Consider the following 142270-nt stretch of genomic DNA (forward strand, 5'->3'; position numbering starts at 1 on the left):
GGGGTCTGGGGGGAGCTGCCGCCCCCCTGTGGGGGACCCGTGCTGGAGCAGTTTGCTCCTGGGGGATGGATGGACCCCGTGGGACGGAGCCGTGTGGGAGCAGTGCTTGAAGAGCTGCTGCCTGTGTGCAGCCCCCACAGGCTCAGCTGGGGAAGGACGGCATCCCGTGGGAGGGACCCCACGGGGAGCAGGGGCAGGGAGGGACCCTGAGGGAGCGGCGGAGACCAAGCCTCAGGGACTGACCACAGCCACCATTCCCTGAGCTGCTCAGGCAGAGGCCATAAAAGAGAGTAGCTGGGGGGAAGGTGTCTTTATTTTGCTTTGAGTTTCTTACTGGTCTCGTCTGTTAGTAACAGGCAATAAATTACATTAATTTCTCTACACCGAGACTGCTTTACCCAGGATGGTAATTGTTGAGTGATCTCCCTGTCCTTATCTCAAACCGCAAGCTTTTTTTCCCATCATATTTTCTCTGTTTCCTTTGAGGAGGGTGAGTGAGAGTGCTGTGTGGTGGATCTTAGCTGTCCATCACTAGGCAACAACCACAGCACTGTAGCTCGAAGTTCCTTTCACTGTTTGCACCGTCTCGTTTTGGCACCTTGAGCATGGCTGTTTATGAAAGAGCTCTCGGGCTGACCATGGCCTCCGTGACTCTCCGCACAGTGCACCTTGTCCTCCTCCATCTCGTATAAAGTAAGGGTTACTCTGGGTCTCACAAGGTCAGCTGTATCCTGAAGTTAACCACATAAATATCAGGTCCCTGACATGACCATCTTCCTACATTGCTTCTCCTCCTCCTACACTGCTTTGTCACACTAATGTAATGATGCTTTCCACTGCAGTGGAAGCTCCACGTCCTGACCTCCCCCTTGCAACATCCACGTGGTCCACAGCCTATCAGCTCTCTTACACCTGAGCTTTCCTAATCCCACTATCCATTATCTGCAGACATTTAAGATTGCCTTTTTGCTTAAATACCTGCACAAGGCTTAGGTTATGGTTTCCCTTCCTCTGGTAAAAAAAAAGATTGTTTTACTCTGGTAAAACAATCTGAGTGACTTGGAAAATGTTAATTGTCTGTCAGCTGGTTGCTAAAGATGAAGATTATAAACTTTCATGGTTCCATTTTTCTTGCCATGTGTCAAAACTAACAGACTCTGGAGGGATAATAATGATCCTCCTGAAATAATATAGATACGTTCTTTGTGTATTTTCTTGCTTTCTGACCTCTAATCTTTTCCAAGAACCCAAAGTCCTACAGTGTTTCTCTGTAAATGATGGTGATTTTACTTTACCTTGTTATGGCAGTTATGCTTAGTCAAAAATGTATTTCTGTTCTGCTCCTTCAGAGAGGACACTTTGCACAGATTTGGAGTAATTAGGAAAATCACCACATGCCATCGGGATTCCCTGCCTACAAAAATGCTAGAAACTTTTTTTTTTTTTTTTTTTTTTTTTTTTTTTTTTTTAAATCAAACTATTTGTGAGAAACAGGAAAACTTACGAAAAGCATATTTGTACTGACATTAGTGGAAGTAGCCCAATACTCCGTACCTGCTCTGAAGGTATAAGGGATGAAAGACATCCTTCCACCCCACTCTTTCGCCTGCCTTCACACATGTGCATGTGCACAACGCTATCAATGGCTGCCCTAAAATTGTGTAGAACGGGCATTCTTATGTAAAAGGGGGGGTGGAAGCAGGTAAGGAAAACAGGTGGGGAAGAGTGGGCCATGATTTCAGGGACTCCTTCCCATTGAGGAACATCAAAGAAAAGCATACGTGGCCTTTACAAAGCAGACGAAAGTGTGGGCTGGAAGGGTTTGAAAAATTTGCTCTAGAGAAACCTCATACTGAGGACTTAAACCTTCCCAAAACTTCACAACCATGTAACAGAGCAAAACAAAACAAAACAATAAAACCCAAAATAATATGGTATAAATAAATAAACAGTTGAATTGTACTAATCTTAATAGAAATACAAGAATCTTTAATACTGGAAATGAATATGCCCCAGTTCAAAGACATTACAGAGCAGCAATTGGGTGGCTTTGGAGACAAATCTGCTAAAGTTTCAGAATGGGAGCTGCAAAGTGAAACCTTTAATACAGTTTTGTTAACATCTGTAGCAGTTTTTATCTTATAAGGGGTTAGTTTGAGTTGTGAGAGGTGTAAAGTTCACTCCTTTTACTGTTTTTCTCTCATAAAACTATTCTCAATTCTTATTCCCTTGACATCTCTTTCTGGCACAACATAACCCTTACTTTACTAAGCATCTTTCATAAAGGATGATGTGTATTCTTGTAAAGCATCCTAAGATTTTCTAAAAAGGTCCAAGAAAGTTTCTTAGCATTACTTCTACTTTCACTGTAAACACATACTACTCGCTCATCATCATTATGTCTCTCAATAAAGCAATGCCATCCCACAAGCCCCTTTTTCTAAATCAGGGCTCAGTATTTGTTTCATCCTAACTCACACCTGTTGCCAAGCTACAGAAGATGATGTCTATATTTGCTCCACTGTCTTTATGCTGCAGGAGACTGGATCTTTGTAATCTGTCATTTTTAAAGGGGGAGGGGTACCTCAGCTGACTTCATCAACACTGCATCTCCTGATTTATGGGTTCTCTTCTGACAAATCTTTCTCTGAGATTGGCCGCATACTTTCCATGGCTTCCCTGGCAATATATAAAGCCTGAGGCTTCCTTCTAAGACTCATTTTGGAGCTTGGGCCTGGCAGCTTGATCTCACTGATGCACCTGCCAAAAGCAAGCAGCTACAAGCCATGTAAAGCTATGGCTGCTGTGCAAGAGCTCTGCTTTCTTAGGAGACCAAAGTACAACACAGAGGTCTGCATGGGGCCTGTGCAGAGCTACCTGAACTTACCAGAGACATACAAGAGTACAAAATTTTTGGACTTGTATTTTTGAGTTGCTTTCTGCATTGTTTCAAACAGCTGATCTTTAATCTGCAATGGACTGACCTAGGATGGAGGTTTGGTTGGCTGAGGACAGCCACTGGCAGATGATGTGGAGGGAGAAGGAACGAGAGAAGGATTAAAAAATAATAATAATAAACAAACAATCAAACAAACAAAACCCTCTGGTATCAGTGGAGGCCAAATCAGGTATGGATTGAAAGCTTAAATGCCCAGTAAAGGATGGCAGAAGTGACAGTCTTAACCTTAAACAGCACCACAGGGAATCTGGGGAAGGCCAGAGTGTGCATGAAGAGAACAAAGCACAGGATTTCCTCACACCTGCTGTAACTGCAGCAAGGTGCTGGGCCTTATTACACTTGATACAATGGCTGCTTACATCCTTCCATCACTTTCCCCAGCAACCTTCTATTTAACCATCAAATAAAGAATGTTAGGTTCAGGTAAGGATGAGAGTTTTCATCTTCACTTTCTATAATGTGATGCTTCCCTGTTGCAGCTCCTTCTAGGCTGGTGCGCTGCAGAAAGACTTATGAAGAAAGAGGATATTCCCTGTGCATTATGAAGAAAAAGGAGCTCATAGGCACTGACTGTCAGATGAATCCCCTGCAAACTGCTGGTGTTTTAAAGAAATATTTTTCAAATGACACAGCTAGGCAAAAATGTCCTTTTTCAAATAAATACAAGAATGTTCTCTCTACAGGGAGATGTAAAGAGCAATTATGTTCCTAACTTTGCAAACACAGATTTCAGCACTGAAAATGTGCTTTGCTTCAGAAGGACTCGCTTTGGCTTTGTTCAAGAAACGCTTAGCGCTCCCAAATCTGCAAAAATACAATAAAATAATTTTAAAAGGTAAACTTGTTTTAAAGGCCAGCACTTGTTCAGTAATTCCATTTAAGCCTAAGATGTTTGATGGTTTGGTGCTTCTGTCACATTTTAATGGTATTTACTGTAACCAGACAGATTTATGCCCAGCTCTGTTCCGACATTCTCATTTTTAATCCAAAATTTGCATCTACATCCAATAAAGTTTATGCTGTTTCACCATATGTCAGAAAGCAGCTCGGTGCTTTTCCAAATGCAGTCTGAGCAGGAGACTGTAGGTTAGGATGGAGATAGCACAGTCTCTTTTCTCACCCCTCAGGACATCGTCCCCTCGAGGAGCAAGGGCTGATGTTTGTGGAGGAAGGAGCCACATTGCCTGACGTGGACTCCTTGTACCTCTGCTTTCTTTCTGGTTCCCTGGTGCGAGGGCTTGAAACCTTCTGTGGGTTTTAACAGTGTTGGAAAGGGAGGCTCTGTAGGCATTTATGGAGTCCAAATCCATGACATACCCTTCTGAGAGAACTCAGGGATTGATGTTTCTTTCAAAATCAGCTTGACCTTCCCCTAAGCTCTTCTGCTGCTGTACCTCTGCCTCTGGGGTGTGAAACAGAAGATATATTTGATAGTCCCAGGAAGCAGGAGACACTTGCTTCCAAAAAATGGTCATTTAGTCTGTGCTGCTCTCTGCCATACAGTGGAAGACAATATTTTAATGGTCAACACTTCTCAGGATGCCCAAGATTATGCTCAGACGCCTTAAGTATCTCAAGTTAGGCACTGCAAAACAGAGTGGGCTAAAATGGCAGACTATCAGCAAAAATGTGAGCCGTCACCTGTGTTAAAACCTGCTTCTACCAAGACAGCTTCCTCTTGGGTGGATATGTAAATTCTGGTTGATATTATGTTTTGTTTGCACTTTATTAAAAACACCTGAAGGGGAGGGGAGATACAACCATAGCTACTGGAATAAATGGTTACTGTCCCCCAGCCTGTGACAGCAGCATTTATCTTTCCTAAAGCCCATGTGTGAGGGGCAGGCAGATTAAGTCTCTCCTGCTCTTGCTTAGCTATTTTCTGTCAAAAATCTTCCAGTAATTTTTGTACAGTGAATATTTATAACTGTTGTTAGTGTCAATATAATTTTTTGCAGTTACTGCACTTATTTACATTTTAATGGCCAAGTCAACAAAGATTTATGCATCTGTCATACAAATTTTCCACAAAAGTGGTGAATGCTTCAAAAAACAGTAGCTCCTGCGGCATGCTCCCCCTCCAAGCATCCTTTAAATGCCTTCATTGTTTCTGCAAACAGTAGGCTATCCATTAAAATAACCAACTCTTAAAAGCCGTAAGTCAAACCCAGCAAAATCTTGCCGCATTCTTCATAGTGAAACTTCTGCGCATTGCAAGAGCGCTTGCTCAGGGACCGTTCTGTTCTCTCTGCTGCTAAACATCATCCCTTGAATGGTAAAGCCTGGTTTATCACCTTGGGATGTCTCAGCTGTGTGAACTGCATCTTTCTGTAGCTCGAGGAGGTTGACCTTGTTTCGATTTTAATCGGAATTAGAGAGGCATAGCTTGGAGCGCTGCCCTGGGGGTGCCCAGGCACACCATTTAGGAGGGGCATGCTCCGGTGTTCACCTCAATGCACACCAGCCTGTGAAGCATAAACTATGGAAAGGAAAACCCCAAAAGCCTAAAAGCCTTCCCTTCACACCTGCCCGTGATCTTGGTGCAGCAGTTCGGGTCACTGAGGCGCACGTGGGCACAGGGTGCATGTACACACTCGCTCTGAGCGAGCTTTCCTTGGTGGCAGCCACACCGCCAGCCCCATTTAGCCCCACCTAAGGAAGGCAGGCAAGATCCAAGCAGTTTTAGGACAGAGTCCAGATTGGAGGCGAAGCCGAGGTGAGGGATCAGGCCCCTGCAGCATCCCAGCTTCACGAGCTGCTTTTCTGAGGCAACATTTACTCAACTACACCTCAGCCCAAGAGCTGCCATGTCGAGAGGCGGCAGGGGGCAGAGCCGGGGGTGTCAGGGGAAGAGCTGCGGGAGCCCTGCTCCCTCAGGCTCCGCTCGGAGCTCGTCCCCTCGCTGCGGGCAGTGTCTCCGGGAGACATTTTCTGCCTCAGGGCCATCCCTGGGGCCGTGTGTGGCCGCTCTCCCCCTGGCGGTGTGGCGGGGGCCGGCAGGGCGTTGCGGCGAGCAGCCGCACGGCGGGGCGAGCCGAGCGCTGAGCTCACCTCCCGCTGCCTCCGCCTCCCTCCCTCTCTCCTCCTCCTCCTCCCTTTCTCCTCCTCCCGCGCCCAGCCTGCAGCCGGGAGCTCAGTATTATGGCATCGAGGAGAATGGAGACCAAACCCGTCATAACGTGTCTGAAAACCCTCCTCATCATCTACTCCTTCGTCTTCTGGGTGAGTGCGGCGCGGCCGCGGTGCCGCCGCCCTCCCCTTCCCCATCCCTTTCCCCTTCTCCCCTCCCTATCCCCGGCAGCCCCCACCTGCCCCCCGGCCGCGTTTCCCCTCTCCTCGCCGCAAGGGGAGAGTCGCCAGTCCCCTTTCCTTCCCCTAGCCCCCCGTGGGTGCTTGCTGCACCCCTTTCCCAGCGTTTCATAACCCGCTCAGCCCGCCCCGGTGACCCAGATGCATTCACGGGGCGGCGGGGGGGATGCTGGCGGCGCCCCGGTCCGTGTGCCCGTAGGGATCGGGAGCTGCGATAACAAGGCAAACCTGAGCGGGTTTGCCGGCTGGCAGCAGGGCAGGGCTGGTTGTCTCCCAGCGTTTTGTCACGGCTTTGGTGCTGGGGGAGGCGGCAGTGGAGCAGGGTGACTCGGAGCTTCATCACGCTGCTCAGGAATTGATTCCCAACAAAGCCTCGCGGGCGCCTCGCCATGATACTTGACATCTTCTGTGACTCGTCCTGTTTGGCTCCATATCCTTCATCAAACAACAACAACAAAAAAAAAAACAACCACCAAACCAACCCAAAGTCATTCTGCGGAGCCATGCCCACGCTGCAGACCCCCTCTCCCCATGCACATTCAATACACCCCCCCCTTCCTCTGATCACACTTGTAGCCACGCAGTGCGCTGCTGGCTTTTGCTGTGGAGGACATCCTTGCTGCCAGTCGCAGGTAGGCAGGCTGCTAAGTTTAGGCACGTCCCCCAAGGTGAGGATTCATCCTTCTGCATGCTCCGAGCCCGGCGGCTCTGCGTGAAGCCCCTCTCCTTCCAGCGAGGACGGAGCAGCTGCAGGAACTCCGGTGAATTCGTGGTCTCTTTACCAATGACGTCTGTTTAAAAGTGACCGCTGTTATCCATTACACCCCCTGAACAGAGGGCTGAAACCGTCGTGCCCGTTGAGCCAGCACATTTCATGAAGGCTAATCTCATTAAAAAAGAGAGAACGGTACGTGGAGCCAAGCAGCTGGCTGAGGGCATTTGCGCTGCAGGCTCTGCTGATGCCAGGCCAGGTTGACAGCTGGGACTGCGCAGGGTAAATAACACAGCTGAGCTCTGGTTTGGGCCACAGCAGTGTGCCTGTGCTGGTGGGATGCTCCTCTGCAAATCCCTTTCCTCTAAACAGGCTGTCAGGCTCCAGTGCACCCCGGTCTTCCCCAAGGGCATGGCCCACTGGTGGCTCTTGAGGCACTTAGAGCCTGACAGCTGTCAGTTTGTCTCCTTCCTCGAGCCTGGAGAAGGAGGAGGACAATGAACAGTTGGAGACAGAAACCTGCAAAAAAGAAGTGGCTTTTTTTTTCCATCGTGCTCTGTGGTGCATCTGTTTTCCCAGGGCACCGACCTAGGGGAACCTACACAGATCTCAGTGGGAGAAGACAACAAAAGGCTTGGTAAAGATCAAGAGTAGTTGACAGCAGACCCCAAGTCTTCATCATGGGTCCTCCCTTTCAGCATGGGAGAACAAAAACTAATTCACATTTTTGGCCCCTTTTGGGGGTTTGAATTGACCCACTTAATATAAATTGGAGCAGGCTCCACCTATTGCCAGGAGTCCAGCAGAAACATGGTGTTCTCTGGCTGTATCCTATTTTTCTTTTCACAGGCAAGTTTGGGAGCTGGAGGATGTGCAGCACTGTCTCCGTTCCCCTCAGTTATTTTCTGGAGGGCCCTTTTTATTCTCACACGCTACTGGCTCCAGAGCCAGAGTAACTCAAACTTGGTCTCAGTGAATTCTCAAAGCTGAAACTATGGGAAAGGTTCAACAAAAGGAGCTATGTTAAAATTTGATTTCTTGGATTTATCCAGACACTGGAAGCAAAACAAACCAGAGCTGCAAAATGGCTGGTCTGTAGAATTTTTCACCTGACAGCTTCCCCATGTTTTTGGGGGAGGTCGTAAGCCAATTTCTGCAGGAGAAAGTCCCACGTTTTGTACAGGTTTCGAGGAGCTCCCTGTTGTCTCTTGCTGGGGGATGGAGTTGCAGTGTAACACACGGAGGAGAGCGGTCCCGTGGCAGGGAGGTACGTGCAGGGGGAGCCCTTCGGGTGCCTGGCCGGGTGGCTGTGGACTGTGGCACGAGGGGACCAGGAGGGAAGGCTCCTCTTTGAATCCAGGCAAGCTGCTTCGAAACGCCGAAAAGGAACTCTCCGTGTTGTCACAGAGTATGAAAGAGGGAAATCTGTGCGCGCAGATTGTGCCTATCATGAGCGATAGTTTGTCAGGGTTAAATCCGAGCTGCCTTTTTCTATCAGTGGGTGAGATGTATGTCGCTGAAGGCTTTTAGTGGAGGCATTAAATGAGGCTTCGCTGACTACATGGGAGCTGCAGGGTGGTAATGAGGAGACGCAGCTTATTCATGTTTCGTACTGCGTAGCTTGTTCATTTCCAAATGGGTTTTATTTAACAGTATTTGTTATTTTGATAGCCTTCTCTCTTCTCCCTCGCCGTATTTCCCAACTTCTTCCCATAAATGTATCAACATGGTAGAAAAATTCCATAAACAGAGATAACAAGCTTTTTATGTCCTCGTATGTATTGTTATTCATAGTACACATTAAATGCCTAGGGTTACTGCTTTTGCTCCTTAAGGGACGTAGTAATAAAAATTCAACAGCCATTTTTTTCCTAATCAGAATGCTGTACTGAACACATCTGGTTTGGAACCAGTAGATTAAAAAAGGCAGTAAAAACACTGCTTGGTTGTTAGCTATTTATTTTTTTTCCTTTTGGGTATCATAAATTGCTTGCATAGAAATCTGAGATATCACCTGCCTTATTTTTAGGGGAAGGTGAATTTTGGGTTAGAATTCAAAGTGTATTTCCTATATGGGAATGAAATGCTTAAACCTTTTATTTATCTAGTTCTTAAATGGACTGATGTCTTAAAATGTATGTATTCTTAGTATTTCATTGCAAAGGCTTTGGAATATATTTTGTTATTAAATTAACAGCCTGCCTCACAGTGTTTTGGGAAGGAGCTTTAGGCATGCATCCCCTGGTCCTTAAAGTCATACCTCTGCAGAAAATGGTTTTCTTCTTGTACACAAATCTTATTGTTGTCCCAAACAGACCCCGTAGCAAGGTGATTAGCTTCTGATTTTAGGTCCTGTGAGACACTTGGCGCTCGAGTGAGTGCTTTGTTCGTACTGCTCTGCTGGTATGGGGGATTCTTGAGGTTAATTAACGCAATAAGAGCATGCAAGGAGAGTTCCCATTCAGATATTTTGCAGGGCGGTTCACTGATTGGAAGAGCATCTTCAGGCCAAGATCAATGTTTGAGATACTAAATCGGGTTCTTAGAACTCGTTCTGCCCTTTGAAATGTGATAGAATTGAGACTAAAGAATCTATTTGCAAAACAGCAATTTAGTTTTCCTAGTTCTTACTGCTTGGAAAATGGACCCGTGAGTCCTTGTACCTCCCTGTGGAGGTGACAGGAGAGTCATGGAAGGATGCTCCCTGCTGTCACAGGGGCTTGGGGGATTTTATCTGAAAGAGCAGCCCCTGCATCTCCCTCTTCTCGCAGGCTTCCCAGAAAAGGAGGTCAGCAGCGGGGGGGTGGGAGCATCTTCGTCATTCCCTCCACATCCACCAGGGCTGGCAGCAGCCCTGGGGCCATCCTCACCACTCCTTGTCAGCCTCTGGGGCTTCTCTGGCACCGCTGCAATGACCGGGTCCTCACGCTGCAGTGGTTTGGAGGAGGAGGAGGTGGCATTCGCGTGTGGTTTCGGGAGCTCAAAGGCGTTTCGTGGGAAATGCCCGACGAAGATCGAGCGTGATGGCCTGCTCTGTAATGCGAATTTATGGCTGAATTGCTGACCCATCTTCAAATACAGCGGTTCAGACTGTTCATTATAATATGGCATTAACTTTGTGTGTCCCTTTGAGTTGCTGGTGGCATTAGTCATCTTTACTGTGAGTGTCCAGCTGGGTTACTAGGATTACCAGTTTTCTCCCCAGAACTTTTTTTTCGGTGCTTCTGTGTTGGTTTGTGCATGTATCCGGTCTTTTTAATCTCTCTCATCATGCTTATATTTTTTCTTTTATTTATTTTTTAATTGCTTCAACAGTTATAAAGGAGGTATCCTGGGGAATGTTTTAGCTTTCCAGTGTAGTTTAGATTGCTGTGTCTTTTGGTGGTTCAGTTTCCTGCAAAGCTGCTCTACTTTTTGAGACAAATTTCATTTTTTTGTATGTATTTATCTGAAATCCAGGAAAATCACTCTTTCAGAAATGCACATTATCCGCAGGTTGATGGATTTGAAGTGCTCTGTTGTTTGGGCACAAACCTCATGCAGTTGCCTCCCTAATTCGGTTGTTTCCCATTCCATTCACATAATGACATACATGAAAGATTAAAGATAATGGTGTTTTCTTGTCAGCACAGCCTAAGGTGATTTCTGTTGGTTAAATAAATAACTAGATTAAAAAAAAAAAAAAAGGCTAGATGGTGTTTAGAAACATAGCTCCAGAATCAGCTTTCTAGGTTCCCTTTTGGGGTACTCATCCAGCTTGTTTTAGCTTTAGGGTTTGGGGTGGGTTTTTCTTCTTTTTATTGAAGCTGTAGCATAAAAAACCATTAATTGTGGTCCAACCTGAGAGCTGTGCTAGTATGACAACTCTGGTAAGTGAGAGTAAATAGAAAAGACAAAGTTGTGACTTAGGCTTGGACTCTGCAAGAAGTGCCATGGCTGCATCAGGTGATGCCTGGGTGAGAGGGCTTTGGGAGGAGGTTGCTGGGCCTCCAGACCTAATGTCCTTCTTCTTGGCAGAGAATTGCTTTTCCATGTTTAGTTGATTTTATTTGGGAACAGATCCTTTGGCAAATCCATGTAGTTTTTCCATTGCTGCTGCCTGTTCATGTTCTGAAAATGTGTGTGTGGTGCAAATTAGTATTATACAAAAATCTAATTTAGCTTTGCTTGGCTAAATGGTCCTTCTTACCTTGCTGTCTTTGTAGCTCTGATGCTGTCTTGATGAGCTACCTGCTACACCTTGATCCTGGAGTTCGTATCTGGACAGTTCTCTAGTTTGGGCATGGTAACTGTTATGCATGATAGATCAGTTTGGACTGGTGAATAGGGATAGTGCTTGACTTGAAGTGTTTACAGTATATTTCGGAAGACACAGGATGAATTCATAAACAAGCAATGGCAGAAGTCCTTGCTCTTTTGTAGGTGATGGGGTAGGGGTGTTACAGAGTACTGCTATCTGTATAGCAAACACTTCTGCTGCTTACTGCTCAAAGCAAAAATGGCTGTATGGTCTAAATAGCTTCTATATTAATTCTAGGGAAGAGTGCTCAGGAGGTTTTGTTGGTACTTTTTGGTCAAGAAAGCAATAGAGTCCTTTCTTTTTGGATGCTGGTTCGTTCCTGACTTGCTTGTCAAGGAAATGGAGGCAATTATCGTAGATAAACCTAGGGAATTTAAAATGGATCCAAGAATCTGATTTGATCTCTCATTATGTGACTGTTTATCAATTCCCTGTGCTGTCAGGGAAGTAAATTAGATTACCTGGTACTGTTAGTTGTCTCCATTCCTGGATTTTTATCATCGTTTCTTCTGTTGTTGCAACTGTCCTACAAATTTATGTGCAAATGAGTTAATAGATGAATATCTAGAGAGGCTGTTTGTGCATGTGAACGTGTAGAAACATCTCCTTCAGTCTTCCACGTGCTTTTAAGTCCAATGCGATGTGTTACAGAGATGCTGGCTTTACTGTAGTACTTACTGAATCTGTTCGTCATCCACCAAATCTGTGGGTGAAAATCTTGTTGACCTCAGCGCATTGCAAACCTCAAATGTTTAGAAGGATACTCCAGAGGAGACTGTAGGGAGCAGATGACAGGTACCGTAAAGCCATTTTTATTTGCATAGTGCCATTTCTTTAGGCTTATCAGTATTAATTAGTATTTAATCATCTCTCAGAGAACAAATCCTTCGTATCTGTGGAGCAGGCCTCTTTCCTGTTTTAGCTCTCGTTCACCACAGTGGGCAGATGGCTTGCATGTTCTGCAGAGAGTGCCTTTATAGCAGTTCTGGGTTATGAGAGCGAAGCATTTACATTTCTTGTGTACTAAAGGGCCTCTGAAGCACAGTACGAAGCATGGCATGCTTGTGTCTTGCTGGATTATCGTTATTTCGTAGCGGAGCTGCTTCTTTGAGCTCTGGGAGTAGGCCACAGGACTTTTAGGAGCTGCAATAAAAGAACCCAAGAGATGCTGTTAATATGCTGTTAATATTAATCTTGCTGTAATTTCCCTGTCACATTTTGCAAGATGTTTTCCAGATGTTCTTCTTCCATATATATAGTTCTGGGGAAAGTACTAAAATCCTTAAAATGAGCGAGTGCCCCCCCTTCCCTCCCTTCCTGTGGCATGATGAGGTGCCGGACTTACTCTGCAAAAGGCTGTGGATCCTGGGAGCAGACCTGAGGTGAAATTTGGTGTGTGTGTGTGTGTGTGATGTAGCAGAGGATGAGAGGGAAGGAGAGGGTGAAACCCTGTGAACATCACAAGAAGAGGAGCACTTACATTTCCCTAAAACTGGAAAGTGCAGAACCTCCCCCGATAATCCCCTGGGCTCGAATGCCTTTGGATAGGAACAGGCAGCTCAGGTCTGCTGATGCCAGGGGATTGCAGTTAGCAGTGAAACCAATAAGTTCCTCAGGATCGTGTTCCTGACCAGATTATAAGTACCGCATCAGAGGAAATAGTACACGGAAGCAGAAAATTGTGCTAAATTCCTCCAGCAAAGTACGTTTACAGCTGATCCCCAGTACGCTAGAAATTACTCTTATTGCAAGGACCTAAATGCATTGCCTGCAACTGAAGTTTCAGCTTGACTGTGCTGATTTAATCCTTCGGTAACTTTTGAAGATGTTTATTATTTGGACAGAGTTTCCAATGGGTTGCTCTCTGGCAGGGACTTTGAGGTGTTTAGAAGAATCCTTTCAGCGTTTTTGGCAACAGAATATGAAAAAAAGCAGTCATCTTTGTCAGTTTTTATAAAAATAAATGGGAGCTGTATTAAAACTTGAAATCTTTGATGGAAGTAGTTCTCTCAGAGATGGAACCTGTCTGTGACAAAAGACCTAACCCCCAAAAAATCTTCAAAGAAGCAAGAAGTTCCAGAACATTCCAGACAATGATGACATTCTTCTTTGGACCTCGACTTCAAACTTAGGCTATTTTTATAGGATCACCAATTGTCACAGGATGTGTCTAATCAGTCCAACGAGGCAGAACTGAGGCTTGCCCTTTTGATGATGTGAGGAGCTCCTTTGCTTCAAAGACATGGCTAGGGCTTGGGGCCCAAACCAGAGAGGCGGGTCCCATAGCAGCCATGGGGACTGCAGGCCTCAGGCAGTCCGCAGCTATGTATGCCAGCGATTTTGTGCATGTTTGAAGGACAATGTGAAAGGTCAGATGCTCTACTCTGACCCCACTAAAGCAAAGGTGAAGGGCATTATGCGTACTTCATGGAAACAGGTGTGGAGGAACTCCAAAAGCTACGTGTGATTGAGGATTAGTGCAGATTTCCAGTATGGTGGAAGTGTGTGCGTGGGGAAATATCCCATGCTTTCTGTTTTGTTCCCTCATAGTGCCTTGGCAAAAGGGTTTTCATTACAATTTGCTGTGGCCACCACCGCATCAGAAGACAAAACACCAGAAATCTGTCAGGAAAATTGCAGCTTCTGTTAGGGTGAGATACAAGAGGTGAAGATACAAGAATAGGTTAAGATACAAGAGAGGACGCTTTCCAGGCAAGTAGTAACAGAAGGAAAGATGGGCACTCAATCCTTCTGTATGCTGTTCACTTCAATAGTACTTAACATCTAAATGGCTCTAATTAGGCTTGCAATTGTAACATAATTAAGTGCGTGTCACTTCTGTCTCCCTTTGAAAACAAACAAGAAAACAAAATACCAGTGAGTTAGCCTCAAGATGTTGAAGTTCAGCCTGATTTCTGCTTCTCAACAACGTGGTCATTTTTGCTGTTGCAGCTGCCCCGTGCTGCATGTGGTAGTTCCTGCTCTGTGGTGTGCATTGATTGCAGTGTGTGGTTACATTTACCTGTAAAATTTATGTCTGATAGGAACCCAACAACTGATATTATTGTATGTTTGGAGGTGTGTTTTTTTTACCTCCTCTCTGTTTACGATTCACAGATATTGTTTTTTTAAGTCAATTGATGCAGATGCAGTTTGCAGTTGCTAGCTGATGTTGAGATCAGCTTCCATGTTGTCTGGGACTGAGCTTCTCTTTCTTGTATGCTTGGGGAAAAGTTGCTGAGTTAAAGTATGCAGGCAAAATGACGTAAAGGCTTAAATTGATCTCCTTAATCCCAGAGCAGCTTACAAGCCATCTATGCCTCACCTACAGACTTCTAGTCACATGCAAGTGCAGTTTAAAGACTCGTGGGGAAGGAATCAGGATCCCAAGACGCCAGGGAGCTGGCTGTCAGGAGTGGTTCGGTATTGTTTCATGGAGCATACAGGCCAAGCCCAAATTTATTCCTTGCTCCCTGTTCTCATAAAGCAAGGAGCGATGCAGAGGGGTTGGATCAGGATGTACTGACAGAAGGTCACACCTTTCAAGAGGGAAAAAAATGTGGTTTGCAGGGACGGCATTACTGGTTTATTTTTGTCAAGGTTGGTAAGATCAAGGCAGCGCACAGCCTCTCTAGGAGGCAGCTAGGTCTTACTGTGTTTGCTGGGCATGCGTGGCACCTCTGCAGTGCTCTAGAGTGTTTGAGCAGCCTTTTGCTGGTAGGATGGTATACGATGGTGCTTCTTTGCCTGCAGGCTTGTAGGTAAATGCTTTCTTATGGGAAAATGTTCTTTTTCAAGTCTTTTCCCTTTGTTTCTGCTACTTCAGAGTGATGCTTTTGCTGTGCAGTGTGCATCCTTGGCTGTGCTGACCAGGGCAGGTGCGTGAGATGGGATGAGCTGGTCCCTGCATCAGCCCAGGGGTGAGCAAGCAGCCCCTGGACCTCAGCAGTCCCATGGTACTTGCCATCCTGCGAAGTGGCAAGCTGCAAGAGATGTGCCGGGCAAGCAGAGCCTGGTCGTAAATGGAGTGTCGCATCCCACAATTATGTTTTTTTATTTTATTTTACTGTTTCAGCTGAAACCAGCAACAAAAATAAAACCTCCCACTTTCCTGCGTTTTGTGTTTTGTAGGCAACAGCTCCTTGCTTGCTTTTGTGAAACGTAGTTGTGCTTAAAATAGATATGTCTGTGGGAGAGAGAGTTTTCAGCTGGTGAAATTGTCCAAAATGATACGGAAAAGTTGCCTCAGTTTCTGAGAGCTGGCATGATATACTTGCAGTACTTTTGCAGAGAGACATATACTCTTGAGCTTAAAACACGCTCGGTCCCTGTTGTACCGAAACCTGAGCATGTTGCTCCATAGCTATTTTTTAACAGAAGTATCAGATTTAAAGTATTCCCTCCCCCCTCAGTCATTGACCTCAGATTGCCAAGGGACCAGAAAGGATTCATCCCTGCACCCTGAAGGATATCCAGTATTAAAGTAAGGAGCCAGGCCGTTTCCTAGAACAGTGCAGTCCCAAAGTGATCAAGAATGCAGCTGAGCTGCAACCACGAAGTTGATTTATTCTTCTAATTTCATGAAATGTTGGGCTTTGCTGTTTCATGCCCGGTGTTAGACCAAAATGACTTCCTATTTTTTCCCAGCACTGCTGAATATATAAAATGCATAACACGGCAGGCCTACACGTCTGAAGGATATCAGGAAGAATTTCAAAATTCTGTGCTGTGTCTTTGCTTTTAGGCAAACGTTCAAGCTGGTAATGATAGAAGAACCACCTCATTAACGAGAAACAGACAGTTAACCATTTTTGCTTCTAGCACCATTCCCCATCGGGCCAGTTGTACACCCAAGCCAGAGTTTGGTTAGCAGTAACATTTGCCTTCTGAAAGCGTATTTGCTCTGTATCTGGTACTAGTGCTGTACTGGTAAGCAGAAGCATATGATGTGAAATGACATTTTAGGAATTAAATCAGCTGAGGCTGATGACTGTTGTGTGGGTAGACGGAGGCTTGTCCATATGAAAAGTGTAAAATATCTCGCAAGGTCATCTTGCTCTGCTTAAAATCAGTGGGAACCATATATGAGCAGACTGTCCTACGTGGTTAGCTGATTGTTTTTAAAACTCTCTCATGGTTAATATTCAGGTATGGAGAAACAGAATGTTCTTCTCACTTGGATACCACAGAGTTCCCATAACTCACTCCTGCTCCTTTTCTTTTGTTCTTCTTTTTTTTTTTTTTTCCCTCAAAATAAAGTGGGTAACAGTGATCTTAGTGATCTTAAACCTGCAGTGCCATTGGTACCTGCTCTGTTCCTAACTCAGACTATTTTACCATATCTGTGTGGTTTCTGAGGACCATAAAACTTCTCTGTCCTGCTGTCCATTGCTCGTGAGGATGACGTGGAAGTCACAAAGCCATGTAGAGGGAAGATAACATCACACATTTAAATCAAAGGAGGCTCATTAGTTTAGGAGTTGTGGCAGTAGCACACCAAAGTTTGAAGATATTTGTCCATAAAATAGTCAGTGGTTTCTCAGTTAAGGCCCATCTGCCAAAGCCAACCTTGATTAGTAAATTGCAGCAGCCAGCCTGTGGCTTGTCATGGCTTCACTCAAGGATCAATGGCAGAGTCAGAGTTGGGGTTGGGAGGTTTTCATTACTCATTCTTGTGCTGGATATCAAAGAAGGATAAACCTTTATTTTTCTCTTTAACTGTCAAGATGGAAGACTTGTTAAGTTCTACCGTACGTCTCTTGACTTGTTTCGTTTGCCCTTCAGTTTTTCAGCACAGCACCATTCTGCAAGAAGATGTGGGCTTCTCCAGGGTGGTGTTTCTACTAGAGCTTAGATGGACCCCAAAGGAGGTAGAATTGTGTGTAAAATATGGCAACTTCAATAAAACCAAAGCCTAAACTAAAAAACGCGAGAGCAAAATACTCAATCTGTAGATGTGTTGATGAGACAGTGTGCTGCGGGATCACGCACGAGTCAGCTGGTAGATGAATAAATGCTGAGTATTATGACCAGAATCAGAGGGCATGGCAGAGTGCACGTTGTTTGGATTAAAATCAGAAGAAAAAAAAAACAATGGAGCCTGGCTGCTCCTGTTAGGTTAATTATTTTTATTTTTATTTTGTCTACTGTTGTTCTTAAGAGGCATTGGGTAATTATTTAGGGGAAAACTAAATCTTCAGATTTATTTTCCACGGGTAGTACGTGAAAAATAACAGTCGTTCTGCCCATTTTATTGAAGGAGACACTGATGCAAGTCAAGCAAGATGTCTAAGGAACAGTTTGGCAGTCAAACTGGGCACCATTTTAAATCAGTTATTTTAAGCCCCTGACTGTAATCATTATTAATAGTAGGGCTCACTTTGACGTCTTACTTCAATTGCTGGAATAGCGAGTTGAAATAAAAATTGAATTTTCCCTGCTGTTAAGGTAGCTTGTAGAGTACAGGGAGTATTTCTGAGAAGCCTAATGAATAGTGCTTGCAGAAAGAAATTATTGGATGGAGCAGTTGGCTGTATCAGAGCTATGAAATGGCAGGCTGCGATGCTTCTTTATTCTGAAGCCACGTACGGGATGCACTGCAACCAGCACATCGGGTTGCTCAGGGTGTTGGGAGAGGGAGCAGAGCCACCAGTTGCATGGGAAGGATGCAGGCACCTCTCCTGCCCTCACGCCTTGGGCAGGGTGGCTTCCTTCAGGGAAATAAGTGCGCATTTCTGTCAATGGATATCCGCCTCTAATTTGGAAGGTGATTTGGCTGGTGAGTAAAAAGGATTTGTTGACACGCTCACCCCAAAGGAAGGAAACGGTGTGCTAACTTAGGAACGTCCTCATCCTCACCGCGCTCAGTGTCTGTGATCTGTGATCTCCATGGTATGTACCAAGTGTGGCAAGCAGGATCGAGTTTAAGCGTCGACCTCAGAACAAGCTAGTTTGCTTATTTTTACCTCCCTGTGGGCATCAATGGAGAAGGATTTTGCTAACGTGGAGCTCTGCGTAAAGACCAGCACGCAGAATTTTGTGATTTGTGGATTTTGCCACAGATTTTCTCAGGGAGATTGCCAAGTGCTCCTAGGAATTGGACTGACTTCTTAACTAATTTGTCTCTAATTTACTTGTGAAATGGATGCTATGACAACTGTGAAGACTTCTTGGCAGTTTTCTTAGCTGAATTTTAATCGGACGGCTACAACGTGCAGTCTGCTTGGGGATGGCAGCTCTCTGGAGTCTGCTCTGGTGCAGGAAAAGTGCATTAGCACCTCCTTGGGCTCAGGCTGAGTTGTGCTGGTACAGACAGAGTCAGGTTCCCAAGCTGCCACTGAAAACCAGAATAGATTGTGAGGGGAAGGGTGTCGGATAAGTTACTACTCAGAGGAAGCACTTGGCTTGGGGATTTCTTCAAGGAGAAGTGAGTTTGTGCTGAGAGCCTGCTCTGTAGCCTATACTATAGCTCTTTGCTTTCTCCCACACCCACAGTGAGGCCTGTCTGGAAGAAATGAACGCTCAATACCTTTGGTTTTATGTCAGAGTTAATTAAGGTTTTTAACTATCCGCAGGTTGAGGTGTATTCTGCTGTTTGGTGCTAGTGGTGTCAGGGCAGCAGCTGATGGAAAGCACTGATTGTTCATCCTATTACTCATTTTGAAGCTGAGTAGGCTTGGGTGAACAGCAGGCTCTTTTTCTTCTGATGGCCCCTTCCTCCAGCGCCGCAGCTTTATCCTAATGTCTCTTGTAATGGCTATTGCTAGGTTGGATGGGCAGAGAGCAGAGCAGGATAGTTTAGATCACGCACCCTTTTGTTCTTATCTTCTGTGGGCTGGTGAACATGGGTTCAGCAGGGACTCTATTTTGCAAAAGGTCATTAATTCCTCTGGTATTCCTGCATCTTACCATCTAAAAAAGGGAATTGTTAGGTAAGCTCCAGCATGATTTCTGTTTCCTACTTCTCCTCCATGAGTGGTATCAGGTAGAGAATGAGACTGGCCTGTGCCTTAGTTCCTAGTCTCTTATCTTTTATCACCTCGCTTGGCATGGTTTAAATTGCCCTTTCCAAATGGGTAAATTACGAGCTGCTCTTACTGTAATTTAGGCAAGGCTTTGTAATAGCATTTCTGCTGGCAGTTTAAGTCGTCCTTTTCACATAAGTGGTGCCGATCTTGTATTTAGCAGGGCTGCCTGCTAAGTGGTAGCAGATGGCCCATGCTAGCTAGGACAGGGAGGATCGTGAGGGTGGGAGCCACTGTTGTCTACATGTGCGTTTTGGATCTCTGCATGAGCGTCTCACAGGAGGGAACACAACTCCGCTGGAATCGGGGGCATCTGATCTGTGGTGTTCTTTATTCCAGCTCTTGGCATGTTCGAGAATTAATGGATGCGGTTCGCGTTGGGCTGTATCAGTAATATCGAAATTATATCCCTGCTTGGAAGAAATTGCTGCGCTTGCTGTTTTCCCCCCTTTTCGGCTTATCCTGTAATCAAAAGTCCTGTGTGACAACGTAAGTACACAGAGCAGAGCAGTCAGTGCCATTATGTAATCTCACTTCCATTTGCGCCATACCACATGATAGCCTGAAATGTAGTAACTGATGAAAAGCTGCAGGAGAAAAAAAAAAAAAAAAAAAAAACAGAATTAGTCATAGATGTTTTGGACCAATTTTCCCGCTTCTAGCCTGGCTTGTGCACTGAAATGCTTAGATACCATAGCGGGCAAAGGGTGAAAGAGGAAAGGGGGATGTGCCAAAGAGTGATTTTTTCTTAACGTGGGGCAGGCAGCACCGTCCACACTCTGAGGTGGCTTTCTGGTGTAGCTGTAGGTGCATCTGTAATGGGGCAGGGGAAAAGAGCAGATGAAGAAAGCTGCGATCTTAAACACAGTCTGCTGAGGTAATCTTTGGGTCTGCTGAGGTCTCCGAGGCTTCCTTTGCCAAAACCACTAAATTTACAGCTTGCTTTGTGTACGGTGCTATGTTGCTTGCTTGCGAAGGAGGGGTGTTACCAGGCAAAGGCTGAGAGGAAGGCCTAGATGTGGCCTTCTGATTGAGGTTTGGTAGATCAGGCCTTTCTGAGGGCTCTGACAGTGTATTTCTTAACTAACATCTATCCCCTCTTGAAACTAAGAAACCAAATCTCTGTGAGGGAGGTGGCTGTCCTTTTTCATTTTATTCTGTCCTCCTCCTGAATCAAAACCCTTTTCCTTCCCTCTGGGTGGACAGAGGCTGAGCAGTCCTTGCTTCATGCATGGTGACCAGAGCTTACGTCAACTATGGGATAATGTAATGCCCTGGCTTCTTTTCCCTACAGGAGGGTGATAACCCTTAGTAGATAAAATACATGAAAAGTGTCCAGGCAGTGATGCTGAAGGTGGTCCTGTCAGGATTAGACCTGTTCCTTGGGCGGCTGGGCGAGGGGAAGACACTTCACCTCGGCTTGGACTGGAAGCATTTCTCTCTCTCGTTTTGGGTTATGAAAGTTGTACTTTCGTTGCTTGAGTCTAGGGTAAAGCCAAATTCTGTGTGGGTTCACTCAGAAGTTTTTCTGGTTATTCAAGAAACAGAGAGACAAGTGGTATACTTGGGCCCTCTTACCAAATTAACGTGAGGCCTTTTATTTTGGAAACACACTTCCCTCCACTTAAAGCACCTTTTGCCTTATGTGGTGTTAAAGTCATCACAAAGGTAATTAAAGCCTTCTTTGGGCCATTCTGTGTTTGTGAACTGGCTTTCTTCTGCAGAAGGCTGTTTGCCTTGAGGCAGTCACTTCAGCTTATAGAAATGAATAGCTCCCAGGACTCAAGTGACCATATTGTCTTCTGAGTTTTCAAGGAAGGGCTGAGATACTTCAGAAGTTTCTCTTTGGGGTGATTTCAGGATTCCACCACAAAGATTTATTCTGTTTTCTTCCCAATCCTGATTGCTTGTGCTAACAAGTCTTTTCTCCACATGTTCAGCATTAGAAAGTCAGAAGGGATCTGCTCACGGTGGACTAAGAGCCCTTCCGTAGCATGACAGGAGTCACCTTGGCAATGCTGTCACAAAAATTACCATGTTTAAAGGTATTTCCATATGCTTTCACTTTAACATTGCTAGTCTGAAGCTGAAGGTCATTTCAAGGCTCATTCTGTTGGAAGAAAAGTACCCTTCATTAGAAGTGTTACCATCTTGGACATCAGCAATACAACTGCATGGTGTTCATGCAATACATCTACAAAGCCCTGTTTCTGGGACAGCCTTTGGAGAGTAATTCTGTGCTAGTCTGTTAGCTTGGCAGAAATTAACTGTATTGTAAGGAAGATCCAAATCCGAAAGGAATCAGGACTGCAAAGCCCAGATCTCTGCAAAGACAGCTGAGCAACCTCTGAGCTCGACCTGTCCTCCAAGCACAGTGTAGGAGTGTTCAAAGGCACCCAGATCATGGAAGAAACACGGTCAGGATTAAAGACATGCTCTTCCTTGCTTCTCGGGAGGACTCGTTGGCTGTATACCAGGGATGCACAGGTTTGTCTGTCTTGTTTCCAGACGTACAGCAGCTCCACGTTGCTGCACTGTGTGCACTGTGGGTGTGCTCTAAGTATCCTCGCTAATCTAAGCTCTCCAAAATGTTTGAACCTCTGGTTTTCTCTGAAGGCATCTCATAGACGGTGTGGTCTATGGTGTGGTGAAGTGATATTCAGCCATTTGGAGAGATGTGTTATTCATACATATATTGATACACATACTTACTTCTCCTGATGAGCAAATCGTTCTATAATTTATATAATCAGCCAGAGGACATTTATTTATTTATTGCAATTTATTCCGAATCTCTCAATTAGTGTTTGACACCAAGCAGGTGAATTGCTGTTCACACTGTGAATTTATTTTTGCTCACAAATCGACCAAGCTGAGAACTGCAGTAAGTTTGCCTCTTCCTGGGATAGCCAGAACTGCTGCAAGGATATTTGCTGAGCAGTGAACTTAAATGTTTGCCCAGTCACATGCCCTGCATTTGCACCCGTGGTCTCATTAGTGGAGATGGAACTAGAATTGCATGGTCGGTCTTTCAGGGGAAGAAGAGGTGAGTTTATCCTCGCTTGCTCCAGGAGCTCCTGAATACATGACTGTGCAAAATGGTCAAATGCACTTGCCCTTGGTGGAGGTTACAGCTGAGTCTTTTCTGTCTCTTTTATTCTCTGTTAGCTGTGTGATAGATCCATGGCATGCCTTCTGGAGAACAGCAAGGAAGGGAGCACCAGCTTTTATACCTAAGCTGCTGAAGGGATAAAAGTATTTAATGGCAACTCTCCCTTGCACTTCTTCCTTAAGCTCTGCTCTTGAGAAGTACCTCATTAATTTGCTAGTGGCCTTCCAACCTTTCTTCCCAGCTGAGAAAGGAGAGGGTAGAGGGTCCCTAACAAACGAATTTCGGTTCGGTCAGGTGTCTCCTGAGCAGTCAGAAGTGTATTCTTTCCCTCCTTGTTGCAGCTGGGTGATCAGGAGCTGGATGGGGAGGAAGGTGCTTTCCTCTTGTGCCATACGCTAGCTTGGGTGCTGGGGATAAAATCTGTTCTTGATGGACATGAAAAGCTACCTAGGAAACGATGGTAAAGGCTGTGTACATTACATAGATTTGTGATTTAACCACCACCTTCCTCCCAATGCTTAACTCCAGAGTTTAACTGCAGTGCCTTCCCTTTTCAAAGAGCTGTATGTATATTAGAAGGTGACTGGCAAAAAGATCTTTGTCGTAATGCTTCGACCTCGCGTGTCAGCCTTTCTGGTAGATGGAAATTGGCAGGTTCCTTTCGTGTGGTCTGCCTAACGAGCACTGCGAGAGGAGAAGGCAGTTCATTACCTGTTTGGGAAGGAGAATATCGGTGTCATAACACCACCCATCGCTGATCTTTCCTCTAGCTCACTGGTGAGTGTACTGCAATGAACTGTCTACCTGCCTTTGAGACTGGCAAGAAAAGCACAGGATAGCTGTAAAGTGTAAAGATTTGCGCTTGCTTTCTGTCGTGGACGTTCACATTCCTAATGCATTCAAATTCAAGTTTGAACTAGGCAAAACTTTGGGCAGAGGATGCCTGTGAAGACAGAAGGTTTTATTTCAAATATTGTTTTTATTTGCTTTGTATTTCAGCAAACAGTACGTGAAAGGTGATTCATCTAGAAAAATGGGAAGAATTGAGGTAACTTGACCTGTGATGACATAGAAAGATACTTGGTGGAGGAAGAGCCCTGGCATCACTTATTTTGAAGCTCTCTTTATGAAGTGCCATAGTTACTCAGAATATTGTGCTCCTGAAGTTTTTGTCTTTGTTCCTGACATGTCTGTTGGTGTTTCTAAAGCACACCGGGGCTGCACCTTTGGGTTTCAGGAATGGAAAGACAAATGGTAAGCAGTTTGCCCTGAAAGATCAAATAATAAAATGGTATTCTTGTGTATGTCTAACTTAAATAATAATAAAATCAACAATAATAACACTGAAAATCCTGAAGTTGCTCTGAATCTGTTACTGTGGGTGCCTCTAGCTTGCGTTCTGGTCGAACAAAGCAGCAAAGCGTTGATTGTGTTCTTCAATCTTCTCTCCAGCCAGGAGGCAGGTTTACAGCCCCACCAGTATGATCTGGTCTCTCTTTCCCAGGTAACAGGTAGCTTGTGTGTAAGGATTCCCATTCCTGCCTTCGTGTAGCTGGGTTTCTGGTGCTGCTCGCCTGTTGATATTCTCATTTAAAATCAATCACTTCTGGCCCCCATCTAAGTCTGTCTGACAGCCCAGGAGCCAGAGCTCTCACCGGAGCCTCTTTTCCCCGTGGCTCTGCCCCAGTTTGAGGTTTATGGAAAGCTACTGGTCGGAGTGGGGGGGCTCACCAGCCTCTTGGCCGCTGCTGATGGCTGGCTGTGCGTGTGCCGGCTGTGCTCAGCTGCGCCGGGCAGGGCGGCTGTGTGCAGCGGAGGCTTAGCCGCCAGAGAAAGGAGATTTATGTGGATGCTGAATAGGACAACCACGCTAAATCCATCCTGTGCCAGCTGCATCTTGGATTTGTAATGCTCTGCTAATGAGGCCGCAGTTATTTACTGTGCAGGCTGAGCGCGGCAGCCGCTCCTCCTGCGCACCTGCGGTGGGCGCAGGCGCCGAGGTGCTCTGCTCCTGGGTGCCCTGCTCAGCGCTGCTCTCCTGCATTTTGCCCTTGGGATGCATTTGTCTTATTTTTAACAGGAAAAAAAAAAATCGGTGTGCTCGTGCTGGGGAAATGGAGCCTTTAATGCCGTCCCAAAACCTGAGGACCCCCGGTTTCCAATTAGCTCCACAGGTGTGGAGGCTCCGGGATGTGCTGAGGCACCCACGGCTTCACCATCGCTCAGGCTGATTGCTCACGGTCAGCAGGGTTGTGCTGACAGCCCCGCACTGCTTCAGAGCCCTGGTGCTCATAAACTTTCTTTGTGCTCGGCTTGTTTATCGGCTTTGTCCCCTGAAATGATGGTTCATTTGCGGATAATTTCCTCCTCGGGTGAGCTACCCCCATCAAGTTTAAAGTTGTCTATTTTTAAAATGCCAGCTGCCTCCCGCATAAAGAAGCCACGGCTGATGTACCGGTGCCTGCAATGCATTATTCAAAGTCCTCTTTTCGCCTCCCTCCTCTAAAGAGCTTCATTAATATTGCAGCAGTGGCTGCGATTCTCTGCGAGGGGGCTCCCTGCCTTTCACCACTTGACACCCCTATGTTTTGGCGTGTAGCAGCCACGCTTGCATTTTGAGCTACCTTTGAGGGAGCCAGCTCATCGTTTTCGGGATGAAGTGGCTCCGAAAAGAGGCGTTGACCTTGGGATCGGTGCTCAGCAGATATTTGGTCCTCCCCGATTCTTCCTGCAGCCTCAGCGCGGGGTGGGGATGGAGGGGCTGCTTTTGTGAGCCGAGCTCGTGCTCCATCACACGGGCTGCTCCTTCTCTCCTAGCCCAGAGGGGAAGTAGGAAAGGGGATTTGAAAAGGAGAGTCCAAACGGGTTGGATTTCTTTACTTAAAGATTGACTTATTAAGGGTTTCGTACTTAAATATTAACTCCTTTAGCACCGATTTCAAAATCACGCTACGCACTTCCTCTGTATGAAGTACAAAATCTGCTGAGCTTTTGAGAACAAACACAGTGGTTTCCTCACCTGAGGTCCCGGTGGAAAATAAGTACCAGGCAGGTCGGGGAAAAACGTTTTCGGCTTTAAAGGAGAAAGATTGAGACAAAAATCACCAGCCATTCCGAAGAGCAGCTTTCCCAATCCCTAGGGATCTTTCTTATTTCCTTCAAAAGCGGAGCAGGGCCTCGCTGTCAGCACAGCGTCTGAGGGTGCAGGGGGTGAGCTTGGTTGGAAACTGGGGAGCCAAGCTTGGGCAAACGTCAGGTGTAGCCCATGCGGGAGAAGCCGAACGCTGTGTTTTTGGGTGTTTGTAAGACTGTAATGCTGATTTAAGAGAGCGGAAAGCTAATCTGTTAATTGCGTGTTCTGTCAGCTTGTTCCTCAGCGCCAGCGCCCCTGAGTCACCGCCGATCAGCCCAGCCTTCCTTCCTGCACGTGGCACAGGTTTCCATTGTGAATTTTTGCCACAGCTCGATCTACACGGGCTGGAAACTGAACCGTGGTCGTTTAAACCTGTGCAGATGTAAGCGTGGGCTGTGGCCTAGCCCGCGTGGGTAAAATTGCCTCTTTTGTGGGAAGCGCGTTCGGAGAGCAGAGCTGGCTCAGGTTTCCTTCTGGGAGCATCCATCGTGCTTCTGCGAGCCCTAGAGAGTCGCACTGCTGCTGTGCGAAGCGTTGGGGTGGCACACTGCAAGTGACTGAGGTGCAGCACCTACATTTTTAATTTTTTTTTCACATACTTGCCCTGGTGTGGCCAGGCATCGGTGCAGTCCTGCCCCTCTTCACACCAAGATGTTGTTAGGGGAAGCGAACGGGAGGCTCAAAACTGTAACTCAAAAATAAATAAAATAAAGATTAAAGAATAAAACATGGCCTTTTCTGCAGCAGGGGAGGTGTTAGGGCTGCCTTCCACCCCTGACAAGAGCATCAGCAAAACAGCGCGCGTGATTTTGCTAAGCCTGTGCTTAGCTACCTGAATGAAGAGATCAGCTGCTGACAGTTTCTCCAAAATAAGAAAAAATAAATAAATAAAACAGAGACTTTCCTGCAGGCTTTTCAGTACCTCCTGAAAGGGCACATTTCAGCAGTACAAAAAGAAATGGCTCTTTCTGCTGAGTACACCGGCAGCGCTATGAGTACATACTAAATTAGTTCTTGGGCATGAAATTAAGCTGCCGGGGCTCCTTATCTCTGCTAATAGCAGAAATTCAAAGGCTGTCTTCCCCCTTTCGTCATCTGTTCTTTTAACCCTCGCTTTCCCCTTCTTGCTTTCAGATCCGAACTGATTTAAAATTGGCACACACGGACCTCGTGGGCAGGCAGTCGAGATTATCCCAGACTGTCTGGCCCTTGTGTGCTCAGGCTGTGCACCTCTTCGCACAGGTTGTTTGCAGTGACCCAGCTGTGGTGGTGTGCAGGGGCAGGCTGGTTTTGAGGATGGGTTTTCTGATCTTCCTTTCTCTCCCCTCACCCTCTTCCTGATGCACAACCATCGCTGACTCCCTGTGTGCACAGCTCCTTTCTCTTCTCTGCGTGTGGGAAGCTCTGTGCACCTTTGTTGCCTTCAGGTTATGGAGACAGCTGGTGAAACGTAGTTTGTGAGCTTTGCTTAAAAACTGCTGCGTGAAGTATTAAAACACTAGATTATTTAAAAAAATTATTCCTTAGTTACTAAGAAAAAGACAACTACTGACGCTTCTAGAAAACCAATCCATTAAACAAGCGGGGAACCCAACTGTACAGCTAGGGAGAAAGAAAAATTTGCTGTTTTTGCTAACCATGCCTCTTTCCTGGTCCGTTTGGTTGCCGGGCATCCTTCCCGTGCCTCTCTTTTCCCAGGGGATGTGGGGGAAGAGGTTTTGGCAGGTGACCCCAGCAGCACTCTGGAGGACAGGGCAGGCTCTAAGGCCACATCCAGTGCTGGCTGCTGCCCGGGGGTGCTCTGCTTGTCCCCATTCAGGTAGCAAATGGGGTGCTTTGAAGGGGACTCGGAGATACTCTGCCACCTTCTTGCATAAGAAATCGCTTCCCTTTGCAAAAGCTTCCTGGATTCCTCGCAGTTCTCCCCGACCAAGGGAACCTTGGCCACTGGCCGTGTGACTGCCGATGTCTCTGTGTTTTGCTGTTTCTCCTGAGAAGCATGGGATGCAGGCCTTTGGCTCAGGGCACTGAGCTTGCCTGTCAGGAGGAGGGCAGCACTGCTGCATGGGCTCTGTGCCGCGTGCTTTTTGGCAAATTTGCTGCCTTGGTTGTGGTGGGGAGGGAAGAGAGAGGGTGGGCAGCCTTAGAAAGCTGCGCTAACGCCTAGCTGGAAAGTACCATTTATCCTCTGCACTCTTCTGCAACACCAAACCTGCTGGCATGATTTGTCCTCATGTGACTAGTCCCATTAACTTTAATGGCTTGCTTAATCAAGTCCTCACATTATTCTACCCTTCACTGTGTTTCACTTCTCATTCTTGTCCATGCCTCTGAGGAGCGGCGTATGCTGCTTTGCCTGGGGACCAACCCATTCCAGGTGATGCCGATCCACTTCTCATGGCCATTTGAGAATGTATTTTGCCTTAAACAACCTCTGGAAACATGCATTGCACTGTAATTAATTTCAGGGTTCATATTTCTGTTTTCAGGCACTGTCAGCACCAGTAAAACAATAAGGATCGAGACCAGGAGAAGATTTGAGTAATGGGCGCCCAGCACTGGCGAATAATGGGAATGCTGGCCCTAGTCCAGGAGAAATGTGACCCAGTAAACTTCTTAAGACTGTTCAATTGCTCTCTTTATTATGCAGGAGCAAGCAGGCTGTATACAGAATGAATGGCATTTTCTTAACTGCTGCCAAAGGAAACATTTTCGACACCGTATGTAATAATTTTCTCCACTTCGGCGTCTCAGCTCGCAGCAGAAGAGATCTGCTCCACGCCTTTTCACAGGGGTGATTTGTAATGGTGCAGCTTGAACTAAACGGAGGTGTACGGGGACCTGTCCCGAGTGTTTTGCCTCCTGCAAGCATAATAACAACTCAATCTGTGCAGTGTCCTGCAATGGGATTTCAGTAGTTGTACAGATCAGGAGTGAAATGACACGGGATGAAAATATTTTTAAAAGAAAGCAGCGTTGTTTCTTTACAAAAACAACTCCTGCATATAATTATTTGGTTATTTCAGTATATTTATCTTTTACAACTTCATATGTGACTCTTGCAGATTTTCCTGGCACTCTGACAGCCTGAGCTTCCCCTGCGCCCAGACTATATTTTTCCCCCAAGCTTCTAAAATTGCATTAGTGGGGTTTTCTTCTTCTTTTTTTTTAATCAAAATTTGTTGGTTTTTTTTTATGCTTCATAGGTCACAATGCTCACACTTGTGTGTACAACCCATCTGCACACAGAACAAGAATATGCAGGGTTCATTAGTCAGAGAGGGTGAATGGCTTGAAATGTTTAATTAAAGAAAAAAACACAAAAGGCCCAGTGAATCAGATGCTCGCACAGTAATAGAGGTGCGGAGAAAAAAAAAAAAAAAAACAACAACAAAAAAAGCACAAAACCAAAACCAAAAACCTCTGCAAATGATATGCTGTTTGAAATGTAGGGTCTCTTACTTGCTCTCAGTTAGTTCCCACCAATGTCTTTCTGCAAGGAAGACCAGTCAGCAAAATATATGTCAACCTCAACTTTGTATTTCGTATGGAAATTCAGTTATTTCGTGTTAACGGTAGACTTTTTGTCCTTGATCTATTTTAAAGTGAGGCACTTCTGGCGTTTACAATGCACCTTTGTTTAGGAATTAAATGCACAAATCTTTTCAAACAGTGGCAGGGCACTCTTGTCTTAGAGCTGCAGTGTAAGAAAAGTCCATCACCACTATGTTTTTACAGAGTCAAACTTGGGAAATCCTTGCTAATTAGCACTTGCAATATTAAAAAAAAAAAAAAAAAAAAAAAAAAGCACTCAGGGAAACTAAAGGGTTCATTTATCTAGCTGCTGCTGTAAAACTCTGGTGTATTTTTAAACCTCCCCTGATGATCCATGTTTCTCGTGAGCTTCGCACTGGTAGAGGAGTCGAGCAGAGCAGAGGTTATTTCAGATAATTACAGGGCGACGTGCTAGCTTGAAATGGAGGCTGAGGAGCGACCGAGCACTGCTGCCTGCTCTGCCCGTAGCCCGTTTTGTGCGTGCGTGTCCGTAGCCGTATCTGTCGGTAGGTTTTGAGGTTGTGTGCAGCCTCATAGGGTGGCGTTTGTCTGCGGGCCTCCCTCTTGCTCTGTTTGGGAGCAGTGTGCTCCGGACAATGCAGGCACTGTCTCTGTGCTGTGAGCCGAACGGGTGGCTGGGGAAGGGGGCTGAGATGTTACACTGGCCTGTCAGCGAGGCTCAGCATTTGTATTCTGGTCAGGGGGCTATGCCACTGAGGCAGGGACCGGCCAGCATGCCCTCCTTACAAGATCCTTTCCCTGCTCTGATCTTTCCTCGGACTGGTTTGCCTCAGCGAACCCCTCAAGGCGTAGCTGTTCCTGCAGCACCTAGGTTGGGTTTAGACAAAGAAGAAATTCAATCTTTTGTCCAAAATAGAGTTTACGGTACCTATAAACCTGCAGGCTGCTTTGGGGCTTTTCTTTTGTGCGTTAAGTGTGGGAGCACGGCCTGGTGCGGGGCTGCTGCTGCTTCAGCCTCTGAGGGGACGGTGCCTGCTCCTGGATCTCCTCAGTGCAAAGTGCCTGAGCCGCTTTTGTTTTAAATGAAAGGAGCTGTTCGTGCTCTCAGCCTAAAGGGCCGTATATCTGTGACTCGAGGGGCTAATACGCTGTGTTTTTCCTGAAGTGATGCAGCGCTGCGGCCTCAGCGGCGTGGGAGGCGAGGCGCAGGCGAAGCGCAGTGTCCTCGCCTGCTCTGCTGCCTGAGGCAGCGGCAGCCCGCAGGGAGGGGGAAGGATGCTGTAGCAGGATGAGGTAATCCTGCACGCCAGCTCTCGCCTGTCTTCCTGTTAAAAGTCTTCTGGCGATGCTTTGCAGTTTTCAGGATGGTGAAGGGTGCTGTCACCCTTTCTTGCTTGGACTGCGGCAGTTCCCCGTGATGGGGACTGCTAATGCAGCCCACCTCCATCACAGGGGAGACCCCTGGATGATAGGTACCCTGGTTCTCTGTGCTGACAGGGTCTCATCTCCTGTCAATCCATGGTCAAGGTAAAGCTCGACAGCTCCAGCTCGCACCCCCATCACACAAGCCGTCCCCACCAGCGAGAGAAGGGCCTGGCTGTTATGGTGCTGGCTCTCGCCTGGGCTGCTCTCCACAAGCTGGTGTGATTTCTCTCCCCTCTGTCCTCTCTGCAGCTCCCTTTTGCCCTCTGCCCTCGAGGATTCCTGTCTGAAGGCCAGATCAAACAGTCACCCTGGGAAGAAAACACAGAACAGAGAAAAGGCAATTTTGGAGGGGTTGCAGGGCATATATCAGGTCAGATCAGTCTGTGATGGAGACAGAGCAGAAAACACGACGTTGCAAGAGCAAATGCCATTCACTGAGGCAAAGCCCCTGGCTGTTTCTGATGGCTTCAGGGCCACCTGCACAGCTACCTGCAAACCCTCTCTGTGGATAAACTCCTGTGTGCTGTGAGCTGTTTTGGACGAGGATGATCAGAATGAGGTGTCTGGGCACTGGCTTGACCATTTGCCTGAGCTTGATTAGGAGCAGGACAAAGCAGCCCCTGTCTTGGCATCCCAGGGAGCGCCAGGCCATGAGGGAAGATGCCTGTTCCTTGTACTGGACTGATAATTTCCTCTGAGGCTCCCCTTGTCTGTCTGCCCGGCCCGTGAGACAAAGATCTAATTCTGGCTTTAGAGAAACACAGGTCGAGTCAAAACTCCTGGATATATTCCTAAAGGAAGCTGTCTCATTTGCCCTACTTCCCCAGTCCTTTTGCTATTCACTGAACTAAAAGACAGCCTCCCTAAAACATTCTCCTGACTGCAAGTTTTCAAGTCCCTTTAGGGTGATCCTGCCACCTCTTCCTAATGCCTAGACTACTGTCTAGCTTCAGCCTCTGATGCAGATGTCAGCATGTTCCCAATTATTGTGTCAACGTCCCCGAGAGAAGCCATCTCCAGTCAAACAAATCTGTGTGGATGAACATAGCAAAGTGGTGTTTCAATGCCACTAAGGGCTTCTTCCAGCTGACATTGCATTTGTTCCTAAAGTCAGTTCCAGTGGAATTTCTCTTTTTTTTTTTTTTTCTCCCCTCTTTTTTCTCCTTTCTCTGTTCCTTTCTCCTAGAGCCATTTCAGGGAAGAGAAGCCACATATCTTATATCAGCATCCGAGACACAGCTAAATGGGAATTCACAAGTTTTCCGGTGGCTATTGTTCAGCTAACGTTGCATGCCGTTTTTGGCAGAAATCTTGTCCATGGGTTCATCTATCGGAGGAGAGGGGCTCTCTGAATGTGTTTTGCTTGGGATGTTCACATTTAAAAGTTTGCCTTTCTTCCACTTTAGAGCTAGCTGCTGCGCTGCCTGGCAGGCTGCATAAATCCTGTTGTAATATATTTGTTGGCTTTATTACACTGAAAAACAGGAAAGCGTCTCTGTGCTTCTGAAAATGTTCTTCTGTTATGAAGAAATTTTGCCAGATTCAGCCCATCTTTTATTGCCGTACGAAGTTTCCAGAATAATAATGGACACTGACTTCCACATATTTAGATTTCTCCAATTAGAAAATATCTCTGCGCTCTGCAGTAGGGGAATTTTATGGGCCTTCCTCGCCCTACCAGCCCCAAAGAGGTTGGAATGAATGCTGTAAAGTAAGAAAGTGAGAAATAAAAGTGTGGGTGGGTGTGTAAGGAATCCTGACTGCAGTGAGTGTGGACAGACAGGCACCTGGGGGCTGCCTGGGTCCTGCCTGAGGGCTGTCAGTGGTCTGAAGGACCGACAAGATCGACTCGGTTCCCCTGTTAGTCCACAGAAATAAACTTTGGGGTAAACCCATCTGTCCATCCTGTGCTGATATCTAGCATGGAAAAGGGATCGTAGCACAAGAGCTCTCCAGTGGTGAGTGACCAGCGATGAGCTGTGCTGTCCCTGCTGGGAAGAAGGAAGAAAACCCAGCGAACCAAGCAGCTGAATTTCAGCGTGTGGTCACTTCTCTGATGTTTAAATCCTGTGAACACAAAGGTGGAAGCAGACCCCCAGACCTGAAACATGATCTGAAAGGTTATGCTTTTCCTTCCTGCAAGAAGTTAGGACCGATGGTACAGCAAAGATAGGACATAAACTGTTCCTCTCCAGTAGCGTCCTAAATGGTGTTGTAGAAAAAAAAAGAAAAGTGTGTGTGTGTGTGCTCAAGAGCCAGGGCTGATGATACAGTTCTCAGACAAGGTTTACTCTAAATATATGTTGACATCCCATGTAGGCTAACCTCAGTAAGAGCCCTGAAGCAGATTGAGGTGTTTTGTTCCCTTATGTAGTAAAGGATGCAGCTGAAATCCTTTAAGAAGAGGAATCTGAAGTCCATCTGAGACCTCCTGTGCAGGTGTTGTAGAGCATCTCTTTGTGGCCAGCTGCACTGATTGGGAAATAGGTAGAATTGAAAGCATCTGAGCAAGGCTCTGCCCAGCCACTGAAGAGCATTTCCCTGGCACAGTCTCCTGTGTCCTAAAGCACACACCAAGCATGGCCATTTTTAGGGTAATTTCTCTCCATTGGCTCTGCTGGGAGATGAGGGTGGTGCTGGCCTGAAATTTCTCTTCTTCTGCTGAATTTATGTCAGTTGAAACTGGTCCCTCGTAAAAGGCACTTCCCTGTCATCACGTTGGCCTAGGTTGCACAGACCATTTGTGACTTAATTTTCAGTGTTAATAAGGGACGTGGGGCGTGGAAGCGCTGCTGTGCTTTGTTGCAGTTCTTACAGTTATAATATTGTGCTCTTAGTGCTTGCAGTTTTAAAGCTGAGATTCACAGAGAGCTAGGAAAAAATGGATTGGAGGAGGATGCAAGGAGGTTTTCAAGTTCTTCTCTGTGCTCCCAGGTATGATCAGCAATACTTGAGCCCTTCATAACCACTGGTAATCTGCTCTGTGTTTAAAGAACGCAGCGTGAAATCTATTCCTGTGCTTCCGTAGCATCAGATGTACTTTTTATAATGTTTGATCTGAGCCTTTTTTTTGCTCAGATTTCAGCCCATTATTTCTTATCTACCTGGTTATTATTCCTTATCTGGTTATGGAGAACAGGTTGTTCTATTTACTTTTGAAAAATGCTTTTATGTGCTTAGAAGTCCTCTACCAGCCCACCCATAGCATTCTCCTCTCTGGATGAAAACAACACGGTTTTCTTTAACCTCTCCTCACAAGTCATATTTTCCAGATCTCTTTGTTGCTTTTTGACCTCTATTTTTTTGGTCCTCAAATATATATATATATTTGAAGTGCTCAGGGCAGGAGATAATCCTTCATCCGCGTCCTTATGAAGCTGAGCAGAATGGAAGGATGACCTCTGTTGTAGGTGATGTGTGTGCCTGCTTATACTTCTTGGTTCATTCAGTTTTCTTAACAGTATGACTTCACTGAATCACACTCACCTTAGGATTTGCTCCACCTCAAAGCCTTCTCTGATGAACTGCTGTCTGAAGAGTTTTCCCCAACCCGTGTTTATATGGTTGGTTGTTTCTGGGTGAGTGTGATGCTGCGCTCTTAGCTGTGTTGAATTTCAAAGCATGGCTTCAAATGCTGAAATAATCTGATATAATCTTGTCCTCCGGTGTACTTGCATTCCCTCCAGACGTGCGTGCTCGTGTGCTGCAGATTTTAATAAACATCTCCTGGAGTTCCTCCTCTCCTTCACTAACAGCAGAATGAAATAGAAACAAGCACAAGAAAAAAAAGGGGGAAACCTACTTGATTTCCCTTTTCACTCCTACAGTGACCCTTTATGGACATTTGTGTGGGTCCTCTGTTCGTTGCTGGTTTCGTCAAGACTCTGCTTCCCTGGTTGCTTGTGGAAATATCTGTGGGTGCAGAATTCAATGAGGTACGGATAGAAAAAAGTCCAAAAGTATTTCATACACAGAGATCTGGAGCTTTCCTGCAGAAGTGAAAACTCACCGGATGCTTGTGTACTGGTGTTCCTGCCAATTTGACTACAGTCAAGTTGCAACAGTGAATGAATGTCCAAAACAAGGTTAGCGTTTGTGCAGGCTCCTCGCTTGAAAATTGTCTTAACCTCAGATAAAAATCATGCAGGGGAATGTAAATCAGTCAAGGGAATGTAAATCAGCCACGAATACAGGGATCTTGGAAGCTGGTAAGTAGTAAATATTGGTTTTCTTGGTTTTTAAGTTCAATAGCACAACTAGATCCTGGTGTTGGGGAGCGCTGGCATCGCAAGCCCCCATATTCAGTGGCTCCATTGACATGAGAGCTAATGCAGTTCATAGTCTGAAGGCAAATGTAGGTTCAAGTGCTATATATATCCTCGGTCCCTTGCCAACGCGTGGGTTTTCCAGTAGGTATTTTTCATCATACTTTTTGCACTTCTTTATGTGCGTCTTAGGTGCGACAGCTGGGGAGAGTGGAAATAGTGTGCGTGGCAGTGACAAATGCTCAAACTGAAATAGTCCTGAAAAAAAGAGAGCCTTTGTGCAACTTCGTCTTTAGGTTTCTGATGATAATAGCAGATGTCTGCAGTGAGGGAAGATGCAGACTCCTGCTGTGAAAGGCTGTAATAATGAGACGCATTTGATGAGCTCACTCTATTTCACTCTTACTGATGAGTTGGTACTTTAAGGGTACAAGTAATTACAGCACATTTGATCAGATTTTGTTTAGGTGCAACTGGAATTGATTCCAGAAGATGAAGCTTGCGTGGACTGAAAAGTAACTAAGATGCAATATGCCTGGGCGCACCATCTTGTTGGAAGTATTTTCATCCCTCCTCCATCTCTTCTTTTTTTTTTTTTTTTTCTCATCTACTTGAAACTGATTGTATTTTAGGTGTATCCTTAGACTTAACTGGCTGTGCAGTCTTCAGAGTTGTGTGGCATCGTTTTGTTTGCATGCTGATCAGCAGTACAGCCCTCTTGTCATTAAGTATTAGTCTTACAGGGCTTTGTTGCCTGCCGCTGAGAGTACTGCAAGGAACCTGGGGGAGTTGCACGGGATGAGAGATTTCAGTGGCTGAGGCGAACGCTGCACTTCATAGCAGTCATTCCAGGCTGGTGGACTGGAACATTTCCAGTGAAAGGGGACTGATACCGAAGTATCTTCACACATCGCTGCTAATCATGGGCAGGAAAATGCCTGAGGGAAGGACAAAACTCCGTAAACAGCTCTGAGATGGAAATAACGTGCTGCAGTCCTTGCAGTTGTTTTGACCGAGGGCAGGCCAGCGTGAGGTCTGTTGCTTTCTCCAGGTTAAGGAAAACATTGTAGGAGTGATCTCCCTCCGCTTTGTTTTGCTTTCTTGTCAAACATTTGGAATTGAAGCAGAAATGGGCAGCAGTTACTGCTCCTAACCAGCGCCCCAGGGGAGTGGGCGCGAACCTGCGGGATCAGCATGCTGAAGGACCCCGGTCTTCAGGGAAGAGAAACAAATCTCCCTTTCCTCCTCCATAAGGTTTACCATTGAGTTTCCATACACCAAGAAGAGGGCTGTTTGCCTTCCTCGTGCTGCATGGCTTCTCCTGGTGCACGTGCTCATCTTCACGATGCATTCAGACACATCTTCGGGCTCGCTGCAAGCTCGAAGAGGTGCGTGCCGGGGAGGGGGGACAGGCTGGTGCCATGGCTCTGCCCCACGCCACGCTCTCATTTTATTAGTGGCTCTGCACTCCCAGGGAAGTGCAGTTACCAAGACGTGAGGCTAGAGCAGCAGAAATCAGCTGCCACCCCTGGGTGCGTGGCGGCGTGCGCGGGGAGAGAGGCAGGTGGTTGCTCCGATGTATCTCCGGCCTGGCAGCCAGCAATTAAATGGTGGCTGTGAAATTCGGGCAGGCGAGGGCTGGTCATTTTTGGAGCACTGCTGGTGAATGTGTCACGAAGCTGTCTGCCTTCACACCGCTCTGCCAGCCGGGCTTGATAGCGAAACCAGCTCTATAATTAGCTGGGAGGCGGTCATTAACTGCTTGCTTCTGTCCTAGGGGCTCAGAGTATCTGAAGCAGTAAATGTGCAGAGGTTTGGGGTTTTTTGCTTAAATGATTATAAGTTTATTGCCAATGCCAAAACCAGCTGGCTTGCTTAACCTGGATTTCAGATTGATTTGTTTTTATTTTTGTAATTCAGCAGTAGATCAGGCTTCGCGTTCCCCGGGTAAATTGTAGGAGATGTGTTGAAACGTTAAGAGACCTTATTGACGTTTCTGTGCAACCCCTTCAATTTATAGTAAGCTTTCGTCTGATTAAAAAACCTCACTGATTAGAGTACGCACAGATCTCTTTGCAGAGACAGTCTCAGTGCTTCCCTTTAACATATCTCCTCACCATGTCAGTCAGCTTTGTCGGAAGCCCCTGGGAATACAGAAACTCTCGAGACTGGAAGGTCGCTGAAGACACCGTCTTTATGCACTAAGATCCCGGGCCATTTTTAGCTAAGATTGCCTTCCACGCTGGTAGGTGGATAAAATTACATCCCCCCCCCTGTGCTCCCTGACTTGCACCATTTACCTGCGCCTATCTCCTGGAAAAGAGATTGTGACAGTGTTTGCTGCCAAGCGTTGCTTTGCTGGAGCTGAAGCTAGGGGAGGACATCACATCCTGCTCACTCTATTTTTCTTTTTATTAATAACAAGACATGCCAGTAGTACATCAGGATTTATACTGACTTTGAATAGTTTTTTTTGAGGGTGTGCAGTTATCTTAAATGCTTTGGTACCTGCCTCATCTGGCAAGTTATCCACTCTTATTTTTTTTTCTGTGGTTTTAGGAAGTGTGCCTCAAGATGGGACTCAATCTGGTGCAAGTCAGTGGCTTCACTGAAAGCTCCTTGGTATTAAATCTGTCTTCCCCTTTGTATTTGCATCTAAAACTTTCAATCTTTAAAAGCCGTGAGAAAGGCCATCAATTGGGAGCAGCTATGTTTGCTTTTAAAATAACAGTGCACTCATGGAGATTTCTTTGCCCAGATCAATTAACGTATCCTCTGTGACAACTGGTTGCAGTCTTTCCATATTTTTTAAAGTGTTCCTTTAATTTACGATGTAGCTACTGAGAATACGTTCATTCATCTGCCAAAGATGCAAATGCTGATTTCTATACATATTCAATCATCTATTGCTCATTCTAAGAGTAGGAGAGCGGCTCTTCTGGGGAACTGGAAGGCAAAGGTTTGGATTCAGTGTTGAACAAGACGTCTTAAATCCTTCCTGCCAGCCTTGCCATCTTGTTTCATGACCCCAACTGTTATGTTTATCTTCTTGGTGAAAGCTAGCAGTTTCGATTTGCTTTTAATCTGTAACGCAGAGGCCACAAAGTGGCCCAGCATCCCCTGCCCTCTCTGAAAACGTTCACCGTATTGCAGGTGGTGGTGTTGGTTGTTTTTTTTGTAGCTGGCATGTCATCCTACAGCATTAGCGCTTCTCTGGCAGTTTTTAACAACGTGACTCTGTGAAAGGAGAAGGAGGTCTCCCATCTTCTCAGTGAGCAGGGTAAGATCCAGAAGCCTGCATCATATCAGACCGAGCAGGGCTGGTTTTGACCTCATTCTGTCAAACTCAAATGCTGACAAGACACCAACTCCTTTTGGTGTCTGTCGTTGCAGAGCGTGACTGACCTGCTCTGCATTTGGCTAAAGAGCTGGACAAACAGCTCTGTGAAGTACACTGGCTACTATTGACCTCTGGGTGTTGTGTTTTTTTTTGTTGTTGACATGTTTTTTTTAGGGTAGTTTACTTCAATCTATCAAACACAGCTTTCAAGGCTGTAGAATCTGGATTGTACCCCAATTTGTGGCTGCGCCCAGCCCTTTGTGAGAGTCAGAGCCCAGCTCTTCAGGCTTTGCCTTTCACTCAACTTACTGGTCTGCAAGGAGACTCATCTCACGTCGGTGTGCTTCGTACAGCCTCCTGCCCTCGCTCGCAGGGGTAAGGCCATTTCTATGAGAAAGCACACAGCGAGCTCAGCAGGTCGGTGCCTGGATCTCCGTGGTGCAGCGTTGAACCATTAATCTCTCCTGTGGCTGCTGATGTGCCTTTGGAAGCATGAAATGACACCATGAGGCTTTAAAGCCAGTGCTGTCGGATAACTTTGCAGTGTTACCTTCCAAAGTCAAATGTTTTTGTTTTTTTTCTCTGAATCTGTACATAAGTTATAATGCTGAGCACCTCGTTTGTCCCCATCTCTTTCCTTTGCCTGCCCTCTGTCATGAATTATTCACTGTTTCATAAATAAATAAGGACGCCAGCACATTTTTTGGAGATTTTGTAAATTCTGTTTATAGAATAAATTCAAAGAGTACAAAAGAGAGCTCTAAGCAGCCTTGGGCACCAGATAACAAAACTATAATCCAGAGCATCTGCTTCGCACCCAGGTTGCCATAACCCAAAGCACCAGTGCATAGATGGGGATTTTTAAGGAGGAAATGCTGCTTGCAGTATATCGTACGGGAAGTTTCTGCTGCCTGACGTGCTGTGGAGCTGACGTACAGCCTCAGTGCCTGTGTTTATAGCATGCAACACCCAGCTACAGCACCGCAAGCGGAGCTGCTCTTCACAGGAATTCCCTCGCGTTATGCCTTAACAGAAGGACGGGGCCGTCTTGTCACGGAGACATTCGGTCATCAACCCCTCTGAAGCAGTTTTCATTAGACAAAGTGCTGTCCGTGCTGTGCTGACACCATCCTTCAAGTTCCAGCCCACAGGTGGATGTGCAGGGCATTGCACAATGGCCCCCTGCCTCTGCTCCTCTTGGGTGACCCTTGGGTGCTGGGATGAGCTCCTTCGATTTTTTTATTAATTTTTTTGTGATTGCGTATGGATGCGTATGCATATTCATGCAATGTATAAAACCATACACACACTGAATTTCAGGAAAAATCATTAGTTCACCATATGCTGTTGGCTGCTTCGCCGGGCTTCTTTCTCCTTCGTACCCGATGCGCACTCTCAGCCTTGTTTCAGTCCTTAAATGTCTTCGTTAGACATGGGTTTTTGTTATTCAACCTGCTATAGAAACATTTTTCTCCTCTGGACTTCCACATTTTTCTGCCTGAAACCATTCAAAGGTGCAGTTTAAACAGCTGTAACTTTAGTCACTTTCTTGGAGTGCTCCTGAAGAAGATTTACACCGTAAGAGAGGTGGGAATTTTTCCTATCCAGTGGGACTTGTAGCACCTGCATCTTACCTTGGAAAGGACCCAAGAAACCAATTTTTTAAAATTCTTACTCACTTTACAAGGCAGCGTAAGTATTTTACATCCTCTTAAGAGGCTTCAGCATCCTCCAAGCTTTGTATCCATCATTTTGAAGGGATACACATAAAATAGTTGTAATAGGATTTGAAAGGCTGGAGGATACGTTTCTAGAAAGGCGACATATGGAGGATGCAGGGTAGTGGAGTATAAGGATACTTTTTTTTTTTTTTTAACATTTCAATCTTCTAATCCAAACCCAACTGTGGCTTTACCACCTGTGTGTCATGCACCATCTCAGACTCATGCTGAAATCACCTTGCATGCCCTCCTTCCCCATCGTGCATTCCAGTTCATGCTCTCGTTCTCTGGTACAGGGTGATTTAAAGGGGCTCTTTAAATTTGGCAAGAAGACCGTGGCTGCTGACGAGTGTCTAATGCATCCTTCTGTATTTTATTCATCGCTGACAGGGGATTTGGAGAGGGTGGGGATCTGAATAAAGTGTGTAAAATCTGCTGCCAACAGCATGATAATTAAAGGAGAGGAGATAACAGTGGATGTAATAATATTGTTACACATGCACAAAGCAGAGCTGATCGTCGCGTTGCAAACAGAGGGTTTCAGAGCAAGGTGCCTTTAAGACCTACATAACGCTGCTGCATTACCTTAGGGTTTTTTTCTTTTGAATTTCCAGCTTCAGAAATCCAGGCGCTTTTATTTTTTTTTTTTTTTTTTTCTCCTTTTTTTAATTCCCCTGACAGCACCCTCCAAACCTGGGGGTGTTTATGTGAAAGAAGGCTGACTACGTATCAGATAGCGTGGTATGATAAGACACGTTGCAATAAATAGGGGTAGAGTCATGTGGACTTCACTGCCATAACAGAGAGAGATGGCTGGCTGGGCTCCCCTCCTTACCTCCCCTCCACGATGCCAGCTTTTCGCTCAGGGCAGCTGCAAGTCATTTTTCTCTATTGCTCTCTGACATCTGGTGGCAGCACCAGGAAATGCAATTCGTGTGCTTAAAGTCAGATACTGTATTTTGAAACTGCAGTAGCTTTGCTGGAAAAAAAAAAATAATATATATATATATATATATATACACATATATATACACACACACCTACCATTTCCTCTCGATATTGTATTTTGGAGTGGTCCTTCCACCCTCAGGTGGGAACACTCCTAGAAAGGTGGGATTTGACCAGACCCTCCAATAAATTGTGTTAATACACGAGACACCAGAAACTAAATGGTGAGCTGGAGGTACCCGCTACGCCTTGGTTAAAAGTGTTGCCAGGGAAATTTCACTCAGAACTGCGTTGATGTATGGGACATAAGCCTGATGATAGCAGTGCTTCGGAAGAGGTGAAGGATTTTGGTTGTCTCTTCTACAATCTCTTGCTCTAGCAATTAATTCCCCAAATGAGCTGAAGTTTGCTGGTTCGCTCTGAGAAAATGGCCGAGTCTGGAAACAAAATTAGGCTGTCATTCTCAGCTAGAAAGAGAATTACATTTGCTTCTGCTAAAAACCATTGAGCTTTCCTTTTTTCCTTTTTTTTATTTTTAAATTTTTTTAATTTTTTTTTCCTTTTTCCTTTTTTCCTTTTTTTTTTTTCCTTTTTTCATTTTTCCTTTTCCTTTTTTCCTTGTTTCATTTTTTCCTTTTTTCTTTTTTTTTTTTTCTTCCTTTTTGTTCCTTTTTCCTTTTGCCTGTCCTTCTTATGTGCTGAGAAGAGGCAGAACCGCGGATGAAAGGGGCAACATGCCCATATGCGTGCAGCAGGTGCAGCCAGGGGGTTGAGCGCTGTGTGGCTGCTGAGGAGGTGCGAACGAAGCCCTCTGGACGTACTCAGGTGCTGCATCACTGACAGATGCCTTGGTTTCTCCATGAAGACCCGTAGCAGGAACAGATAGACAGAAAGTGCTGTTAACAGGAAGGGCAGCTTGCTTCATAATGTGTTTTTTTTTTTTTTTTTTCTGTTCCCCTGGTTGCCCTTGTAATCCTTGCCTCTGTCTTGTCACTGGGTAAGGGTAGTGAGACGTCAGTGGGAGTGGAAAGGGATGATGGTTAATTTTGCGTGGCGTGCTGCAGATTGCTGCTCTCGTTCCAGTTTTAGGCAGCGTGCTTGAATGGCTGTGTTTCTTTTCCTCCCCAGTCTCCGGCAACAAAAGAAGAAACAGGCCAGCTAATACTCGGAAGCATAATCCCCCAGCTTCTTAGCTGTGCAGCGAGGAGCGCTGCGTTCAAGGAGGGGCTTTTCTGCCGTGGCTCCTGTTTTTGCAAGCTCTGCTGTCTTGCCAGTTCTTGTGTGTGGATGCCACGGCGTTATCAAAAGCTTGTCCCGTGTTTCTCTAGCAATCAAATGAGCCAGTGGCTATGAGTATCTCCTTTTTCTTATCATTATTGTTTTCTTTTTGCTTGCTTGCTCCCAAACCCCTTTCTGGCTGGATTTTGTCTAAGAGATTGCACCGTTCTCACTCCTCAGGCACAGCTGCCATTTCTTCATCGCCCTGACTTCTCTGGCACAGTCGCTGGCCTCATACTCCAGCTCTCGGTGTCTGTTGCTAGACGACCTGGAAGCAGGGCAGAGCAGCACCAGCGATGGCTCTTTGAGCAGCCCTGCTGGCTGCCCCCGAAGAAAACCCGAGGCAAGTGTCACGATTTATGTCCATCGGCGTTGCAGGGCTGAACTCTGCGCAGAAGAGGCTTGAGAAAACACTGGCCGTGCTCAGCAGATGGGAGGGTTTTGTGGCAGCCTGGATTTAAGGCAGTGAGTGGGGTGCCTCCTGCCCCAGTGCTCCACAAAGAAAGGATGTTCCTTGCAAAGCTTTGCAGGTTGCCTGGGGATGATACACCTGTACTTGCTGCCAAAGGAGCCCGAAGCACATGGATATTTCAGCCACCTGGTTTATTTCAGGGCCCTCAGGGGAGTCATCATCATTAGAAAGGAGAAAAAACAATGCCCTATTTCTGATTTTCTCCCCTGCTGACACTGACAGGCTTGGAAATGCGTTTCAAGTATGTGTATTATCGGAGGAAGCTGTGTCCTGTCTTGCTAACTGCACTGTTTCCTCTTAGCAGGTAATCTCTGGGTACTGCAGGGTCCCCCAAAACTGTATGAGACAGAGGCCTTGTTTCATGGTTACACCAACCACTTCTGTAAGAAAGTACCGATTCAGTGAATTTTAATGTATTTTCTGCAATTTAGTGACTGTGGTAGTGCCAGGACAGCTCTCTGCTTGCTGTTGCTGCTCACAGCACAAGACTGAGAGCCAGTAGCACAGCCGAGTTGTAAGAAACGTCCCAGCACTGCTTGCTTCTCAAATTGCTTGGGGGAACGAGCTTGGGAGCTTGCCACCACAGAGCCAGGAGGTGTTTGCTATTGCAGGTTGTTCTTTTCCTACATTAAATGTCTCTGCACTGGAATAGAAGGTTTTGATTTAAAAGCTTCAGTTCACATTTGGGAGAGATGTTTCCTGTCCAGTTGTAATTGTTAAAACAGGTCAAGGTTGAGATCCAGATCATCATAAATCACTCTCTCTTTGAAGGCAAATGTTTTCCTATGTGGCCCGAGGGACTCGAATCAAGTCTGACAGGCCTATGGGTCTGCATTTTATTCTTGGCTTTCCTCTACTGCCTCTCCCGTATCCTTCTCCATCTGGGAAGTGGTGCTTACCTTGCGCTGCCGTTGTGGGGATTAATTAATCCCTCTGTTTGCACAGTGCTTTGAACATGCCCAGACGAAATGCTGTTCCTTTAATTGCCTCGTGGCTCTGTGCAGCCTCCCATGACAGCACGGCCGGAGTGCCAAATGGATCAGCAGAGCCAGGGCCACCCGCTATGCTTCCTTCAGGGGTCCACCACAGCCACCTCCTGCTGCGTGCCCCCTTCAAGCCAGCCCAAATTTAGGGGGACAGTGGCTTAACGGGGCTCCAGTGCCTCGTCACCCGAGCAGCCTCCAGCACCCTCCTCCTCTGGAGGCCAAGCTGTCTGCACTGCAGGGGTGGCTGCCAAGGGAAAGGTTTCTGGAGCAAGGCCAGTATGCAGGTAGCTGTCTGCCGTGGCATGGCCAGCTAGGGTGGTCTAGCACTGACTGCTCGAAATCTGGACCTGAATGTAACAGCTGCACAGTTGGGATAAGTTATCTATTGCTTTTTTTGGGGGAAAAAAAAAAAAAAAAGATCTGAGGACAAAATGGTGACCTAGCCGTCTTAAAGGTGGATTATCACCTTCATCTGTCATCTTTGAGGTCCTTACCATAAACCAGATCCCTGGTGCTGTCTTTAGAGGGCAGCAGGGTTTGTATTTTTATTTACTTTTTTTTTTTTTTTTTTTTTGACGGAGGGCTGTCTTACATACTTGTGGTCTTAACCTCCTTGAATTTTCCTTGTTAAGTAGCTGACCATATTGCACTTGGGGAAGAGGATTGGCTCACAGTCAAAGAGGGACAGTTCAGAGGCACAGCAAGGATACGAACCAGCTGTAGTTACAGCAATAACCATTTGTACATCAATGACTGCTTTTCTTTACATCTCTTCTTACTACAGAGATGCACTAGCAAACATAGGACTTCACAGATGGGCTGTAAAATACCAGTAGAAACATTGCGGTGACATTTGTTGTTTCATTTCCCTCAGTCTCGTCATTTGCTGCCTTACTTTATCACTCCTCATTGTTTGTCCAGTCAGTCTGTATTCTCCCTGTTCCCTGTTGGCAAAATTATTTACAAGTGCCTGTGAATGTGGTGGTGCTTGTGTAGTAGTGTCCCTACTTATTGCCCATTGCCAAAGGAGCAAGGTCTTGGTGAGACTGGCTGTGCAGGAGATGCAGGAAATACAGCCTAAAGGATATTGGATAAAAAGGATAAAGCCTAATGGATAAAGAATGGTGGGTGACATGGCAGGATTTGTTTTGTCATCATGACAGCGGCTCCTTTTCCAGTGATGTATTCAGGACACTTGGATGCCAGTGGGAGGAAGTGCAGCGAAAGAGAACGCAGGGAGGAAAAGGCCTCCAGAAAAACATCTGAGTTGCTATTCGTGTGTCAGGAAACAAATTTAGGGTGACAGTGCTGCACGTGCAGTGGTGGCTGTGGTCAGCCTGTGGTGTCCTGTTGGAACAGTGGGGCGGGCTTTTCCTTGCGAGGAGGAATGGGAGTATGAAAAGGACTTCTTAAGTTACCTCAGCCTGAAGTTTTAGGCACACTGCTTTTGCTTTTAAAAGGAAGTAGGTGAGCAAATGGATGTAATTAGGAGCTGAATTCTGTATAGGTGTAGCCCTTGAAAAGTTCAGCTCTGTGGGGAACTTTGAATTGCTCCACTTCTCTGAGGAAGAAAAACAAAACATGATCGTAGCTACAAAAATCCAGCCAAGGATCACCGTCCTGCATATGTATGCTGGTGTGAATGCTAGTCTGGCCGTGGGCATGCTTACTACATTGCCCTAGAAGGTGTATTTTGGCCCAAACTCAGCCAGAATCTCACGCTGGAGTGATACCAGAATGCAAGGAGGTGTGGAGTAGTGTCATTTCCATCTTTCTCCATGTGCTTTGCCACAGTGTAAAGAAGATGGTGGTTGGTGACTGATCACAGCTGACGGCCTTTGTGTGTCACTTCAGCACACATTGACCTGCTTGGTTCAGCTGAAGCCGTATGCCCTCTGCTGTCCTCCTGCCATGGGTTACATTTCACAGAAGAACCCAAAGCCTTCTCGAGGTCGCTCCCTTAGCAATCAAGCTGCTCTTGGCCATCCCTGGAGCTATTTTATAACTTCTTGACAGTGTCCCCCATGCTAGCTACTCTAACAGAAGCTCCTTAAAAAATAGAAACAATTGAAATAAAATAACACTCTAGCCTTGGGTAATGTTCATTCTGCTAACGTGCTTTGCTGCGGTAAGAGGAATGACTGTCACTTGAGATAGCTGGGAAAGGAAACAAGGTATTTTATTCAGCAAAGTACAACTCACAGTGCTTGCTTTTCCATGGAGCCAGCAGGTACTAGTGCATAGCTTGAGGTGGAAGATGACAGTATCATAGATACCACACAGATGCTGTGCCTTCATCATTGCTCCCATTCTCCCTCCTTCCCCAAAAAGTGGGAGGGTGGAGGCTCTTGAAGATGGAGGCTCGTGCCTTTTGCTCCCTGGCTGGTGGAGGAACAGCCTTAACCCTCTTGTTCTACATCATGTCCTCGCCATTAAAACCCACATGGGGGCTGTCCTTCTGTCCCTCCAGCCAGGACCTTGGTCTCTGGAGGGGCAAGAGGTTGATCCCTAGCTTCAGGTGCTGCCCTTGCCGCTGAGGGAGAATTAAGCATGGATGCTTGCGGCCTCTGCCTGTGAGGGGGAGGCAGCCTTTAGGCCTTGGCCTTTGGTAGAAATCCCCAGGTGCTCCCACACAGCTTCGTCTGCTGGCTCAGGTCTTGCTGCCCTGAAAACCACTTCAGGGTTTTGTCTGTCTGGGGGGCAGTCAGCCTCTGTGACCAGGGGGCTCCCCTTCTCTGGCGAGAGCCATTTTGAGCAAAGCGAGGAGGCCTCGCTAGGAGCTTGGGTGGGGTGACAGGAGCGGCTTCACCTTCAGTTTTCATCAAAGTGGTTAGAAATTAATGTATTCCCAGTGTTTGTTGTCCTGCTTCGTGATGCTATCAGTCATTAGAAGTGTTGTGTTTTTGTTGTCTTACCTCTAAGTCAAAATAAAGGTAATAAATTTAGTCAGAACTTCTGCTCAACTGTGTTTTCCCGCAGCGTCTGACATGCTTAAGGTTGATTCAGAACCGGGTATTAATAATTGCACTGCATTCATTTATTTTTAACTTGACTCGAAGCCCGAAAGCAATCAACCAGAAAAAAGTATTTAATAACAGAAAAAACTTAGAGGAACAGTCCACGTAGCCCAGTGCAGTTAGCATCCCTCAGCAAAAAAAGATTAAGTGCTACTGTCGTCAGCAAGGCTTCGGGGGGTGGGAGGGAGCAGGGGGAAGGGAGAGGGGAGATGTCTGATCCACTTAATGCAAAGTATAAATTGATGTCGTTTTAATTTTCTTCTTATAAGATTTACCACTTTACATGTAAATACCAGCCAGCGATGTGCCTACGCTGGATTTCCTATTCATACGGAGAATGTGTTCATCTACTGGAACTTAACCGATCGCACTGAGTTAAGGGGAGGATAATAAAAAGCTATGGAGTGAATAATGGAAGGATTTAAAAATGAGGCATGGGGGGGAGAAGAGAGAACGCGGTATAATTTTGGAGGTAAAACTACAGTTGAGATTAAATGTATATTTCTGGACATCTGGCTGATCTAATGTCTGTCTAACGATTATCTTGTAATTGTTAAACCTGCCGCTTTTATGTGTAGGATTAGCTCTGTTTAAGTATGCATGCAAAGAGCAGAATACTGACTGAGTCTGTGCAGCACAGTTTGTATGAATCCTAGTTTGGAGTGGATTTTTTTTTATTTTTCCATTCGTTCACGTGTACGTGGTTCTCGCTTTGCTTTTTTTGAAAGTATTTTTGAAATATGGGCATATGTAAGTGATAGGAAAGTTTAACATAAAAAGTTATCATTTATAAAGGAACTTTTTAAGAAAGGAATAATGGGAATGTTACTAGGCTAAAAATGCATCTTCTGAGCAATTGTATGAAAATTAGCATCTAATAATGCTGCGTCTAATTTAAGCTTTTTTTTTTTTTTTTGGTCTTTACCCCAATTATTTTTGTACCTTAACCTTTGAGCTTAGCAAGAAATGGTTGCAGGAGCTCAGCTGACATCCTCTCAGTGCTGTTTCTAAAGGAAGAAAACAACCAGGAAAAACACATTAATATCACCTCTCATAGAAATACTCAAGCGTTTCATTAGCAGTTGTAAGCTGGAGAGACAGTAGGGAAAGGTTTATTAGACGAGAGATGGTGAATGGGAAATTGGCCATAGAAAATCAAAGTTTGATAATCCCCCCTAACAATAGCGACATCATCTCACTGTTGGCGCGTTTGCATTTCCATCATGCCCCGATCACAAGTTTCTCAGACCACATAATAAATAAACAAGCCGACCTTAACAAGCAAGGGAACCGATACGATGGCTCGGCGCCAGCAAAACGTGCTCCGCAGCCATCTGCTCAGAATCAGCCCAACACCAAGCAGAGCCCGGTGAGCGGGAAGCACAGATCCTTCCTGAAGGCCTGGTGGTCAGAAATGTCACTGATTTGATGTTCTTTGCAGACTGTATTTAATGTGACCTTTTCCTTACGGGAACAGTCTCTGCTAGTGTTTCTGGTTACACATCTGTGTTGAAACTGCTTTGTAAGTATGTTGTGTCTGTGTTAAAAGGCTAAGGGTAGGAAGTTGAAAGATCAAATATTTTGGTGTGTTATTCTAAGGCAGCTTAAATGAAAAATGAATACACGTCAAAGGATATGGGAAAAGGGACAGATTAATGCAGGTATGAGAGTGTCCAGAAAAGGTGATGTTTATGAAGAAACCGGTTTCTAAAGATGTTCAGGTACCTGAAGGTGCAGTTGGTTCCCAGGAGTTTTGGGTGGTCTGGCACCTGAACCTCGGTGCCAGAGGCAAGGCAGTCTTTGGGAAATGTATGCCTCTTTTCTATCATGTTATCCCTTCTGAATGTGTTAATGCTTTTGAAAGCTTTCCTATTTACATGCTGGGCGTTTTACAACCTCTGATAATCTGGTTTGTAGTAGTTAAGAAAGCTGCTGCCCATGTATTTTATCTTCTGATGCCCATCGATGCCCATTCTTGGGTGTAGTCTGCATGGTTTAGCAGTTAGCATTGACAGCCACACGTAAGCACTGGGTTTTTAGACAGAGGGAGCAACGGAGGAAATAGAAGGCATGGGAGCTCTGGCTGAGCATTCAGATACGTAAAGTCTGTAAGAAGCTGTTAAAATAAATGGGCTGTAGTCTACCAGTTGCCTCAGTGGATGGAGACTTCTGAGCCTTTAATTTCAGTGTTTCTATAGAATCATGGTTATGTGGGTGCTCTGTGTACTTGGAAGAGCTAAACATTTGCTTACATATTTAAAAAAGAAAAGTGAGATCTGAAAAATCCTGTTCTAGTAATGCTGGATGGATTTACTTACAGAGCCATATGCTTGACACTGCTGAGCTGGGGTTTGAAGGTTGAACAGGCATTGCCAGGTTGGAAGGTAAAACCACTAAACCAGGATAAAACCTTCCCCACAAAACTACCTGCACGAATTTTTCCAGCCAGTTCTCATTTAAGCTGGCTGTTGCTCACAGCCACCTGGGTCATGTGTGCTTGCTAATACGAGTTAGAGCATGACTGGAAATGAACCTTAGACCCTGCACTCACGCAGTCATGAGAGTGACTTGTGCTGCTGCTGAAGGAAGAAGAGGAATCCAATAGACAGCTTGGGAAACTGTTTTTTGCAGCAATTGTGTTGCTGATGGAGGCGCCCTGCAGGCAGCAGTGACCCTGACCTGCAGTCACACACCAGAGTTTGAGAAGCCTCAGTTTTCCGATGCAGATTTGAAAGAATAAAAAGATAACAACTTGCTTTCTTATGCCACTTTTAATCCTTTCCTAGGTTCTGCTGCAAGTAAATGTGTGTGTTAAACTTGGTGTCTCCAAACCTGACTCTCTACTAGACTGCTAGCTACAGTGTCTGATGCTGTCCTGTATTGACCAAACCCTGTCTCAAAGCTAAGGAGCCTCGTCAGAGGTGGAAGAGCTGACCAGTCCTCCTCTGGATCTTTCTCACTCTCACTTTATCATGTTTCAGCGTGGACAGCCAGAATCATTACTCTGCTCCAGAGGAGATTTCTTCTGTGCTTTCTTCTGTAGCACTCCTATTTCCAGGTGACTCCTGGAAATTCATTGTTTGCACCAGCTACTTTCACACTCGATTTGCACTGGTAGCTAATGCTCATCTTCTGAGCAGCTGGTACAGGCCTTTCCTCTGTAACTCCTGACTGCTGAGACCAACATGAGCCAAAGATCTGATTCTTAGCAGAAGACACTGCTCAGTTAATTGTGTTCCTTCTGTTTTGCTCTGAAACTCTTCCATGTCCTCCAGCATCCTCTGCAGGACAGTATTCCGCTGTGTGAAAGTGTTGGCCAGTTACATCACCACTAAAATTTCCTTAGGATATTCCTTTTTTTTTTTTTTTTTGAGACATTCTTTCATAAAAATAAGTCAACTCCAATGCCTGGAGTTCTCTGACTCCAACAGTTTTTCTGTCAGCAGTGGCTACAGCAGCTTCCCCTGCTCTGCCAGCTCCTTCGTCATGCTGGCTTTGTACAGTCCTCTGCTCGGTTTTCAGTGTGCTGCTCTGTCAGCAGGTTTGCTGAAGGGAACTTGGATGGTTCCAGTTGTATTTCTGTTGTCCAAGTGAGTCAGCTTTTCAGAAAAAAAATCTTGGGGTTAGTATGCAATAACTACGCTTCAGTAAGCTATTTTGCATGGCTTTGTACCAGCTCCTACTTATCTCCATGCCTTCCTTCAATAAAGCGAGGCAAACTAGAAAAAAAAAATAATATATATATATATATTATTTTTTTTTGTTAGGAAAAAAGGCATCTGTTTAAATTGATAAAACATTTTCGGCTTCGTTTAGCAGCAGTAATGCAGGCAATGCTGCTAACGATGTACGATGGTGACCTCCGTTTGAAAACTAATGCTGGTTTTAAGTTTGCAAAAAACTATGCTCATAACATCGATGCATTTTAATGGGACATTATGAGTTTAAGAAATAACAGTGAAGATAATGCCTCGCTGATAGCCTGCTGCCAGATGCCAGCCATTCCAAGTGGAGCAGGCAACAGTACATACCTAGTGGTATGCCTGATTGCAAATGATGATTCTTCGGTGTCTTTTTTTTTTGTTTCTTTCAATAGGTAGGACTTGCTTTTCTGTTTCTCTTGGCACTTTATCAGTTTGGATAGTGAAAATGATCTCACTAATTTCTAGTATGTTTTACTTTCCAGTTATCTTTGCTTTGTTAAACAGTGCAATCCCTGTAATGATGCTGCAAGGGAGCATTTCCTTGTGTTGACTTTAAAATATCCATTTGAACCAGATTATTTTCTTTTATCTTGAACCCATGTAAATGTGTTTCAGAGGCCCTTTCAGATATGAATTTGTCATCAAATTGGATCAGGTGGTGCCCTTTCAGTCCGTCATCTCCTTTTGTCCCTGTTTTGCATTCTTGGGTGTTCGGCTCACTACATCAGGTCAGCTCAAAGGGAAGTTTGGCTGTATTTCTGCAGTCCTGTTGGGAGAGAAGGAAAAGGATGTAGAAAGGACATTTTTTCATGATAGTTCAAGCACAGATTGCATTGAAAAATACTCAAAGTAGTCTTTACGTGATGTAAGAAAGTAAGTAATACAGTATAGTGGAGAATAGAGTGCCTGTATAGGGGTCGTCCCAGCTTTAACAAGTGTCCTCTTGCCGTTGGATTCAGAGTGTGACATACCCTAAACACGAACATTGATTCTGGCTACTGTATTTTTGAAGGACTTGATTTGTTCATCTGACCTAGACGTTTGATGTTTAACATGATGTTTCACAGTGGAGTCCTGCCGGTGTTTTCATGTTTACAAATAACATTTACATTTTCTTTCCAAAACCATTGCTGCATTTTAGCCATGACCAACTAGGTGGATGTTTTGAGTCCTCATTTTCTCAGATAACAGCACTGGTCTGATCTCAGATGTGTCATGTATTGCCAGAAGATCAAACTTACCAGGGACTTGGAAGCTGATCAAGTACTTACTGAAGAAAAAAAAAATAGTTTATTGGAGAAAACTATGAGGTGTTCATGCACGTGACTGCAAGACAGTAGCATCTGGCTAAGAAGGGAAGAAGTCCACCCTTTTAATGTATTTTTTGGTGGACAAACAGAGAAGAAATGGAGGGAAGTAATGGCATTCTTGACAAGCCCCATCCTCCCCCTGCCACCCATGGGTGCAACTTTGAGCAGCAGTCAAGGCTCTGAATACCTTATGATTTTAAACCCCATGGACAAGATTATACTGTTCACATTAGCCAACTCCTTTGAAATCAGGTAGGGGAGAGCAGAGATCATCACTTTCCAGTGGAGACTGAACCTACCTCCGGGCTCTAGAGTCTAAGTCTCTGTAGAGGGGCATGCCCAGCCACTTGTGAGGAGCAAAACCTAGCGAGGGAGCAAAACAGCAGCCAAAGGTGAAGGAGAATGAGGGAAGGATGGTGGAGCCTCCTAAAGCAGCTTTAGTTTTCACTGGTGGGGTGAAGAGTAACAAACTTCAAGTCGTTTTCTTCGGGAAAACACGTTTTTGCTTTTGAAGCTGTGCTCGGTTTTGCACTTATTTCTGCTCTGTTCTCTGTGTTTTCTTGTTTTGCTTCAGTATTTATCTTCTCTCCACTCCTGCTCTCTAAGTAACTGCGTGTACTACTGTGCTGTCAGCTGTAGCACAAAATAGCTACGATAAAACTACTCCGAAGCATTATGTACTTAAGGGCCAAGCCCCGAACCGTACTGGCAATAATGTTTAAGTATAATGGGGGAAATATTCTTATATTGTGGGGAACATTGCGATGTTCCGATTGCTAAATCAGAGTGTTCTGGGTGGCTAAATGGGGCGTTTCAGTGAAAAGGAAATTGGCTTTGGAGAACTTGGCATCCGTTTATTGCGTGTGCGCTGTACCCAGTGAGCGGGTAGTGACAGCAGACCAAATGCATCACAGCTACTCCAAACTTACCAGGCTGCCTTTTCAGCCGGGTTTTCAGCCTTGTCCGGGACGTGCTGTTGGGATCCTGTGTTTTTCCCAGCAAGGGGACATGGGGCCACCAGTTCTGGCTATGCCGAACTCCCCAGTTGTGCCGTATATGTGGTGATGTGCCGTGGGTTAGTCCCCTCTGGGAGACTAAAAAATGAAAACATTCATTAATGTTATGCCTTGTGCTTTAATAACCTATAGGGCAATGAGTTTCAGTCCTTCTGAGCTTAACTCACAAAGTATCTGAAATATCTTTGGGGAGTCTGATCCTTTTGGCACGAGAAAGGAAGAAAAACCTGACCTAAAGGCAGCACAAGGCAATGAAGAATGAGACAGGAGCCATAGGATGCTCAGATAAAGACAACAAAAGAACTGGGAGATCCAGGAGTGTTTCCTAAGGCTTCTGAGAGGCGTAAAGCAAAATAAAGAGGCAGGACATTCAGAGCAAGGAGAACCCGGAGATGTTGTGAGGACCGGACAGCCCGTGTCTGCTGACCTCTGTGGTGATCACGCAGGTGGTCCTGGCCACACTGGTTGGGTGGGCACGTGCATCTTGGTGCTTGCTGAGTGTGAGAGTGTCAGTAAGTAAAATCAGCCTAGGAGTTCTGTGAAATAAAATCACCTTCATCTTTCATAAAGTCTTACCCTGAGTTTTGTTATGCTCATCTCCTTCAGCTGTAGTGTTGAAGCCCAAGAGAGGTTTATAGACTGAGAAGTGAGCAACGATGTAGGCTCTCTCAGAGGAGATGCTGCTGTTTGTTGGGCTGTGTCTTCTCCACCCACTGACCTTGGAGCACTCCAAGGTTGGCAACATGAAACGCAAAAGGGACTTCTGGTCTTTTCCTTTAGTCTTTTGAGTCTATTTTTTTCTTCCTTCTTTTTTCTTTGTCTCTCTCTCTTTTTTTTTTTTTTTTTTTTAATTTTATGTGGGTAGCAACTTTATTTGGTGTTGCCTTTCTCACTGATACTGCTATGTTATTTCCAAGCAGCCAGACTCCCATACTTTAAGCTTTTCCCAGCCCATTTGGTAAGCCACCACGTCGGTGGTGTGTCATCCTGGATTAGCAGCGAGCATCAGCTCCAGCCAGATAGGACGGCACGTTTGGGAGCTGCATCCCTGCAGTTCTGGAGCCAGTCACAGCACGGTCTTAGTGACAGCTGCTGGCGGCGTGTAGTAAGAGCTGGTGATGTAAAACAGGAAAGCTTGGTAAATGTATGTGAGAGAGTAATCGGCTAAGAATTTGTATGGCTCATGCCCAACCTCCTAATGCTTTCTATTTTCTCTTGTTAGTAGGTGGCTCCCCAGGTTGGAAGCTTTTACGATTGCAGATGAGGCTTGAAGAAGAATGACTGGCAACAGTGCAGACACGAACTTTACAACACCAGTCAAACGAAATAAAACAGAATGATGTGTATAATGATGGGAACATTAGCTTGTCTTACTGGTAGTATGAATGCTAGTAAGATAAATATTGAATATCTGTAAATAAACTATCATTATACTAGCATGAGACCTCCCTTCAAATTGTAATTCTTCTTGAAAAAGAGGCGATGCTTTTCTTTTCTACAGGAGCCCTGCACTGAATCATTTCCTTTAATTGCTGTTCGAAAATATAGAACAGGTTTTTTTAATGCCTACTTTTTATATTTATCTTTTTGCTTTCCATTAATTGCGGTGCTTTCCATTCAGGCTTGAAAATGAAATTGCTTCCCCAGCATATTTCTTGTCTGCTATGTGTAAACATGGGCTTTTTTTTATTAGCCTGGTTTCCAGTGAAGCTGAAAGCACACTAGCACCAAATGCACCGAGAGGCTTTCATCACTTATCTCGGTTACAGGCATTTCAAAGGAAACTCAGAGAAGCTGCCACGTAGAGCAAACCTCATCCCTTTCTCTTATTACGAGGAATTCATCTCGCGTTCTGGGGGCTTACCTGCAGAAGCTTCATCCCGGGGTTTAAGCTTAATTTGGGGCAACTATCCACTCATTAAACTTCAGATTCCCACTTTTGCCTGCAAATGTCCAGTTCTGGAAGACGTGGGCAGTAATCCTGTCGAGCTGCTCCTGCCCTGCTTTCGGCAGACGGTGGAGGACAGCGCCAGGAGCCACGTGGTGGGTGCTCAGCAAGGCTTTCTGGGGCCAGAGTCTGAAATCTTCTCTCCCTCCTTGTTTAAGCAGCCCACCTCCTTCATTTATTTGCTTTGACTCTATTTGGTTAGGGAGTGTGTTAAGTGTTGCATTAAAACCGGATCGGAGCTGATGAGATGCACAGGAATAGAGGAGACTTACTTCAAAGTGAATTATCTTTAATAGCAATAAGATACGCAAGGCTGGGTACAGTTTGGTCCGGCTGTCGTTAAGCACATCACTGTAGTTTTGCACATCAGGAGACTTCTGAGGCTCTCCTGAGTGATTTGGAGCACTCAGCTACGAGTAATGGCAGTGCCAGTGCCTGTGCTCCCCGAGGTGCTGTGGCAAAGCTGGGTGATAAGGATGGGATAAGCATGTGTCCCACAGCTTCTGGATCCATACCAAAGCGTTGGGAGACCTGCGGTTAAAAGCTCTTCTGATGTCTGCACAGTCCTGATGGAAAACAGGGATGCAGATTAGTTTATCCATTTAGGGTGGGACGTACCAGCATCTCCCGTAACTTGCAGTAGGTAGAGTTTTGCACGTGTCTGGCTGGAGATGCCTGAGTATTTGCATCTCAAAAGACTATTAAATAAAATCAGTGTAGGTACTTGGGTGTTAGTAGTGGCCTGGTAGCATCACCCTTTACTGTGATTATCTGGTATTTCCTATTGAAAGGTTTCCTTTGTTTGGTTTGGTTTGGTTTCCTTTGTTTGGTTTGGTTTGGTTTGGTTGTTATTAAAACACCACACAACTTCAGGGCTTCAAACATCCGGGTTGAAATTTTGTTCCAGTTTGTGGCTGGATTCTTTGTCAATGTGTGCTTCAGCTGGAATTTAGCAGCTTGAGTGCAAGCCTAGATAAAAACTTTTTTTTTTTTTTTTTTTTTGGACAGGAAAACACGCAAGTGTCAGTATTTGCATCAAGCATCTCCAATAGGTGTGCTGAACTGAAAAGCAGCTCTTAGGTGAGGGATGTGCCTTTATTTTGAGATGCAGTAGCCACAAATACGGGAACTTACCTCAACCATTTACGCAAGAGTATAAGATTATGTATAAAAATACAGAACAAGGAGCATGCTAGGGAATTATTCCCTCTCTTCTGCAGTCCTTCAAAGCTGCCCTGTTGCTACTTGCCCCTTTCTACCAGTCTGGCTTGTGGAGAAATCGTCTTTTTTCTGCCGAGGATAGGTGTACGTGTATTCTGATAGCACATCTTCACACACACAGCTGAGCATCACCTCTCACCTTGAACAACCGACTGCCTTGCAGATAAAGACGTGATATCCCTGTTAAACCTGCAGCGAAGGGTGGTGGTGATCACTCCAGCTGGCAACTGGTTTTGTGTAGAAGGACCCTGCCGTCCACGCAGTTGTGTCGGGGTGTGTGTGTCTGGTTTGTTGTAGGCAGCTGCTGATTTTAAGAATTATATTCTAAAAATGCACGCTTACACTCTCCACAAATGGCTGGCTCTGAACTCTTAGAAGTTAACAACTGGCAGCACGCCGTGTCCATTCACTGCACAGCCTCTGGAGGAACCGACAAATTTGAGTTTCACTGGGCTTCTTCCTCCTCCTTTTTGCTGCTAGGAAGATAGGACTTGAGCGAACACCCTTGGTTATTGGAGCATCCCCCAGCAGTGCAGGGGAGTGCACGGAGCATCTGCACGCCACAGTTTGTGGGAATGCCTTCCTGTTGGGATCCGGAGCAGATGTGTCCTTCCTCGCTCCAAAAAAGCAGACGAGTATTAAGGAGCGCGGCTTCTGGCTTTGACTTCGGCTTCTTTAGTAGGAGTGGCACATGAAAAACAGTGCCATATGCAAAGGACAAACGGAGCAGGATGAAAAACTACTGTGTAGGCGCTGAGACAGAGCGCTAGACCTTGCCTGGGACAAGACTGGGTTATTTTGGGGTGGTACAAACCAAACGTTTTTCCCACTTTGCCTTGTTTGGCTATTTTTTGTCTTTCTGGGATGCACTGCTGCCTGGGTTTGGGAGGGGCAGGAGCCGAGGTGTGGGTGAGAGCAAATACTGTAAGAACATTGGTTTTGATCAGCTGAAATGGGAAGCTCATTTGAGGTGTACAGAAACACAGTGGGGATCCACCACGTCTATGTTTCTTGCCCAAACCAGACCTGTATCCACCAGAGGAGTTCCCTGCAGCGTGGTGCCTTAAAGAGCTGCAGAGGCAAATATAAGAGGCAAATATATAGAGGGATGGCAGCTCTTGGCTCCTTCTAAGTATGTTTAGGAGAGTGTAAATAACCTCTGATTTCCAACAGAACGGGATCAGTACATTAGGGGTTTGGTTGCAATATCAAAAACCTTCTGAAACCTCCGACAAAGCCCTTACCAGATCACCGCGTGTGCTTCTGAGCTGATTTTTGCATGGATTGAACCGAAAACGAACACGGCAGCTGACAACCTTCTTGGCAGAGGAGCCCTGGCACGGAGTGGACGGATGGAGGCTTGGGGCCCCCCGCTTCCTCCGGAGGGGTTCCAGCCAATTTGGGTTTTTAGCAGGCCCCCTGCTTTCCCCCTTGTGCCGTTGCCCAGCAGCCCCCCTCCTGTGGGTGAGGGGGTGAAGCTGCCCATCTGCCACCTTCTGCAGGCAGCCACCCTGTCGCTGCCCTCGCCTCCTGCCCTCCCACCCCCGTGGCAGCCCACTGGTGGAGATCCCTGGCTTTGGAAATGCATCCTTGGGGTTGTGCGTGCGCCTTTTTCTCGTGTCCGCATGCCGCGAGGGGCCGCGGTCAGCTGGCAGGCAAAAATCCCCTTCTCTCCGCTACGATTTGCAAATTTCGGAGCTCGAAACTTCTGGCACGGGTCCCAGCAGCGTGACCTTGAATTCAGTGCTATTGAATTTCTGCACGCCGCTATTATCGCCCATTTCTGGGCTGTAGCCTGCTATTTCTGAAGGGTGCTGGGAGCGGAGGAGCCTGAATGCAAAGTGGTGCCAAGAGAGGTTCGTACCACTGCCGTCGTGTGCTGTGACTAATGAGCTTGTTAAGCAGTTCTTAATTCGTTTCAAGTTTTCTCCCTGTTAAATCTTAACTTTGTAAGAACACCAGGTAAACAATCCGATAGCTCTGCCTTTCCTGCAAAGAGAGCAATGGTTCTGGCTCTCGTGCTGCGGGGGATGCTTTTACTTTTTACGTTGATTTGCAGTCTTTGATGACTTTTTATTTATTTTTTTTCTCAGTACTTTTTTCACAGTATCTTTTCTGGCACAGTTTATGGTGCCTGCCCTAGTGCTGGTGCAGAAGAACACCTTTCCTCCTGTTGACGCTACCAGACCTCCTTCAGCAGAGGTTTTCCCTACCCCAGTCAGGCTCGGGGTACAGCTGTGTCTTTCCATGTGGTCATAGATCATACCTGTGCTGACATGGGCTTTGGCTATCGTACTGGTCTGGTGGGCACAGTCAGCACCATCAGCTGCTTTTCCGGGCATTTCGTTTTCCTGGTTTACTTTCTTCACATAGGGATTATAGAAGTTTGGCTGTTGCATGTAAGAAACAGTAAAGGATTTAAATAGGGGATACTCCTAGTCTTGATTACCTTGCATAATTTTCATTTAAAGTCTTGTATCTCAATAAAACTGGAGAACTGTTTTAAGGTTTGAGTGCTTCTTAAACGCACATTGCTGTCATCTTTGTGTATTGCTACTGCAGGGGTTTGAAAGTGTGATTCTGAGGGACGGCTGCTGCCCGGGTGTAAGACAGAGAGTTTAAGCTTCCACAGTCTCAAGTCCTACAGAAAAATATTCTCTGGCAATATCCGTTTACTGATGATGAGTTTTTTCCTTCTATTCCCATCCTAGCAAGGTGGTTGATGCCCCATGCCTGTCAGTGATCGAGAGGCGTTTGGACAATGCCCTCAGCAGTGTGCTTTAACTTTTGGTTAGCCCTGGGGAGGTCAGGCAGCTGGACTCGATGATCTGTAGGGTCTGTAGGTCCCTTCCAACTGAGCTATTCCCTTCCGCCCCACTGTGTATAGTGCTAGGCCTTCAAAACATCCACTGGCTCTTTGCTTAGGAGTGCGTGCTCACATTCATAATGAACTGAGTGTACACGTGTTTGAAATTACACTTGTGGAAAGCTTGGCGATTCCCAATGCTATGTTAATTGTTGAAAAATAGATTTTGACATTTCAGAAGGCATGAGAGTTTGGCTGGGATGGACATCTGGAAGACAGCAAGCTTGGCTTTCCCTAAATTTTTGTAAACCAGGCAAGCAAATGAAGAAAAAGGACCGGTCAGTTGTGGCTGTGACTCTCAAGCTCTGTGGCAATGTTCTCGTCCAGCCATTGCTGTGCTGCCCAGGAGGAGTAGAAAGAGATGCAGCACTGCCGTCTTGAGAGGAACATCCCTGGGCAAAAGTCTTCTCTGGTGGCACAGGCAGCGGAGCTAGCTCAGAGTCAGGTGAGGCGGGATGCTCTTGTTTCAACTCCTAAAACACCTGGGCTTTATTCGGCTGCTTTTCCCCTTGCACGCTCTGTCCCGTGAGGCACCCCACGGTCCTGCTGTGAAATCCTGGCGGTGACTTCATTTCCTCTCGTCAGCTCCTCTGCTTTGGTGGCCCTTCCTTGAACACCAGCTCATTAAAGGGTAAGCCCTATCCAGACTTTGGTAGCAACAGGTAATCTCACACCCGTATACCCGACAGGCTGGGCACTCTGTAGAGAAAATACCTAGTGGAGGAAGAAGGATATTCAGAAGAAAAACCAAAGCTGGAGGAACTGAGCTGCAGACAAGGTTGTGGCTGTGCAAAGCAGTGCAGGTTTTACACCATGCTCCACAAGCTGAGGAGATAAGTGCTGGGGGCTCCTCCTTTCTCTAATGAGGTGTTGCAGTTTGCAGAGCGGGATGCTGCTTTTGATACTTCCTAACGGGAAGCTCTTTTTCCGTGAACACTCAGGCATGCATATTTAAAGCTAAGTTTCAAGAAATTAGTACTGAAAATTCCCAGCAGAAATGTATTTTTGCATTTTATTTTTTACCCAGAGATGACCACATTTTGGTCTGCAGCTGACTTAGGAGATACATCAATTAATAGATTGTAACCAAACCATAAAATAAAACATTTCTTCTCATTTAATGAAGTGTCTTACACAAAAATAAATATCTGCCTAATAATGAAGATACTAATTGTACTAAAATTTCTAAGTATTTCCCTAAGTGCAAGGTGGGATAAAGCTGAGTTTTCCACCAGGGGAATATGACTGTTTCTTATAACCATTTATTATGCGCGTGATCTTAGAATGGAGATCAGGTACCAAATCCCATTATTCTTCCTGAATCTCCTAGTAAGAGGCATGTAATTAATTATTTCTTTATGGAAAAAAAATAATCTATAAGAATAGGTATTTGCTACTATGTTAGCAAGAAATGATTAGTTTTGAGCCACACTGCAAGGGGCTTTTCAAGCTGTCATGTCCGTCCCCCCCACCCCCACTGCTCTCTTTGTTAGTGCTTTTAGGACTTCTTGGGACATATCCAATTTTTCATCCTTCAGTGAACTGGAGGACTTGGATTTTACCCCCGCTGTTAATTAGAGGAACACTGTCCTCTTCAGGTGGCAAGGAGGCACCGTAGGGAGGCTGTTATCCTCTCTGTTTTTTTTTTTAATTTTTTTCTAAGTGCTGGTTTAACCTATTTTTTATTTTGAAGCCCATAACATGTATGGTTAGTGTATGGATGTGTGGGGGTTTTGGGAAACACCCAGACTGTACATACAACGTGCACTTACTTTTGGAGGTCGTTTAACTCAATTGATGCTGAAAGAGGCACCATTAAAGTTAGGGGTAAGGACACACTGCTTTCTGCAGGGTTGGTGGTGAGTAGCCTGATAACTGCATTCTTTGTGACAACCTAGTAGTCACTTTGGTGTCTGTCTGAGAGTTGGGATTTTATTTCATTTCCATAGTGTTTTTTTAAACAGCCCTACAATTTCAGCTCCAAGGATATTAATGTGGTGGTGGCTCACTTATAACAAATATTCATGCGCTTGTAATAACATCACAGCAAGGAAGATAAGCAAACATTAGAAATATTTTTGAAAAAAAAAAAAAAAATAGGATGTCAGTCCACACACGGAAAGGAGCTGGGGAAGAAGAGGTTGTTAAGCTTGACATTGGTGTATCTAATCAAAATCTGCTGCTCTGCATTTCAGAGCAAAGCTGGTGGCTGTCTGCTGACCTGGATGCACTAGGTACCCAGCTCTGACCTGGTGGGGATGGGAGAGTGGTGAATGCATCCCTATTGCCATAGTTTGCCCGTGCTGGTATCCCTAATGTCATTTTCTGCAGGGAGGGCATGGACCAGCAGTCCTAATATACAGGATTCACTGTTTGGGAAGGAACGAGCAAGGGCTGTGCGAGGTAATCCATTCTGTGACAGCAGCTAGGACTAGATGGATGCCGAGCCACGTGGATCGTAATTCAAACAGATTGCTAGGGCAAAGGGACAAACCAAGACCTGTAGTGCTGGACATCCTACCTGTGCAACAGAAAGAGACAGCTCTGAACGCAAAGGGTTGCAGCTGACCAAGGTGAGACAAGCAGTGGATCATGGAGAGGGATGCAAGCTACCAAATTAAGGTCATGGCATTTTTATTTGCATCCTTTGGACTGGGTTTTCTTAAAGGGATTGTTTAGAGGGGAAACTCTGTCAGGAAAGGAAAGGAAGGAGAGGGACATGCCTGAGTTAGAAAAGAGGGGAGACAAAAAAATTTTCTTTGGTAGAGTCTTCCCTGAGCACAGTATAGTTACGGTGGACTTAAAAATAAATAAATAGATATTATTTAAAAAAAAAAAAAAAAAGTTCTGGAAAAAAAATATTTCTTTCTTTGATCAGATATTTTTTTAATCGCTTATTTTTTGTGGAAATACTAGGCAGTAACACTGGTGACGGCACCTTCGGTGGCAGTTTTGTGTATTATTATTTTTTTTCTGCCAATGTGCATCTTTTATTTTTTCCAAAGGGGAGGGAAAGATGTGGAATAGTTGCCTCCTTCCAAAGATACAGCTTTCTTTTAGTTCCAGCAGAGGTCAATACTGTGCAAAACGTAACTGAGGGTGACTTCTAAGGTGTAGTCAAGATCACTAGATGCGAAGATAGAAAATTCAGCTGTGTTGCTGCCTTACATGCATCTCCACATTACATCCTATCTTTTCTTTCTGCTTTGCTCCAGCCTGTGAAGAGCTGACACTGAAGATCCGAAGAAGATTTATGTTTGTTTTAGTCCCCTGCCTGCCTGATGAGAACCCAGAGGCTGAGGCAGAAAAAGATTCAAAGCCAGCCACTCCCCTTGCTTGGCAGGCTGTAAAGCAAGAACATTTTTGAATGTGATCCCTTGCTTATTTCAGGAAACTTATAAAATTTTCAGAGGTAGGCCAGTTATTTTTAAGCCTCTCTAGGCATGCTTTTAATGCAGGGTATGCTCAAGGTCGACCATTTTCCTCATGAAAAAATTTCCGTCCTGTGGGGAGAAGTCTGGTAGATCTAATTAGCTGTGTGCTGTGGTCCTCTCTCGTTTCCTCACAGCCTGCTAAACCTATCGCTAGACCCTTCAGCTTCAGCCAAGATGGATTGCATTAGTTCTTGTCTGCCTTCCCCTGGCTTCATCCGTTTTAAGCACAGACTTTCTCTAGTCCGTTAGAGGAAAAGATTGCAGCAGAGAGGTGCTGAGACAGCACGCCTCTACCAAAAGGCAAGGAGGCTGGTGTTTGGAAGGACTGAAATCAAGGAGCTGAAAATATCAAAAGCATGCCTATTTCCTTTGCATTTGCCTCCTTTCTGCTGCCTTGGATCTCTTTTCAAGTCGCACACGTTTTGCAATCAATCATTTAGCAAGGTTGTGAATATGAAATGAAACGGTAAAAATGATACCTACAACGAGAGCCTGATTAATGAAGCTGACCTCCTGCTTTTTGGTTCTGTGGGTAAAAAACTGGTCCAGAGAAATGCTGTGTTCTCCCAGCTGCTTCTGAAATCAGCAGGGATTGCTGTTGTGCTCAGTATCAGTCAGGATTGGGTACTGAGTCTTATTTTGCCAGAGCTTAGGAAGCAAAATAGCTGACATCTGTAATGAACAGGAGGACATGAATTATGTAGACAAATAAACTAGCAATTACTGCTGCACATTTATCTTCACCTCTGTAAATGATAAACTTTAAATGTTCCATATGGAAGCCCTGTGTATAAATTAGTTCCTCTGCATTTGGGCCTGTTGAAATCTCAGTGGATGTGAGATGGAGTAGCTTTTATATCTCCCGTCTCGGTTTAAGACGGCAGCTCCCTTTATACTGTGCTGCAAATGCTTTGTGAGATTTGGGGTGTGAAGAAAGCAGACTCCATTAGGATGCAGCGTGCATCCTGTTTAAAGGAGTACATAATGTTTTCCTGCATTATTCTGACAGAATTAAAGATAGTGCAGTTTCAAAAGTTATTCTCTGAATCCTCTTCTCTTATTTACGTTTCTCCTCTGTTACCCAGAAGGAGGGGGGTTGATATTATTTATTTTTGTTCTGGTCCTGTTAAAATAAGTAATTCCTAGTCATTTGTGTGTTGTCCCTTAATGAGAAAATGTGTATGTTCAGTATCAGTTCTGATTTCAGAAATGCACAGCATTATCAGGGTATCATTGTCCCTGGCTCCTGTAAAGCTGCAGCACATACCCTCGTGTTGAAGCTATTGGCCGTATCTCTGCCTGTGTGTCTTTGAAGAGCAGAGGGCTTATTGGACAGGTGAAGTTACGCCTAGCATTCAGTGCAGTTGTATTTCTGCCCATCTGAAGCACATGAGCTTTTTCACTACATCCAGTCAGCTCCACGTGCAGTCTCGCAGTCCTACTGACAATCCCCGATATGTTCAGATGCTGAATAAGAGTACTTATACACAGAGACGTGAGCTGGGAAGAAGCAGAAGCGAATAAAGTTTCCTGAGAGGCCAGTGAGGTTTGGGCTCGTGGTCAGAGCAAGGGGTAGAGCTGGTTGGATTTTTTTTTTCAGGTTCTTTTTTTTTTTTAAAAAAAAATCAGCCAGAACTTGCTGATTCATCTAGATTCAAACACGCCATGGGAACATCTTGATTGCAGTGGAGTTTTTCTTGGAAAATGACCAGGTTGCCTACCTGCTTCATTTCCTGCCATCTAGTCAGTCAAGGGCTTCAGGGCTGTATTTGCCAAGCCTGAGTTCAGAAGCAATCAGCGTGAGGCCTTGTAGCCCTAAACAATGCAATCTCTAGCTGCATCTAGTCCTTACAATCCTTACTCTGCTTGGGTATCTGCTACATTATTATTGTTTTTCGGAATGTTTGACCTAAATGAAAGGCAGGCCTAGTAAAGGTAAACTGAATGCTACATCTCAGGTTTCTGTGCTGAAGAAGCATGAGTCAAGGGGCTTCTGTGGCAGTGAATTTTTGCAATGGACTATCTTTGATGAAATCCAGCATGAAATATCTTTCTAATAATATGTAAGGCTGGAGAAATGGCACAGAAAAGAACCAGAAGTTGCATGGTGTTGTTGTTTTTTTTTTAACTTTTTTTTTTTTTTTTTGGGTCCCGGGGAGGAGTAACTGGTGTCTCAAGGTTGCTTGTCTTGAAAGGTCGATGCAGTACCACTGCAGTATCCATGAGTTTCAGCATCCTACCTCCAACAGGGACATCCGCAGCACCTTGGGCACCCGTGGAGGTACCAGCTCCCTGCCTGAGGTGGTTTGCGTGGTGGGGAGGCAGGCAGTGTGCCTGTCCCTCCTCTCCCTCCCCGGCTGGGGGACAGTGCAGGAGGATGGTCAGCACAAGGAGGCAGGAGTCATGAGGCAAATGACTGTCTTTATGCACATTTAGGGTGACAACAGACAGACAAAATCCTGAATTGGGGTGAATCAGAAGTAACAGTCACTCCCCAAACAGGATTTAATACGAGGCTACGAGGCCCTTGCGCTTCCCTGACTGACGGCAGCTGCGTGTGAGGCAGGAAGAAGAGAGCCATACGTCAGGAGCCTAAATGGAGCGCTTTGTCCTAGAAATGTATGCAAACAGGGAGCATCCGTCAAAATAGATTAAACACCCTGCTGCGCGCGAGAGGCAGGGCAATTTGCAAGAATTAAAAAGAGCTGACAAAAGTCGGCACTAACACGCAGCATGCGAGCCCGTTCGTGGGCATGAAGCTTGTCCGAGTTTCTGGAGGCTGGCTGTGCGTGCTGGGCTTGCCCTGAGCACCCATAAGTCAGGCCTTCCCTGGCACCGTGATTGTTTTATCTGGGTGTGGGCTAATATGGTTTAAACCAAAGCTCTTCTAAAATCTGACGGTGCATGGGAAGGGCCTTGAAACCTGCCATGTTGGGGTTTTGCTCTTTTGCTTTCTCTTAAACTGATATTTCGGGCTTTTGCTTTCTATTAATCTACAATAGAAAGGGAGGGGGCAGGCCCACCACGGCTGTCAGGCCGTGAGGGTGAGCAGGCAGTGGCCAGGCCAGTCTCCTGTCACCTTACATTTGTCACAGCTGACACTGCGTAAGATGGGGCTGAGGCCTGGCGAGGCCACCCAGACCCATGGTGGGATGGCCTTGTTGCACTGTACCACTCCAGATCTCTGGTCTGAAGCACTGTAGTTTTTTTTTCTCTGTCTGCCAAGGAGCTCGGGTCTGGACATGCTTGGGAATAGGCACTGCACTGTCTGTCTTAGCCAAACCTTAGCAGAGAATGCAGGTTGCCAGGAACATCATCCCATTTCCAGGACAAAGCTTAATTCTTAGCAGGCCCACACAAAGGACAAATTTTGCTGCTGCTCTCCTGCCCCATGCGTGCCAGCTTTTGCAGGTGTTTAGGTGTAACGTGGCTGTGGAATCTGAACTGTGGCTCTGGTGGGCTCTAAAAGGTTTGTAGTGACTGTCCTGTGTCTGCTAGGATAGCTAAGTATTGTGCACATCTCCAGGGGACAACGTATTCTCATATGCATATAGCTGCTACTGTTTATCTTGATGATTTGCTTAACTCTATGGGGAGAAGAAAATACATGCATGCACAAGCACGCATGAGTAAGACCCTATATCTCAACTGAAAAGGTACTTTTTTTTCTCCCATGAAATCTAAAATTTCCTGGCTCATATATATAAAATGTCTGATTTCATAATGAGCAGAGCCTTGGGAAGAACAAGGGTACTTCTGAACACCCATGCTCTCAACGTTTTTGAAGCCTACTGACTAAAAGCTGACAGAGCCAGCCTGAGTCTCCCAATGAGTACAAATGTTTTCCTTCCTTGAATAACAGAGAAATCTGAAATATATATAGCTGCTTGCCACTGTTGTTTCAGATTTGCTGAGGGTAAGCAGTTCTTGGTAGCTTTTGAGTGACAGGAGGAAGATGCCATCTTTCACCTGGACATCGGAGCACTGCAGATATTAAAGCTGTACAAGAACCCTGTGAAGTTAATGGTGTTACCATTGTTTTAGGGAGGCACCAGAGAAGTGAATCAGCCTGCCTTGATTAAGGAGGTACTTGCAAGAAGTAACTGGAAGAACCGTAATTCTGTATAGTGGAGCATGGGGTAGCTTAGTTGCACAGTTTGCCTTTCTGTAGATCTCTAGTCTGGGATGTGAGCTAAAGAAAAATGGACCCTCCTTTCCTTGACTGTTTTGTTGTTGTTGTTGTTATTTTTTATTTTTATTTTTTTACTCTGTGTATTTATTTTTAAGGGATGCTGAGGAGTCCAAGGGAATGCAAATGGCTAGGTTTGGGAGTGCTAAAGCATCCTGGTATCCTGTTTGATTCCCAAGCCTTTACCTTCATAGTGTTGCCTGTTTGAGGTGACTTTTAGATGCCCTGATAATCTCCCTCGTGAGCAACCTGACAAGATTTCACAGCTTCCCTGCAGTACAGCTGCCAGCATTGCTGCTGGCTCCACATCCCAGCGTGGCGGTGAGCAGGGTGCCGCGTTCAGCACTGTGGGGCGTGCTCCCCTCAAACCCAGCTCCTGTGTTTGTATCAAACTTTCCTAATTTATTTTAAAGGGCTTTTTAGTGTGCTTTGATGGCAGGGCATTCAGCCTTAGATTTTTTATTTTTTTTTCCCATTGAAATGTGTGATAATGGTCTGAAAGGAAGGGAAGGGAGCAGGGCAGATAAGGGGGAGACCGTGCATTGCAGGAGGTACTGTGAGTTTTCTGTTAGACCTTCCTGCCATGAATGTCCCTCCTGCTTTTAAAGAAAACAAACCTAAAAAAAAGAAGCTGGTACATTGATTGTTCCCTCGATTATGTGATGGAACAGAGAGATAGGGATAAAAAGTGTATCTCAAAAATACAGAAATGAGGTTTGCCTTTGGGTGGAAGTGGGCTTTGGTCAGACTGCCACTCGTGCTCTGTTAAATAAAGGTCAGTAAAATATCTGCAAGGAAGTCTTCTGTTTTTTCCTCTTCATGAGCACAGTTCCAAGCTGCATGACTGCAGCCCAGGGGTGTCTGCAGCACTTCTCTCAGGAAACTTCCCATCCCTCTGCACAGTGAGATTTGCTGGGATTTTAGGCCTCATCCCCGATGCAGGATTTCCTTAAACCCATCTACACCAGAGCTCTACTAAGAAACAAAAGGGGAATGAGCCGCCAATAGACTTTGCTCCTTTTCTCCCAAAGTCTTTGTATATCGTAAAATGGATAGGCCCCCTGGAGGTACAGGGAAACCAGACTCTTAAAACACATAGTAAAGGGTTAGTAATTGTTTCAAATAGCAGAATACAAATGCTTTTTATTGCCAGGCTGGAGTTCTCTTTCCAATGTGAAGCCGCTTGTTTGTTTTGGCAGCAGAGGCTGCTTTTACTTCTCCCCGAGGACAGTGGTAAAACTTTCAGCAGCTCAGCTCAGGCACAGAAACCAGACCTTTGTCCCACTGGAGGCAAGAAACCAACATTTGTTCTTTGGGCTTCGGAGTCCCTCACAGCTCTCTTGCTGGCTTTGCTTTTAACCTGCTAATCTGGACTGTCTGAACAAGCTTTTGTATAGGAGCAGAGAGAGAGATGCTCCTTTCCTTGAAGGGCTTTGTGGAGGGATGGGACTAAACTCAGGAGGTGTTTGATGCCTGTGGTTACATAAGCTACGTGGTGATTTTTTTTTTTGACGTTAAATTGTTGGTTGACGGGCCGCAACAGCGAGGATTCAGCACTTTCCACAGATCTGCACTGAGGGATGAAGAGGAGTTGGATTTGCTCTTAACTCCCCTGTGGGCAGGGGAGTAGAAATCTTTGCTAATCCTGTTCTGGAGGTGTGACAGAAATACCAACACCTGCGGCAGGTCGGGAGCAGAAGGGGAGGTTTCGGGAAACCGCAGGAATTGACGGGTTTCTCTGGCAGTGCTGCACCCTGGTGTGCTGTGGGTGGGAGCCAAGTGGGGGCATTTCTTTCCCTACAGCTCCGAAAGGTGGTGGGAGAAGGAAGAGAATGAGCTAAGAAGTGTTAAAATTGCCAGATGAGATGATTTGCTCTGTTATGGAAAGGCTCTCCTCCCTCTGAGGAGACATTAATTCAATTTTCTCTGCTTGGCCTCCTCTCCTTCGGTTTCTCTCCTTATTCTCTCTCTCTTTTGGCTTCGCTTCTTCCACTCCATTCCTCCCCCCAACATCCCTCTCCAATACCTTTCTTCATAGCACCTATTCTGTATCCTCTCTCCTCCTGGCATTTTCCCTGCGTGGCTCTGATCGTTCAGCAGCTCCGCTCAATGCGGTTCCCTCAGGAGCAGAAGTGCTGCACCTCAGCAGCATCAGAGCAGCATCAGAGCAGCTTTGCTGTGACTCTGTCAGACACATTCAGAAAAGATGACAGGCTCCTTCACCTGCTAATACTGCGCAGCAAGACAGTGGAAATGACCCAGTGGGAAGGCAGTGACAAGGGTGCACTCTGTGTGGGTTTTTTGAGCGAGCCTGGATATAAAAAGCCAAGAAACTGCTTTCCTTTCTCCTTTGAGAAGGTTTTCCTTGAATTAATTCACATCAACCCTTATGAAAAGTGGCTGAAAGAGATCTAACGAAGTAGCTCGGCTTTGTGCAACACACCTGCCAGCACCAGTCCCCTCCATAAACAACAGCAGGGCAGCCCTGGTGTGACAGCAGGGCATTAAAAGTTTTCACAGCAGTATAAAGATGTCCACAAGGGAGAAGTTGGAAAGCACACAAAAGAATACTGTCAGGGCATTTCTTCCATTTCAGCCCCTTGGTAGTGGCCTTCAGGAGCTGGAAAGTGGTTTGGAGGAGGTCAGGCAGTGTCTGCAGGCCTGGTGCTCAGGACTGTCTTAATGCTTTTCAATTAATTAAAAATATCACAATTCTTCTTGCTAGCCATGCATGCCCACTGGGTTTTGGGGGTGTGGGCATTGTCTTCACATTTTAGGCATGAAGCTGGGTATCCCCAAGGCCATGTACTTGAAGGGGGAAAGCTTCTGTGTGGCCAGGGGTCTCGCTTGCTGTGCATGGGAGCGGGGAAGGCTCAGCTTCAAGGGCAATGCACTGCAAGGGATGCTTGCATTCCTGAAACTGAGCACTTCAGATTAAAAAAGGACAGGACAGGAGGTAGCAAGTTTTGTTGTCCAGGTAGTTTTTGTGGCAAAAGTCGGGATGTGTGAGGTATGGGCAGTTATTATTGGCTTTTGGTAAGAATGATGGACTTGGCCACCTCTCTTGGCATGCTGTAGGAGCAGAGAGCCTGTTTCTAGACAGAGAGGGGCTATGAGCAAGCACTGCACTCTCCCTTGGCAATCATCAGCCTTGCAGTGATTAGTCCTAGATGTTTGTCTTCCAATGGCAGCCATAATGTAACATCTCCAGAGACTGGAAATTAATTTTCTCTGTGCATCCCTCTGGAGCCAGTAAAAGTCTTGCAGCTCCCTTCTGCCAACACAACAGCACCAACGGAGCTCTTCAGGATCACTGTGCACTGGATTTGGATGCCTTCACTGACAGCTTTCTCCCCTTCCTTTGCAGATCACAGGTGTTATCCTTCTCGCAGTGGGCGTCTGGGGCAAGCTCACTCTAGGCACGTACATCTCTCTCATCGCTGAGAACTCCACCAATGCTCCCTACGTGCTCATCGGAACGGGTACCACCATCATTGTCTTCGGGCTTTTCGGCTGCTTTGCCACTTGTCGCGGCAGCCCATGGATGCTGAAACTGGTAAGGACGCCAAGGTGCTGTATGGGAGAGGGGAAGAGGCTTTGTCAACCTATTATGATTTCCCGCTCCTGCCCCAAGCTTCGCCAGATGTTAACATGTTTTTTTAGGCACATACGCTAGATTTTATGGGTCTTAATGTTCAACACGTGTGTCTTTTGGATAAAGAAGCGAGAAAACGTCTTTGCCAAAACCAGTTGTTGTTTGAGTTTGAATGAATTTCGCTACTGCGCAGCATGCAGGCCAATCCGTGGTTGGGAGCAAGGGTAAAGTGCCGCTCTGCGAGCAGTTCTACGGTCGTTCTGTGTCTCTGTGAGCCAGACAGGTGTATTTACAATCTTAAAAGTGCTCACAGCACCATAAATGTAAAATTTATTTGAAATGTAGATTAAAGGGGTCTCTGATGTGAAATCCGTGGAAAAATATTTGGTACCTTCTAAATGCACACCAGTCTTGCTTTTTTCCTAACACTCACCGGAATGAAGTAAGTCAACCCCAGAGAGCACAGCTCTGTACTGTATGTTTTTCCACATCTCAAAAGCACCGTGGAGTCAAGGTATGCTAGGCTGAGGTACAGCAGCCACCTTAACCAGTTTAACCTCTCTTGCTACAAGTTTCTGTCCAAGTTTTCCAGCTCACCTTGAAATGTAAAGTTGCTAGCAGTTAAACAAACCCATATCATGAACCGTGTTCCTAGGAATATTCAAGAGCGAAATTTAAAATGCGTAACGATTTGAAAGGTGGAAATACCACTTGTGAAACGCTGACATGGTGGAAAAGGGCTTGACAATAGATGCATCTGCTGCCATGCCATTTTAGGGCTCATCTCCTGAGGAGATGAGACGATTCTTCTCCGATGTGAAGCAGGCTTTGAAAAGGACATCCTAAAGGGAGTTAATTTTCTAAAGCGATGGCACAGCAGGGGAGAGGCAGGAGCTGCAGATTGAGCAGTGGGTACGTGTGGATGGCCAGTCGGCGTGTACCTAACACTGTTGCAGGTGCACCACTGCTGTCTCTTGCTGGTGATGTGCTGTCAGGGTGTGTGTAGAGGCTTGTCAGAGTTCCTGCAGTCCAGATGGGAAAGTGTGAAGGAATATATAAATCCATAGGAAATCAGGCTCTGCTAGTTGCTCTGTTAGTCGTGTAGCCTGTTTTAAGGTATGTCCCCTAGCTTAGTGTGGCATGTTGCTGTTCCAAACACATAGGTTTATTTTCATTGTACACATGAGAAATATTTCAAAATCTTACTTCTTTCCTGAATGGAATACAGAAGAGATTTGACAGCAGTATTAGTTGCAGAGAATTATTTTTCTAGTTGTCTTCACTGTTGTCCTCCCTTCCCTAACAACCTTCTATTAAAAATAAATTTCCCTCTTTCCATTAAATCCTATTAGGACTGAATTTAATTTAAAATGTTTCCTTTTTAAAATAACTGTTGAGTTATTTAGCACATGGAGAAAACAGGCATTTTCCCATGAGAAGATTAAGCCCCAGCTTCAAATTTTACCACCCTACTTTGCATTTTTTTACCTTCTTTTTTTTTTTTTTTTTTTGGCCTAGATGTATTTTTAATAGTTTGTGAGTGGCTACACTGAAAGCCACTGTTTCCAAGGTTTATTTAGCTCTGAATCCAAATGCTGCTCCCAAATCCAAACACGGGCCTTGGCTCAGCAAACTATATGGGGCATCTGTCTACTATTACCATGAGAATATTTCCCGTGAAGTCAGTCAGTTCATTCATTTGAGAAACTTCAGGAGTCAGGCTGGAAATCCCAATCTAGCAGCAAGAGATAGATAAACATGAGCCAAAACACCTGGGGAAGCCTATTTACTTTAGCAGAGTGCCATACAAATAAAAAGAGTCTGTATTCCTTCCTGCAAGATCAAAACCTTAGTGGCTTGTGATCTGTTTCTGGTACATGAACGTGTTTTAAGTTATATGAAAATGCTAAACAATACGGGGTCAGAAAACTTAGCAATTAGACAATGCGTATAATCTGTGAGTTGCATAAATGCATAAAATATGTTCATGCAGTAACCTGGGTATCATCTCCAAAATACGTTTATTCATGTCTTTAAAGGGTGTCTAGATCAGAAAGTTTAATTTAAATTTCATGTGATAACTGAGCAGTATTTGTGCTGAGACAAAAGCCTGTAATACTCTAACATCTCTTGCCTCCTCTCTTTTCAGTATGCCATGTTCTTATCCCTGGTGTTCCTGGCTGAGCTAGTGGCTGGCATTTCAGGGTTTGTGTTTCGCCACGAGGTAGGTGGAAATGTGCTGAGGTTGCATGTGGCAGTGCCTCCCTGGGCAGGAGCTGCTGAGAAGTGCCCTGGAGCGTGGACGATTTGTAGGTCGCTGAGCTCGGCAGCTCCATCTGCATCTCCAGGGATGCGGCCGATGTTCAACAATAACGTGTGCAGCTCTTAAAAAATGATACAATTCCAAATGAAGGGATTGAGCCAAAGCTCTTGGCCTCAGCTGTCTGATATTTACTCCGGAGCTATCATTTTTTGTGTGTGTGTACATCATGTAAGATCTTTACTCTTTTACATATGCTGAAGACTGCAAAACAGGCCAGATCTTTTCTTAAACACAGCTTCTTCAGCCAGCCAAGCACTTGCTTATGTAAGGCAGAGAGCACTTTTACGTCAGATCAGACTTGATGTATTGTAAATCTTTTTCTTTGCGGGGGAGTGGAGGGAGGAGGGTGGGGAGAGGATGTGGAATGGGATTGTGTTTCTATACTGAGAATAGGGAGAGATTAGAAATAGCATGAGGTAGGAAACTGGGACAGGAAGAAGCTTTAGAGACACATGACGGTCTAGATTTGTAGTAGCACTTCTGCTTTATCCACTCTAATCAGGTCTGTCTCTGGTTTTAAGTCCATACACCTACATGCTGTTAATACTGAACCAGAACAACCCCAGAGACCTTCTTTGTCTCTTTTTGTATTAACTGCTTTTCTAGTCTCGTCTTTCAGTGTGAAAATTCCCTTGGTACAGGCTTTTCTGGTGTCTACCCTTGCAAGTGGTGGATGTTTTTTAGTTTGAACCTGAAAGACCTGCCCACCTGCTGAAGGTGCCATGTCATCGGGCCTAAACCGTGGTGGCAGCCTCGGCGTGACACTGCTGCTCCCTCTTGGCAGAGGCAAATCTCTTGCGAAGGTCACAACCACCTGGGTTGACCAAACCATCTGCCACGCATCCCCTGTTCCACCCAACTGAAGTACCTTTTGCAGCAATGTGCTTGACCTTCTTCACCTGAGAGAGCTTTATTCCTTCCCCAATGGCCTTTGGTGCTGGGGATAACGTTTACTGTATCAGGGGATTTGTGGTTTCTTCTGAGGCCCCTGTCTTCTGTCTCCTGGCTGGGTCTGTCTGGCAGAGAAGTGCAGACTGCTTCCTTTCCCTTCCTTTGCACAAACTGGTATTTTTGGCTTTCTGACATAGCTCTGTCCCCCACCTTGCTGTGGGTGTAATCTCCTTGGGCACCAAAGCAACGTAGCTGGGAAGATAACCCCAACTGTTCATAATTTTGCTCCTTGCCTCACACCTGCTTGATGTTTAGTGAAAGGTCTCGTTTTCATTGTGTGCCCAGGTGATGTACTCAAGGCACTCGGTGCCCACCTGGCTCCTCAGGGCACACTTAGTAACGTTGATGGCTTCTGGGTCATTGCCGTGTGCTGTGCCAAGGAGTCCGAGCAAGCTCCAGCTCCCATCAGGCAGATCCCCCTTGAGCAGAGGGAAGCATGAAGCCTCCTTCAAACACAGTGCTGGAGCAAAGTATTTGGGGAAAAAGCATCTTTCTTATAGGATAAGTCATTTTCCAATCCGTTTTTGGTCACCTGGCAAGCTTGACTTCTCCTAGCACCTTTAGCGGGTTGTGATACATCCACCTGCTTCCTCTCCATATCGTCCCCGTGTTTCTTAAGGGACTTCCCTGGTTAACCACTAACGATTCTGGTGTGCCTTCAGTGGTCACGTTTCTATGCTTTTCTTGATTGCAGCTACTTCTGCTGCTTGTCTTGAAAAGGAAGGAAAATCCTCAAAACCAACAGTTTTCTCTCAGTCTCAAGAATGTTTAAAGCCTGAGCTATGTGGTCTGAAGCTGTCAGTTTGCAGGTCCATGCATGGGATCTCCTCAATCCCGTTACATATGCCAAGGATTTGTGATTCCGAAGCATTTGCTTTGAAGTGGGATTCGTGGAGCCATCCTTTTGCTGTCTGGTTTTCCTTCTAGAGAGCCCCCATTGAACTGAACCAGTACATACATCTCCCGGGCCTCCCAATAACCTGCTCAATGCGCAGTGTTTTTACATTAACACCCAAAATGTCAGAATTCTGTTTTTAAAAATATAAAGCAGTGTGCTAGGGTGGGTGCTCTTGGAAGAGGCCAAGTCTGATAGGCCCCACTTGGGAAATACCATGAGTGGACTCCTGAGGGTTAAGAAGGAGCTCTGCCATCTCTGAAAGCACACTTCAGGAAGAGCGTGAAGGGGTGGTTTCATTGCCTTGTTCAGCTTAGAAATGCTTTTGTTTCCTGGAAAGAGTGCCTCGGATGTTACGCTTTGTGTTTTTTCGAGTGGGCAGGTTTTTTGTTTTGTTTTGTTGTGTTTTGTTTTTCCCCTCTTAGATCAAGGATACCTTCCTTAGGACATACACTGAAGCAATCCAGAATTACAACAAGAACGATGAGCGGAGCCATGCAGTGGATAACGTACAGGAAAGCGTAAGTCTGAAATGTGGAGATTAAAAATGAGTAGACTGGTAGAGACAAAGCATACCTTCAGATCTGATCACAGAGCAGGATGTGCTGATGACTGCAAGCTGTATTTTGGAAGCAAAATGCAGCATTTAAGGTTTGGTCTTGCTCCCCAGTTCTGATTATAGCCCTGTCTGGTTGCAGGGCAAGTTTTCGCTGTAAGAAATCAGGTTTCTGAATGCTTGAGAGGACATGCTGCCCTGACAAAGTCAATGGGAACTTCCCCATACGCACCAGTAAAAATAGGTTTTGCCCAGAACATCTGCTACTCGTAGAGTAGTTAGTCTCTCCAAGAACGCCCTGCTTTGTTTGGGAGATTTGCTGGATACCATGCCCAAGGCACCAGGAGATACCAAATGGCAATATTTCAAAACCAGTATTGCAACAGCACTGTGCTGGTATGCTCTTAATTCTGTTGTTTCATCAAATCAATTGCAATTACCTCTAATCTTGTGCCTGGGCTATGTTAAAAAACATGTACCAATGGCATGGAAACGTTTTACAATTGATTCAGACAAACTGATGTAAGCCCAAATTAGAGAGTGGCAAAACTGATCGAAAGAAAAAGTATTTCAACTGACATGCTTGTACAAGATGGCTAAATTGTAATGAGCTCAGTACAAGCTGTCCAGTGAAGATGGGGCCCATCCTTCTTGCTTGTGGTTCACCCAGAGCTTGAATTACATTTAGGAGCCAGTTTTATCTGTGGTGGAAAGTGGGCAGCCCTTATTCTTCAGGGAAATCTGTCAATAGGATTATAAAATGTTGTAAATCTGAGCTGGATCAGACAGGATTTTGTAATCTAGCATCTTGCATCGCTGATCAAGTGCAGCTGTTCTGTTTGCAAGCACAATGAGAGGCTGGCAGAGGAGACTTAATGAGATAAGGGAAGAAACTGAGTGTATTTTGTCTGAAGGGAAAGACAAATGTGGCTCTGGGACCTGAGGGGTGCAGTGACAGAGCAATGGGAGGTTTCCGTGCCTTCCAGCAGAGAGTAGAGCATGAACAAATGCTGCAGCCTGGCCAAACTAATCTGAAGTGGCCAAGTCCACCGACTGGAGCAAAGGGCAGTAAAATTCACATTTAAATTCTCACAGGAAGTTATTCCATAGCCAAAAGATGTCCCTGCAGCTCACAGTACGTGTTTTGAGCCAGTTGGCTTTTCGTAGGATTGGAACTTGCCAAATGGATGAAATTTTAATGTAACTGTATTGAGAGGGCTTCTAGGTCTGTCCTAGAGGTGACAACTGTTATTTAGAGCCCCTCAGCACGTTTGAAATTGCCCTAACCTGGCTCCTCCAGCCCAGCAGACTATAGTGCTGCTCTAAATAGAGTATATTCAGCTGTCAGATTGCCTGTTTGCGAAACGTTAACTCTTTGTTGGGATTTCTCATTCCTTGGAGTTGGCTGAACTAAATAGTTCCGAGTAACTGTCTGGTGTTTCTGTCATAGCAAAATGTTCACGCCGTTTGTAGCTCTGTTTTCACAGGAGCTGCGTTTATAAGCCTTTTTCATGCAGAGAATTCAGCACACGCTCCATATCTTTGAATGACAGTCTTCTGGTTTAGCATCTAGAGCAGAACATCCTTCCCGACTTATGTTTTTTCGGCTGATTTTATAGTGAACATATCTGTGAACATATGATTTCCTATTCGCAGCTCAGTGAAATTTCCTAGAAATTATTTTGGTGAGTTAAGGAAGTTTGCTTCACCTTAGGAATTCGTACTGCTTTGACCCCGTCTGTGTTCATTTTAATACTTTATAACATTTTGGGGTTTTAAGGTCATATTTATGATCACATGGTGAGGCTCTGTCTTGAATTTCCAGGACCATCTTTCACCCAATAAATAAATGAGCAAAAAAGAAAAAAAAAAAAAAGATGGCTTCAGTAAAAAAGATGGCTTTATGACTAGACCTTTGTTAAAGGTTACAAATAATAGCTCTTCTCGTAAGATGCCTCTTCCTAGTAGTTCATCTGTTCCTGTCTTCCTGATGGGAAATCCGGACACTTTTTTGATCACTGTTTTGATAAATAGTGGGGATTAGTATTTACTTCTCAAATCTGGAGAGAACCTGCCTTTATTTTATTTACGAGTTTAAGTGGGCAGTGATGCTTTTGTACTAGTTTCAGTTCTGTGCTTGTTTTTTTTGTTTTTGTTTTTTGTTTGTTTGTTTGTTTTGTTTTTCTTTTGTTTTTCTTTTTTTTTTTTTTATTAATTATTTTAATCTGCCTCTTTTTTCTTGTAGCTGAGCTGCTGTGGCATTCAGAGCTATACCAACTGGAGCACCAGCCCTTACTTCTTCAAACATGGCATCCCTACAAGCTGTTGCATGAACTCCAGTGACTGTAACACTCAGGATCTGCGCAATATGACCGTGGCTGCCACTAAAGTAAACCAGAAGGTACTAGTAACGTTGTGCCAGGGGCAATTGTTGTGAAACCATCCAGTACCTCAGTGGAACAGTGGCATTTAGTTTCAAGTGTTTGGTTGGTTAGGATGTGTTTTGGGGTAGAGTGATGGTAAGAGTGGGCTTTGCTCCTCACTTGCTTTCAGATTCCTTAAGCTGACTTCTCTCCAATGACCAGTTGTGGTGACGTTGCTGATGAGAAGGAAATTTGTTCCCGTTCCTCATAACTGATTCAGGTACAGCTCTGCACACAGGAGCAGTGCTGATCAGGCAAAGGAGTGTGTGCAGCACGTGCATTTGGCTGCCCTTGAAAGCTAGGTCATTCAGTGCTTCTCTGCGCTCTCCTGCTGAATGCTGTGCTTTTTTGTTCAGAAGAAAGATGTGTCTAGGTGAAAGGAAGGACAGGTTTTACTCCTGCTTATGGTCTACTTGAAATTTCAGTGCTAGAAGTGCTACTAGAAATGACACTGCATAATTGTCATCCCAAACAGAGAAAATAGGGATGACTGACAAGTGTATGTTTATGTGGGTACGTTGAGCAGTGGCTCTTAAGAAAATCTTTGAACGCGTGCCACTACAATCAAAGCACAGCTTGGGGTCACCTGAAGGAACAGATTGGGAAAACAGCACAGGACTGGGAAAGCAGGTTGGAAATAGAGGAAGAAAATGAATAATTGGGGAATAAAAATACAGAAAGCACAAGGAAAGGGAGGAATAAAGGGAAAACAATACAGCATATATCACAGGCACTGGACTGCAGAAGTACAGCTCAGGTTTTTCCTTTAATTGCTGGTGCATCATCAGTTCTTTCTTTCTACTTCAGATTTGCAAGAAAAGCAACAGACAGTGTATTGGTAAAACTAATGAATTTGTAGCCAACTCACCAAGCTAAGTTGCAGCATACCTCAGACTTCAGAACTGTTTGCCTTGCTGTTTCTGTTTTCAGTGTTACATAGAAAAAAGAAAAAAAAAGGAAAAAAGAAGAAAATGTCTTGAGTAGATAGCAGGGGAAATACGGAAATGTCTCTCTGCTTTCTGTTTCTGTCTTTTTCACCTCAGTCACCTATAGATCAGAAAGTTGAAGTGGTGGCTGAGCACGGCCTGCAACATCTTTTTTTTTTTTCAAAGCAGTCAAGTGGACATTTTCTAGCATGTACTAAAAAAAAGGAAAGGATAATAGATTATTATTTCCCACTGACTTTTCCTAACCACTTTCTTTTCTGTAATAGTTTAATGAGAGCCACTTGTCGCAGATGTACCTGGAACAGTAGTGACGTCCATCTGTTATGAAACTCACAGTCGTCACCAGCAAAGTAATCTTGCTGGGTTGCAAGGATTATGTATAGGATAGATGTAGAATATCTAGGATGAGCAACTCCTTTCGTTCGCACTTTATGAACTTGTAGCAACTTTTTTGTTTTTGTAAAAGTGGGAAGACAGTCAGAGACAGGACTGGTGTGGATCTATGGGATGTGCAGTGCAGCCAGCATCCCCGGCAGGAAAGCTTTCTGGTTTGTGTGTGCATCCTCAGAGACTGCCTTGTCCTCTAACAGGGGATCCGTCTGGGAATGGCCATGCTCTTTGACCCTTTCCTGCCTGCATAACAGTGCAGGTGTTGCTTGCATTCCCACTACCAGTCTGGTGTTTCCCAAAAGTGCCAGGCTTACTCCCCATGCTCTGCATGCACAGAGGAATCCCCGTCCATTTGTGAGTTCCTCTTGGCAAAGGACACCTGCAAATGTGTAGGGAGCAGCTGTGGGATGAAGGAACTTGTGTTAGTCGTGCCAGTGACTCGTTTGCAGTCATGCTTGCTCCTCAGACTCCCTCTTGTCTAACGCCCAAGTCACCTGCTGGAAGAGAGCTGCTGATTCCTCGGGAGGCAGCTGACCTCATTACTGGGTTTGATTGCCATGGGGAAGTTTAGCAATTGTCGGATCTTGGATTTGTCCCTAACTCTTGAGCAAGGTGGGATGTTTCTGAAAGGGGCGTGGGAATAAAAAGCAAAGCTGGAGGAAGGGTTGTTTTGCCCGAAGAATAATGATACGTTACCCAAAGAGGATTAGCTAAAGATCTAATTGAAGGATTGAATGAAAACATTCCTGGGTCTTCTTTGCAAACTCTGCCACTAACTTGCTTGGTGACCTTGTGTAAATCATGTAGTCTGTCAGATCCCTGAAATCAGATGGGACTAATACCTAACTTTAAAAGCTGTCATTAGGATTAGCTAATTGAAGTTTATATTGTGTTTTTAATCTTCAGAGCTCCTTAGCAGCAAATCCCAAGAACTATTTCTCTCAAAAATCTTAATAAAGGAACAGATGTGTGAAGAAACATCATATCCTTGCTACATCGTCACTCCTGACCTCTGAATCAGCACCCAGATGTTTGCACACAGTGCTTCACAAATATTTGTACCACTGCTTCTTGCACTCTTCTTCATGTGCATAGCAAGGGCTGAGAAATTAGCCTTATTTATGCGGTGCACTTCAGGAAACAGATGATTGTGATTTGGGAAAATACGGTCTTCAAATGAGGAGAATGATCACACCTATCTCACTTGCATGTTTTTTTAACGAGATCTTCTGTCTCCCTCAAATTGCCATTGCTGTTAGATGTTGCTTCTCTTGAAGGCTGTTGAACAGAACAGATTTCAGAAAAGCTAGGAGAACATTAAGCGTGTCAGACTGAATGAAAGAACTGGTTGAGAAATCTAATCTCATTTCATAATATGTACGACACACGCACAGCTATAGTTGCTTGATGTGTTAAATATGCAAGCTTGAATCTAACATACTGTATAGTGTTGTAAGACATAATTAATACATATGCTTAAACATTTCAGAACTGAATTATGGCTGTGCTGGTCCTCAGTTACTGTTAGGTTTACCACTTCATTACTCCCAGGATTAAATAAAATGTCTTCTGATATTACAGAAGAGGTTAAAGAAATGATATAATTTAGGTCATGAATGGGCTGTCTGCAACAGATGACATTGTCCTTTCCTTCTAGCTGTTACTCTTCACAAGCAGTGTAATGCTCTGAAATCATGCAGAGTTCTTCCAGTACTTGCAGAAGTGGTGTGTGGATGGAGGAGGAACGTAGCGATGTATCTCCTGTACAGGACTAGAGTCCCAACTGGGAAGGGGAACTCACTCTTATTTCTGTTTTTTTTCCAACTTCCAGTAAAGTGGATAAAGTTATAACATTACATGCAAGGCCATGGGAATGACTTTATGCAGAGTGTTGTTGGTCTTTTGGGGAAGTGTGGCAAAAGGTTGGTATGCGGCTTTGTGTTATGTGGGCAAATTGAGTTAGTAATAAAAGACAAATTAATATTTTTTTTCAAGTTTTATGTCATGGGTTTAGATTCATTTAGGGACCACAAACTAGGAAAACTAATTTCAAACTCTTTTTTTGAAGGGCAGAGTAGGCAATTGGAGAAACTTGGGTAAAGCTAACATTGACAGGACATGTGAAAAAAGCTTGTCCAAGAGAAGGGCAGCTTACATGTATGAATTTTCTGGCATTGGTGGGTGCCATGAGATGGGGTAGGAGGAAGCAAGTCAGCTGATGGAGTCAGGGTCTGAGCTAGAGATAGAAAATTGGGTCTGGGGAGCTGGTCAGGGAACTTTATATCCTAGAGCAAACAGACCAGGAAGCTTCATACAGAACACTTGATAACTTCATTAGATAGTTTGAGGTTGCATACCAATCAGAACCTTGCCTGGTCTCCTTTGACTGATGAAGGTAAGCAGAATGCCTTACTGGACACCTGAAGTGTGCTTGTACTAAACATCTGGAATATTCAGAGATCAGCATCAATTACTCATTTTTGGCACCTGTATTGTGTTATAACATGACTTTACATCATTATTGGTGTGGTTTCAAATCAAAGGTATAATGTTTATTCAATCACTGCAAACTGTCTTTCTTTAATACGACCTATGAAAATGAGTGAAAATGACTGCAACATCACATTTAGCTGTTAAAAATACTCGGATGCCTTTGTTTCTAAGCAGAGCTATTTTTGTCATCATATTCCATCATTCACTCAGAATTGCTGTTAGAAAAAAAAAAGGTGACATTGTTGGAAATAACAGCAAAAACATCATCTAGCCCAAGAACATTTTAAATGAGAGGTATGTATGTATGTGTACATGCCAGGGAAGATCTATACAAAGAATTATTGTGTTTGTTTTCCAGGGCTGTTACGATTTGGTGACCAGTTTTATGGAGACAAATATGGGAATTATAGCTGGAGTTGCTTTTGGGATTGCGTTCTCACAGGTAAGTGCATAAACGCTTTCCTCCCCCATTTTTTTTTCTTCTTTCTCTTTATCCTGACATCAAGGAAGGAAGGATTATGGTAAGGGACTGAGCTCAGCATGCTCGTTAGTCCTGAGGTCATCTGTTCATTGATTTTCTTTTTTTCAACTTAAATGAAGTTTCTCCTTGGGAATATCAGTTACGGTTGAGCTAATGACTAGCTCAAGGAAAACAACTTGTCCCTTCACCGGGTCACATAGAGGTTAACCCAATAAAACATTGGCTTAAATGGAGCATAAACAGCAAAGAAGACAAATAGCTTGTCCATTGTTTGGATAAGCTTCTATCTTCTAAGCGCTCTTACTATTTTTTAAAGGAGTGAAGAATACAAATAAGGGTCTACCTTCAGGCCTCTGCATCCTGGAGAAGGGGAAAAGGGAGCCTAGCCTGCAAGGGGCACTGGGTTTTGGTGATTGATCTTTCTTTTTCCTTGTAGCTCTGAACACTTTGAGCAGAGATCTGCCAAAAGCAGATTATTAGACCAGCTCCTTGCCTGCACTAAAATGCTTGGTATGGGTAGGGGAAGAGAAGAACTAAGAAGGTGCTTGCTGCTCTCTGATATTCAAACAGAATAGCCTAGACAAGGGTTAGGGAAACCAAAGGACTGGTCAGAATCTTTTAATCAAGAAGTGGCAGGAAAGCACCTGCATCTTTCAACAAGACCTGTGCTCCTTTATACTACTCATTTCATGCACGATGGCAAGGATTCTCCTGCGAATGAGCAAAAATGGGAGGGGGAGACACCAGCAATGCAGAAGTGCTTACAGAATGGTGCAGCAAAATGTGTGACGATGTATTTGATGTCCAATCCGCTTACATTTGAGAGGCAGCCTGCCTTCTCGCTGTGGAGAGCGTGTGGTGCGACTGCAAGTGTCATATCCAAAAACTGTCCTGCAACTTTCACTTGCTTCATTCCCACAACATTAAAAACCTGGGTCCTGAGGCAACACTGAAAATACAAATGTCTCTTGAATGACTTATGTTTATCCAGTGGTATGAAGAAGAGAGGTGCTAGGACAAATTATTTGACTTCTGAAAACTCATGGATTCAGTCAGCAAGGTGCAGGTTTATACTGTGCTGCACTGGAAGGATTTCCCAGTGCCATTGCTGGTGGTGGGCAAGTAGATGTAGTTCCCCTCTTGCCCTGGCTACCCCATCTGTTCAGTCTGTGCTTGGCTGCACGCTATTTAGTAAGAGCTCTCTGAGGCTAATTCACTCAGCATTTACTGTGGCCTCCAGGTTTTTCAGAGTAACAGTCCACAAGCTGTGTGGAAAATGGCTCTTGGTCAACATACACACAAACCCAGGGTAGCCCTGGAAACGGGTGGGCTCAGGCCAGCTGCTGCCTCTGCCTTGGGCATATCTGGAAACCTGACTCCTTCTTCTCTTGGTCTCAAGTGTGAGAAGCCCCATGCTTTGGCTTTTCATCCTGTTTTATATGAATCTTCAGTTAGGTCTAGCTTCACCATGCCTCAAGGCACCCGGAGCGTGCATGTGGGTGTCAGCTCTTTGTGATCCAAAGCAGAGAAACCAGCAATCTGGAGCTGGTGCATGGAGCAGGGGGAGAGATTTTCTTTTAAAAATAGTCTATTCTAGTTCTTGTTGGATGGTCAAAGTTGTCCTGATGCTCTTCTCCAACCTTGATTATAACTTGATTACCTCTGTAGGACTCTGAACTCTTCATTTCACTTCAGTTTCCATACAGCTAGAAGGCTGTATAGCATCTTTTTAAATATCTATTGTAAAACCCTCCAAAATAATGGGATAAGTAGAACTTTATGAGTCATTTATGCGCTGCTAGGGTTAATGCTTTGATTGGGACTGATGTTATGTGAAAAACTCTAATCAGTCTACCACACGTATGATAGGCAAAGAAACACCTTGCCTGGAAGCTGCTTGCAGCTGGGAGGGGGAGTTCAGCCGGAGCTGTCAGCATTTTGGCACGTGCCTGGCTGTTTGCTGTAGGCCATGAGTTGTTCTGTGAACGCCATGCAGGAAGGCAGGCCGTGCTGCAGCAGAGGCAGGCAAACCATACAGAGCATGATCCTTCTGGGGAAAACCCAAGGTGTGTGTGCTGAGTAGAAAAAAGGAGTAGAAGAAGAAGAGAAGGTGTCCAGTTGTCATTTCCTGACTAATCTGTTTTGCTGGACCCGGTTAGGGTTGGTGTTTACAGACTGGTTTCAGGTCAGCCCGGGCTGGCAGTAGTGCCAGGCAGCGTTCCAGCTGCAGGCGAGGTTTTGCTCTTCCTACTGAGAACAGTTTTAATCTAAATAAAAGGCAAATTAGGACGTGTCGCTCGTCTCCAGCAAAGCATGCTCAAGGGCCTTTCCTTCGCGTGATTTGTGAGGTGTTGACTAGCATGAGGAATGTGCTGATTCCCCAAAACGGGGAAGGCTGATGTAATGGCATTGCATCTCGCAGGCCTGGCACAGACCTCCCAGTCAGAGACGGGGCTTGAACGAATCCACTGTGCTGCTGTCGCTGCCTGCGTGTTGAGAAGCAGGCACTGCGCCTCGGATTCGAAATAACAATAATGAAATGCAATTTCAGAGTTTTTGGCATCAGATGCCGATGCTGACTTTCAGCTGGAATAATTTCGGCTTAGCAGGTGCTCTTCTGAGCAGCAAAATGAGCACTCTGTTCTGAATAGAGGAGGTGATGTCTACCTGGCTGTGGACACAGCTCTGGGAGAGACATCACCAGCCTCGTCTGCTGCAGCCCCTGTCTGGAGACACGGGGGCTGAGACTTGGCCTGGCACAGCCCCCAGGGAGGGGAGTGCAGCTCTGCGCCCCGTTGCACCGGGGCTGGGGAGTTGGATCCACATGGGGATGCAACGTGCGACTTGAAATTTAATGTAGCACTACGTCTGCTGCTTCTACAGAGCAGTCACTGCGGGTTCAGCACGGAGATAGGAGCTGTGCCAGAGGCGTGCCGCGGCACTGGAGGCTGGCTGGGGTAAGCAGCACGTGACATGGAAAATTTGCTGTCTTATGAAATAGAGGCAGGGGAGCAGGGTGCTTGAAGCTCTGCATATTGAGAATACGGCAAGGTAAATCATCAAACTGTACTGTTATTCCTGATGGATAAAAAAAAAACAGTTTTAGCTTACCTGATCCAGCGATGAATTCGCGGTTACTTCAACGCATCTGTGTTTATAGAGTTTGGTGGGGTTCCAGGGAACGAGGAGTGGTGAAGATACCAAGGCACAAAATGGAAAAATGGAAATGCAGATCCAAAATAAAATGGAAATTCAAATTGCACTTCAGTTTCTCTTCCGTATAATAAGACGTAATAAGTGTGTCCTGCAGGATAGCTCCCACTCAATTTTAATTCCTGTGAAATAATTATATTTAAAAAACAGTCATCGTGTATGTGGTGGGAGATAAGATTGCTAGGAAGTTGCCGTGGACGGATTTCAGTGATCAAATCCAAGATATGCCTAAGATTACCCCTCGATACCATGGAGAAATGAAAAATGTATGGGCTGCATTGAGCTGTCTGGAGTGAACTTTCGCCAACAGATTGGTAGTAAGGAAGATGCACCTGAGGGATGTGGGTTTTCCAGTGCTCTAAGCCAAAGAATTTGTCAGTATTTTCAAGTTTCCTGCAGCAAGACCAGAGGTATCAAGACAAACTCTCTGGGTTTTGTGTAATATTTCAGGAGACCAAGGTGATCTTAGAAAAGTGGGAAGAAAAGGAAAAAGTGAGAGAGGAGACAACTACAGAACCACGTCTGGCACTTTCCCTGGTGGAGTGATGTTTGAACTTTGTCATTCTTAGAGCTCAAAAAAATGGGACTATAAAAAAAAGGAAAAAAAAAAAAAAGAATTAATAAGTGGATAAAAGTTGAGCTGGGGCACTTGAGAGATGATGGGAGCTAAGGAAATGAAGGCAACTTCTAGCGGCTAGTTTCTTTGCTGGAACCCTTTTATGCTGGTTCCTCTGGTGTATCAAAGGAGCTGCAGGGACCTGCTGCACAATGGGATGAGGGGCGCACGTCTGAAGGTTGCCAGTGATGGAGCAAACACGGGGAGCAAGAGGGGGTGGAGGGAGCTCATTTGCGGTTCACAGACAGAGAGCCTCTAACCTGCTTGAAATACAGGGAACTTGTAGCTATGGCTGTAATGAGAGAGCACCGCGAGGGAAATTCAGCAGCTTAATGCAGCGTCGCCTCTTCTTGGTACAGGAGGGACGGTACTCTTGTGGTTCGGTGTGAAAGTCCACACGCCTTGTGAAATACGAGGTTTTATATGTGTTCAGAGTACTTCTAAGATATTTGTTACAGCCCTGCTGTGCCCTAGTGACACCTGGAAGTGCCTTACAAAATCAGTGTACGCAATGGCTCGATATGCGGACCATCATTTTTGAGATACAGAAGTTGGATGTTTTGGCACTATAGTGACTTAAATGTGTAAACCAGCATATAGTCCGGGCCAGGAATTGGTAAGTGGACCAGGGATCAGGAAGATGCATCCCTGTGTAACCTGCCATTCATCTTACGAGTGACTTGGCTAAATCAGAACATGGTTGTTTTCCAGGCATTGCCCCGACTTTCCTCCCCTCTGTGGCCGTCTGGGGCTGTGCAATGAAATGCCGTCTGAAATAGCAACAAAGGAAGACTGAGGCTCTAGTGAGGGATAGGAAATAACGAGGATCTTGTGGCACAGGCTCACAAGATGAGTTAACTTGAATGCAGGAACACTGTAGGATGAGGGGGGAACGGTTTGGGGTTTGGGATGGAGTTTTCTCTTGGCTAAAATGTCTTCTTGGTATCAAGTAAGATTTTCAAGGCTGGGGAGCGTTTCCAGCACCCACATCTCTTCTGGCAGCTGTGAAAATACAGCCTGCAAAGCCTAGTAGCTGAGCCTTTTGTTGGAGGTTGTTGAGGAAGGGTTATCAGCTGTGGGGGTCATGAAGCCTTTGAGTGGTCTCAGTACTGAGATGCCGCCACAAAGCGATGTAAGGCAGGTGTAGCGTAACAGGGGATCGAGCAATTGGCCAGTGGAGAAGGTGAATATTTCAATGATGATAGTGTTTACGGGGAGCACTGATCCTGTAGGGGAAATGACAAACACTCCCAAGCGTGAAATGAAAGAAGGAGCCAATTTGGGCGAGCAGCCAGCCAGCCATTAGCTGCGGGCTCTAAGGGGAAGACTCACGGCCTGGTGGTGCGACGGGGTTGGGATCTGCCTTCCTGAGCACTGCTCCACGTCAAACTGTCCCCACCAGGCACCCCAGGGCACCAGCAAGGGAGCTGGAGCAGCCAGGGGACCCCAAACCTTGGTAAAAGCTGCTGTGGATGCTTGGGGCGAAGTCAGGGAGAGGCTGATCCTCCGTCAGAGTCAGCCCTCATGCCTCGCCCCGTGGCCGGTGATGGAGGGTGACAGTGTAGGTCTGCTCGTGAGTTAATTAATTGGCCGATCCCAGTGAGAAAAGGGAGGCAGAGTTATGTACAGCGCGTTAATGCTGTTGGCCTGTGCAGGAAAAGCCAACAAACTGCTGCGCACAAAACACTAAAACAGCCGGCTCAGAGGTTACTGAAGGGGCGAGGGATCTGTTTCCAATAATCTGAGTAATATCCAGGGGAACAGTGAAAGACTTTTTTTTTTTTTAAAAAAAAACTTTATTTTATTTCTGGATTTACAACATTGGTTTATCGAGTGCTGCATCGTTTGTAAGGAGAGCATTCCCACCCCGGGCCGTCAGGACCCGCGGTGGGGCCCGCTGGTTGCCCATCCGTGCCTGGCTGGGCCTGGAGTGGAAACAGGATCGAAAAGTAGTAAAAACACCTGCAGGGTGTCATATAAACGGGCTTGGGTAACAATCCAGAGGAGGATCCGGTGGGAAAGGACGAGATTTTAATGCTGTTCCTCTAGTCAGAGCGGTCCCTAAAACAGGGGGTAAATTCTGCTGCGGGTGATAACACCAGGACAAGAAATATTGGCCTGCCGTGGCCTCTCCTTCGCCCTGCATTCATTTAATCCAACTTCTTCTCTTCTGCTTCCCCTCCTGTCTGCAACAGTTGATCGGGATGCTGCTGGCGTGCTGCCTGTCCCGGTTTATTACTGCTAACCAGTACGAGATGGTGTAACAAGGTGAGCCTTGCTGCGCGTGCTGCAGACAGAAGATGCCGCTTAATTCATCGGGAATTAAGTCTTCCCACGTGATTCCTTGGGTTTTTTTCCATCCCAATCTTCTGTCTTTTTTTCTGTTCTAGTCTTTCAGAAGCGCGACGTCCAGAGCCTGTCTCAGGACCGGGACCTGCAGCAGCACCCAAGAAAGACTGACACGAATGTTATAGCACACACTGTCTCTCGCACGCACGCACACCCCCCCACTACAAGCAAGCACGTGCGCCCGCGTGCGCGCTCGCCACCCCCCGAAATCCCGACCTCTGCCCCCCCGTGTAGTGTTGCCACCATCCTGTCGAGTCCCGGCGTGACCGAGAGCCGCCGGCACCGCTCGGCCTCCACCCCCGACCTCCAGGCCGGGCGGGGGACGCGGCGCCGTCCGTCTGCTCCTCGTCTCGCCACGCAGTAGTTGCATTGTAAGTTAACACAGGTAATTAATTCATTAACAGCATCGAGCAGGCTGTGCATGTAGTGACCGGAGGGCGCGACCAGCCTTTCGCCATGGTTAATAAGTGTCGCACACGTTCATATAAGACCGGTATATGAAATATCTATTCTTTCGGTTTTTAACCTTAATTTCTCGGTTTGTTTCTTGCTTTACTAAGGTTTTCGCCCTTTCCCCCTTCCTCCCACCTGCTCCCCGTCCCCAAAAAAAACAAAAGGAATCGGTAACATAACATAAAGATACTTGAAAATGATGTTAAAATGTTGTGCTTGAAGGGAAGCGTTGCTCCTGGTGTTCTTCTACATCTTTGATTCTTACTCAGTGTTGTATGCCTAGTGCGTATCCCGGTAGGCTTTGTCTAGTGCATTTTGCCTCTGAACCTGATCCTGTGTAATACTGTTACTAAGCTGTGTTGTTGCTTACCGTGAAGGCAGTAATTTTGCTTCCTTTATTTTCAGTAGATAGCTATGAACTAACTGAACCGTGCTGTACTGCGGCCTTCAGATTATTATTTTTTTTTCCCGTCCTTCCTTTTTCTTTCTTTTTGCATCGAGGTTGCAGCCACCAAATACATCGTTGAATCAAATCGAAATAAAAAAAAAATCACAAAAAAAAAAAAAACAAACACACACAGGCATATGAAATATTTTTGGGGGAAAGCAAAAGTTTAAAACCTTTTTAAAAAATAGGACTTTTTTAATAATGCCTCTGTCTAGCATGCCAACGAGAATGCATTGATATTGTGAGTATTTGTGATATACGTATTAATAAATGGAACCATTACAGATTTCTAGCCGCCTCCTTTTTGTTCTTTAGTTGTAACAAAACTCTTTTTGGGGAGGGGGGGGAGGGGGGGAAGTGCAAATGAAACACAAGTGCACAGCTTGGAGTGACATGCCTTTATGCATATTTTAACAACTAACTTGCTTTTGACAGAAAAATGTTATTACCCTGGAAAAAAAAAAAAAAAAAAGAGCTGGAATTGTTTCAAAGCTCCTAGAAAAACCTTCCACAGCTGGTTTCACCATGTGACAAATCCATACCCTCTGCTTTGCAATTTCTCCGCTTGTGACTGATACAATCTGCAGCGTTTAATTATCCTGTCCTTCGCGCTGCGCATGATTTTGGCATTAAGCATCTCTTTGATTTTGGTAAGCGTGTGGGTGGGGGGAAGAGGGGCGGGGAGGGGGGCTAATAGCCATCTTTGCTGCAGTCGTGGAGAGGCAGCACTCGTCTCTTCCTCGTCTGAATGTGCGGGGAGCTGAAGGGCTGATCAAAGGCCCGTGAAAAGTTGAAATGGGGAAGGGCAGGCGCCCCGTGCCACCACGAGGTCTTTTTTAGCAGGGCGCTAAGATGAGCCTGGCTGCCTGCAGTCGGCGGTGTCGCTCGTGTGAGCGTGGTGCCCAGGAGCTGCCTGTGCTGAGGGCTGTGCACGGGGTAATGCGCTTCTGTACCCCGTGAAACACGTGAGCAAGTCGTGTTTTCTTCATCACCCCCATTTTCCCTATTTGTAAGTTGGTAATGGGGACAAAAAGGCTTGGTACTTCTGCGTGAGAGCAGCAGTAGGTGTAGGGGACCCTGAAGTGTGGGGACACCACCTCTTCCACCAGTCCGTCCTTGAGCTTCAAAAGCAATTCAGAGCAGAGACTTGTAAATAAAAGAGGAAGCTGCTCCACGGGTTTAAATCTGCCCTGCTGCTTCACTGCCCTTTCCCTGTTGCCTGCCCCAAGACCAGAGCGTGTCCCTGCTGCTGGCATCGCTGCTCTCCAGAGTCCTCAGCGAGTCCTGTGCCATGGGGCACCACAGGGAGGAATGGGGCGGCTGCACGGTGCTGCCCCAGCTCCCCCTTTTCACTTCCTCTCCAGAAGTGAAAAGTCATATATAAAAGCCCTATGTGCTCTTAAAAAGGAGAGTATTCATCTAACTATAAGCCATATTTCCAGAGGTGAAGCACAGCTTTCTGCCTGGCAGGGTAGGAAGCCACGGTTCGGGTGCTTTACCTGCTGGAGGGGAGAACCAGCAGACACGGTGCGAGGGAAGGCTGATGCCCAGGGGGAGAACTGCTGGAGTGGGAGAAGGAGCAAAACCCACATCCCTCTATTTTTTTCAGTCAAAGGGGCTTGAAACAGGAAGTATTTTGGCCTGCTGTAAGGACTGCAAGACTGCAAAAAAAATATTGCAGTGCACGGGCGGTGGTGTTCGTGGCCAGCATAAACCCATGGCATGGCCTGAGGCTCAGGAGCGGTTTGTTCCTACAGCCTTGGTGTGCTTTTGTGGGATTTACTTGTATCACCATGCTTGTGGGTTACTGCTCGGTCGAAAGAACATATGGCGATGATTTGATGTCTTTTTATTTGTAATTAAAGCAAGCAAAACTTGCCCGGAATTTTCTTCATCCCAAAGTTCGCTGTGACCCACACGTTGGATGTGTCAGTCCTTCTCCCAGGTACAAAGCCAGCGTGCTGGGCCAGCGGGTTGCTGCTGTGTGCTGCTGTATTCACCTTCGAGCCGTCCCTGGTGCGGCCGGGGCCCAGGACTGCCTCCTCTCTGCCTGCGAGGTGAAGCCCACCTCAGCCCTGCACGCCCTATTTTTTTTGTCCGATGCCCTTTTGGTGCTACAGTTTGAAAGGGAAATCAAAAAAAAAAAAAAAAAATGGCTTTACGGGGCCAATTCAATAAAAAAGTTATTGGCAATTAGCACAGTCTTTTTTTTTTTTTTAAAAAAAAAGTAATTAGCTCTCCTGCCCTGAGAATTAATGAGTGCTTTTCATTAGACCCCAAGGGGCAGTCAGCCCGATAATAATCCATTTCAGATTCATGTTATTCTAAACCAGCTTTGTTTGAAAACGCAGGCGGCGGGGCTGCCACAAACAGGAGGCAGTCGGACCGCGGCGAGCGCCGGAGCAGGCGGCTTCGCCATGAAAAGCCCATCAACCATTTGCTTCATTTAGTGCACTGAAATCAACGTCTTCATCGAGGAGGTGAAGGCAAGCACCCAAAACAATGCGTGTCCCTGGGTGCAGACCTTATGAAGCTGGTGGGGATGTGCCCATGCTCGGTGGGTGAACCTTTGCTGAACGTGTCTTTGAGCAAAACGTTGTCACGAGGCAGGAGCCAGCTCCAAGTGCAGCAGGGGCTGCCCGGCAGGAGGACCAGGAGATGGTGCTGCAGCCCCAGCAGCAAGGGGGGGAGCTGGGGGAGAGAACAGCACCAGCTCTGACACGAATGTTCACAGCCCAAACGCCTCCGTGGTGGCCACGTCCCCGGCACTTCCCCGCGCTGCGTGCAGCCAGATGAAACGCCCAGAGGAGCAGTGAGTGCAATGATCGCTTGCCGTGCACGGCAGCACTGCCCGGGGGCCGCCGTGCAGAATCAGAGCATCGTCCCGCTGCATGTGGCAAGGAAATACGGTTGGGCACGGAGCTGAGGCTGTGAGTGTAGGGGCAGGAACTAACAGGGGCAGACAACACGGAGAAAGAGGATTAGGCAGCAAGATATGTATTTTTATTTTTATTTTCTCATGTGGAATCATAACCATACTCTGAGGGACCTTCAGCAGGGCTGAAATCTCTACATCAGCCCCTCACTACCAGAGCTGCCTGGCTGCAGAACTGGGGACTGAGGGGATGCTGGCACAGGGGAGGCCGATTCGCATGCCACACCGTGATTGCAATGTGAAGGGAAAAAGGACGTTCCTCAGTTTAATATCAGCCGTTGTTTCACCCCCTTTTCAGCCCGTTTCGCTGGAAGGGTTGGCAGAACTCTGAGGAAAGTTTTACAAGTGGAAAAAAATGCATTTTTTTTTCCAACTTAAAAGTTTTCAAAAGGTCAACTAGCTGTGATTAGTTTTGAAACTTGAATTAGTAATTGGCACATTTAAAGTATCTGGGCTCGAGGATTATATTTTTTTGGTAGCCTAAAGGTATTTCACATTTGTGTATTTGCAGTTTTTGCTTTCTGGAGCGTTGCCCGTTTTTGATTGATTTTTGATTTTTTCCACAAACCTGTGGGTAAGGATTTGGTGTGACCTTACTGCACAGAGCTGAGGAAGACCAGGTGTGGGTCTCCTATGGATTCATACAGTGCTCTGGAACCTGTAATATCCATTATTCATCTACTTGCTATAGCAGGAAAAGTAATTTTTGCAGGAGTGGTTGAAGCTGAGGAAGGAAAGTGTCCTCTAATGTCACAGCCACAGAGCCAAGGTCAGACTCCATGGTGCAAAGGCAGCTACCACCTCGAGACCGGGCTGTGCCTGTGGCCTTTCAAAGGAGGAACAGGTTAAGTGTTTTCACATCACAAAAAAAAAAAAAAAAAAAAAAAAAAAAAAATAGAACATCCTGAGTGCGAAGGGACCCACAAGGATCATTGAGTCCAACTTCTGGTTCCACACAGGAACACCAAAAAATCAGACCACGTCTCTAAGAGCACTGTCCAGACACTTCTTGCACTCTGTCAGGCTCGGTGCTGCGATCACTGCCACTGGGGAGCCTGTCCCAGTGCCCGACCCCCCTCTGGGTGCAGACCCTTTCCCTAACCCCCAGCCTGACCCTCCCCTGTCCCAGCTCCATGCCGTCCCCTCGGGTCCTGTCGCTGTCCCCAGAGAGCAGAGCTCAGCGCCTGCCCCTCTGCTCCCCTCGTGAGGGAGCTGCAGGCCGCCATGAGGCCTCCCCTCAGCCTGCTCTGCTTGGGGCTGAGCAAACCAAGGGGCCTCAGCCACTCCTCATACACATTCACCATCTCTGTAGCCCTCCTTTGGACACTCTCTAGTAGTTTTATGTCCTTTTTATACTGTGAGGCCCCAAACTGCACACAGTACGGGAGGTGAGCCCCCCCCAGCTGGCAGTGCCGTGCTTGTTTAGCTGCAGCGGGAGCTGTGAGCAGCACACCGGTGCATGTATTACAGTGGGAGATGCTCATAAATCCTCCCTGTAACTTACCCTAGCCCAGCACAACTCCCTCCCCTCTCCCCCCTTGCTCTTTTTCCCATCGGCTGCCCAAGGCCCGGGCAGGCAGGTGTAGGAGCAGGGAGCTGCGGGGTGCTGGGGCCGTTTGCTGGTGAGGGCAGGGGCTGTGGGGCTGGGCAGGGGCTGCGGGCAGCACTGCCAGGCTCAGGGCACCCTGCCAGGCCGTGTATCCAGAAAAACGAGAGGCTCATCGCTGAAAGCACCAGGCTGGGAGATTGCAGCTCAAGGCGTTGCCTCCTCCTCACGACTGACGTGCTTCCACGTGCTGTGGTCAGCCTCAAGCGGGGCAACTCCTCCGGCAGGGCTGCTGGGGCACCAGGGGCAAATAGCTAAGGGACCTTTTTTTTTTTTTTTTTCTGATGTGCTGGAATTACCGTGGTCCCTCTCCAGCTGGCCAAACCTTAGCAACTCTGGTGGCACGGGACCCACAGACCCCACTGCAGAGGTCTCCCGGCAGCCCCTGGGAAGCCCACACTGATGCAGGTGGCGCAGTTTTCAACACTCCATTCAAATCCATCTTTTCGCCTTTTTCTTCCTCAATTAAGGTTCTCAGCATTTTGGTGCCTTAAGGAAATGAAGTTCTGTGCCCCCGGGGAAGGCAGGGGGTAGGGGGCACATCTCTGCAGCTGAGGCACGGCCCCGAGTCAGCAGGTGTAGCAGCCTACTAACCTGTCCTGTAGGAGCTGTGAAGTGGAGGGTGAGCACAATGCACCAGCCCCCATGCGATCCCCATCGTCTCTGTTTTGTGCAGGTTGATGAGCAGAAGAATCCCGAGCCATGAAAAACCCCTATATGGACTTCCCAATGTATCAATACTCTTTATTTTTACCACTTACCCCTCGTGGAAGAAATACAACCTGATAAACTGCACTCGGGCGGCATTTCATATACTGAATATTTTCTGTAACAAAGAAAAGTAAGTGTGTGGTGGCAATCATGTCTGGGTACACGTGTAAAAGGCAGTTATTATGCCATGTATCACAATAACAACAACAACAATATCACTGTGTATATATACCCATGTATCTTGTGTGCTGGCTCAACTTGAATACATTTTTTTGCCTCATGGGAAGGGAAAGTATATGACAGATGATGAACAAGTTAAAAGTGGCTGAGTGCTTTTAGAGCTGGCACTCGTCTCGGAGAGGTAGCTTTACGGAGACGTGTTTGTCATGCCCGCAGAGTGGGCCCATCAAGGCGTACCCCAGGCTTTCCTTGAGGTGTTCCCGGTCTCGGCAGCCCTCTGCTTGCTCTGGGCTGTGAGCAGGCAGGTCTCGGAGTTTCACCAGCGCTGTGCTTGGGCGCAGAGTTGTTGCATCCCTCGGGGGAGCTGTCAGGCAGCGCCGCCGTGTAGCACGCCCTCGCACCTCCCACGCACCCACGCACAAGATGGGGAGCTCTAATTTCAGGTCTGCAAGCGCTGACAGTGCCCCTTTCAGCACTCTTGCGACTACACCTGTTACACCACGGCGCTTTATTCCCACTCGCTGTATTGTGGCACGCTCAGCGGTGTTGCAACGACAGCTGACAGCTCCCCTGCCTTCGCAGATCTGCTTCTGGTGGTTGCAGGTGCTGCTAATCGGGTAATGCTGTTGTTTTGGTTGCACTCATGTTCGTCGCTGCTCGGTGACAAGCAGTAGCTTGTACTCTGCTGCTTTCTGGTGCTTCCCTTTCAAGCTCCGCAGCTGTACTTGCCGGCTCACCTCTGGAGCGTATCGAAGTCGCTCTCGCTGCTTTGTGATGCGGAGGCAGTTCAAGTTCAGTCACGGGGAGGGATGCACCGTGGCACTCCCTGGCAGCGCCTGGCATCAGATCAGGCAGATCCTCATCAGCCCGTCCCGGAGGCAGCTCTGGAGTCAGTGGCAAGCAAAGGGCAGTCCCCTGAAACTGGCCCCGGTTTGGTTTCTGTTGATCGATCTGCCAGATCGATCACAGACCTGTCAACAGACGGGTGGAGAACAAGTTGTGCTGGGTGCCGTGTGTCTGTGGGTTCCCTCCCTTCATCCTAGGAGTGACTTCAGTCAGGAGCCAGGGAGATGAGCAGAGGAGGAGAGGAGCCCCCTCTCTCCAGCAGTGGCTGTTTCTCTAAATCTCTCTCTCACCAATGAGCCCAGGTGTGATGAGGTGCCGCTGAAACGTGCACTTAGACACTCGGATCATCTGGGGAAGATTCAGCCTGGAGACCTCGGCACCGACACCACGGGCTTAGAAAAGGTGCCTCACTACACACTCGTGACCACAGGCACAAGACCAGGTTTTTGCAGCCTCCTCCTGTTCACCCAGCCTGCTCGCCAGCACGCAGAGCCCACAGCAGCTCCATCCTCTGCCAGGAGGAGCGCTGCCCGCCGCGCTGCGCAGCCCGGGCTTGGCAAGGGCTGATGCTGCAGGGCCAGAGATGCTTCTGTGCACCGCAGGTGCCTGGGAGAAGGCTGCCTAACCGAGGGAGGGTGAAATTAATGTATTGCCCTCGTGCCTGAGATCAGAGCAACTCATCTTGCTAATAACACAATCTCCCACTATGTCACTGATAAAGGATGCTTCGTTCAGCGCAAGCTGGAGGAGCCCGTGTCGTGCAAGGTTCAATCTCTGCACACAGAGGTAATCTCCCATGAAGTGTTAAGCCCAGCAGTAAATCTAAAGCTACCGTGTTTCCAAAACGGGTCTCGTGTGGCGCCCAGTTTCCAGCTGACTTTCACAGTGCCTTGAACAGGGAGCTGGGAAGCAGTTCCTGAATACAGCCAGGCGACACCACGGTGGCCCCGGAGGGCTGCTTGCTTGGCAGGTTGCTCTTTGCTTACTTTAGAAATACATCCTGCAGAGCAACTGCCTCTCTTAGGAGATAAAATGTAGGGAACGTGGAAGGGTACTTTAAACAGACTCAAAGGAAATAATTAGCCTCTCTTCTGCTAGGGATGATGAAAAGACAGATTTGATGTACACACAGAAATGCTCCCAGCTAGAAGCAGTCACTGAGACTGCAGAGTGGGAAAAGGTGGGAGCTGAAGGTAGAAAGTGAAGGATCTTTATGGGAAGGATATGAGCAAGCTGCAGTGAGACGTGCCGATGGTTAAGGATCTGACTATGAAAAGATATGGCGATGGTCACTGCAAAGCTAACCACGGGCAGGTGGGCAAGCAAAGGTGCAGAAAACTCGGGAAACCTAATATGGTGACTAAAACTTGCAACGTCAAACTATCCAACACAGACATCTCTAGAATGGCGACCTGCCACTGCACCAACTAAGGTCAGTGGGTTTGACAATGAAAAGTAGTAGGTCATTCTCATGACCTACACGTACGTACATGTGCTTTTGGGCCTGAACAAGAGGGTGTATGTCACCAAAAGTGAGAGCAGAAACTAACAGAAGTCCTCCCCAGGAGCAAGGGGACTAACTGTAGCCTTGTGAAAGACACCGGCGGTCACCCAGGGACACGACGACATGTCATGGAGAAGATGAGGCCTGTTATCATCACTATCTGCACTGTTTCCCAAACCTGAAATTTAGGGGATTAAAAGCACCATTGCAAAACAGCAGAGCAGATAGCATAGCTTGTATACAGAACTTGCAAAAGAAGGCTTCGTACCAGTGGAAGAGAAGCAGAGGGGCAGCGGAGGCACCAGGTTGTCCTTAGACCCTTTGGCAAGTGCACTGGCAGCAGCAGGAGAGTGGACTCTGGTAAATCAGCTGCTTTGGCAGGGTTTTGTCAGTCACCAAAGCATGAAGGAAAGCTCCAAAGCAGAGCTGCAGCTGGGTGTGAAGGGAGACGGCAGCCCTGGGTTGCTCACAGCGTCGTTGGGAAGAGACAGAGACCCCCGTGTATTGCTGTGGTGTGGTGCAGGCTCCAGCATGCACGGTAGGCGCTGCAGCTGAGGCTGAGACTTGAAAATACCCTTCCGGAGTGCTCCGAGTGCCAGAAATACTTACCAGCCTTATTCCAAGCACAAGGGAGTCTGGCAGGAGTGAAAGCATCCATTGATCATGTGCCATGCGGGGGCAGGCAGTGATCAGAATCCCAAATGAAGGAAGACACTGAGGCAGCCAAGAAGATACAACCCAAACCTCAGCCGAGCCAAATGTCAATCCCAGACAATTTAATTACGTCTGGAGAAAACAGCCACAAAGGGAGTAGAGCCTGCTGGTTATTAGCGACAGCGAACAAGCTGAGAATGAAAGAGGTAAACAAGGAAATTTAGAAACTGCAAAGGAGGTTAAAGCAGGCTGATGCGTTCACACCCCGCAATGCAGCTCAAACGCTTACTAAAGAAACTGCTTTGCTCAGACACAGACTAAATATGGCAGCTAGGGCACTGGACAGAGAGAAAAGGTGAGAGCAAAGGTGTGAAGCACCTACCAGCATCACCACTCAGCACCTCCTCCTCCTTCCCCTTCAGCCACCCGTCAGGCTTATGCTGCAGGCCAAAATGTGGCTGTAAATAAATAACAGGACTTTGCCAGGCTGTGGCAACGACTGTAAAATGTTCCATGGTCTCTGGCTCCCACCATCACAAGTGTCTATTTCGTTAGGATGGCCGTATTTTTTATTCTTAAACTGTAGTCCATCAAAGAGCGTGACATTTGCTGATGTGCAGCGCAGATTTAACATGCTCGGTGGAGCTGAGATGATGATCAAGTGTCTCTGCTTTCGGAAAGCTGCTGAAAACAAAAAGTCACGGGAAGAGATCTCTAGCAAAAAAAGGGGAGAGCGGGGAAGGAAACACAGCCAAAGAGGAAATGCCACAACCAGCAGAAAAAAACTCAAAGTAAAGGGTGGTGTAGTCAGCCCTCCCAGAGCCATTCCCGTGGTGTTTCCCACGGTGCTGGGGAGGAGAGCACGCAAGGGGGAGTGTGAGAAAGCGCTTTACAGTGACTCTGCTCCCTGCCTTGAAAAAGGAGAGAAAACAGCCTGAAGTCCAGGGGCGGGCAGGGGGAAGGACCCCTGTTTCCATCCCGAGAGATTCAAGCATGAGGCTGGCCCAAATCAGCTGTGCTACACCCGTGCTGCTCGTTGTGGCATCCCGAGTGCTCCAGCTGTGCTCACGCCTGAGCCCTCCAGTAAATAACTCAGATTTCAAGCACAGCAGAGTTGTGGAGTCAACTGAAATATTTATGGACTTTTAATGTCAGGCTGCGGCTCCCAGATACCCACAGCTTTATTAGGTCCAAATCTGCTCTGGGCGATTGGTAGCCAGGAGTTTATCAGCACCTGATAACCACCACCATTTTAACTAGCAAAACCCAACTAAAAGGGCCTCTGTCTGTCCCCCACCTTACTTTAATTTACGAGGTTGCACCATATCTCCATCTGGCATTTGGCCAGAGCTTTGTTTTGTTTTGTTTTGTTTTGTTTTGTTTTGTTTTGTTTTCTCTCCGTGAGTTATTCAAGAAGATGCAGAGCTGGCTGGGTACAGTAGATCATTGTATATCTTTTAAAGTAGTCACTGGATTTATTTGAATGGGGATTAGAAAGACTCAGAATGTTTCCTTTAAATGAACATAGTAGCCTACAACCTTAAAATGGTAATTTTGGTCCATTATATTGGCTTGTAGCTAAAGGACTTTGATGTTTTCACTACACTACGAAGAAAGCAGTGAGTATTGCTGCTGTGAAAGCCAACACTTTTAAAATTTTGTTCAAGACGGTGAAACAACAGATGCACAAGTCCCATTGAAATTCAATGAAAATTGACCTCTCACCCCTGTAAGCTGCTCGGTAAAGCTCACTTACAGCACGTGCAGAACTTTTACGCACAATTAGTATTTCCTATCCTTCTTCAGGCAACTTCACGTATTGTCATTTTGGAAAAAAAAAGGAATTGGAAGGGCATTCCTGACAGCGTTACTGACACGGAAGACTGTTTCAGCCCTTTCCTTAACTCCCTTTATCTCTGAAGCCCCACACCTCAGTTTAGCTGCGTGTGGTGCTGGCATCAGTACAGTACAGAAGGAAACCTCAGCCCAGCTTACCTTTCTTTCAACTCAATTCCACCTCCAGCTGCATCCATTACTTTACCCTATGCCCTTCCAAAAAAAAATAGCAGAGCTTCTGTAGAGCAAAGCAGCTTTGAAGGAGCCCCCCAGGTTTCCTTTACCGGAGGGTGGAGCACTGGCTAGCCAGGATGCACGTTGCTCCACCAGCCTTATGCCGGCAGCCGGTGTGGACCCAATGTACCTGAGGGGCTGCTGCAGCAGTTTCTGGCTGTCCTCGTGTCTAATTTAGGGAGACGGACATGGGTTATGTCAGTAACTCCCTTTCCTGTGAGCGCGAGGAAAGCTGAAGACGTGCCACTCCTTTCTCCCCCTAAGCCTGTATGGCGCTCATCCCTGTGCAGCCCATGGCACTTTGCTGTTTTTCCCCATCCTTAAGGTTTTTGTTGTGCTTCCACCCTCTGTCAACGATCAGTGCAGTGAGCAAGTGCCGACTGTGTACAGCTCCTTTCTGCGCTTGCTGCCTTACCAGTAAGCTAACCCAGCCGCTAATACCTCATTTCTGCAGCGGTATTATCTGCATGTTTGCAGACAAGGCCTAAGCTGGGCTGTAGGAAAGGAATGCTTAATTATTTGCTGCCCGTCTCCTGCACAAGGTTCCGCATGAAAACCACAGGATTTTATTCTTGTTGCTGGAGGGAAAGGAATGGGGAAAAAAAAAAAATGAAGTGCTTAAAAACCTCTTTCTTCCCTAATCGTGCTGTGTCTACCCAAACCGTTTAGTCATTCTCTGTGCACACTCACTGGGATAACAATAATAACACTAATAACAACAAAAATAATAACTGAAATACCACAAAGGGAAACTAATTAGTAAGTGTCACAGTGCCTTTTCTGTGTGTTTGCTAAACTGCAGAGGAAACACTCACATCTGCGTGCTGATGGCAGGTGAGTAACGAGAGCGCAGCCTCCTCTCAATATATATCCTCCAACAATTTCAGAACCTGTAAATGTCAAAAAAACAGCACTCAGTAATTTGTTCTCTCTGTCTCTTTGCATACATATCCCCATATATCTGAGGCTCTATTCTTATTTTATAAGAATACCAAAAAAAAAAAAAAAAAAAAGCCATACCGTCCCAAAAGCTGAACTCAATTGCAGCTCATCAGCAATACTTCTGAAGGGTTTTTTTTGATGGCCACTTCTCTGCCTCTGAACACGTCTTTGGCCTTCAGGTCCTTGGGATGGGAGCGTTTACTGGTTTGGTTTTGAGGCTGCACCTGGCACGTGCTGTGTGTCTTTTATAATCTGTGCCATCGCACATCCCTGCACGGCTCATAAAATCAACTGCTGTGGTTAGGCATTCACAGCACAACTCCAACCCTAACTCGGCTCCTCGTATTGACAAGACGTTTGCTTTGGGGTGTGTTATCTACAATAATGCCCGCTATTTGCCTAGCCTAGCCAAGAAAACAATGAGTAAGACATCTACCAACCAGGTCCTGGGTTTTTTGGTTTAATAGTAAAGAAAACCTGGTATTTTCTGTTGCAGAGAGACTCTATCTGAATGTCTTTGTCTAAAATTTCCTCTCCCTCCGCTGACGCGCAGTGTGTTGCCAGCCACGTGATTGCCTTTGTCCTATCCGAAGGGGGCCTAGCCTTCAGCAATGCTGCAAAAAATGTAAGTCATAATGCACTTCGAGAAAATTACTCTTGAAAGTGGAAAGAAAAAAAAAAAAAGAAGCTTGAAAAGCACTTTGGGATGTAAGCTATTACGTAAAAGGTCAGTTGTTATTGTCGTTACTTTATTAGTCATTATTGTTGATAATGATGAAAATGCTTGCCTGGCTTCAAAAAGGTCATCCTTTCTGCCGCCGTTCAATTCCGTTTTGAAGCCTGAAGTCTTCATCCCCCTAACTCCGTGTTGATTAACTTTGAGTTTGCTAAGGAAGCAAAGCTAATTCAATCACCTGGGTTGATTTGCAGTCCAGGTAACCTCGACGGTTTTTAAATTCAATGGCCAATTTAAGTAAATTTGACAGAGGGCCAAAGATGTCAAAGATAAAAATTTCCTGTGGGTTGCATGAAAGCGGGAAGCCGTGTAGAAAAGACCCTATTAATGTTCCCAGCTGAGGGAAAGGGTACGGTGTGAGCATAACTGCTATTATGCAGTACAAAGTCCTCCTAGGTGCTGAGCCTCAAGCCATAAATCGGTAGAAAACCAGGTCTCACTGGATCTAGTCTTCAAACACTTCTTTGTTATTCTCTCTCGATAACAAACCCAATAACCTTCTAAGTAAAGATTTGAATTGTAGATGACAATAAATCCTGTGCTGGCATGTAAAGTCGATCCTCGGTGTTTTTCATAGCTCACCAAGCCTACAGGGTGTGGTATTGCTTTTCTTGAAGGCTGCCAAGTTTTCCGCTTGGTTGCCCTGTTTTCCTGTGCGGCGGTGGAGGTGTGCCGAATACAGCTCCTTGGCTGATCCTCATTTTCTTCGCTCTTTCCTGACTGCCTCTCAGTCCCCAGCTCAGATCAGTTCCTTTTTTGCTTTGCCCCGTCATCATCCACTTTTTAACGTACTCAGCATGTGATCTATGTTCTTGGCCTTACCTAAGCAATGCTGACGCTCACCTACGACAAGTTCCTGTGCCTATGAAGGCGGGTGTATGGATCCAACTGCAGCAGGAAGTTTTATAGAACAAAATCATAAATTATTTCTAAATTGGTTTCTTGCAATTGCTTACCAACAAGGAGATTTTTTTTCTCTAAGGGAATGAAATTCCAAATCCAAACCCGTCTGTCTTACCCCCCACTGTCAACTTCAGTTCATGAAGCTGAGACTTTAGTGCTACATTCTGGGAACGGACTGTGGGGCAGACAAAATAACTTTAATCCGCCCTCTCCATTTTGGATGTGACTAGAATTAGCTGAAATGAAAACTAAACCCAAAAGGCTCAGCAAATATTAATCTGTGTTTCATGGAAAATCAGGTTGGACTGCATTGCAGCTTTTTCGCCTTTTTTTTTTTTTTCTTTCCTGTATCTAATTACAATCTTTAAAATGTCATGGCACCAAAGTCAGCACACTCTACATGAACAGGGAAAATGATTTTAGAAAGTAAATCACACTTTCATACACGAGTAACCCCTGTGCTGCTTGACCAATAGACTTGGCGCAGTGTTTCTGTACTTGCAGTCCACCAGCTAAAATCCCCTGGGTTCCAGTGCTCCGCCAAACAACTGCTCGCTCATACTCTGCAGGCATCCTACGCTCCCTGAAATTATCCACCAAATAATTCAGAAGAACGGATAAATTTGATGAAAATCATGCCCCTACTCATGGACAATTACCAAAGGAGGGGGAGGGCCCGGAGAACTGATCGGGCTCATTATTCACTGTCACCGAAAATTATTCACCTGGCTCTGCTCCCAAGGCTCCATATGTAAATCACGGCAGCCGCAAGCGGAGGGGCCGCGTTTGCCAAACAAGTTGAGCGGCGGCGGCGGCGCTTGGCTAATGGCTTCGGTCCCGCCACGGCTTCGGCACTAAATCAGGAGATGCAGTGGGGCTGAGTGACACTAAATATCTACTTTTGGGCGATATCTAATCAGCTAAAGGGCCGTTTCCAAATGAGCCACAGATAGCGCGTGCGGCCGGTGGTAATTTATCCCCTTCCCATCGCTATTGACAACATGAAATAGAGTCTCTTAGCGCCGGGGTTATCCGGCCATTACGGCGCATAAAATATTGATGCAAATTAATGTAAAAAAGCTGAAGTTCCTGTAATTCCAGCGAGATAAGAAGCCCGGATTTCTTCCCAAGACCCGGCCATTAGGACGCAGCGCTGCGGCGGGGGGTGGGCGCGGGCGGGGACCTGCAATCCGTGCCGGCGACACTAGGTGGCAAGGCAGCGCCAGCTATCGCCGCCCCGGCCGGCACCCCCGGCTCCCCAAAATCAGCGGATCCCCGTGGGATGGGGCCCGCTGGCACCCCTCGCCTTCGTGGGGCGAGCCGTCGGGGTCGGGCGTCGCTCCTAGGAGGGACAAAAGGGACGCACTCGTAGATATTTTTCTTACGGCTGTCGCCGGCGTTGGTTTTTGGTTTTGCCCTCGGGAGCTCTGGACCCTGGGCGAGACGAGCAGCCCTTCCTCCAGGGGAGATTTCCCAGCAAATGTGGGTGAAAGCTCGTCTCCTCGTTGAGCTACAAGAGATTTTGTGTTTGATAGTCCCCCGGGGAAACACCTCTCCCTTCCACTTTGTGTCAGTCTGCGCGTTGGCTGTTTTACTGCCTGCGAGAAGCTACCAGCTATGCAGTTGAGCTGCGAGGTATTTTTATTGGGAGCCTGTTCTCCTCTTTCTCGTGCGCAGATAATATCTGTTTATGCTAAAAGAAGTTTACAGGGGAGAGGAGGAATCTCCAGGATCCAGTTCTGGATCAAATCACCGAAATCTTCAAGGCCTAAGGCAAAGAAGGCACTGATCTTGGTGTTGCCATCCTATTTTTTTTTTTTTGTAAGGGAATTATGGTTTTGTCAATAAACTCCTCTTCATGACTGTAACCTTTTAGTTTATCCTATTTTGGGGGTAGTGTCAGATCCCACACCATACCTAGCCATTGCCTCGGTGTAAGTTGGTTAAGTTTGGGATACTTTCCCAAACTCTGCACTTGGGGATAAAAAGCAGCAGTCAGCTGCGCAGACAGTGACCTCAGGGCGTTTTTTCTCCCCAGAGAGGAGAGAAAACTTGACAGTTGCCAAGTCCAGATAACCTCTCCATTTAGGACAGGGACGGGCTAATGTGAAAAAAAAATCCTGTTTTCAGTTGGTGTGGCTCGTAGCAAGTAAGATGTATTGTGCTCATCCTTGGGCATTTAAATAACGGTCTCACTCTGCACGAGCCAACTTGTAATAAGAATGAAAAAATAACTATGGATCATGAAACAAGCAGGAATGGATAATCAATTTTTATCACTAATATTGTGGGCAAGGCCAATAACTCTGAATGAGTTATGAAAGACTTTCTGTGCTCTGAGCAGATGTGCCTCCTTTTCAGGCAGCCTCCTTTCAGCCCTGTCTTAATAACAGAGGTATTATATATTATCTGTCGAGGTACACGTATTAAAACATTTTTTCCTTGTCTGTCATATTTCTTTTTTAAAAGCAGGAGTGTGAAATTCACGCAGGTGGGCTGGCAGCGGGAGGCACCGCACTGCACCGACGGAAGAGAAAAGCCTCTCAGCTTTACAAACATGGGTTCAAATCAAGCTTAAGTAAGTGACAAGCGAAATGGGGCTATTGATTTCAATCTGGTCCTGTTTGGCTACAGGAAAAACTCGGCACGACGGCGTCTGAGCGCTTAAAGGGGCACTGTCAGCTAAACGATAACTCCTGCTGCAAAACCTTGGCAGCCTTATTTATACCGGTTGAGATTACTGGATTGGTTGGGATTACTGGAGGTGAGAAACATCTGAGGGTAAATTTATCTCGCCCGTACCGGGAGGCGTGTGGGAACATTTGGCAGTGCTCTCTGCACCCCAATTCTCCTTTCCAGTTACGCAGCAGAGCACACGTGGAGCACGCACATGGGTCAGGATGGGGAAACTTTTTCTTGATTGTCAAGTCAGAAATCCACTGGTACCTGCAGAAGTGAAAAACCTGGCCTCTGGCTGATGCTGGTCACGGACCGATGGCACAAGGCATTGGGGAGGAGAGAAAACTGTGCTTTATGCAGGGGGAAATACAGCTGTTAGGCTGTGAAATGCACCAGGAGGCCTCTCGGTCTCGACAAAACTCTTTGTAACTTCATTTGGAAAAGCTCCACTCGTGTCCAAAGCTCGGCTTTCCCCATAGCTGCTTTGCTCCCAAATCCCCGGCCTGAGGTGACCCGCTCAGGCCTGCAGCGGCGGCCAGAACCGGGGTTAAAATGCGACGGTTTCTGGCTCTGGCAGGGCTCTTTTATCCTCCTGCTCCAGCTCCCCTGCAGCACTTCTCCCGCTGCTGTTCAAAGACTCAGCAGGGCTCAGCGATCGGCCCTGGGGCTGCCCCTCCGCTTCCTTGCGCTGGGGGATTTGTGTCAGAAGTTCAGCACCGCTAAATGTCATTTTGAGTGATTCTGCAGTTCCAGGTTAATAAACTGCCTGGCATCGTGGAGGAGCTGAACCGTGCCTTACTCCAGTTGCTACGGTGAGCCTTTTCCTTAGCCGTGCATGTAAAATATGCAGCTCGGAACGATTCTCAATAGCCCGGCGCTTCCAGATTCACATTTTTAATTAAACAGCCTCTTCTCTCTGCTGTTTCTAAACGGGCACATGCCTCTCCCATGCAGCGGGGCTTCAGTCTCACCGACATCCATGACTGGGACCTCGGGGCTGCAAAGCTCCACTCTGGCTAGAGAGAAGAAAATAGCAGAGAATAGTGAAAGACCATAACTTACGCCAAGCAAGCCCTTTATGCAATTATTACTGTTTTTATTAAATTACAAGGAAAAAGATCTTAGAAATTCAAAGCGTCTTCGTAGTGACCCGGCTTCAACATTGTCTAAAGATTACGTTCGGCCCTAATGTACTGCTGAATGTGCCTGCTCTGAAACCAAAATTTGCTCTGGTTTGAGGAGAGGAGCATAGTTTAGGGTTTTTTTGGTGGCTTTTGCAGGTGTGGAGGAACAAGCAGATGCAAGGAGACGACTCCTGATTTACCTACCAGTAAGGTGCTTCTGCTCGGGACCCGGAACAAAATGCAGCTTTTGTTTCGGACCCCGTTGGGCGCTGCAACCCGTGGCATCGGCGGGGCACCTGCCTGCGCGCTTCTGTCCGCTCCCATTTCTTCCCGCAGGCACCGAGGTCTGTGTCCCTCGCTAGCCTGGCCACAGCTTTCAGAAACATTCAATAAATCAACAGTTAAAAGGGACGAGCAGACATGGGGAGCAGGTGCTTATTATCTGTGCATCTCTGGAGAAGAATAACCCACAGAGTATTTCCATGCCCATTTGAAATGGAATATGACCATGACCCTGCAAGTGGCTCTGCTTGAATTGTTCCTGGCATCATGTTTTACTCCTAATATTTTCATTGTCTGCCTCCGTCAGTTTTGCCTCCCACTGTAGCATTAATTTTGCATGTGAATATGGAGGCTGTGCTTTAAATAATACAGCATATGCTTTTTATTTGCCATGTAGAATAATATTTTTTTGTCTGATTTATGTTCCACCTGGACAAAATTATTTTTTATGATGGGTTTATTTCATTTGTTCCCACTTCCCCAGACGGGGCGAGGGGGGTGGGGGGGAAGAAAGGAGAAGTCTTGTAAACCACCAATAATGATGGACACCGAAATCCGCTTTGAAACACAAACTTACTGCAAAAACAGATTCTCTCCAGTCATGCAAATGAAAAAGTGCTGTTGGAGTAATTTTAAGCTAGCAAATGCATGGTACTACCGGGGAGGGTAATCCTCAGACTTCTGCATCGCCCCTTACACAGCGCTGGGGGGATGGAGGAATTGTACAGATGGTTAGAGCATGGATTTAATTTAACTCTTTTCAGAACTTCATCAAGAAACAAAGCCAGGACAAAACCCTGTGGTCTTTAGGTTTGCGGGTTCGCTGCAGCGCTCTAAAGGCGAAGCTGCCAAATCCACTTCGTTTCCAGTTTTCACAAGGGTTGTAGGAAAACATGCTGCTTGCTACTGAAACAAGCTACTTCTCCTGGCAAGTAGCTTCAAAGAGTTAAATTGGGGATTAATAACAACAACAACAACCAAAACTGTAAGATGTACCTTGTTCTGTGCTTTACAGCCCTGGAACAGACTGGCAGTGTTTTTATGTTAATCTATCACCTGCAGAAATACTCACATCAACAGATTTATTAAGAAAAAAAATGCGCCATCTGTAATGCTTAGCACAATTTAGTTCTGATTTTGACTTCCAGCTTTAGGTGCTTTTTGTAAAGTTAATCGTACAAATCCACAGCAGCCCCATAGCTCCCCAATGGGTGGCAGGGATCCCAGCTGAAGTCTCGGCATCCTCTAGCAGCGACTGGAAAATTTCTTCTTGTTTGGACCCTCTTTGCCCCAGACAAAGCCCCGTTCCCACCCCTCGTCCTGCCACGTCCCAAATTCTAGCTCCACTAGCTAGCAGGGAAAGCTTCGGCGAGCCTCTCCAGTGAAAACAGAGCTCACGTCCTTCCGCCAGCTCCTCGGGGTGCAGGCAGCTCCTGCAGGACCGGCAAGCGCGCAGACGGAAGGGAAGGGGTAACAGTACAGCGAAGCTACGGTAGATGGTGCTAGACAGGTGCAAAAGACAGCAGCTCGCCATCGGAGAATACCTGCAAGATTTACCCCTAAGCTAAGCGGTTTAGAAAATGTGCAATTTAGATTTATCAGTTCAGGAGGGAGATCCAGATAAAAACAGTTGAGCCGCTGAGATTATCCGACGCAGAGCCCTGCGCCGAGACAATGCCCGCCTTACCACCTGCGCTGCCAAAGGGGGAGCGGGGGGACGGGCCCCCCGAGGCACACAGGCAGTCGAGGCACGGCGGGGCCTGGGGAGGGACGGGCAAGCAGAGGGCTTGTCCCCTCTGTCCGGGGACTTCTCCATCGGGATGGACGCAGGGCGGACAGCAGGAACCGCACGGACGCTGCAGGTGATGCCTTTCCTGCTGTCAGCCCGCGTGTAGCGAGCCCTGCACGACGCAGTGTGGGAAGGTTGTGGTGGATGCTGCACTCGGAGCATCGCCGGGCCAGGCAGGGCAGCGGAGGTGGCAAGGCCAGGTGGATTTCTCCGCATTTACTGAGACGAGAGAGAGAGAAAATCAGGCTCGGTATCACACTCTTTTCCCCTTCATCCTCTTCAGATTCAAGTTGGTGGGGTTTTTCATCTTTTTTTTTTTTTTTTTCTTTCCGTGGTAAATTCCTGTTATTAATGCAGGAAGAAAAAAAAAACCCTCGGATCCCTGGTGCATCCTTGGAGTGGCTGCAGCCGCACCGCGGATGACTAGGCAACTGCTACCGTGCCACATAATGAGGAGCGCGCCTGCCGCACCGGGAGATACTAATGAGGGAGCTACAGCCCCCTCAGCCCTCTCCAGTAAATCTGCGCCTGCAGCCCATGTTTTATTTATCAGGCTTATTATGGCAGTGCTAAGGAGCCGTTTGAAAGGGATCACCATTGTCCCGGGCACCGCACATCACATCGCAGTGCCGACTCTGACGGGCGGACGGTGGGGACTGGGGACGGATGAGGCTGCCAAAAGGATAGGGGGAGGGCCGCAGCACGGGAGCAGCATTTCCCAGCTCCTGTCTGGGGAATATCAGGCTGCTTTGACCCGCCAGCGCTGTTTGTGAGGGACTCCAGGCCCCGGCTAGCAGCCTGAAGCTGAACTTGGGATGGTTTCCAGGAACGCTGCTGAGGAAGCCGGGGCTTGGCAGGCCGCCGAGCGCAAGCTGCAGAGCCGTGCGGCTCCGAGGGCCTTCCCGGCAGCCCCGCGCCGGGCTGCCTCCCACCACGCTGTGATCCTGCTCGCAGCAAGGCTCTGCCTGCAGCCTGCCGGGGCACTCCCTGCCACGACGCAGCCTCGCTCGGAGCTGCACGCTCACCGGGGGGAGAGGAGATGGATGATCGCCACTGCCTTCTCCAAACGGCCTCGTCCTGAGCCCTCGTGCTCCTTCCCGGAGGTGTCCATGGCTGCTGGAGGATCGTTCCCCTCACAGAGGAGCTGCAGGAGCAGGAGGAAGAGGCAGAAACGCGAGTAAATCTTTGCAAAAGTTATGCCTCAGATCTCAGCAGGACTCAGACAAATTGGTCTGCATTCCTTTAACGTATTAGGTTCCTACTTACCCCATTCATTAGCATGTTAAGCTTACAAGTGCTGATTATACGAAACTCACGGAGAGACATCAATTAAAACGATAAATTCACATGCGTGCCTTTTGGATGAGGGGCGACGGGTTTCCTTGGTTCAGAGCTCGGTACCACTGGACTCAGGAAGGGAAAGGGTGGGAGAGAAGTGTGAAACAACAGCACCAGCCCCGTGCCAGCACGCACGCTGGGACCTGAATTGGCTGAGGAGCCAATCTGGGCATCGGCCGGCCCTACAAAGGGAGCTGCCAGCACTGCCAGCCCTTCTGGGGAACGGCCGAGTGCTGCTTCCCCAGCACCCACCTACCTCAGCGCTCCTAATAGGAGTTTACGGAGGGCTGACTGACGGAGGACTTGCCGATATCAGAAGTGGCTCACTAACAGGCACAGACGAAGGAACACGTTAAGGAAGCGCTACTTGCACGCAAAGCTTTGTGCCCCGGCGTGACTCGGGGGTTAGAGATACACATTGATGGGCCTCACCCGGTGAGGGAGCCACACGTTATAACGTTACCGGCAGGTTTAACACTGAGCACGCAGACTCGCATTAAGGCGCCTTTTTTTTTTTTAATTCACCGAGAGAGTGCACCGCACGCCGCGCGTCAGGGCTGACCGGAACGCCAGGAAGTTGAAAATAAAAATAAAAAACAAAAAATAAAATTAAATAGATAAATAAATAAATAAATAGATAGATAGATAGATAGATAGATAAACACGGCAGCCGGCCGGCCGGCCCGGCGCCTGAGGGGCTGCTGAGGCAGCGCGGCGCTAACTGCTGCCCGCCGGCCGTTAACGGCCGCCCCGCGCGCCGCCCGCCGGCCCCGCCCCCCCTCGCTCCCCCCCCTCCCCGCGGCTGCCCCGTCGCCATGGCAACGCGCTCCCCCCCACGTGACCCGCGGCAGGCCGCCTGTTACCAGGGACGCGGCGAGGGGGGGGGGGGGAAGGGGCCGCTCTTCCTGATTGCCCCCCCCCCCCACCAAGCAATGCCATTGGCCGCCCTCCCATTGGCTGGGGAGGGAGGGGGGGGCGCGGAGCCGGGCCGCTGATTGGCTGGGCGCGGAGGTGAGGCCGTGGGGTGATGGCGGGCCGGGCGGCTCGGCGCCATTATGGGAAAAGGACAGGGGAGGGGGGGGGGAAGCGCGCGCGCGCGGAGCCGTGCACGCGGCGCCGCGCGCCCGCGCGCGGGCGGCAGCCAATGGGAGGGCGGCGGGAAGGCGGGCTGCACGCGCGGCCCGCGTGGCCCCCTCAGTCCGCGGCGGCCCCCGGCGGAGGCGGGCGGGCGCCGGAGGCGGCTCCGTCCCCGCGGCCGCGGCCTCCTCCCCCCTCTTCTTCTTCCCTCCCCTCTCTCCCTCCCCCGGCTGTGGGGAGAGAGGCGGAGCCGCCGCCGAGCCCCGGGGCCGCCGCCCGCCGCCTTTATCTGTCCCGGCGGCGCGGGGGGGTGGCACTGGGGAACACCTCGTCGGCAGGCAGGCGCCTATAAATAGGGCGGCGGGGATGGGAGCGCGGACACGGGCGGCGGCGGGGAGCGGCTGCGCCACACGGTGGGTGCCGGGGATCCGCGGGTGTCAGCCATCATCCACGGGTGCCTTTGTTGGTGTCATTTGGGGGCTGTTTCCTGGCTTCTCGGGCGGAGGGGGGAGGGTGGGGCCGCTTGTAGGGTGGCTCCGGGGTGGGAGAGGGGAAGGGATAAGAGGGGGAGCACAGCTCGGTGCAGCACGAGCCCTAACGCCCTCCTCCCCGCAGGGCTTCCCCACGGGACGGCAGCAGCCGAGGCACGGCGGAGGGCAGCCGCAGCGCCTAGCCAGGAGGAGGAGAAGGACCAGGAGGAGGTGATCCCCGCCGTCATGATGCAGCTCTGCGACTCGTACAGCCAGAAGTACTCGCTGCTCAACGCCATGAACCGCTTCATCGGCGCCGTCAACAACATGGACCAGACGGTGATGGTGCCCAGCCTGCTGCGCGACGTGCCGCTGCTGCTGGAGGAGCTGGACGCGGCCGGAGCCGTCTGCCCGCAGCGGGAGGCCCCGCTGCCCACCGCCAGCCCCGGCGCTTACTTCTCCCGGCGGGACATGTACAGCCACTACGTGCTGCTCAAGTCCATCCGCAACGACATCGAGTGGGGCGTGGTGCAGCCACCGCCGCCGGCCGCCGACGAGGCCGCCCGCAAGAAGGACAAGCTGGGCGGCGGGCCGGCCGAGGAGGGCGAGGCGGAGGAGGACCTGGAGCAGCAGTTCCACTACCACCTCAGCGGCCTGCACACGGTGCTCTCCAAGCTCACCCGCAAGGCCAACGTGCTCACCAACCGATACAAGCAGGAGATCGGCTTCGGCAGCTGGGGGCAGTGAGGGTGGGAGCGCGGGGCGGGGGACGGGACGGGACGGGATGGGATGGGATGAGACGGGACGGGGGGCGGCGGTGGGAGCGGGGTTCCCTCCGCAGGACCCCCCCCCTCCCTTGTTTTGCACTACTTTCCTAACGGGGGTGGGGTCTCCCCGCGTGCTCCCGGGACTGCAGTCGTTTTTACCAACGCACAAAACAGAGAGCGAGCGAGATGTAAATTAATCGATACTAGTTTATTAATTTTTTTTTCCTCTTTTTTTTTTTTTTTTGTATGGTGTGGGGCGAGCTGTGCCTCTTCCAGGCAGGGAGGGTGGATTTGTACGTGTATGAGCGCGTTGCATAGCTGGCCGGTCTGAGGCTAAAGAGGAGCCGATGAAAATAACGAGACCGGCTTAAAATTGCTCGTCTTACCCGGGACGGGACCCAGTGGACTCGCAAACACCCCAGTTCACTGGGAAGGATGAAGGGTTCCACGGTTGTACATGTACTGAAGCCTATTTAAAACTTTTTTACTCAGATGTAGAGTATATTCTAAAATAAATGCAAATGTATTGACTAAAAGTGACTTAACTTTTTGGTATGATTTATGTTTCATTAATTAAATGATATTTTTAACATCTGAAATTCATCTGTTGTTCTTATTTCCGGCACTGCCTTTGTAGACACAGAAATCTCTCTGTGTGTGTAAGAGACTTGCTGTTTGGATTTTGTTTTTTTCTGTTTCCAAAGGGAGTGACTAGGTACGATGGTAACTCGGCAGATCTAAAACTGGCAGTGAGTGAATTAAGCACACCGTAGGCGTCCCCAGTGCTGGTCAGCTATTCCCAACCCAGTCGTGCAGGGGTTCTGTACGAGCAGGAGCGTGAAGGTCAGCGCCTCTTTAACAGAATCTGAGAAGATGGAGTCATGGCTACTCGCAGGCAGCGATTCATGGGGGCTGGAGCGGAGCCTAGCAATGACTTGTGTTTTTTTTCAGGAGGTATCTGAATGCACTGCAGGCAGCCCTTTTCTCTGCCTCAGAATAGGTCTGGGACGCTTGCCTCCCCTGTCTCCTCTCCTCTGCAACCCTCTTTGGTAGCTAGAAGTTAACTGGTGTTATGTTATGCAAATCGTATCGATTTCATTTTCTGTGTTCTTTATTATTCCATTTGCTGAAGTAATGTGCCTCAGAATTGGGTCTGCATACCAGGTTTGCTGTTTAGGCTCGACCTCGAGTAAGTTCTAATATTAAAAGTGTCTTTGATTACATTAAAGTGTGTGTATAGCCATTGAATAAGTACAGACATCTTCCGTAAGGTAGGAAGCCTGCAGGCAAGGGCATGCTGTGTGTGTAGGCACCTTCTTACACTGAGATTTCATTCTCTCTTACTGATCTCAAATACAGGGCTGGTTTGTTTGTGTCTTCTAAAGATAACTTTTCTTCTTAGCTTTAAGGATTTTTATTTTGCTTACATTGTTGTATGTGTGTTTTGTGTTTTTATTTATTTATTTTTTTTTTCCCAGCTCCTCTGTTGGTGCGTTGTAGTAAATTAGCACAGGCACTCCAGGCATCGTACGAGTTGATGTGTGTGTGCAGCTAAAAGAATCAGCCTGCAAGTATGTTTAAAATGCATATTTTAGAAGGCTTGCCCTTCTAAGGTAAAGGAGAACTTCAGGAGGCCGGATGATTTTCTAAGCTTAGTGCTGATTGTTCTCTTTTGTAATGCTTTTAGCCCTCCCTTCCCCTCCCCCTTTGGGAGGATGCCAGGAAAAAGTCCAGGGAGCAACGAGGGGGATTACCCTGGTTGCACGGCCCAGCCGATGGGGTGCACAAGTTGGGGTGCCTCGTGGTGGGGTTTTGCTCTCCTGAACCCCAGGGCGAGAGGAAGAAGCTGTTCGGCCCTGCTGCCTTGTGCTGGGCCTGCTGAAAGCCGCCTTCCAGCCCCGTTCAGGAGGGCTTGTAAAAGTCCGGACTCAACCAGCTAACGCAGCAGCACTAACTTCTGAACCCCTGCTAACTTCCAGCTTCAGGCTCTGCGCTGCTTGGGGGTTGCGCAAGAGGCAGGGAGCTGCTGAATTGAAGGATGAGTAACGCTAGGAAAAGAGCTGGTGTTATGCTAGTGCAGGATCGCCCTGTACGACATCTGTTCTGCTTTGCATCCTAAAAAAAAAAAAGATTTTTTTCAGTGAAAGAGCAGCTAAAAACTAGCAGCAGTTGGCAGTAAAGGAGGAATTCCCTTACAAATCTGTCTGTGGGTGGCAGAAGATGTGGTTCTAGGAGGATGACATGGTGCTTTAAGGGGATGACACAGCATTTTGAGGGCTTGTCCTGTGTGGGTGACCACCCCGTGGTTCTCCAGCTGCACGTGGCTCCTGCGTGGGGCCCTGCCTCATGACCGGCAGCAGCCTGGGCAAGAAACCGCTGAGACGCCCACCAGGAGAGACTCTGTCACCTTCCACCTGGGAGCCGCTTCAGAGTTCCCCTTTTTCAAGGTTATCTGGGCGAATCGAGGCTCTGAGGATCAAGAAAGCAATCTCATGATGCAGGGGAGGGGAAAATAATATCAGATACCAACAGGGATGTGTGTGGCACGCGAAGGACAAGGAAGGGAGCTGCTGGTGGCTGGCACCGCTGAGGAAAGCAACTTTGCCTGAAAAGTGCTCGGGCAATTACGTAAATACCAGCACCTGACACTGCAGTAAGCAACGATGGAAATGCAAAGTTTTAGTGCCCGGATTTTGTATGTCAGGTGCTGAACTGGGGAAAAATAAAATCCATTAGTGGTGCTAGGTAATACAATTAAGTTTATTTTTAGGAGGAGTCGCATTTTCTTCTGAAGGACTGGGCAACTTTAAGTGCTCTTGATCGGATACCAAGTCCAGCAAACCTTTAGTCTGCTCCAGTAAAGCACTTTTGATACCTGTAAGTGATAATGAAATGTGACGCGAATCTAACTTAAAGTATCTTTATGATGCCAAATATTCTGATAAGTGCCTTGCTCTCCACGCCAGGCCTGAACAGAAAGCCAGCTCGTGGAGCTGCAGTGTCCACGTGCAAAGCAGTGGGATATACAGACACACGGTGACAAGCAGCTGGAGTTTTTAGCTCGCTGAAACTAAATAGGCCTGATATACAGTAAGCAGAGTAATAAATAATGAGACGCAGAACAGTTTGCACTCGTGAATTGATTACAGCCCAAGGGATCTTATAGCCAAGGAGCCTCAAGGACATTCCTCACGGGATGCATCAGTTCGTATATAAAAGTGCCCGGCGCACGTCATTGCAGTTTATGAGCTAACTCTTATTTTTGTATATACAAAAGAACGGGAGGACAAACAGGGGCAACGCTGAGGTTTGGTCTCAAGGCATGTGTGTGTATATAGCTATAAAATAAGGGTTTGGGGGATCGGGCACGAGCCCTACAGAGAGAACGGCTTTCAAAGGCTGCTTTGACCATCGGCAGCTGTCCTGGACAGGCTGGATTAAGTGCGCGTTGCATGAATCATCTCTGCCTCTGGCACCAGCGGGTTTTCTCCGTCCCCTCCCAGAGGTGGGCTGCCGTATCCATTTCTGGTGGCTGTCCCTCCCGCTGGGGGCTTGCATTTCTCCTCAGCCTCCTCTCCTGGGCACAAGCCTCTTGTGCCGTGGCCAAGAGCTCGCGGCGGTCAATACTTGCTGGAAGGGGGTGGATGAGGCTGAGTCAGGCCAGGCTGTCATCTTCCTCCTGCCTCTCTGGAAGTTTTTTTTTGCTTGCAAAAGGTTTTTAACTGATGAAGAGATCTGGGTTTTCTGCTTTGTTCTCCCTTCCTCTCTCCCCAGGCACTTGCACCAAGAGACACGAGTCATCAGTAGCGAAAGATGAGCAGCCATCAGCGGCCAGATGGAAGGGTATATTAGGACCTCATTATGATGGAGTTAAGATCTGCACCCTGTTCTACCAGAAGGAGAAAAAAAAAAAAAAAAGATTATAGGAAGCTTCTCTTTGTGCCTGTTCGCTTGGTGCACAGCTTATCTCTCTGCGGAAAAGTCTGCAGCAATTTCTCCCAGAGACTTACTTCCCTGAAGCACTGAGTATGGGAGGGGATTGTCTGGAAGCACTGCCTTTTATTATTTATATCTTGCTCACAGCGTGCGAGGTACTATATTCCAAAGAGCTCAAGGATCTTAGATGATGATATGCACAGGTGAAAAAAATAAAATAAAATAAAGGTTCACATCGGATTATAACCTGCCATAAAATCTGGACAGAGTGCATGCAAGGTGAGCGTTTCGATTGCAGTTCCAGCTTTGCACGCATTTTTCTGCTATTTGTCGTCGTCACCTTTAAACAAGCAGAAATACCCAAACATATTAGTTCTGAAGTTGCAAAACCATTTTTTGTTCCCGGCCACAGACTTGCACGACAAGTCTGAGTCCAAATTAGTTTTAAGGATTTAAATTATAAGCTCCTTTCCAAAAGGAAATTTGCAAATAGGAGTGCAGTAATGGTACACCTCTTTGTTAGCGGCCAGCTGCCAGAATCAACACTCTTTATAAGAAGCAATATTCCTTCTCCTGTCAAACGATCTCAAACTTGCTTGATCCAGAGTGAGGGAAACACCTTCTAGTTTTTGCGCTTTTGAGTTTTCTTCTGCAAGGGGTGGCACGGAAGAAGCTTGGAGAGAGAGGAGAGATAACCAGGGCCTGCGCATTAAATCACGAGGCAGCAAATGAGCTCACCTAGAGATGTTTGTGAGGTTTGTCACAGTACCAATTAGGGTGTTGTACCTTTTTTATCATGTTTATCTACATACAAGTGATCCTAATGTGATTCCTTCTTTTGGTGCCAGTCTGTTTTACCTTAGCAACTTTGGGCTGCAGGCAACAGGGCTGTCATCCCAGAGGCACAGACGCACTGCTAGGGGCCGAGCCTTTTTAAACACATCTCCCTTTTCATCCGTGTTTGAACCAGGAAGGCAGGCACCGTGTCTGCAGCAATAACTCAAAGCAGGATGATCCCCTCGCCGTGGGATCGCTGCTTTGCCATTGATGTGCGTGCTGGCGCGGAGGGAGGAATGCCAGGGTAGGACAAGGTGAAGCTGTGTGCACCACAGCTGGGCTTTGCAGGAGAGCAGGGAGCACACAAAAAGGGGGATCCCTCTGCCTCATGCCCCATAACTGCCCCAAAACTGGCGTGGATTCTCACGGGGAGCCAAGGAAGGGCAATAAAGGAGCATCCTCTCCCCGCTGCCAAGCGGCAGGGCTGCTGCCCACGCTCAGAGGGCTTTCCACCACGCACGGGGCAGGAGAGATTTGTCTGAGGCCCACGCTGACGGCATTCGTGGTTTATCAAAACACCTGGAGGCTGGCAGATTAAAGACTTGCCAAGTCAGCACTTGTCTGCCGACAAGCAGATGTGGCATGGATGGAGGCTGTTTGAATGCAGAGATTAGATATGTTAGATAGGCTACACCCTTTCAGCATTTTTTTTTTTTTTTATGGGTCTGCGGGAAGCCTGACTGGTCAGCTGCTTTCACTTACACCACACTCAGCAGGGATCTTATTGGAATCTGAGAATGACTTTTTATTTATTTTTTTTTTTTTGCGTGCAAAGAAAGAGTTTCAGCTCTCCAACGTTCATGTGTAACATCCTGCTCCCCTTCTCTCTTGCAGGTGGATGGTCTAAAAGCAGACCCAAGGAGACACGAGGTCCCAATTAGGCATACCTAAAAGCATTTTTTCAAGTTTTAATATCTGTACTTCTGAGGTATTGCATTTCACTTTGCTCAGATTTGAAATGGCTTCCCCAGGCCTGTCAGCAGGAAAAGGGGAATGAGCGAACTCCCCTGGAAGTCTGGAACTGAAGTCTGGTTTTCTTCAGGTTTCAGGTAGGATAAGCAACCTACAAGGCTTCGTGCATGTTGTTCATTTACTTTACATTGCGTTCTTATTATCAGATCATTTTGGAATTGGAATGCATGTATTTCTCATGGCACATACTCCTTGAACCTGGTTGTATGCACCTAGCTAAAGAGTTATGCAAACACGCACTCATTAGGGTACATTGACAGGTACGCTGATACTTGGCATTTTTGCAGGGCTAGTTACAAAATTGCCTATTTACATTTGCCGAAGGTAGAAGCAGACAAAGCCACCAACTCAATACGCTAATGAAACTCCTGACCACAAAGGAACCTGTCCCCGCAGCTGTGAACAGCTTACAGAGGAAGCCTGCCATAGCCTTTCTTTCTTTCATCCGAACCTCTGTTGACCTCACTCGTTTTTTATCTGAGTTATCTGCCAGTGGGTGACATTCAGGGTGGCTCCGACCACCTGCCTTGGTTGTTGCTTGCTCACTCGGGCTGCCCATGCCTTTTACACGTTTTCTTTGCTCCCTGAAGACCATTTGTCCTAGGGGCTCATCCCTTCCCAATTCCCTTTCCCAGCTCTCTGAGGCTTTTCCTCCCTGGAATTCCTGGTAAACCAATATTCATTTCATTACTGAGAAAGGTCTCAGTTTTGAACTCAACTATAATTGTCAGTAACAGCATGTTAGGCGATTCCATGATATTTCCTTGTCTGAATCATGTAATTAAACCTGGCTTCTTTTATTATCCCAGTATTTTTGATGTGGAGGCCTTGCTTTTCTGAGAACATTTTGAGAATGATGGCTGATCACCAGTCCGTACTTTGAGAAATACCAGAGTGCTGTGCTGAAGACAGAGCCAACAGTGCAGAAAGCTAGTTTCTGCTGCTAATGTGTACAGTGCTCGTCTTTTGATGTGCCCTGATAATTGCCATTAGTATTAATTGTAGCGTCACACTCACACTGGGAAGAAAATACACCCTGTAACGAGCCTAGACAAAAACAAGGAAAAGCACAGGAGCTGGCGGATTGTGTTGTATACGTTTATGATGTTGGCTTTGGTATTCAGGTTCAGTGTAATGCAAAAAGCGCCCCATGTAAACAAGTTGAGAAACCTGGTTTTAACGAAACAGAGGGTGGATTTCTTTCAGCTTTCATTGGTATTGTTCATACAATATTAATGAAAGCTAAAATAATTCATCATCTAAATGTAAAATGGTAAATGTAAACATGTAAGTCTTATTTTTAAGATCAATCTGAGAATACACATTCTGTTTTCAAAGGGCTATGTATTTTAAGACACAGAGGTGGCTATTTCTTGGTTGGCTTAAGTCTGTACAGCACTGAGAGGGCTGGTCCTGTCCTGTCCCCTGTCCTCCACTGAAGCTCCTGCAGTGATACTGGTACCAGACCACAGAACTGATCCAGCTGAAAACTAGCACACACAAAAAATCTTCCAGCTTGATGCTTCCAGCATCATTCAGAGAACAGGTAGCTGCATTAGCAGCAGTATCAGTGCAGAAGGAGGGTTGGGAACACACTGCCGGGAGGCAGAGTGGGACTGTCCCTGCTGGCAGCCACTTTCACATCGATGGTATTAAGCCAGTTGTGAAAGTGTACTCTGAGTCCCATCTTCAAAAGGTATTTGTATGCTGATGAGCCTGAGTATCGCTGAAACCAGCAGCTGCTCGGGCCAAGATGCAGAGCAGGACTTGGGTGCCTCCATCCACTCGCGGTGGCCATCACCAAGAGGAGACATCTCCATGTGGCCTTTAAGACTGAGATATTTGGCTCCTTCAGAGCACAGCTGACAGCAATGCTGTCGCCCTGCCACCACTGCTGGGTGGCTTCCCGGCATCTGTCTGAGGGGTGGCTGTGAAGTGCAATGTCCCAGCTCCCCAGAGAGCATCTGAACCATGAAACTAGAAGGTGTTATGGGGCAGCGATGCCAAGTATGCTGTGGTAGCAATTTTGCTTGGTGCGGAAGGCTTTAATATTAATGGAGTGTGTGGGAGGGAAGGAGAAAAAAGCAACAGGAATGCTGGGTTCATCTCATGTGCAGACACCAGTGCGTGCCAAGTCCCAGGTCTGGACGCGGGGACTGGAGCCCAGGACTTGCCCTCCCTTGGAGCGCCCTGACCACAAGGTCTATCTTGCTCTCTAATTAAAGGACGCCATGCAAAATCAAGCTCCAGCTGGAAGGCTGGGAGCCAGGTGAGCAGGTTGGTCCTGAAGGGGCTGGAAACACTCTTCGAGGAACTCGGAGAGGTGAACTAGAAGCTGCTCAGAGGATTGAAAGTAAGGTCTCCATTAGCGCTCAAAGTTGCTAATGGGTAAAAACACATTTTGTGGGGTGCCGTTCTCAGCAGATGTGCCCCAAGACTGCTGACAAGGCTGGAGATTTTTCTTTTGGGGGCTGATGAGTTAGAGGAGCACAGATTTTGATGTAGTTCTTCTCTTCTGTGGCTCAGCTCATCTCCTGTAGGAGATGGCACCTGCCTGTGCTGCAGGAACAACTGAATTTCTTCTCTTGCTTCCACACTTCTGTCTAAAGCTGACTTTTCTGTTGCTGCTGCTGCAACCGGAGCAGGTGGAGAGCTGAGGGAGGCAGCCTCTCCCAGCAAATTTTGCCCAATTATCTCTGCTGGGTTGGCAGCTCTGTGTGGTGCTGGCTTTCCCAGCCAGCCTCCCTCTCGTCCTTTCCCTGTGGCACTGGAGTCTTGCCATGCCCAGCTCCACCTCTCCTCCTCTTCTCCCTCCCTGCTCATCCAGCAACCACCTGGAAAACACGGGAGGGTGGAGGCAGGAGCTTGTACCATCAGGAAAGAAGAGGAGGAATTGCTTGTTGAGTTTGCCAGGGGATGCTGCCTTCATGGGAAAGGAGAGCAGAGAAGCTGCTGCAGTGGGAACAAGGGTGATAATCCCTAGTGTTCTTTCAAGCTGATTTATCACCCCCATAGCCTGAAGTCAGCCTTGCCTAATGCATGAACTCTTCCTGGAAGAGATGCTGAGCAGTTCAGCACTTGCAAGAATCAGGTGCTTTTGTTGGGCCATAAACAATATTTTAGGCGTCTGAGAGCTTTGGAGTAAAAACAGAGCCTCCTTGCCCAGGTTCCTTCACATGGAAAACGGGATACAGAGGAGGATGTTGTTCACCAGCCCCTCCTCAGATGTGGGGTCAGCATGGAGGGTTCGGAAGATGCCCTCAAGTCCACAGTGCCCCTTTGGCCTGCATCTACGTAGCAGCCACTTAGCCAGAAAGTCCTGGGGGAAAGTTCCCACTGCACAGGCAGCCCAGGGCCCTGACCCCTGTGCTGAACCCGAGGGCCACACGGGGTGAGGACGTAGATGTCCCTGTCCCCAGCCTGTCCCTCTGCCGGAAGCTGTCCCCCCGGGCTGTGGCGGGTCAGGGCCGTCATGGCAGCAGTGGCCTGCCCTCCTCAGCCGGGCCATGCCAGCTCCCTCCTCCTCCTCCCCCGGCTCCACGGCAGGGGAAATAAATCTCCAGGCGTCCTCTGTGAGGGCTGGGCTCGGTGGAAACCGGCCGTCAGGCCCTGAAGCACTTACTGGTTTTGGCTGTTTATTTTGGACAGGGTCCCTTTCCATTCGCATTGATGCAACCATTGTTTATATACATGGCTGGGAGTAGGAACTTCCCTTGCTTCCTGCTCCCTTTAACACGGTGCTGCTGCAGCTAGAAGCAGGGAGGGGAGGCCAGCACTGACCAAATAGCTCGCTGTTTGCCCACGGGCTGACAGTACGTATCGTGGGGAACACGGGGGGACTGCCTCGATAGTGGGTAATTCATCCGCTGCTGGCTGGCTTACAGGCGATCCTGTTGCACCCAGTTACCCCAAAGGACATGGCCTGGGCTTTGCTCAGTTTATAAGCAGCATTCTGAGTAAAAAAGGCCCAGAGTGATCCACCCCCAGTGTAGGATAAGAGGCCCTTCCTAGCAAAGCAGCGTGACTCATGCTGCCTGAGCATTTACCCCCCAGTCATCCTTTCAGTTCTAGAGAAACGTCTTCACTTTTCTTTGTTTCCCTTTTCCAAATCGTTTTTAAAGGAACGAGAGTGGGACACCTTTGCTCCAGCCTCAAGGTAGCAGACGTAAGCAGTTAGGAGTGATAACACAAAAGCATGTGGAGCAAAGTTAAGTGCAGATGCCACATGTTGACTGGTGTCAGGGAGATGGTGAGTTTTCTTTGACCTCAGTCCTCTCAGTTTTCTCTGCAGAGAAAACACAAATGCATTTCTCAAGTCTTATCCATTATTTGTGAGTGGCAAGGATGTACGAAGATACATAAGCATCCTTCAGTTTCCACTAAGAAATCAAGACGCTCTTATGGAGGGAAAGAAAAGCACCCCGAGATGCACCGAGAACACGGTGCATGATCTGCTGTTTCAGCTGGGGTCCCTTCAATTCACTGCAGCAGGGAAAAGCAGCCTGTGGGCACGGCGGAAAAGCTATTCTCTTCGCCACCTGGGGCATTTAAATATCAGAGAAGTGCTTTTCTGAGAATGCTTCCTAAATTGTGCTCTGCGATGCAGCTGGTCTCCAGAACTACATCAGGCACGCTCTTTGTGTTGAAGTTTGATGTGTGGAGATCCCCAAGAAATCGATCCCCAAAAGGGAAGACATTGTATCAGGAAGGAGAAAAAAATATTTTCATTGCTAATCAGATAGAATTGCTAATTTCTATGAAGCCACAATTTCTCCGAGTTGGCAGGTCCGAGTTCCCCCAATATAGCGATGACAGTATTGTACACTGCTACTCTGCCAGCAGGCATACTGCCTTAATTACTCAGAAATATGTTGTGTTTTATCTGACAAGTGGTAAAAACATGATTTTCCTTACTTCTCCTTAACGTTCTGATTTTTAGGCTACCAAGGTACACCCCATGCACTTACGTATCCAGGAAAGGTTGGTTCTTATAAAAACTGTATGATGATTATTATTGATTTTTGCCAATAATACACTCTTTTTGTTTGTCCATTCTTCCTTTGCTCTTGCATTATTTATACTGCAACCCTTCTTCTTCTTGTGTACATCAACACAATTATCTTTCTTCCCAAACTACACACTGTTGTTTTTGTAGTCTACTGATTTTTGCAAACAACTCCACAGCTATTATTTTGGGGTTGTAATTCATCTGAATGGACATAGAATTAATGTCTTTTGCTTCCTGCAGATATTTCTCTGAATCTATGAGACAATCAGTGGAAAAATAAACTATATTTATTCAGTGTTATGGACTGACATTTTAATTGCACTGAATTCAGGAAATGCAAGGCCACATTTTACACAGTAGTGATGAGCTGTTGCCTGTAGCTATACGTAAAGAAGCAGGTTTGGGGCCTTGCAGAAATGTGAGATGTACTTCTGGCAGGCACTAGTACTTACTCAGATCCCCCTTCTGTAGGAATACCAGGATAACAGACCTGTGAGATTCAGTGCAAGCTTAGTTAGTATGGCGATCACTGGGATCTGCTGGGTATGATAAAGGATGTCTGGGCCACAAATGCTACTGAAGTAGAGCCCCATGCCTAAAATTAAGCGATAACTTACCTTCTCCAACCACTGTACCTTCCTTTTTTTTCCTTTTTACTTTTCCCTCAGCCTGTGGCAAGAGGCAGCAGCCCCACAGACTAGGTACCGGTGGAAGACTGGTAAAGGGACTGCATGTCTGAATGTGACTTTTCCCCAGATACTGTGATTTCAGGATCTGAGAATAGGACATGCAGCTGCTGTCATGCTGTATGTGCTGCAAAGCCTCACCATGGCTGGAGGAGCTGCTAACTACACAGCCAGTAGTAGAAAGTGTGAGTAATCAAGAGAGGAGAAATAGTGAGCAGCATGAATCCAGTTTTTCATTGTTTCCGTTTCAGCTCCTGCTGAAGGAAAGGATGAGAAATTAAACCTACAGGAGCTCGATTCTGGTGGCAAGAACCTTGTGGAAAATACACATCATTTACTGCTAATACAGTTAAAGAACTCTGGTGACTAGATCGGGCAAGTCAAGGCAGTTTTAGTTTACTGGCACAATTGATCTAACAGAACATTGCTGATCTGCATTTTGGTGAACTAATAGATTTTGAATATTTTTTTTTCTATGATCCTGTTTTTATTTCCCCCTTTCTCCTTCCACATACTGTCTCTCTTCCAGTCTCTCTCCCTCTCTCTCCTTTTCTTTTATTTATTTATTTTAAATCTGGCTCGCAGCTCAGGGTGTTTTTCCTGTCTGCATTTTCTGCGCTTATCCCCTGTGTTTTGGAGAAGTGCTTGCCTGCTGCAGAAGCCTAGCCAGCCTTAGCTGGCAGCATGCCTTCCAAAAGGTGGGTGCAGAAGGACTCTGCCTTTGTCCCTCTCCCACTGTAGCACCAAAGAGATCTCTGACCCGCCAGGCTGTGCTCAGGCTCCCGTGTAACCCCCAGCACCCTGCCCTCAGGGCTATTGCTTTTCCCAGACACTTCACAAACCACAAAGAGACCTTTGTCCTCGCTTCCCATCTCCTCATCTCTCTTGCATCTAGGAGAGGAGAGGTCTGTATCTCTCCACCCTTCTGGCTGGTTTCTGTTGTGTCCTTTCCCTCCTGGCCCCATGGAGAGACCAGGGACTCCAGTAAGGGTCTCTCTTTGTCTTCTTCTGCTTTTGTGGAAGACTTTGGGATGGAGAGGAGCAGAATCCATTCCTCTTTGCTATTGTCAGGACTACTGAATCCCTTCCAGACCTACACATATTTCTGCTGTGGTTCAGTTTGGGTGAAGCAGAAGTCCCACATTTCTGTTTTATTTCCCGGAATAGCGCAGATGTTCGGGGGAAGCAGTGGCTGTGGGAAAATGGCTTTCTTATGAACTATGGCAAAGAAATAGCTGAAATCATGGTGGGTGGATCCTCCTTTATCCTGCTGTCTCGGTCAGCCTCTGAAGACCCACCCTGGGAAGAGATGATTGGTTTTAGGAAAATACAAAATTCAAGGGAGATCCTGATTACAAGGGAGAAGATCACATTTCAGGTGACATGGGCTTCCTCTAATGACCCCTTTTATTCCTGTATTTTCTGCAAACCTCTCTCACATCCGTTTCTTTTTTTTTCACACATCCCCTTGCAACCTCTCTTTTCCCAGGGGTCTGTTCCTGCTCCTGGTGAGTTTAGTCTCAGTCTTTCCACTGACTTGAATGTCATTACATCTTTTGGAAGAAAGGCAGTGAAGCTCTCATGTATTTAAAGGGTAAGCACTAACAACAGTTTTCTGTACCACACATCCCTGGCTCTCTGTTTCTCCAGGACATCAAGGAGCACTGAAGGAAGAGGCAGAACTACTGGAACAAAAACACACACATCAATCTTTTCAACATAATTTGGAAAGGCAGGGGGAGGGTACAAGAGAGATCCTAATCTTAATATATATTAGGTGCTCACATACAGCAGCGGTGGGTGTGGACAGGAAAGCTCAATAGCCAGCTAGATGGTAGATTAGGCAGCTTGTTTGTCTTGAGATGGTTAGATGAAAAAGGGCAGGAGAGAAGCAAGGAGGGGCTGGAGCAGAGCGGTGTGAGGTGAGCAGTGGAAAGAGAAGTTCAAGCAAGGTGCAGGGGAGAAAGACTGAAACAGGAACGGGGATGGGAAGGGAGGTCAGGAACAGGATGCAGGAAAAATAAATAAATAAGTATGTGAAAGTATGTGAAGATGAAAGCCATGGGGATTAACCTGGCTCCTATTGAAGCAGACAACATTGCTCTTTAGAGACGGTAGGTTTAGCTGATAGGGAGATTTTGAAATAGGGCAGAAGGAAAGAAGAAGGACTGATAGACAAAAGATAGGCAAAAAGGAAGAAAAAAATAAACAAGGAGGAGGAAGAGGCTAGAATGGAATTTAAAAAAGAGTGTTAAAAATGAATACTGGAAGGCATGCTTCATTTGTAGCAAATACAGTGGAAAAGGGTGGGGAGACTGAAATGAGAGCAAAGAAAAATGCATGAGATCATTTTGTGATTTCAGAGTCCTGGCTGTGGAACTGAGGCCTTGAGAAAAGCCTGTGGCACACGTGAAGATGTACAGGGGATAAAATTGTTATAAATTATAAAACATGATTTTTATGCCCATTAGATTTAACTTCACTTTCCTCTTAAGTGTTGTACTCCCAAAGTGAAGCAGGCTGGTAGAGCATGTTGGGAGGCCAGGTAGGAAAGATGAAGAGCAGCAAGGAAAAGGGCTGTGACCGCATGGTTTTCTACAGATCTCTGTCTCAGCTTTGACTTACTAAGGAAATAAAAGCTTCAGCTGAAGCTCTTGCTGAAGCTGGGAGGCTATGAGGTCCATCCCCACCATGTTTCCTCTGGCATCTGGGCTCCCTGCTGGCAGAACCTGACCTGACGTGAATGTGACACAGCCCTGGAAATGCCAACTCCATCACCAAACTTGGCTGACCTGGGCTGATGGATTCAAAAAATCATCGAGGGAGACCCAGGCACTCACGCACACCCAGATCAAAATCAGGCTGTCTGTTTTCTGTGTAAGAAGCGTAAGCAATGCCCGTGCCTGGGAGCAATCTGCTGGTTTTACTCTGGTTGCTCGTCCACTCCTCCACGGCAAGATTGATGATGCTCGAGTGGGAAAGCATCGGCTCTGACTCCCTGCAGTTGTACAAGGAGTCCCAGCGGGGAACACTCACTCAGCTGGGCTGGCCAGGCTGCTGAAACAGCCCCAGAGGGGCTGCTGGGGCCAGAATTACCACGCCACCTCACAGCCCTGCACCGACTGGCAACACAGCTCGCGTCCCTGCGGAAGGAAATCTGCCGTGACATGGGAGTGCTCGTGCTGAATAGGGGCGCTTTTCCATCAGCTTTCTGCTCCTCTCCATGCATTTTCATGGCAGGAGCAGGTGCTGGTGAAATTATCTTATTTTTCCGCTCAGTGTCATAGCAGGCAGCGGTGGGAGTGGTTTATGTTGCTTTGCTGTCGGAGCTCCCCGTGCTCAACCTCAGGCTTAAAGCATATCCCCAACAGGAAAAGGGGATCTTGCAAAGATAGGATCCAATGCTTTAACAAGCCCGGTATGTTTGTGACAACATGTTTTGAAGAAGGAAGTACAGGCAGATAAATATATAATATTACATATGCTTCTCAGAAACTTGGTGTAGCGCTGAGAACATGGGGTACGTACGTCGTGTTAACAAACCTCCCAAAGCAAATTCCAAAACCTCCATTCCCGGTGGTGCCCCCAGCCCCACCGGGTGGGACCGACCCCTCCGGGTGCAGGCTGTGAGCGTGGCATGGGACAGCTGTGCTGGCTCCTCAGGGCTGGGATCCCAGGCATGGACAGCTTGCGGGGGAAAAACATCGGGGCTTTTCTGGAGTTGGGAAATAAAGAGGCACAGGGTTTTCGGCCACGGCCACTGACAGTTTTAGATCCCATGGTTATTTTTCCCTACCCTGTTGCAGCAGTATATGCAGCACAAATTCCCCAAGGTTGGTGTTTGTTTTTTTGTTGTTGTTTTTGTTGTTTTCAGCCCTGGTGCTTTGCATTTGCCGTGCTTTAGTCTGTTTACAGATTCTCAGCTTTTTCATGACTTCATGTGCCTTTAACTTCGTACTCCTCCCTTTCCTCCCTTCCCCCTCTCCCCCAAAACGTACCAGCCTGCATTCTTTCAGGCTGAATCTCAATTTATTTACTGCCTTTTTAGGAGCATGTTTCTCTTAAGCCTTGCTGAAAGAGAGCTGTCCCTTAGGTCTAGGGCACAAGGATGTTTTCTCCCTGCTGAGAAGGACTTGCCCTGTTTCCTTGTGCTGCTCGTAGCAGATGTATAATACAAAATGTCTTTTTTTTTTTTTTTTTTTTTTTCCTTTCTTTCTTTCTCATCAGCCTGGTTTCATATTGTGTGGGCTGAAGCAAATGAGAGCCACGTGCAAGGAATGGAGGAAGGGCTGCGATCCACAATCCCGTCTGGGTACTTTTCAGCTCTGGGACAGGGCACACCAGTGTAGCAAATGCTTTCCAGTGCAGACTTCTGCATGGGACAGTTCTGGAGCCCCAAATAGTCCTCTCTGAATGCCAGAACTGGCTGTGCTTTGCCTGGTGATCTGTCCTGCACAGCACTTGAATAACTGCTCCAGAGCAGCTCTTCCAGAAACAACACTGCTGGGAGATGAATGGATTTATACAAGCTTTCTACACGATTGCAGAGAACGTACAGGACTAATGCCTGAAATTTGCTCTGTGTTGAAGCGGGTGATAAGCAATGAGATAAACCCTTGCCAATATTTTACTCTCTTATCAAAAAAATCAATAAGAGTGCTTCCTGGCAAATAGCACGTTTGACATGTGGCCTGTCTCCCTGGGTATCTGAAAGGCCGGCAGACACCCAGCATCCCCAGCACTGTGTCTCCCTGGAAAATGAAGGGCTCAGGGGACAGAGGGGGCTGTGCCACCCTCTCATGCTCCATGCCTCTGTCTTTGGTGTCTGCCCAGGCTCTGCAGGTCTTGGCACAGCCATCCCGCACTGCTCCCTGTGCCCTCCATTTCCACTGGGTAGCTTGGAAAAGAAAACACCACACCAATACTGAGCACGGTACTGATCCATCAAGGGCTTTTCTGGAGGCTAGTGCAGACTATTAGTGCTGGGCATTAATGGTTTACTCACGGTCTTATCTGTGCTTTCACATCCAGGTAACACTTTCTACCCAGACTCCTGCAGCCCTCTCCTCATCCTCCCCCTTATTTCCTACCAGCCATGTGCTGCCTGCAGTGGCACCCTCCTCCTAACATAATTCATTGTCACTTAGAAGATGATTCACTGCTAGGGACGTGGTTAGCCTAGATTAAAACACCATTAAAGAGAGAAGGCTAGAGAAGGGAAAGGTGGCTGCCAAAAAGACACAGCCTTGTGCATTGACTCATATCTTGCTATTAACCATCAAGGAAAAAGAAATACCAAAAAGCTTCTTACGGGCTCAGGGAAGTCCCAAAGAAATCTATCCACTGTTTAAGAGTTAATTTGAGTGTGACCAGTGGTCTTAAGAACAGTAAGTGTACAATGATCGACTGGGGAGTGCCTATGCACCTACCACGCCATCTCCTCTCTGGTTTACTCATCCTCCTAGCCCAGCAGTGCTGGTGTAGCACTACCTGGTTGTGAACAGCCCAATGTCTAGCTGAAGCCATGGTTCTTGAGGTCTGAAATACATGTCCCATAAAATGGGAAAGTTTAGAGAAATCTAAAGTCTCATCCTTTTTGGCACCCTTCTTCTCCAGAGCACGTGGATGTTGAGGTGGAAGTTTATTGATGCTTGAGCTATAAAGCTATGAAATGGAGGAAGCTATGAAATCGAGGAAGATGTTGCTCCCACCCACGATTTGAAGGATGAGTTCTGCTTCAAGAGCTTCTGGTATTCACATTTCTATTATACCCAAGTGGAATATTACAATTTCCATTTCCTAATGGCTACAGAAATATCTTAAAACAGCTAGTCAAAGTTACCGTGGCCATGAGCAGCATAACTGTTAACTAAACATAAGACCAAACCCTTATGTTACACATCAAATGAAAGTTTAAAATACTTTCTAAGTGTCTTTAGTAAGACTGAAAGACAGATTTAGTCAGGAAACAGAGAATGAATCACTGCAAAACTACTCTTTTAGCTCTTAACAATACTTACCCTGAATCTCTCTGAGCCCAGTTCTTCCTCCTTTACAACAAGATAAGTAATTTGGTTTTAAATAGCTCATAGAAGGTACTTCCAAGGAAATCTGCCTGGGTAAAGAGTAACGTAAGTGGCCTCCCAAACATTTGTTTTGTAAGTTACCTGATCGGCTGTCTTTTGTTTAACTTTTGCTGTTAAATATGATCAACAACTTCCCTGAGACTAGTTCCCTTGAAAATAACAATTCCACCCAAAACGCAAGAACTGCATCAGCAAGTGGCATAAGATGTGAAAGCTGTAGTGCTAGACAGTGGTCCACAAACCATGACAGGTAAGCTTTCCTCAGCACATGTAGAAATTCATGATGAGAATCTTAAGTACAGAATTGGCTGATGTAGCTTGCGACCAGCTCAGTCAAGTTAGCAACTTGGATTAGTCTTTGCTCACAATGCTTGTAGGAGAAAATGTAACAGAGAAAGATTTGTACTGTAATTCGGCTAACTGTGTCTGTGCTTTGTATACACTTTCCCATTTTGAACAGTTATGCTCTTAAAAGGCCTGGATGAAGTCAGCAGTATCATTTGTTGACCCGCTGGGAAGAGCTGACCTGCTGGGGTCTGTTGACCTTCCTGGAATAGCAGGGGGAGGCTGAGAGGGGGACGGTGACCTGCAGACCAAGACTTTTGGTGGAATATAATCATTTATTTTTTTGTGTGTGTGTTGACTTTTGCTTGACATTAGAGGTGGTAGTGACATTCACTTACACACTTCTGCTAAGTAAGCAGGTGGCTCTTATGTTACCTTAGCTCCGCACAGCACAGCCATGGGTGCTGTGGGTAGGTGTGAGGATATGAAAGGAATGACTGCCATACCTCGGAGGGACGAGGGGTGGAATGTTTATTAGGCCATATAGAAAAAACAGCGCTGTCTGGCACCCTCAAACTGGATTTGAGCAGGTGAAATTCCTTCTGCTACGACCGTATATACTTCCAACAACAGCCTGGGGAATTAAATCTTAAAGGAAACAGAAAAAAATCAGAATGTAATATGATGAAAACCAAGAGAGGAAACTATACCTGTGCAGCATATGGTAGACATTTGGTGTGACCCTTCACTTGCTAGTATTGCATGGGAGCCCTGTGCAGGAAGCCTGACAACCCAGAACTGCTGCATTTTACGGTACAAATCTACCCCGAAAAGTGCCTGGTTAACTTCAGCCTCAATTAGTTTGCTTCCTGAGCAAGCCCAAGCTGGGACAGCTGAATTTAATGACAGAGTAAATTGCTAATACTTCATTTCTCTCTCACTAGAGCAGATCCAGCTTTGCTTTGGGAATGCGAGCGGCACTGGCCTTTCCGTCACACCCTGGGGTGCCGAGTGAATTCGAGCTGCAGCAACTTGACTTTTGGGGCAGGTGAGCCAGAAACCATCCATCCCGACGAAAGGGTCAGCTCACGGGCACGTTGCAGGATCTGCAGCCTGTGAGGGGAGGGAAATGCAAGCCCTCTGCACCCTGCGAGAAGAGGCAGGGCGCAGCAGTCCCTCCGGTGGGCTCGGGCATGCTACGAGGACATCGGGGGGCTGCAGGATGTGCCCAGGGACAAACACCAAGGCTTGGGCACAGGGCAGCAGGATGGGGATCTGCCAGCACGGGTGCCCCAGCCCACCCAAGGTCTCGGTCGGCCGAGTTTCACGTGAGCCGGGGAGGTCTGCCAGAGCGGGTCGCGTCCTCCCCGCCTCGGGCAGCTCATTCAGAGCCAGCTCGGCTGGCGTGGGGCCGCGCTGCTCTCTGCATTGCAAACAGGCACTCTGAACCCTGCCCCGGCGCTGCCAGGGCGTCGCTTCTCCCGGAGAAAATTGGGCTGCAGGAACAGCTCACGCTTCGGCTGAAGTTATCCTCCTCCACGTGTGATGCGGGGTCTCTCAACTGATGTGCTACACAGAGACCACGACCTCAGGAACAGGCTGCTCAGTCAGGCTCATACCCACGGTGTTTGCATGGAAGTCCATATATCTCTGTATATCCCAGCGCAGTTTGACAGGAAATCCTGCTTTCTCATTACAAAGTTTGCTGCGATGTTGTAAATTGCCCTAATTTTCCTCCGGATTTGTTCCTGAAAGGAGCAGAAATGGTGCCTCTAGAGAGGAAAACCAGAAGGCTTGGCAGGACTTCACCCTCTGAGGCTCTGTGTTCTCACTCTTATCCCCAGGTGGGGAAGTTGCAGGTTTATGGTGAGCAGAAGAGGTGGTGAAGTGTTTTACAGCAGCTTTTGCCCCAGCCCAGAAATGAAGCCACCCCCTCTCATTCCCCCGCTGAGGAATTGGCTGCTTGGGAATTTAAAGAGTGTGACATCCAGATCTGGAAGTAAGTCACAGCTTTGGCCCGTCTCAAATTCAAAAACTGTTCACCCGACCTAAATCCAGCACATCTGGCACAAGGGAGAGCCACCAGCCCAAAAGCTGTAACACAATTCACTGAAAATAGCAGAGCAACCAAATGGGCCGGGAGGTGATGAGGAGCCTTCTGAACCACCCCTGCTGCAGGGTGCCAGCCTGCTGCTTGCAGTCCATTTTGGAACAAAGCTAAAAAGGCCAATTAACACTTCCATCACCAGGAGGGCATCCCTTCAGACCCATCCCTTCAGTGTGCCCTCGAAACCAGCTGGGATCCATGGCTTGGCCCCAGCTGAGAGGGAGCAAACTCCTGATATTGCCACCAGGCTCAGTGCAAAGTCACTCACCTGCAGCACTGCTTGGCCTCGCTGTGCCACATATAACAGGCTGGGTAGCTTGCTTTTATTTCTCAATACCATACAGGGAATGCTAGCCTCAACATCCTTGCTCTCACAGTTAAATCCAGCCTCCCAGCCCGTGCTGCCTTGCTGCTAGGCCCTCATTTGCCCGTCCGGGTGGCACGGCACATCTTTGGGAACGTGCTGGCTCCGTGAGAGCCAGATTCCTTTTCTCAATGGAAAATTTTGAGCTGTTCCCACCAGTGACATCACGGCATCCTCCACTCCCACAGCCACAAAGGCGCATATTGATAGGCATGACATTTCCCTTTAATGCCTTCATTGTCTGCAGCATTTCGTTTGGGCTGTCGCTTGAAGCCCAAAAAGCAAGACAAAAGGCAAAGTATGTTAAGGGGAGACCCGGGCTGCGTGCAAATATGTCTCACGAGAGGATCTCTGACTCCAGGCAATTCTCAGGGAATTTGCTTTCCACGGGGCTTCTCCCGAGTGATTTAGGATATTGACTGGAACTGCCACCTCCTTCCTCTAACTTGCTTCAGGCTCGTGCTTGGGTACTGCTGCGCTGCACAGGGATCTGGCACATGCTTTCAGAGCCTATTCTAAAAGATTTGTGTTAGCTGCATCGCAGAGCACACTAACAGAGCTCCTGAACCACACCAAGCTTGCCTCGTGGGCTCCTCAGGACTGGGACCCTGCATCCTCAAGGGACGTTTGTGTGTTTGGTGCAGGGCAGAAAGGAGAAGGGGAGCGCTGACCTTTGCACCATGTCCCTTTCTAAAGAGATAGCAAGGCTCAGAGCGGACTTTGATTTCGCCTCTTGCAGTATCGACCCAAGTTCCGTATTGTTGGCCTTTCAGGGAAATTCGGCACGGGGCAGGGTTGGGCACGGAGTTTCCTGAGCACGTCAGTCATCAGGAAGGAGAGAGCTGAAGAGTGCAGATGATGGGGTGAGCTCTGGGGCTGTGTGCGAGGATCTTTGCAAGACCCTCAGCGCCTGGAAGCTGCAGCTCCTTCCACAGCGAGGTAAATCTTTTCCACATGGGGATCAGCTCTTCCATGGATGAATCTTCTGGAGTTTTCTGACCACCTTATTCTCCTCACTACTCACCTCTTTAGATGATTTTTTTTTTTTTTTTTTTAATCCTGGGAATTACCCACAGTACTTCCAATGAACTGCTGTCCACAGTGAAGTGTTACTTTACAGATAACCTGACTGTTATGCATGTCATTAAATATGCCTTAAGAATTGCTCTGCAACTCAGGGAGCTTGCAGACACCCATACAGACCCCTCTTAAAAGTTAATTTGTCTAGAAGTCTGGACAAAACAATGCTCCAAAGGTTAATAAGCATAAAATGAATGCCTTGGTAAGCCAAAGTTAAATGAGTATTTGGAAAGGGGAACAGCTACCGTTCAATTATATGCTGCTGCTGTAAAACCTGAGCAAACCTGCTACCTATGTGAGAAAGAGGCTGAAACAGAGCAGACGCCAGGTCTGGTGTCTCAGCAGACACAGAGCCTCTGCCCTTGGTCTCCCATAGACTTTGGACCACTTGACAGACCTCACAAGCTCTGCGGGCTTTTGCCCTCAGAGAAGCCCCATTGGTTTCTTCACCAAGCAAGCCCCAGCTGTGAAGACATGGGGCATTTGGCTCCTAGTAGAAGCCCAGATCTCATTTCTCCCTCTCTGGTACGGCAGCAAGGTGGGCAGTCAGAGGCAGAGGCTCCGTGCTGCTCCCACTCATCTCCCATGGCTCTTGGGTTGGCACAGGGGAGCAAGTTGGGCATCTGAGGGTGCCATGGTCAGGGGGAGAGGGCGGGGAGGGCATTTATCTCTTACTGCAGGCAGCTGTTAGAGCTGGTCTGCTGATCTAGGGGTCCCTAACCCCCCTTATCAGCTCCTGAGATGGAAAAATATGCTTTTCTGCCTTGCACTGGCCATAGGTGGAGGACAGGTTTCCACATACCAAGTATCTGGCTGCTGCCCACGTTTCTGCAGAAGCCAGGATGGTGACAGCTGTGTTCCAGCAAAAGGATAGCATGCTTCTGCAAAAAATGTGCTTATAATTCTCGTTTCTCTTCCCCCAGGACTGTCTCAGAAGTTAAAACAAACCTCTGGCTGTGTGGAGTCCCCTGCACTTGAGACGGATCACTTACCTGGGCTGAGATCCTGCTGCAGGGGACAACCTGTTTCCTTTTGCCTGTTACCAGCATGGAAGGGGACAAGTTAGTTACTGGATTGTCTGGGGTTTTGGAGGTCAGGGGAAGCATGGTGTGCCAGAAAATGGGAGAGAGGTCTGGGGACAGGGCTCACGTGAAAGGGTTCAATGGGGGAGGAAGACCTGGCAGCAAGGTGAGCTGAGGCTGGGCCAAGCCCTGCTGAAAATGGCCTTTGTTACCTGTCAGCATCAAACCCAAATGCCCTTTTTATTTTCCTTCTTCCATGGAATTACTTCAAACAAACAGATCTGAAACAAAACAGCCGTGCCTTTCGCCACAGGAGCTCTCACGTCCAGGGCCAGCAGGGAGGGACGGCTTGTGTCTGTGCCCATATGCAGGTTCTGGTGGGTCGTGCTCCTTACTGAGCCCTGGAGAAGGCTGTGGATATTTTAATCATAAATTCCAGCCCTGGACAATTTAATTTGCACCATTAGCTGTGCTTTGTCCTGGCACAAAGCAGCTCCTCTGGAGTGAGGCTGCATGGGCACGAGTTACAGTGAAGGCTGGGGACAGTGGCTGGGGCTCTCAGCCTGCCCCCATGCTGTGTAGCAGCTGAGAGGAGCCTCCAAAACCATCTTAAAAAGCAGCCTCTTGGAAGGGAGCTGCATGGATACCTGTCCCATCCCTGTCCTTGGGCATCCAGCCCCAGGAAGGGGCTTCAGGGCTCCCAAACCCCAACTCACAGCTCAGGTCTCCATCTCCGGGACCCGGGAGCCTTGGCTGAGATGGCAGACTTCAGGATCTTGGCCAAGAGGAACCAGATAATAAGCCCTAGAAAAGCTGGCACAGCGGTTTCTGCTCACATTGCAGGTCCCGTGTGTCAGCCTGCTTGGCAGCTGGGGATCCTGCCTGCCCAAAGCAGGGTGGCACAGGGCCTGGGGCATCGCCCCCATGCCAGGACAGAGACCCTCCTTGGGTCCCGGTGCCTGCAAAGGAGACATGTCTGCTGCTCTGATTTGGCAGCAATCCTCTCCTCCCAGCTCCTCCCAGCTCCAGGAAAGGAAACCAATTTCCTTTGCAAAGTAATCTGAGCTCCAGGAGTTAAAAGTGCTATTTAAAGAGCGAGGCGATGCTGCCGTACGAGGAGCTCACGGTTTGGAGAAAGCTCTCCGCCTCCGCGTGTAAAAACTAGGCTAATAATGGTTTTCTGCCTCATGCAAGCTGGTGAGAATTAATTAATTTTAAAAGCAGTTGGAAGCACAGCCACAACATAGGTGCTAATTTTTATTTATTAATATTTCATGTTCGTGATACAGGACTAATTATGTGCATGGCAAAGAGTGCATTTTCCATGCTATTAGCTCAATCTTAAAGATTTAGACAGTACTTACATTTATCTGTACCTCAAAAAAAGTGTTGCATGAGATGAAAATGTGTGGGGGGTGCTCTCTTAAGCGTGATCTTTATTATGCTGCTTCAATCCCACCTCCCGCTGAGCCTGTCAAGACCAAACATCTGGCTGTTGCTGTAGCACGCTATGCCTCCTGAATTGCCAACTCCTGGCCGGGAGGAAGAGGCTGGGAAGAAGCCGAAGGAGGTGGAGGGGTGGGGAAGGAGCCAGGTTTGTTTCCCATGGTCTGGCAGTGACAAGAAGGCGGAGAGGTTTTGTGCTTACTGTGGAGCGGGCTGGAGCCCGTGCAGTATGCTTTATCTCTCCGGCAGTTGGGACCCATTTCCAGAGCTTTAGGGAGTGATTAGCTCAGAAAGAAAACAGTGGGAAATGGCAAACGTCTTTCACCACCTCCCAGTTGATCCAAAATACAGGTTTGTGTTTGGATATAATTAACTATTTCTGCATATATGTGCAGGGAAGACGTCCCCGCTGTACACACTATAGGACAGTACTTGTGTCTTCCTGCATGTCTCTGTAGTAGCTAACTTAGAGGGGAGCCCCTGACGCCCTGGCAGTGAATATGCTCCTTGTTCTGCCCTAGAGAAAAGCACTTTTAAAGAAGCTCAGAAACGAGACTGGAAAATGAAAATATTCTTCGTGACATTGTCTGCCTGCCAAGTCTGATAAAGTCACAGGGGGAATGGGAAACCCCTGGAAAGTCTAATGGAAAGTCTAACTGCAGAGAATGTGTAGAGATGCGAAAGAAGATCTTTAACTACTCTTTTCTCTGCTCCGACTCATCTAGGAGCTGCAGTAAACAGGGGTGTTTCCCAGTCCTTCAGTCATATGCACAGCAAGGATTTAAATAAATACTATAAAAATGGACAACATCCCATTTGCATCCCCTGGGCTTTGAAGGGGCCCAAATTGGAGTTTGTGGAGGTGGTCATCAGGGAGGTCTAAAACTTAAATGCACTGAAAGTAAAACAGCCTCATTCTGGGTCATTTTTTAAAGAAAAGTGGGTCTTTGTGGAAAGAACTCGGTAATGCACAAAGTTCAATGCTGAGCAAAGGAGACATCTGGAGGGTGATTCGAAGTTATAGGCAGAAGCTGGAGAGGTGCCCAGGTGTGATAGACAGGGCTCAGCTTTAGAGCTCATTAGATAAAGAAGGAAGTTAATTTTTAACTTTAACTAGGCTTTTTTGCGCACTGGAAGGTGTGCTGTAACTCCCCGGGACGCAGCACAATGCGGAACAGAGGCGTGCGTGGGGATTTCACGTGTCGGTCCCAAACCATGTGCGTCCCAGCACTGCCTGCTGACTGTCTGCCACCCGAGCTCGCTCCGCCTCACCCACACTTGCCATTGCTTCCCTGACAGATGCTGTGTGCCCCCGGATAAATTCCCAGGCTTATCAGCCCTCCTTTAGCTGTGCAGCCAGGAAATGGACACAGAAGCCAGTTCTCTCCGTCCACACACCGATGTGCCCGTGTCACCCGCACCCCTCCCTCCACCCCTCACTTGCTCTCTCTGGCCTCTCAACATCACGGGGGAGATTTCATTCCCAGCAATGTACTAGATTTCTCTGTCTTTTGGGGTGATGTGAACTTCCTTGAAATTGCATTTTCCCTTCTGACTTAGGGGTTTTGGAGCCCAGTGTGTGTGCATCCTGAGCCGGGAAAGAAATCTCTAAATCGCTTGAAGCTGCTGCTGCCTGTAAGGTAACTAGAGCTGACAGTGGGCTTGTACGAGCACAGGGCTGTAAATCACTTAAATGTATTGCACATAATTTCCTGGTGCCTGCTCTCCTTGGGAGCAGAGCCCCGCTGGGATGAATGTCATTACAGCGGGGAGGCTCCTGGCTGTGATGCTCCTTTTGTTTGCCGTGGAAATGAGGCTTGGCTCTGCCGAGACAGAGCGAGCAGTCTAAACTGCTACAGACACTGCTCTCCTGACTTGACCGTCACCTCGTGCTTCTGCCATCCCGCAAAATGCACTGCGTTTTACCGTGGGTGGGCAGGGCAGTGGGGGCTCTCTCCTCATGCTATTTCTTTCATGGGCAAACTCATCAGGACAAGGTCTCTGAGCAATCGAGGGCACTTTGTGTGCCCTGGAAACTCGAGAAAAAGCCTCCCAGGCAGGAAAGAAAAGCTCTTTACTCCGCCCTGGAACAGCCTGCAAGAGATGGCTATTTTGTTAGTTATTAAGTAAAATCTCCATGTGCTTGCCGATAGGTGCAGAGCAGCACTCGGCTGTTCAAAACACAACGCGAGCGGACCCCACAAGGCATGAATACAGAACAGCTCCAAGAAAACACCCAAGCAGTCATTTTTTCGAGGTTATCTGCCTGGGCAATCGTTGTAACTCCTGCTGCACCCCGCGGTGCCAGCAGCTCCCAGCAGCAGGGGTGCCAGGCAGGGCTTGGCGTGGTGGCACTGCTCCCGACAGCCATGGCATTACCCTGCCCGCTTCCAGTCCCACCTGGCTCCCCAGGTGACCAGATCCTGGTAGAGCACGGCTTATTTTTTATTTTATTATTATTCTTATTTTTAACCCTGTCACTTTACACAATTACAGCGCATATTTATTTTCACCCTCGCTACTTCCTCCTGAAATTGCGCACGCTGTGTAAATCTCTCTGGCCTTTTCATGGAAGGGTGGGCTCAGCGGTGTGTGGGGAGCGGAGGTGTAATTTCCCACTGCTTGTTTTCCCCTGGGGAAGGGGAACCAAACACCACCACCACCATCTGCATGGCTCGGGAGTCTTAAGATCTTGGCACCCCAAATTTCGGCTAAGTGGGATGCAGCACCCCAAAGGCTGGGCTGGGGGATCTCAAAACCGAGCTGATGAGTCTCCATCCTTTTGAACTGAAGGAGTAGGGCTACTTGACAGCTATTGCGACAGATTTCTGTCCTTCAGGAGCTGGGCACGGGACCAGCCAGTGCACGCGAGCCAGCAGATGAAAGAAACACCTCTCCCGGGTCAGTGCTGGCTCTTTGTAGCTGTACCCAAAGCACGGTTCTTCCACAAACAGTCATTTCACAAACCATCACAAACATTGCATTAGGAAACGCTTAAAAATATAAAAATAAACTGGATGTAGACCTTGAACCTTCTGTAAAGTGACCCTGCCTCACGGGAGAAAATGGTCTGCTCCTGCCAGCTAACCAGCGTCCCACGTCCAAGTCTGAAAGACGTGCTAATGAGGGATAAAGGCTAATGAAAAGTAAAGTGGTTGGGCTTGTGTGAGATCCCTGCTGTCGTAGCACTGCTGTTACTGAGGATATTGAAGCGTAGCTTGCTACACTCTTTCCAAAAACTTATATGTGCAGACCAGGTATGGAAGGGGGCTGAGGAGAGGTGGCAGATCCACCTCCCTGCCCTTCTCCGCCCAGCACAAGTCCTCTTCAGGAAGTTCTCCAGGATGTCCAAAGGTCCCTGCCATGATTGCTGCACCATCTCCGTCTACTGGCTGCCAAACTCTTTTCCATTTTACTTCTTGCCAGGCTGTGTTTGGAGAGCAGGGAAGGGGCAGCGTGTCTCTCCCCAAGCCTCTGATCCTTCAGACCCACACCTGCATCTTTTGGTTGTGCATCACGATTATCTATAAAATATTTTAATATTTAATAACACAACACCTGCTGATGAAGTGCACAGGGTTTGGTACAAGCAATTTCAATTTGGTCTTCCTTCACACTGCAGTTTTAAAACACTTCTGTGAAATGCAAGAGCAAGTGCTTGAGGCTAAGTGTGTGTAATTGTGCTGTGAAATGAAGGATGCTTTTAATAACAGGGGGCACGATGCATTTCCAGTTTTTGCTCAGAGGACCAGCCCTAAATACCAGCTCCACCACCCTGTCCCTTTCACTTTCCCATCAGTTGTATCTTGCTGCTGGGCTGAGTAATGCCCCAGGACCTGGTGTGAAGCCAGCAAGCACCAAGAGCTTTAACACATCAGCGTGGCAGTGGTGGGGTGTGCATGGGATGATGGAGTTTGGGTCTGGGTTGGGTGCAGGTCAGCATCAGTGCCTGAGGCAGAGGAATAGGCACGGTGGGCTGGGATTGCAGGTTGGGCAGGAAAAGAATCATGCACTGGAAGTGGCTGGTGGTCTACAAGCAATCAGTGAAGGCAACAGCAAGCCTCACCTGGCTAGCTCATTCTTCCATGGTCCTGTGTGGTCCTCAGCTCCATCACACAACGGCTGCTCCCAGCAATGCGCAAAGCTGCTGAAAAATTATGTGTGCCCTTTTATGAGCAGAGAAGCAAAGGGTGAGGCTTCTTTCTTTGAGGGATCCTGCAAAACAGAGAGGAGGAAGGAGCTGGACCATTGCCTGACTGATGTGCTGCTGGGATGCTGCTGGAGAGCCTAGAAGGAGACATGCTCAACTCAGGAGATGTCTGAGTCGACAGTAAAAGGGGAAAGCAATGGCTTGAGCAAAGAGCAGATTTACAATGCAGAAAACAGCTATGGATTTGATCACAGGAGCACGAGGCAGAAAACATGCCTGTGGGCATCACAGGAGAAATCAGTATCTAGTAATTGATAATACGGCATGAAATAGTCCCATGAATTCCCAGACTGTGACTGAGCTCCCTGGTCTTGAGCTTGGTTTAATAATCACAGCTTAATTGAAATCTAAGAGGAGGGCTTTTCCTTTCCACTGTTGGTCCTTACAAATTAGTTTTGTTGTATTATCAGGTTTGCCTAATCTATTAAGAATTTTAAAATGCTTGAAGACTCTCACATAGCAGGGATTTAAGAAGAATGTTTGTCTTATTTGAAGCAAAAAGTTTTGCCTTGCCTTGCCTTGCCTTGCCTTCCCCTTATCAGTGTTTTTTAGTGTGCTTGTGAATACTGACATACAGTCAAAGCTTTCCTATGATGGGCCAAATACATTCAATATTTTATGTAATAAACCAGTATATAAAAGATACTATCCTAATATTTGCATCTTTTGTCTGGGTATTATTTAGCATTCTGATGGATTTGATGTACATCTCTCCCTCCTTTCAGCCACTTCAGTTTTTTTAAAACTTTCCTAATATTTAGACATGAGATTTTTCATTAGAAGCAAAAATCATTTCAGAGGACAGACGTGGAGTTATTCCACTATTTGTGAGAACGCTGAAGTCAGAATACTCTTACAGTGTTTGGCATAGAAATGTGCATTTTCTTTGAAAAAAATATGGTTTACATCTTTGTGAAACCCATAAGGTAAGAGTTAAAGCAAACCTATTTAAAATGAAGTTACAAAATCTCTGAAGTGACAAACCACCCTCTGCTGTAGGGTAAATTATCTCAGCTCGTGGGGTGGCTGACAGCACACGTGGTGGATGCAGGCCGCAACTCGGAGGGGAGCTTTGCAGGAGATTTCCAGAAAGACCATCAGTCCTGACGACAGGTTCCCCAGTTTTGTTTGTCAGCTGCATTTTTAATTACCTTGGGTTTAACCACATTAACAATGACTCCAAACCCACTAGTCAAGGGCCTCAGCAACAAAATGCAAAGCTTTGTTGCCTACCTGAAATTACATGGTCTGTAAGTGTTAGCAAATGGTGAAATTCAAATGTGAAATGCCTTTTTTTTTTTTTTTTTTTTTTTGGAAAAACCTGCTCTCTGACAGCCAGTAGTGAAGTACAGGAGTGTGGCACCTTGCTTCTCTGCAGGCACAGGCTGGGAGCTTGCTCTGTGCACTGGGCAAGAGGGCTGGGGCTGGGAGCATTGATTTTCAATCCATGTCAATCAAGGGGCATGACTCTATGGAGCGTTGTGATACTGAGAGTAGCTCGACAAGGTGAGTGAAATATGTTATCTATATGTAGTGCTCTTTTTCTTTTTCTTTTTTTTTTTTTTTAAGTCTTTTTTCACCCCTAAAATAACAACAGTGGCTGGGGAAACTGGGTACCTCGAGCACTGAGAAATAATGACAAAATTAACGATGGCTGTACCGAAAGCCAAATAGGAGCAAAAGCTTCTTTATTGCCTTTGAGAGTACAAGACACGACATTTCTGGGAAGGAGCTATGGATGTTACCAGAGATTCCCACTGTAAATAAATGCTTTTATAGTGAAGGAAAATTTCCCAGGGAAAACAAAACCAAACAAAAAATTTCCATTCCTCTGATGAAGATGAAAACAACATCCTCAACCAGCCCGGATGAAGCATGCTCCTGCATGGGAGGTGAGCAGAAACCTGGGTACTTTTTAGGTCAGGCTGTAAATCCAGCAAAGCCAGAGGCTATTCACGGGAATTACAGGGCTAACGGCAGATATCCTGTTGTAAAGTTGGTCTTTAGTTTTTATTTGGTTCTCAGTAAATGTTCCTCATACTGCCCATTCAATCCTTAACATCCCCTTAAGTATTTTCCTTGAAATGTAAATCTGGGAAAAAAAAAAAATAAATCTCATAACTAAATATTTATCCTGAGACTTTTCAGTGATTAACGTGCATTTAATCCCCTACCTATGTGATTGAATGAGAAAATGCAAATACCCGAATCCTGAATTACGTCCTTGGAAACTGCCTTTCTTTTTCTCCCGTTTTTTCTGACTGTTTTAAGGATGTTTTCCCCCAAGCAAAACTCTGTTATCTCAGGATTCCCTGCCAGCCCTTTTAGGCTCGAAGCCCCCTGAGTTGCCTTCCCAAGCTACACAGTGCTCTGGCCCTGGCACGGGCACCGAGCAGGATCCGACCCCGGTGTGAAGTTTCTCCTGTGCGTGAGTCACTGGGCAGCAAGCTCGGCAGTGTTTATTTTCCCTGCCCTGTACGATATGGGGATGACGTGTGCTGCGGCTCTCGAAGCCTCTAATGCAATTTAAACCCGCTTCTAACGAAGAACAGAGAGTGATATCAAACTTGGTTTCGGCGCAGTAAAGGGAAGAGGTGCCATCTGTTTGTTACGGGGCTGATAATGAGCACGCGGAGGACTACCAGCTCTCCAGCCCAGCGGATGAAGCCACAAGCTTCTTGCAGGAGCTGCTGCAAAAGTGGAGGGGGCTTATCTGGCAATTGGCACCAGGAACAGAGCTCCTCTGCTCCCTGCTGCACGCTGCTTGCTCCCCATGGTTTGTAGCTAGTGCAGGTTGGCTGTGAAGCTGCACGGCCGTGACTCCAGCGTGATGCATGCTATGTCAACAGGAAGCACAGGGGATGTACGTACACCTCTTTGCATGTGTAGGCAAGGTGTAAGTGGTTGGCAAGTGATCTCAGGCTGCAGAAATGCCTGCATGATTTTGGGAGCAAGGCCTATGATAAGATCATGTTATGACTAGGGTTTGTACGGAGGCCTTCTGGGAGAGATTAAAGGAAGGCTCGCAATTAATGCCTGACGTAGTATAAAAGCTTGTCAAGAAAGAGAGGTAAATCATGGAAGGAGGAGGACAGCTTCTTGACAGAAGGGACAAAGAAAAAAAATCAAGATGCTGCAGGTAAAGGCTTTACTCAAGAGGTCACATGAAGTTCAGTCAGACTCCAGCAAAAAACGTCATGCAAAGAGGCACATCGTGTGACTGTCACCATATACCAGCCTCTCTGTAGGTCAGGTTTGTCTGAAAACATGTGTTAACAGT

General features: G+C 47.0%; 2 protein-coding genes and 1 long non-coding RNA gene across 3 annotated transcripts; all 3 read left to right on the forward strand.

Moving 5' to 3' along the window:
• Positions 1–6047: 6047 nt before the first annotated feature.
• Positions 6048–88620, forward strand: TSPAN7 (tetraspanin 7). The gene is made up of 8 exons (XM_082751444.1): positions 6048–6181; positions 69573–69761; positions 71950–72024; positions 74395–74490; positions 76771–76926; positions 81137–81220; positions 87284–87356; positions 87479–88620. Exons 1-7 carry the CDS (start codon positions 6101–6103, stop codon positions 87350–87352), a joined length of 750 nt encoding a protein of 249 aa, XP_082607570.1. The 5' UTR covers positions 6048–6100; the 3' UTR covers positions 87353–87356; positions 87479–88620.
• Positions 88621–109842: 21222 nt separating this feature from the next.
• MID1IP1 (MID1 interacting protein 1) lies at positions 109843–111491 on the forward strand. Its single transcript, XM_082757468.1, has 2 exons — positions 109843–110127; positions 110330–111491. Exon 2 carries the CDS (start codon positions 110431–110433, stop codon positions 110929–110931), a length of 501 nt encoding a protein of 166 aa, XP_082613594.1. The 5' UTR covers positions 109843–110127; positions 110330–110430; the 3' UTR covers positions 110932–111491.
• A 3240-nt stretch (positions 111492–114731) lies between these two features.
• LOC309874147 lies at positions 114732–128116 on the forward strand. Its single transcript, XR_014316785.1, has 3 exons — positions 114732–115166; positions 116559–116773; positions 128007–128116. It is a non-coding gene; the product is annotated as an uncharacterized lncRNA (long non-coding RNA).
• The last annotated feature ends 14154 nt before the right edge of the window (positions 128117–142270 follow it).

Source organism: Aythya marila (genome assembly GCF_965140915.1).
Source record: "Aythya marila genome assembly, chromosome: 1".
Taxonomy (NCBI): Eukaryota; Metazoa; Chordata; class Aves; order Anseriformes; family Anatidae; genus Aythya; species Aythya marila.

Excerpts from the sequence above, each read along its gene's own strand:
- TSPAN7 (XM_082751444.1), top strand. The coding sequence starts at position 6,101 with ATGGCATCGAGGAGAATGGAGACCAAACCCGTCATAACGTGTCTGAAA. Across the intron at positions 76,927-81,136 it reads CCACTAAAGTAAACCAGAAG|GGCTGTTACGATTTGGTGAC; the intron begins GTACTAGTAACG and ends TTTGTTTTCCAG. Across the intron at positions 81,221-87,283 it reads TTGGGATTGCGTTCTCACAG|TTGATCGGGATGCTGCTGGC; the intron begins GTAAGTGCATAA and ends TGTCTGCAACAG.
- MID1IP1 (XM_082757468.1), top strand. The coding sequence starts at position 110,431 with ATGATGCAGCTCTGCGACTCGTACAGCCAGAAGTACTCGCTGCTCAAC.